General features: G+C 43.6%; 2 protein-coding genes across 4 annotated transcripts in view; one reads left to right on the forward strand and one right to left on the reverse strand.

Moving 5' to 3' along the window:
• MORC2 (MORC family CW-type zinc finger 2) overlaps positions 1-12,826 on the forward strand; it is a 204,927-nt gene extending 192,101 nt beyond the window's left edge. For 2 of the 3 annotated variants that reach the window (XM_082266818.1, XM_082266819.1), the window contains exons 24-26: positions 4,019-4,112; positions 11,206-11,394; positions 12,280-12,825. In XM_082266818.1, the coding sequence (XP_082122944.1) occupies positions 4,019-4,112; positions 11,206-11,394; positions 12,280-12,348 (352 nt within the window). In that variant the 3' untranslated portion in view covers positions 12,349-12,825. Of the gene's footprint in view, positions 1-4,018; positions 4,113-11,205; positions 11,395-12,279 lie in introns of all 3 variants that reach the window. The other variant, XM_082266820.1, reaches the window with a different exon arrangement.
• A 33,271-nt stretch (positions 12,827-46,097) lies between these two features.
• LOC309568273 (rab5 GDP/GTP exchange factor-like) lies at positions 46,098-98,029 on the reverse strand. Its single transcript, XM_082273942.1, has 9 exons — positions 97,907-98,029; positions 83,610-83,833; positions 80,763-80,893; positions 78,812-78,957; positions 68,444-68,513; positions 60,698-60,830; positions 57,684-57,775; positions 52,215-52,471; positions 46,098-46,628 (listed from the first exon to the last, which is right to left on the reverse strand). The coding sequence occupies exons 2-9, from the start codon at positions 83,828-83,830 to the stop codon at positions 46,320-46,322; spliced, it is 1,359 nt and encodes a 452-aa protein (XP_082130068.1). The 5' UTR covers positions 83,831-83,833; positions 97,907-98,029; the 3' UTR covers positions 46,098-46,319.
• Between the last annotated feature and the right edge of the window lie 46,150 nt (positions 98,030-144,179).

The following is a 144,179-nucleotide window of genomic DNA, read 5'->3' on the forward strand; positions in this document are numbered from 1 at the left end:
CGCAATAGACCCCAGCAGCAACAACAGATTTCACTAGATCCCTCCCAGCATCAACTGACTCCCAGCAACAGGGGAACCCCCACCAACAACAATAGACCTCTGAGCAACAGTAGACGCCCCTCCCCCTCCCGCAAAATTAGATCTCCTCCAGCAACAATAGATCCCTCCAGCAGCTAGCATTAATAGACCTTGAACCCCTTGCCATTACATACAGTCAGTGCTGGAGGTGCCGGAACTGCGTTCCTCCGCGTTCCCGCTGAAAAAAAGCCCTGCAGCTACTCCACTTTACCCCACATTAAGCGTATGAATCCAATGGTTTTGGTTTCCAGTACACATGCTACTTTGCTTTCCCTGTTGATTTCTGCTACCATACTTGTGTGTTGCCTTGTAGTTAGGCGCCTTAACCTCTACATTATGCATTCATATGTGTTATGAATCTCTCAGTTCTTTGGCATTTGTACTTTGATTGTAATTTATCACGGTTCTTGCTGATGTGCTATACCTCTGTTTATACGCATTTTATATACTGTGTTCTATCTTATGTTCAATAAAGTCAAATTTGAAAAAAAAAAAAAAAATAGGAAAAGGGAAAAATCACTTGTACAGAAGTATTCACAGCCTTTGCCATGACACTTAAAATGGAGCTCAGGTGCATCCTGTTTCCACTGATCATCCTTGAGATGTTTTTACAACTTGATTGGAGTCGACCGGTGGTAAATTCAGTTGATTAGACATGATTTGGAAAGGCACACACCTGTCTTTTTTAAGGTCCCACAGTTAACAGTGCATCTTAGAGCACAAACCAAGCCACGAAGTCCAAGGAATTGTCTGTAGACCTCTTAGACATGATTGTATTGAGGCACAGATCTAGGGAAGGGTACAGAAAAATGTCTGCAGCATTGAAGGTCCCAATGAGCACAGTGGCCTCCATTGTCTGTAAATGGAAGAAGTTTGGAATCACCAGGACTTTTCCTAGAGCGGGCTGCCTAGCCAAACTGAGCCATCAGGGGAGAAAGGCCTTAGTCACGGGGGTGACCAAGAACCCGATGGTCACTCTGACAGAGCTCCAGCATTTCTCTGCGGAGAGAGAAGAACCTTCCAGAAGAACAACCATCTCTGCAGCACTCCCCCAATCAGGCCTCTATGGTAGAGCAGCCAGACTAAAGCCACTCCTCAGTAAAAGGCACATGACAGCCCGTCTGAAGTTTGCCAAAAGGCACCTGAAGGACTCTGACCATGAGAAACAAAATTCTCTGGTCTGGTGAAATAAATATTGAACTCTTTTGCCTGAATAGCAAGCGTTATGTCTGGAGGAAACCAGGCACCGCTCATCACCTGGCCAATACCATCCCTACAGTGAAGCATGGTGGTGGCAGTATCATGCTGTGGGGATGTTTTTCAGCAGCAGGAACTGGGAGACTAGTCAGGAGCGAGGGAAAAATGAATGCAGCAATGTACAGAGACATCCTTAATGAAAACCTGCTCCAGAGCTCTCTGGAACTCGGACTTGGGCGAAGGTTCATCTTCCAACAGGAGAACGACCCTGTGCTCCAACAGGAGGGAAAACTCTGAATGTCCTTGAGTGGCCCAGTCAGAGCCCAGACTTGAGCCAGATTGAACATCTCTGGAAAGATCTGAAAAGGGCTGGGCACCAATGCTTCCCATCGATCCAGTTTCTCCCATTCTTCTTTGAGAGTTCCTGCAAAGAAGAATGGGAGAAGCTGCCCAAAAATAGGTGTGCCAAGCTTGTAGCATCATACTCAAAAAGACTTGTCTGTAAATGGCGCCAAAGGTGCTTCAACAAAGTATTAAGAAAAGGCTGTGAATTCTGATGTACTTGTAAATTTTTCAAAAAAAAAAAAAAATTGCAAAGATTTCAAACAAACTTCTTTCACATTGCCATTATGGGGTATTGTTTGAAGAATTGGGAGGAAAAAAATGAATTTAATCCATTTTGAAATAAGGCTGTAACATAAAATGTGGAAAAAGTGAAGCGCTGTGAATAATTTCCGGATGCAGTGTACATCTTTTGTTAGCATTTCTCAAGAACCTGTTTGTGTTGCTACAATGGCCTTAGCTTTGAGTTGTTTTGCATAGTGTCTTATGAGGTAAACACCAGTGTTAATTTTGGCAGCAAATTTCGATTTAGTTTTAGTCCTAGTCTTTTGACTAAAATGCCATTTTAGTTTGTCGTATTTTAGTCTTTTGACTAAAATGCTATTTTAGTTTTAGCCGTATTATAGTCGACTAAATTCTCCTGTACATTTTAGTCGACTAAAATCTCATACATTTTAGTCAACTACAAATCAAATGGGTTTAGTTAATTTGTAATGCATCATTTAAACATTTCTCTAGAATCTCAAAACTAATGATATATTCCTGGAGTAAAAATGCAATATGTTATTTATGGTATTAAGGTTTGAACATGCACTACAGACACACATTTAGCCATTGATACAACGTCTTTGTAAATAAAACCAAGTTTCATAAACCAACAAAAATATTGCTTTTTGACAAACAGAAGTGCAACTTTAAAATACAAAAAACTGTAAACTCTATTGGCTGTAATGTCATTGCACATATTACCTGAATATATTACCAACATTAAATATTAAGAAAAGCCTTTTTCTTATTTTTTTTTCTCTTTCAGCACCTTAGTATATAGCCCCTTACTTATGCTTATGCAGTAGTGCAATACAGGTTTAAACTTAAATGTGCTATTATTACAGGCACTGGATGAAATTGTGTTGCCGATTTTAGAAATGGCCAGCAGAGTAGTGTTAATTTTAAAGACAATTTTCTATTTAGATTTAGTCACAGTCTTTTGACTAAAAAGTAATTTTAGTTTTAGTCGTATTTTAGTTAGCTAAATTGTTTTAGTCATATTTTAGTAGAATAAAATAGTGTTAATTTAGTCAACGAAATTAACACTGATAGACACTATACACTTTTATTATGCTATCACTTCTAAAAACACATGACACAAAAGATATTGCGATAATATACTCCATTACAGGGAGGGTGTAAATATGTTTCAAAGACCTTATCATCTGTTCCTATATTTTTTAGCTTTATAATGGTTTATTTTTTTACTTTTTTATCATCTTGTCTTACGGACAAGAGTTCTAGCTGCTTCTTCCACATTGGATTCATTGTGTTATTTTGTTGTAAGGTTATTTTTTCTAGTTACCTTTTATAATATGTGGATTCAAGAGACCTTACAGGCGATGACAATATCACCTAATACTGAAATCTGCTTTGAGAAAGAAAGCAGAAAATGAAACTGTTTAATAGATACAAATTCTGAGTTTTAGAAGTACAGTAGCAGAATCTTTGTACAGGGTATGACTGTAACGTCTTGGTCTTTTTTTTGTATCTGTCCAGCATGACCAGTTCTTTTTTTTTCCTCAAATAGATGTGAATAAGCTCTTGCCTTGTAATACCGGCCATAAACGGTAGCAAAGAAAATTGCTTGATTCCCCATTAAACGCAGGCGGTGTTGATGGGGAATCCCTTCCACAGAGCCATTATGTTGTCCTGGTGGGGGAGGGGAAGCCGCCCCTGATGGGAGAACAGTGATTATAGCACACTGGCAATAACAGCCACTGGCAATAATCAAATGTAAAATCCCCACAGGCTGAGTATACCGAAGTTGGCCAATCTATCAACTTTGGTACATTGAGCCTATCCATACTTGGTTTAAATCTTGGTCGAGATTCAAATCGTCTATGGCCAACTAAGTCTGTATAATTCACTGACCTCCTTCAAAAGTATAGTAAAGGGAACTTTTCCAATAAAAGACAATTGTTGGCATAGAAAAAACGCAAATGTAACAATGTTTTAGTTTAGTTTTCTTTGTTTTAAAACACAACTGCTGGTTTACTCAAGGTCCGGGTGTGTCTGGGGTTATTGGCAAAGATTTGCATTATAAGGGTCATAAAATAGAATGTAACTTATGATATAGCTGATACAACTAAAATATGCTACATTTTGGTTAACATGTTCTTCTCTAATTCAGGAACTGCTTAAGATATTTCTTGCCACCCAATTTTCATATAACCAAGAATGAACTGAGCACAATGAGTGCCGAAGATCTTATAGCCTTTCCTTTGGTGAGTGAAAACAAGAACATCAGCAGTTCATTCCACTATCCTTTTATTTGCCTTAACCAGCTAATCTGTAATAAGTAGTCTGAAAAAGTATATATGGCTTATTCTGTTTTTGTAGAATTTTAATTTAATATGTTTTTAGCTTTGTACTTTTTCAACCTATGCTGTCTGAATTGAGTTTGCACAGTTTTCTTTCTGTATTATTCGTTGAGGGACACAATTTGATGATACCAAGCAATATGGAACAATGGTGCTGCCTAAAGAAGAAATGGACACTAGGCACAAGAAACAGAAGGTTAGCCCCCTAGTGCCTAGAACACCACCCACCTGTTCTCACTTTTCGAAGGATCTTTTTCCCCTCTGCTAGAATTTTGGTTTTCTACTATTAACAGCTGCTGATAGATTCATGTCACATAGTTTGAAATCTTGGAAGTGTCTATCCAACAAGCACTGGTTGATTTATTTTAATAAAAGATAAGTTCATTTAAAAAAAAAAAGGAGCCTGCAGAGCATTGCACCCGCAATCAGGAGATTTAGAGGAGCCCAGTCTGTGCGAGCACAGAGAATTCTCCTTTCCTGTAGTTTCTTCCTTCTTAGAGAGCGTCCATTTTGCTTTTCCTCCACTAGATGTCCTTGGTCTACCGCCTGCAGTGAAGGTGACAGGGCGATGAGTAGAAGTGAGTTTGGACATCTTCCGAACTCTATCTAATCAAAATTCCACTCGGTTTTTACTCCAGTGAGCATGAGTTTGGTTACATATGAGTTCGGAGAACACCCTAGAAATGGGCTTACATGGCTTCCTTCTCCTCCTCTGCTAGTGAACACAGCTGTTAACATTCTGCAGAGATCACAGGAAATGTACGTATCCTTAACTCTGTTGGCTTCCTGGAACTCTGCTGAACCCATCCTCCAAGGGCACAAGGGGCATGACTGCTGGGGGCAGCATTTTCCAGTCACTTTATAACCACCTCACTGCTTTAAACAAAAGGCAGTTTTTACAATTTGTTTAACCACTTGCCGGCTGACCACCACAGTTTTACTGCGGCAGGCTGGCTCGGCTGCACAAACAGACGTAGAACTACGTCGGTCGCGCGCGTGGTGCTTGAGGGCGAGTGCGCGCTTCTGCCCCTACTAGGCAGCGGGGATGCCACCCAGGATCGCTCTTGTAAACACAGCTGACCATTCTTCTCTCTGAAATGCTCGCAAAGCACCTGTGATCCTTCTATATAGGATCACAGGTCTCTATGGTCATTTCACAAGCCCCCCACAGTTAGTAAACACTCCCCTAGGCTCACATTTAACCCTTGGATCACTCACTAGGATAACCCCCTCCCTGCCAGTGTCAATACAGTAACAGTACATAATTTTAGCACTGATTACTGTAGTAATGTCACTGGTCCCCCCAAAAGTGTCAAAAAGGTTAGTTAAGGGTCCGATCTGTCCGTTCCTCTTAAAATCGCTGATCGCCGCCATTACTAGTAAATAAATAAAAATGACCTAAATCTTTCCCCTGGTTTGTAGACACGATAACTTTTGTACAAACCAATCAAAATACGCTTACTGCTTTTTTTTTTTTTAACCAAAAATATGTAGCAGAATACAAGGATGAAAACATTTGATTTTTTAATTTTTTTTGGGGGGGGGGATGTTTTATATAGCAGAATAAGAAAAATATATATATTTTCAGAATTGTCGCATAAAAATCGCAGAGGTGATCAAATACCTCCAAAATAAAGCTCTATTTGTGGGGGGGGGGGAGGGCATCAATTTTATTTTGGTACAGCATCGCACAACTGCGCAATTTTCCGTTAAAGTAACACAGTGCCGAATCGCAAAAAAATGGCCTGGTCATTAACCACTTTACCACCGGAGGATTTTGCTGTCTTACGTCCAGGCCACTTTTTGCAATTCGGCACTGTGCGACTTTAACTGACAATTGCGCAGTCGTGCGACGCCGTACCCAAGCTAAATTTACGTCCTTTTTTTCCCACAAACAGAGCTTTCTTTTGGTGGTATTTGATCACCTGTGCGATTTTTACTTTTTGCGCTATAAACAAAAAAAAGAGCGTAAATTTTGAAAAAATAACAATATTTTTCACATATTTTTTTTTTATATGAAATTCCCCCCAAAAAAATGTAAAAATCAAATTTTTTTTTAACTTTTTGGCCGATTTGTTTTCTGCTACCTATGTTTGGTAAAAAAAATCACAATAAGCATATTTTGATTGGCTTGCGCAAAAGTTATTGCGTTTACTAAGGGAAAGATTTCTGTCATTTTTGGTGTTTTTTTTTTTTTTCAAACGAGTAATGGCGGCGATCTGCAATTTTTTTTTTTTTTTTTTTTTTTTTTTTTTTTGCGGGACTGCGACATTGCTGCGGACAGATCGGACCCTTGACTGACATTTTTGACACTTTTGGGGGTACCAGTGACATTACTACAGTAATCAGTGTTATAAATATGCACTGTTACTGTAAAAATGACACTGGAAGGGAAGGGGTTAATCTTATTGGAGAGGGAGGGGTTAATGTATGCCTGGTGCTTACTAACGTGTGTGGGGGGAGGTGACTGAGTGACACAGGGACAGATCGCAGGTTCAGCTATGCTGAACCCTGCAATCTGTCACGGTCTGTCACTTAGGAGATCCGCCCGCTTTGTTTACACAAGCGGGCGGATCTCCAGACTCGATTCCCCGACGATCGGGGAAGAGCAGCGGAGATAGCCTCTGCTCCTCCCCTGGCCCGACTCCCGCTGTGAATGAATACAGCGGGAGCGAGCCTCCGGCGGCGCGCGTGCGCCGCCCACAAGGGGAGGAGTCCAGCGACGTAGGTATACGTCGCCAGGACGGGAACTAACCACTTTGCCGCAGTAGAGCTCCAGTGAGCGGTCGGCAAGTGGTTAACCACTTCCCGACCACCCGCCGCCTACTTACTGCGGCTGGGTGGCTCTCCTGCGCAAACCGACGTAGATCTACGTCAGGGGCGCGCTCCCGCCCCCACTCAGCAGCGGGGAAGCAGATGCATGTGTCAGGCGGCTCCGATTGCCGCCTTACACCCGTGATCGTTCCCCGTTGAGAGAGGACGGTCTGCGTTTGTGAACACAGCTGACCGTCCTCCCTGAAATTATCACAGAGATCACGTGATCCTTCTATATAGGATCACATGTCTCTATGGTCATCTCAGAAGCCACGCCCCCCCCACAGTTAGAATCACTCCCCTAGGGTCACATTTAACCCCTTGATCACCTATACTGTTAACCCCTTCCCTGCCAGTGTCATTATTACAGTAACAGTGCATATTTTTTAAAACTGCCACTCCTTTTTTGTGATTCTGAGTTTGTTTCCTCCACCAAGGTGTTGAGCAGCACCTGGCCTTGGGTACCATCAAGGGCCAGGTTCGGCCATTGGCAGTTTGCTTCTTTGTCCTTTGGCTTTCTGTGGTTTGCACCTTTGTTCAGGGGGTTTGCCACTTGGCTCCCTCAACACTGTCTCCATTGCCCTAGTGGGATCTCAACTTGGTGCTGTTGGTTTTCAGTAGCCGCCGTTGGAAAATATTTGTGAGATTTCTCTGCTTACATTGTCCCAGAAGGTAGCCTTCTTGGTGGCTTTTTTTCCTGCACCGAGGGTGTCGGAGCTGGCAGCTGTCTTGTTCACCTTTCTTGGTGGTTCACGGAGATAGAGTGGTGCTTCCTCTCTGCCAGTTTCCTTCTTAAGATCGTCTCTGGTTTCCATTTTAAATAAAAGCATTGTGTTGCTTTCCTTGTGTTCTAAGGCAAAGCATCCTAAAGATTGCTTTACATTCTTTTGATGTGGTTCGGGCAATCCGGGGGTACCTAGCGGTGACTGAGTCGCTCTAAAAAATTGGATTCCCTGGTTGTCCTTATGGATGGTTGCCGTAAGGGGCTGGCTGCGCCTGCTGTGACCATTTCCAATGGATCAGGCAGACGGGGGGTACAGGCCTATTGTATTAAAGGTCAGGATCCTCCATTTTCCTTTTAAGGCGCGTTCTACGAGGGCGCTTAGTGCCTCTTGGGCCTTCCGTCATCTGGCGTTAGTGGTGCAGGTTTTCAGGCGACCACCTGGTCATTCGTGCACACTTTCACAAAATTATATAGGGTAAATATGTTGGCATCTGTTTATGCCGCCTTTGGCTGCAAGGTTTTGCAGGCCGCTGTTGGAGAGGATTTGTCCTCTTTGAGGGTGTAACTTTTTGCTAGGTCAGCTAAAGTTGTTTCATTGTTGAGCTCCTGTTTTACCTGGTTGGCAACCTTTAGCCTTTGGGACGTATGTTTATTGGTGTGTTTTTTCCACCCCTCATATTGACACTGCTTTGGGACGTCCCAGGGGTCAAAGAAGATATGGAGCTGTTTATTGATAATGTATGTGTGCTGCGCAAAACTATAGATCGCTGTGATATGCTTAAAAACTATCTCACCTGAGCAATAAGCGTGATCAATTAGATATATTGTATGTTGTAGTTCTATTGTGACTTATGTAATGAAAAATTTCTTATATAGGTGTCGGTTTTATCTCCCTAAGAGAAGATCAATAACTACAGTGAAACTGATCAATAATATAACATAAACCCAAAAGTTGGCTCTGGAATGTGGCCAAATATAACAATAGTACATAAATTATAACAAAGTGTGAACACAATTATATATTGTCCAATTCCACATGCAATATGTCCGTGCTAAACAAACTGTAAGGGGAAAATAACTGTTTAATTATTAGTGTCCATATTAAAGAGTGCTCCTAATGTGATGGGGGGGGTTCTCACAGCCGCACTCAAGCTCCAACGTATGGCCCCTCCCCTACGCGTGTCGACACAGGGCTCTGCGTGTCCTCATTAAGGGGATGTCCGTCCATGAACAAGAGAGAAACTGGATTTTTGTCCTACCGTAAAATCCTTTTCTCTGATGTCCATTGACGGACACAGCACTCGCCACTCTGAGTTGGGGGTTATGGTCTTCTGACACTGCTTGTTACAAAACTGAAGAGCTAGAGCAGAAAGTGGGAGTATATGCCCTGGGACTGCCCTATGGGAGTAGTGAAAATCTTTTCCGCCTAGTGTAATACTCCTAATGAGAGCAGCATAACCCAAGGGTCAAAGAAGATATGGAGATGTGTCCATCAATGAACATCAGAGAAAAGGATTTTACAGTAAGACAAAAATCCATTTATTTCCGGCATTGTTTTATGGCAGTTGTTCTAGAAGATGCTTGCCTGCATATTTCTCTACACCAGAACTCTCTCAGTATTATCACCAGCTGGCAGTTCTTTGGTAAGGGATAGTTCTATACTTTCACCTGTCCCTCTGTGCGAACTGCTTTTGGATGTCCCCAAGTTGCTTAACATCATCAAGCTGTGTCCTTTAATTGGGAATAGAGAAACTCCTGTTTTTCTGTAGGAGGACAGGTATACTTGTTAGTTTAATATATGTGCTGTCTCCATTTTATTTTTTTCCCCTTTTGTCATCATTTATCTCTTACATTTTAAAAACTATAGATTACACTAGAAATGTATTCATATCCATTTATGCATTCCAACGGTTGGAATCCACTGCACCCAGATGTCTGGACTGACAGCTGGCTCAGCCTCTCAGCGATCCGCTAAGAGCCCGAGCCAGCTGCTCCCCTCCACAGCTCAGTGTTCCAGTGAGCATGGGATGTGGGGGGAGGGGTGTGTATAGTGGTGTGAGGTAGATGGCGCTGCCTAACGTTATAAATAATAATGGTGCACAATCGGGTATAGCAAAGCACTTAAGAAAAAATATAAATATCACACTATATCATAACCAGGGATAAAATATTCAATAAATAAACACGTGAAAGTGCCAAACTAATGCAAATAGTGATATATTGCAAGAATAACGGAATATGGGGGTGCAGTGTACCAATATAAATATATGAGACAGGTACAATAAATAACTGAATAAATAGTAACAGAGGGCACGTAAGTGCAATGTACAATGAGGTAGTGGGATAATAAATAAATATCAATTAACAAATCAATAAATGATTAAATAGTGCAAAAGAGATCTCCACTGGAAATATAAATTTATATCCAAAGTGCAAAGTGATCTCCACTAGTAATAATAGGTGCAATATCAATTTGGCTGAAAATAAAGTGACTAATGCTGTGGGGACCAAGTGCAAATAACTATAGCTAAAACTAGAGGAATAGTAAGTGACTATCGTGATAAATTCAATTATGGCTGAAAGTCCATCAGGTGATAATTGGTGTTGGTTCCAAAAGTCAGATAGGTCTTGGGGTGATCCGCTCCAGATGTGCAGGTGAGGAAACAAAATGTTCCCCTCTCAGTAAAGCCCACACTCACCAGAACACTGTACACTACAGGGGTGGAAGGCGTTGTACCCTCCTGGGGTGTAATCCTATTTAGGCAGAGCGCACTACGGTCAGTGTTTCAAGTCATCTAGTTGGAACATCACTCCAGGACAGGAACACAATCAGATGATAATACTCAATGTGGCTCCAAGGGGCGTCAGTACAGGATCGGTAGGGGGATCCAGACCATAGATGAAAGGAGAGCCTCACATAGTGAAGTATTATTTTAACAAACACTTTATTAGGTAAATGAAAAGGTACTCACAATATAACAATGGTAAACGAGCGTATAGAAAAACGGGACTGCAGCAATCCTAGGTGTGTAGCGAGGCTTCCGGAACGCAGTGCGCTTCAAACACCGGAAGTGTGTCCCAAACCACGATGTACTTGTATGAAAAAGTATTGTGTTCCCATTGTTTTGCTTCCTTTGTGGTCTTCATGCCAGTCCCTCTGCTTTTCTAATAAAAACTGACCACACTAAGCAAAAGAGCATACCATGGTCAGTTCTCTGTGCTAGGAACTCAGCCTGCTCTCCTCTAATGATCAGACTTTTTTTGGCAACTTTACCTTTGGTAGAAGCCAGTTAGTTTAGAATTGTGTTAAGACACCCATAAGAAATGCATTGAAGCATAAGGAGAAGATGCAAACCATGCAAATAGTGATTTAGTGTGTTAAACTCCAGACCTCAGCTTTGCATGAGAAGAATGCGAAACACTGTTGTTCTCATGAAATCCACTTTTCTCTTTTTGTAGAAGGAATACTTTAAGCAGTATGAAGTGGGTCTACAGAATTTGTGCAACTCATATCAAAATAGAGCTGATCTCCGTGCTAAAGCCAGCGAAGAGGTCCAGCGTAACACAGAAAATAAGTTAAAAGAATCTGAAGAGAAACTACAGAGATTAAGAACAAACATTGTGTCACTGCTACAGAAAGTTCAAGAGGTAAGATGCATCCTTTCCATAAATAACCACTATTGTTAGATCTGCCTAGTGTTCCATAATGTTGGTTTAAAATAGAAGCATTATCTAATAGATCTATTTCTGCAAGGGGGGTCCATTCCTGGACTTTTGTCTTGAAATGCAGTCTGGTTTCAAAATGGAAACTAAAAGTAATTTAATTTCAGGCATAATGAGAAAAGGCCCAGACCTCTCGAAGTCTAATATGTACACAATTGTTTAAGGACTAATATGCCAGCACTGTTTCAAAACATACATATAAGGGCTTATGCACACCGGACCTTTTCACAGCTGCTGTTAGGGGTGTCTGACGTGCTCTCCATATTAACCTATGTGTCCATGCACACACAAACTTTCAGAGGCGTTTTGGAGGCATAAGCCTTTAGGGGCAGTAGGAAAAAACGACAGCCTGTGCATCCAGGAGCAGAGGCTGTAGAGCTGTAAAAATGAAAAATGCCAAAAAAAACCCTGCTAAAGGCTGTAACAAGTTTTTAGCCGCTTTTGGCATTTTTAGCCATTTTTACATTATAGGGAGTGTTTTTATTGTAAAAACGCTAACGCCAAAAAACACGCATAAACACTAGTCAAAAACGTGGCTAAAAGCCCATTTTTACAGCTACAGCTACATTTCCCTGGCAGCAGTGCTGGCATTTAATTGTCCTGTGTGTATTATTATTATTATAGTATTTATATAGCGTCGACAGTTTACGCAGCGCTTTACAACTTGAGGGTAGACTACACTTTAATACAGTAGGAATCAGAGGACCCTGCTACATGAGGCCTAATCGTTTTTACTTTAGTGCTGTAATAGTGATCTGGGCTTATACAACCTTTTAACCCTTTGTTCCTTTTTTTTTTTTTTTTTTATAGGATATTGATATAAATACAGACGATGAGCTGGATGCTTACATAGAAGACCTAATAGCAAGAGGGGACTGATAAAATAGTGGCTAAGCTACCTTTATTGAGGAACAGAAGAATAAGCTGCTTCCCCCCCCCTCTCCAGTGGGAGTGCCAAAGGGGTCCAGCCCAAGTTCCTGGGCAGACGTGTATTATGACGTCACCGTTTTCTTATGTTTTCATGGTTTTTACATACCAGGCATGTGCTTTTCTTAAAGTTTTAAACATTGTAGTTCATTTCTTTGTTTATAAATATTTATTTTTTACTGAAAAACAAAGCACTATGAGTGGTTTATAAAACCTTCTTACAAAAAAAATGACTCTGCCTGTTGATTTAGAGTAAATCAGTAACTTTACAAGTCTTTATAAATAAATTCTTCACAGCAAATTTTCCAAAATACTTGTACTTTTTTCATTACAAATAAAATCCTTGTGTGCTAGTCAGCTGACTGCATAGGCAAGGTCTCTCAAAATCTTTCTAACAGAAGCATTTTTAGATACTGGCGTCATCTGAATATACCGCAGTTGTCCTTAACCACTTCTGGACCGAAGGTTTTACCCCCTTAATGACCAGGCCATTTTTTACGATACGGCACTGCATTTCTTTGCCTGACAATTGCGCGGTCGTGCGATACTCTACCCAAATAAAATTGATGTCCCTTTTTTTTCCCCACAAATAGAGCTTTCTTTTGGTGGTATTTGATCACCTCTGCATTTATTTTTTGCGCTATAAACAAAAAAAGAGCGACAATTCTGGGGAAAAAAAAACTATTTTTTACTTTCTGCTATAAAACACAGCCCATAAAAAAAATAAAATTTTTTCATTGTTTTTTCACCAATTTAAGCCAATATGTATTCTGCTACATATTTTTGGTAAAAAAAATCCCACTAAGTGTATATTGATTGGTTTGCGCAAAAGTTATTGCATCTACAAACTAGGGGATAGATTTAGGTCATTTTTATTTTTTTATTTATTTTTTACTAGTAATGGCGATCAGCGATTCTTAGCAGGAATGCAACATTGCGGAACACAGATCAGACACCTAACTGATATTTTTGAGGGGACAAGTGACGTTACCACAGTAATCAGTGCTAAAAATACGCACTGTTACTGTACTAATAACACTGGCAGGGAAGGGGTTTACACCAGTGGCATTTAAAGAGTTAAGTGTGTCGCTAGGGGGTGCTTTCTAACTGTGTGGTGGATGGACTCACTAGATGAACATAGAGATCTATGTTCCTGAATAGCAGGAACAGAGAGGATACCTGTGTTCATCTGTGACAGAACGGCGGTCCTGTCTATATGGGGAGCGATTACAGGTGGCCAGCGAACATCACATCTGCCAGACCCGCTGATTGGCGCCCCCCCCCCCCCCTCCACCTGCTATTACATGAAACGACTTACAGGTATGTCCTTATGTGTAACAGAGCCAAACTGCCACAGTATAAGTGCGCTGTCTGGTCAGAAAGTGGTTAACATACTGTTCTGGCAGATCAGGGGTTACAAGGGGTATGGGGCAATTTGTTTGAGACTGTTTTTACATTGGCGAGTCATGAGGTCAGAGCCAGTACGATAACTTATAATTCTGGCTGGTCACAGAGTGAAGAGGCAGCAGGTGCCTAGCCTGTGTGAACAAAAAAGTAAATCAACACAGCCAGTGACATACATGATACTGTACAGGAACCAGAATTGACACGATTGTGCTTTACAGAGTCCCACAAGTAGATGCTGGCCCTGGATAATGCCCACAGAGAAAAGCCTCTGGTTTTCTGGTGTGGATAAAGAGAGAGAAACACTTTGTCAGGAGGAGCAGTGTGATGGTCTTATGTTATTTATACATTTGATGCTGTATTTGCTGTCATTTTAGTAGCACAGGGTTTGCTAATTATTATGCAGGATTTATATTGTTCCAACAGATTGTACAGCTATTCATAAAGTAAAGGGAGACAGTACAGTTACAATACCATTCATTATTACTATTTGCTGCAGTAGGTAAAATACTCTTTCTCTGTCGCTCATTGACAGACGTAGTCCTCCTTGATTAATATCAACTCGGGTTATACTGCCCTCTACAGGAGTAGGACTAGACAGGAAAGAAAGTGTTCTGGCCACACCTTAGGGGCAGTCCCAAAGGGTATATCCTCTCTCTCTCTCTCTGCTACAGCAAGTCAGTTTTTTTCTGTCTAGTTAGGAGTAAGGACCTAAGTTCCTTGCTGGGATCTTTGGTCCTGGCAAGATTTTTTATAAATACTTTTTTAGGCAGCTTTTCTTCTCCAGTGTTCCTGTGAGATCTTCAAGCAAGTACGCTGAAACTGGGCGACGGGCTGGATGTTGAGATCCAGTGGTCACCCCAGTTCAGCCTACGAGCGCGTGCAGGCCATAGCTCCGTGCTGGGTCGGCCGCGACATAGTCCCACTGGACGGGGACTGACCCTGCGAGTTAAACGTCTCGCCTGGACGCCAATGACCAACAGAGTCACGGCGTCCGTATTGGTCGACAGCCCCCCCACCCCGGTGGAGAGGGGTTCTGTCAGGAGTTGGCGCCCGCCTGGTTCCGGTATGGTGAGTAGAATGTTCCCCCTCTCCCCCTGTCGGGTTTGTTGGTGGACGCGGGCCCCTCTCTGGGACGGTCCGACACTGTTTCTGGGTCTCCCCTCTATCCTATAACAGGTCACAGATCCCCCAATTTGAGTGTGATTTTTGTGAATAGAAACCAGGAGGCTTGGTTTGGGAGCTGACTATCTAAAGTCACTATATGACTGTAAGGGTGACTGAAGTCAGTGGCAGATTACTATTGAGGTATAGAGGTATCCTACCTGTCTAGTGTGTACACAGGCCGATGCCTATGCCTGAGTTACTGCAGCCACAGATCGCCATCCCTCCAGAAAGTCGGTCACTTCCACAGGCCACACAGCCTCCCGCAGGCCGAGGCACTTCCGCAGGCCGCACAGGCCGAATGCACACATCCCGCAGGCCGCTGCTGGCTTGCAAGCCGCCGCTATCCTACACAGGCCGCCGCCATTTTCCTGCAGATCGCACGAGGCCGCCATATTGGCGTAGCCTCGTGTCTCCAGCATGGGGGCGGCCATGTTTGAGGTGACCAAACACCTCATGGAGTAATTGGGAGGCACCGGAAGGCTTGTAAAGGGGCGGAGCCGCCTCCTTGGCCCAGGGAAAGCAAGCCAAAGACTTCCTGTCTGTAACAGACAGTGCTGGAAGCAGGTTGATAAGAAACTTCTGTGCATCAGGTGAGCCTTGGGGTCTCTCTCTCTTTCTGAGGGGTCCAAGCAGGTAGACTGAGGGGTGCTACTGCGCTGGGGGACTAAGTTAAAAAAAAAAAAATTTTTTTTTTTTCTTGCAATTAATTTTTTTTTGTGTTTGCTGGCAAGTGTCTTGTTACATGAACCCTGCCACACATGTATCCCCACCTGATCCCCTCAGGGTGGCCGCAGGACCCTCCAGTACCCCACTTGTGATGATGCATTATCAGCAGTTTTGGAGTCTTTGGTATCCCGGGTGGAGGTAGCCTGTCAGGGATGGGGGTCAAGAAGAGCGACCCCCGCCTACCCCTATGTCATCTGATACCTCAGATACGGATTCTGAGCTGGTCATTGCAGTCCCTTTTCTGGGGTTGTTGTCTCAGGTACGGTCTCCTCAGACAGTAAGGAGGACGCTTCGGCCTCCGCCATAGCACAAGAAGCGTTGGTGGAAGCACTAGTTGTGTCTGTCCGGGAAACCTTAAATCTTGAGGTTACACCGGCAGAGGTAGCTGAGACTCATATTCCTTTTTTGGGCAAGCCTACCAAAATGGTGAAGGGTTTCCCTTGCCCAAATAGGGTCGTCCGTAAATGAGCCCTGCTAATTCCAAACGCATTGCTAGGCGCTATCATTTTGAGGAATCCCTCATTTCAAAGAGGGACGGAACCACCAATAGTGGACTCACCGATTTCCAGACTAAATAAAGCCACTGTTATCCCATTGGATTGACAGAATGGGCCCCACCCATCTCTAGGGTGGGGGGACGTCTTCACCGGTTTCCGGATCCAGGGCTTTCCAGAATCCCGGATAAAGGGGTTCGCAAGGTCATATGGTCGGGATACAAGATCGAGTTTCGATCACTTCCATCGGTGCGATTCTTCCCTTCCAATATTCGACATCCCCGGGTCGCTTAAAAAGCTTTGCGGGGGACAGCTTGATACAACAAGCAGTGGTAGTTCCCATTCCTTGGAGGAGTTCTAGTCGAACTTGTTCACAATGCCCAGGAAAAAGGGCTAGGTGCGTCCAATTCTGGTCTTGGAAGAGATGGAGTCCATCCATACAGTGGTGGCCTCCCTGCATCAGGGGGATTTCCTGGCGTCCAGAGACATTTAGGATGCCTATCCTCATATCCCCATCTTCGCAGGACATCAGCATTTTCGTTGCTTTTCCCAAAGATCATCCCTGGTTCCCACCTGGAGACTGAACTATCTGGGCCTAATTTTGGATACATCCTTGGCAAGAGTGTTTCTCCATGCGGAGAAACTCCAGAAGATTCAGTCAATGATTCGGATGTTGCTGTCTGTCAGCTGGCTGGGATTGATGGTCGCCTCCTTAGAGGCAGTACCGTTTGCCCAGTCTCATACCCGAATTCTCCAAAGAGGAGATTCTTCTCATATGGAATCGGAATCCCGATTCCCTGGACAATCGGATCCGATTGAGTGAGCGGACCAGGGAGGCTCTGGTCTGGTGGCTTCGGTCTCCGATGCTCAGCCAGGGGAAGTCATTTCTTCTGATAAATTCCAGGTTACCGATAAATGTGTTGGAACTGAGAGCGATCAGACTTTGTCTGATTTACTGGACCGAGCAGCTCCAGGGCAGCCCGGTTCGGATCCAATCGGACTATGCCACGGTCATGACTTATGTCGATCACCAAGGGGCACCAAGAGTGCCCTGGTGGCCATAGAAGTGGCCAACATTCTTATTGGGGGGTGGACAGGCAGATTATTTCAGCCGTCAGATTCTGGATCAAGAGGAATAGTCTCTTCATCCAAAGGTATTTCACCAGCTGTCCCTTCATTGGGGCACCCCGGATATGGATCTGTTGGTAGGTGGCTCAACAGGGCTCGCACCCGCGATCCTCTAGCGGACGCAGCCTCTCAAATTTTTGCTGAGATTTCTCCGCAGGATAGAGGTGGAGGGAACTCCAGTTATCCTGGAAATTCCGAGCTGGCCTCGTCAAGCCGGGTACGCCGACTTGGACAGGCTAGTCGCGGACGCTCCTTGGAGACTTCCTCTCAGGGAGGATCTGCGGTCTCAAGGACCGATCTTCCATCGTGCTTTACAGTCGCTGGTTTTAATGGCCTGGCTATTGAGACCCAGGTACTGAAGGACAGAGGGTCGTCCGCTTCAGTTATTCCTACTCTAATTAAAGCAAGGAAAGCGACTTCCAGCAAAGTCTATTATCGCACATGGAAGACTTATATCGCGTGGTGTGAATCTTTGGAATTTTCCCCACGTACCTATTCGGTGACCCGAATCTTGGCTTTTCTGCAAAAGGGGGTTGAGCAGAAACTATCCTTGAGCACTATCAAGGGTCAGGTTTCAGCATTAGCAATCTTCTTTCAGAAGCCTTGGGCTACTCATTCCTTGGTGTCCAGGGGGTGCGGCACTTGGCTCCGCCAGTGCGCGCGCCCTTACCGCCCTGGGATCTTAATTTGGTGTTTGTCGGTTCTTCAGAAAACCTCCCTTTGAAAATAGCAGGGAGATTCCCTTGCTTACATTATCCCAGAAGGTGGCCTTCTTGGTGGCTATCACTTCTGCACGCAGGGTGTCAGAACTGGCTGCATTATCATGCCATTCCCCATATCTAGTGGCTCATAGGGATAAGGTAGTTCTTCATCCGAAGCCATCCTTTCTTCCTAAGGTGGTTTCAGATTTTCATCTGAATGAAGATATTGTGCTACCTTCCTTGTGTCCTAAGCCCAATCATCCTCAGGAATATGCGTTGCATTCTTTGGATGTGGTTCGGGCAATCAGGGTTTACCTGAAGACTACGGAATCGTTCCGTAAGACGGATTCACTTTTTGTGATCACGGATGGCCCCAGTAAGGGGTTGCCTGCATCTGCCGCGACTATCTCCAAATGGATTAGACAGACGGTGGTACAGGCTTATTCTATTAAGGGTCGGAATCCTCCATTCCCTGTTAAGGCGCACTCCACTCGAGCGCTCAGTACTTCCTGGGCCAACCGCCATCAGGCGTCAGTGGTCCAGGTGTGCAAGGCGACTACCTGGTCGTCGGTTCATACCTTTACAAAATTTTATAAAGTTGATGTGATGGCATCGACGGATGCCTCATTTGGCTGCAAGGTTTTGCAGGCCGCAATTTGAGGAGACCGGTGGTCTACCTTGAGGGGTTTTTTTTCCGTTGGAATTTCAGTTGAGTCTCATCGTGTGATTGATGAGCCTTTAAAACTTCCAGTTGGCACCGGTTGGGCCTTCTAGATTGGATTTTGATTTCCATTTTCCCACCCCTCATTTATGGCACTGCTTTGGGACGTCCTGAGTTGATATTAATCAAGGACTACGTCTGTCAATGAGCGACAGAGAAAAATGGATTTTTGTAAAATCTTACCGTAAAATCCTTTTCTCTTAAGCTCATTGACAGACGTAGTACCCGCCCCTCTGTTTTTGAGTTGGGTTAAATTCTCTAAACACTGCTTTGTGACATAACTGATTTGCTGTAGCAGGAAGTGAGAGGATATACCCTCTGGGACTGCCCCTAGGGTGTGGCCAGAACGTTTTCTTTCCTGTCTAGTCCTACTCCTGTAGAGGGCAGTATAACCCGAGTTGATATTAATCAAGGAGGACTACGTCTGTCAATGAGCTTAAGAGAAAAGGATTTTACGGTAAGATTTTACAAAAATCCATTTTTAATAAAGTAATTGGCAACTTTTACTACACTATGGGGAGACCTTTTTATAGCTTTCCGTTTCATGGGCAAGACAAATCTCTCATCATGAATATGAGAGTCTTACAGGCACCTTACCCTGATTATTGCCAAAGCACTGGGACATGAACTTCGTGAGTCCCTAGTGGGCAGGAAGAGTTGGAGGACCAGCAATTGGAGATACATGTCTATATGCTTGCTTACAAGCAAGTTGAGGTGAGAGTACAGTGGTGACATGGAGGTAGTTGTCGAAGCACAGTGGGATATTGTTTATTGGAGGAAGGAGGACTGATGCTGAAATATATGTTCATGAGAGACTGGATAATAAATATTACAGACTTTACAATTTTTGATGCATGAGGATATATGCATAATTAGTGTGCACTGTTGACATTCAAGAATATTTATTTTATTCATGTAAATTGATATGTCACATGAGTTATTGTGTTGGGAATAAGGACACACACAGAACTATAACAGCAGTGCAGCACCACTTGACTTCCTCTAAATCTGCTAGTACATCTAACACTCCCTCCTTGACTATTACGCTGTCTGAAGGTGCCCCTTCATCCAAAATGTCATACATGCAAATGCACACAGTGCAATGTGGGAAAAAAAACATGGACTTTAAAGGCAGATAAAAAAAATAGAATACATTTTTTTTTTTTTTTAAATAACGCCACTTTTATTAAAAAGAAAACTGGGCACAAGGGCCCTAATTCTAGATAAAACACATATAACAGTTATAGAATATCACCAGCTGTACATTATACAGCAGTATTCATATAAACAGTACCTAATTAGTATCAAGTACATCCCAGGTACTGCCAGAGAATACTAAGGTCAGTCCGAAGGAGTTACTATGATGCATCCCAACACGTTTCGGAATTATATTCCTTCTTCAGGGGAGACCCTGGGTACTTTTTTCTTTCTAGAATACAAATATACATTATCACAATATATTTGAACACTTTAGCTTCATAAAGTATACTGTCAAGGTATAATGTAGGCTGTTTTTAATATGTACAATGAATGAATGTACAAAATATAAACATACAATCAAATGGATCAATCGATGGATCCCAAATGGACATGGCTGGAGTGCAAATCCCCCAATGGACAAGCAAGTGGACACCCAAGGTGGGCCACCATGTAGCCACATAGACCACCTACAGAAGACAAACGGCACCAGCAATAAAGATAATACTGTCTATAAATAAATATAATAATCTCTCGACTGTTCTCTGGCAGTACCTGGGATGTACATGATACTAATTGGGTAAAGTTTATATAAATACTGCTATATAATTTACATCTGGTTATATTCTTTAACTATTATGTGTTTTATCTGGAATTGGGGTCCTTGTTCCCAGTTCTCGTTTTATATTTTTATACTAATAAAAGTGGCATTATTGCTTTTTTTTTTTTTTTTTTTTTTTTTACCTTTTAAAGTCAATGGTGTGGTGTTCCATATTTCACTTTGTGCATTTGCATGTATATTTGGATGCTGGCAGCTCAACACACTCTATCCCAGAACATAGCAAGAAAATTAGCCAAAATGGGATCACTCTAATTCAGGTGGTGTGTGGTTACTGGCCAGATCACTGGGGGGGGGGGGGGGGGTAGGACAAAAAACAAAACAAAGGCAGCCACCCACATTTAATGATTGGTAAGCTTCTATATATATTTTTTTTTGGGGGGGGGGGGGGTTGAATACGGTTTTAAAGCCACAAAGTGCTCTGAACTGAGTGCTTCTAGTTTCTCACACATGCCACATGTCTGTGAACATGAAACTTTATTCAGGATGCAATCAAGGCTAGTAGTGAACTTAAGTAGTAATCACAGAAAATTTTACAAAAAAAAAATCTTTGGATGTATTAAACTAAAGTTGTGATAAACCACTTGCCCCCATGGTCTAAAGCAGTGGTCTTCAACTCCGGTCCTCGGGGCCCACTAACAGGCCAGATTTTAAGTATTACCTTGGGGAGATGCAGACTAGAGTACTGCAATCACTGAGCAGCAAATGATATCACCTGTGATGTATTTCAGTTATCTTGCAAACCTGGCCTGTTAGTGGGCCCTGAGGACCACTGGTCTAAAGCACAACATTTGATGTGATTCTCTGCCATGGACATGCTAAGCTCACAGGGGAACCTTCCAATGTTATATAGTTGGGTACTAGTCAAGTCTGTCTAGATACAAGCTCAGTGGTGCACCTACAAGGTATATGAGCACATGCATTATGTCATTGACATGCTTAATATATGTGGCCTTCTGCCAGATTGACTATACTACAGATGAAACATTGCCAGAGACGTGCTAAACACATTGGATTCCCTGCCAAGAACAAGGTAAACCTACTGGGCATACAGCCAGGAGAATGATGGGAGCATAGGATTCTCTGACACATACATGCTAATCACACCGGGCACCCATAAGCAATATATAGAGTACACATCACTCTTGCCCTTTGATATATAAAGAACAGACATAACAGTACACTCAAACATATGCTATTGTGAACACTGCCAAGGATATACTGAGCACAAGAGACAATTTGCCAGAGACCATGTGTAACAGCCGGGGACTTGAGGGACATGATAAACATGCTGGACACATGGGATTCTCTGCCAGGAAAATGCTACTCACAGTTGGCACCCTTTCAGCAGCATTATGATGTGATACATTGCATTGCTGATTGCAAAATAAAACAAGCAATGTTCCAGAAAACTATGGAGCATAATAAGCACTCTGTCAGGAACAAGTTGAGTACGTTGGTCCCCCTGCCAGATAATTAACAAGCAAACAGGACAGCGGCTTCGCACGTGGTGAACAAATGTGGCACACTCACAGAAGTATGCTGGCACATAGGACATCCTGCAAAGGATTTAATGAGCAGATGGAACATCCTGCCAGGGTTACAAAAAGCACTGAGGAAAGTGCTGAACCAGGGTCCTCTGCCAGGGAGCTACTAACCACATGGCATACTCTGCCAAGGATGTGAAGAGTACAGAGAAATGGGGATACTTGGCACTATGCCAGAGACATGCTTCCCCCACCACCAACATAAATCAATAGGACACGCCATACATACAGAGTACAGGAAGCATTGGTAATGTTATGCTTTATACACTGCATGCTCTGCCAGTAAAATGATGAGAACAATAGATGCTATGGCAGGAATACATTGGATATCTTCAAGAGACTTTCAGAGTTTTCTGAACTTTCTACCAGTGAAATTCAGAGCATACTAAGCTCTCCTGCAGGGGCATGCTGACTATATCTGCAAAGAATAGAATGAGCACTGGCACGAAGTGGCGGCTGGTGCTCAAAATTTTTTGGGGGGCGCAAACAGAAAAATGTAATAGGCATTGCTTTGCGGCAAAAAAACGCTGTAAAAAATTGCGTGACTTTGAGGTTGCAAAAGTGTGAAAGGGGCCTTCAGTAATTAAGGTATAGTGTGCCCCCTTTCAATGCAGAGAGACCAGCGTGCCCCCTTTCAATGCAGAGAGACCAGCGTGCCCCCTTTCAATGCACAGTGACCGGCGTGCCCCCTTTCAATGCACAGTGACCAGCGTGCCCCCTTTCAATGCACAGTGACCAGCGTACATGCTCCCTTTCAATGTAGTGACCAGCGTATATGCCCCCTTTTAATGCAGTGACCAGCGTACATGCCCCTTTCAATGCAATGACTAGTGTACATGCCCCCTTTCAATGTAGCGACCAGCATACATGCCACTTTAAATGCACAGACCAGCGTGCATGTGCGTGCCCCCTTCAACGCAGTGTGCCCCCCGACCAGTGCACTTACCTGGAGCCCTGGAGCAGTCCCGGCGTCGGCTTCTCTTCAGTCCCCCGGCAGCGCGTCTCCACGAGTCTTCCCGCTCCCTCCTCCTCGGCCAATGGCATGGGGTTTTCCTTGCGGCCAATCAGGAAGCGCGTATCGAATGCGCTCCCTGATTGGCCAGGAGGAGGATCCGTGTGACAATAACGAATTTTCATTCGCTATTGTCTCACAATGGGTGGGCTCGGGACGTACTGCTCTGCGCCCCGGGTCCACCCTTTGCATCGCCCTATTAGAGCCTCTGACTCTAATCAGGTGATGCCAAAAAAAAAAAGCCCCATTGAACTCCATGCGTCTGGCGCCCCTGCATGTAGATTAGGGGCCGGATGCATGGATAGGGGGGGCGGCGCCCCGGCGCCCCCAACGAACCGGCCGGCCGCCACTGCTGGCACGCACATGCTAAACGCATGGGAATAGCTACAAGAGTTTCTGTTGTCTGCAATAGACATGTTCACCACATTGGGAACTACACTAGGGAAATACTGACCACGTCAAAAACAATGCCAGGGACATGTATTAAGACATACAGTTGCATCTCATAAATTTAGAATATCATCAAAAAGTTAATTTATTTCAGTAATTCAATTAAAAAAACTGAAACTCATATTTTCTATAGATGCGTTACACAGAAAGTGATATATTTCAAGTATTTCTTTCTTTTAATTTTGATGATTAAGGGTCACAGCTAGTTAAAACCCAAAATTCAGTATCTCAGAAAATTAGAATATTACATAAGACAGACCAATAAAAAATTGATTTTTATTACAGAAATGTTGACTTAATGAAAAGTATGTCCATGTACAGTATAGTATGCACTCAATACTTGGTCGGGGCTCCTTTTGCATAAATTACTGCTTCAATGTGATGTGGCATGGGGGCGAACAGTCTGTGGCACTGCTGAGGTGTTATGGAAGCCCAAGATGCTTTAAAATTGGTTTTGAGCTCTTCTGCATTGCAAAGTCCAGCTGGAAAATGAAATCAGCATCTTCATAAAGCTGGCCAGCAGAGGGAAGCATGAAGTACTCCAGAAATTCCTGGTAGAGGGCTGCGCTGACTTTGGACTTGATAAAACACAGTGGACAAACACCAGCTCATATTTTATGTAGACCAACACCAGATGGCATGGCTCCCCAAATCATCAGGGACTGTGGAAAAATGTGCATTTCATTTGGAAATCAGGGTCCCAGAGTCTGGAGGAAGAGTGGAGAGGCACAGAATCCAAGTTGCATGAAGTCCAGGGTGAAGTTTCCACAGTCCGTGATGATTTGGGGAGCCATGTCATCTACTGGTGTTGGTCCACTGTGTTTTATCAAGTCCAGTCAGAGAAGGACTTTAGCAGAAAATTCTAGAACACTTCATGCTTCCCTCTGCTGACCAGCTTTATTGAGATGCTGATTTCATTTTCCAGCAGGACTTGACACCTGCCCACACTGCCCAAAGTACCAATACCTGGTTTAATGATCATGGTATCACTCTGCTTGATTAGCCAGAAAACTCGCCTGACCGATACCCCATAGAGCAGGGATATGCAAACTGTGGCCCTCCAGATGTTGCAAAACTACAAGTCCCATGAGGCATAGAAAGACTGTTAGCCACAAGCATGACACCCAGAGGAAGAGGCACGATGGGACTTGTAGTTTTGCAATAGCTGGAGGGCCACAGTTTGCATATCCCTGCCATAGAGAATCTGTGGGGTATTGTCAAGAGGAAGATAAGAGAAACCAGACCCAACAATGCAGATGAGTTGAAGGCTGGGTTTCCATACCACCTCAGCAGTGTCACAGGCTGATCGCCTCCATGCCACGCTGTATTGATGCAGTAATTCATTCATGCATACTATACTGTACATGGACATACTTTTCAGTAAGCCAACGTTTCTGTATTAAAAATCCCTTCTCTCTTTCGTTCATTGACAGACACAGCTCCATAGCTTTTGTGACCGACGGACTGGATATCCTAGATTCTTATGGTCTTCCCAGTCTGGCCAGCGAGCGCAACCCGACCTTAGCTCCGCGCTGGGTTAGCCGCAGTATAGCCCCACTGGACGAGGGCTGGCCAGCGAGTGAAACGTCTCGCGAGGACGCATAGCCCTGGTCACGATCCTAGTCATGATCTGAGTCCCAGCGTTCCTCTGACCCACAGCACCCCCATGCCAAGATGGTGGGTGGTCTGTCTGGAGTGGTGCACATGGTGCAGTAAATAGTGTCCCCCCGCCCCTCTGGAGGCCCCTCGAGGAGGACGTGGGCCCCTCCCTGGGTTGGTCGGGCCCCCCCTCCCGAGTGCCCTTCCTTCCCCTTTTACGCTCCCCCTAGATATCAGGGTCCCTCTGCGGACCACCCCCCATTCACCCATATCTAGCTCCTCCGGGGCGGCCATGACTGATTTTCATGGTGGGAATGTGGACGGGTGCTGGGAGCGAGGGCGAGCCGCCGGCAGCACAAACTCATTTTTGGGGGAGATGGTCCTGGTATGGGCCTCCCTTGCTGTTCAACTTTACCTGGTAGTCCTTGGAGGGTCCTGGGAGCCGCATGCAGCCGCCATTCTGTTGTGGATGGCTGCTATATCTATCGGCGGCCATGTTTGTGTAGTCCGGCGGTCATTTTCCTGTAGTTTCCCATTACAGTCTAGCTGCACTCATGTTTCTGGAGATTATGGGGAGGCTATTCTGTGGTGGGCCTCTAGTGGCAGTTCTATGAACTTCCTCTCTGATCACCGCACGGCCTGCAACCTGACACCATCCACATCTGTGAAGTGGGTGGTGAGTCGCTGCAGTGGTTATTTTGCCTCTATCTTGCTGCTATAGCGATTTGGGACTTGTAATACCGCTGATGCAGCGGTGGGTTGGTATTTTTTTTTTCACAGCAATTTTACTGGCGGTTCCAGGTTAGCCCCATAGAGCCCCTGGAGCATGTGTCACCACCTGCCCCCCTCTCTGAGGCACTGGGGTCCCAGGCCCCCTTGTCTGCTATAACGGCGGTCCTGCAGACACTGTCTAAAGTAGATTTGACCCTCCAAAATAGGATGAGTAAAAGGTATCCTCTGCCTTCACCTGCACCCTGTGCCTCCTCAGGTTCTGAGGTGGATTTGGCCACCAGGACACGAGTCACCATACTGGGTCTGCGTCCACGCACCCTGAGTGTTCTGATAGTAAGGCTGATTCCTCTTCCACTACAATCGTGCATGAAAAGGGATGGGGGATGCATTGATTGTATAGGTGCGGGAAACTTTAAAATTGGAGGACGGAACTACTACTGCATCAGCTACGACGGTGCAGTTTGGTACCCGCAGAACCTCCAAGGCAGCAAAGGTTTCCCCTTTCCTGCCTATTTCGAAAACATTGTCGCAAGTCAGTGGTCTTCCCCCAAACACGATGTCAAGTTCCCTAAGCACTTTACTAGAAGGTATCCATTTGAAGAGTCCCTGCTAAAGAAACTGACAGTACCACCCGTGGTGGACTCTCAGGTTACCAGGTTGAATAAAGCAACCCTTCTTCCGGTGGAGGACTCTCCGTCCTTTAAGGACCCCTTTGACAAGAGAGCTGAATATCTGGTACGATACCTTTTCACCATGGCCCGTTCCATTCTGCGGTCAGTGTTTGCGATAGCCTTGGTTTCACAGACATTAACGGAATGGACTAAGCTCCAGCGCCAGGAGTTGGAAGATGGACAACTTCCTCCTGACCTGGCAAAGCTGGTGGACCAGTTGGTTCAGGGGTTGCAGTATATCTGTGATGCCTCTCTGGATGCGGCCCCCTTAGCCTGTAGGGTGTCTGAGACAGCGGTTACTCTGCAGCGCATGATATGGCTGAAATACTGGTTTGCGGACCAGGCTTCCAAGAAGGTATTGACTGATCTCCCTTTTGTAGGAGACCGCTTGTTCAGTGCTTCCATGGAGGAGATCGATAGGGTGTTACAGGAGGTAAGAGTACTCTGCTTCCGCAGTCTGCCAGGAGTAAAGAGACTCGTCGCAAGCGTGGTCCTTTCTTCTCGGCCCATAAGTCGGATCTATTAATTACTAATGACCCAGATCTAATCTCAGATGTAGGAGTCTGCGACAACCTGGGTTCTAGCGATCACAGGACGATCACATTTAGTGTAAATCACAACATAGCAAGGCATGAGGGGAACATAAGAACCCTAAACTTCAGAAGGGCACACTTTCCCAAATTGTGCTCAATGATAGAGGAAATAAACTGGGACCAAACCCTAGGAACACTGACCACAGAGGAAAATGGGAATGCTTTAGGAACATATTAAACAAAAGCATCTCACATTGCATTCCAATGGGAAATACATTTAAAAGAGCCAAACCCAAACCTGTCTGGCTTAGCCGTAATGTAAATAAACTTATTAGGGGGAAAAAAATGGCCTTCAAGGAATATAAATCGGAGGGGACGTTATCGGCTTTCCAGCTATACAAGGAATTAAATAAGAAATGTAAATACGAAATCAAAATGGCTAAAATCAACTTTGAGAGACAAATAGCAGAGGATAGTAAAAAGAACCCTAAGAAATTCTTTAACCACTTTGCCACTGAGTACCGTAGTACTACTGCGGCAAAGTGGCTCGTTATCGTCTGACGACGTAGACCTAGGTCGTCAGCCACTCCCCCTTGTGGGCGGCGCTCGCGCGCCGCCGGAGGCTCGCTCCCGCTGTATTCAGTCACAGCGGGAGTCGGGCCAGGGGAGGAGCAGCGGCGATCGCCGCTGCTCTGCCCCGATCGTCGAGGATCTAGTGTGGAGATCCGCCCGCCTGTGTAAACACAAGCGGGCGGATCTCCCAAGTGACAGGGAGTGACAGATCGGAGTGTTCAGCATAGCTGAACACTCCGATCTGTCCCTGGCTCACACAGTCACCTCCCCCCCCCACAAGTCAGTAAGCACCAGGCATACATTAACCCCTCCCTCTCCAATAAAATTAACCCCTTCCCTCCCAGTGTCATTTTTACAGTAACAGTGCATATATATAGCACTGATTACTGCAGTAATGTCACTGGTACCCCCAAATGTGTCAAAAATGTCAGTCAAGGGTCCGATCTGTCCGCCGCAATGTCGCAGTCCCGCAAAAAAAAAAATCGCAGATCGCCGCCATTACGCGTTAAAAAAAAAACACCAAAAATGACAGAAATCTTTCCCTTTGTTAGTAAACGCAATAACTTTTGCGCAAACCAATCAAAATACGCTTATTGTGAATTTTTTTACCAAACATATGTAGCAGAAAACAAATTGGCCAAAAATTTAAAAAAATTTTGATTTTTACATTTTTTGGGGGGAATTTCATATAAAAAAAATGTGAAAAATATTGTTGTTTTTTCAAAATTTACGCTCTTTTTTTAGTTATAGCGCAAAAAGTAAAAATCGCACAGGTGATCAAATACCACCAAAAGAAAGCTCTGTTTGTGGGAAAAAAGGACGTAAATTACGTTTGGGTATGGCGTTGCACGACCGCGCAATTGTCAGTTAAAGTCGCACAGCGCCGAATCGCAAAAAGTGGCTCAGACGTAAGACAGCAAAATACTCTAGTGGTAAAGTGGTTAAATATATCAATAGCAAAAAAACCGAGGTCAGAACATGTTGCACACATAATTAACGATGATGGGAGGATGGTTACAGAGGACACTGAAAAAGCAACTGTGCTTAATGCTATTTTTTTCCTCAGTCTTTACAAAAGAAAAGGAGGGGTACACTGACCACGACTGTATGGTTAGCAGTACTTCACAGGACTTGCCGCTATGGCTAACAGAGGGTGAAATAAGGGAAAGGCTGGATAAAATTAACACAAGTAAATCACCAGGCCCGGATGGCGTATATCCGAGAGTACTTAAATAACTCAGAAAGGTTATATCTAGACCACTGTTCCTGATCTTTGCTGACAGTATTTTGACAGGAAATGTACCAGGTGACTGGAGAAAAGCTAACGTGATACCGATATTCAAAAAAGGGCAGAGACATATCCCGGGAAATTATAGGCCGGTCAGCCTGACGTCAATCGCATGTAAACTTCTGGAGCGGATGTTAAGGGACTATATCTAAGAGTTTGCTAAAGAAAAAGACATCATCAGCAGTAATCAGCACGGGTTTACAAAGGGGCGTTCGTGTCAAACCATTCGCATGGTGGTGGCATCCCTTCTTCAAGGGGATTTCCTGGCCTCTATCAATATCAAAGATGCTTACCTTCATATCCTAATATATGTCAGGCAACAGTGTTTCCTTCGTTTTGCCGTGGGCAAGGAGCACTATCAATTGGTGGCATTACCCTTTGGTCTGATCTCGGCTCCTCAGGTTTTTCCAAAAGTGTTGGCCCTGGGGTTGGCTTTACTGAGGCAGAAGGGGATTGTGGTGCTGGGGTACCTGGATGATCTCCTTCTGCGAGCAGAGTCTCTGAATGCCCTCAAAGACAATCTGGACATTTTGGTGCAAACTTTGCAAGAGTTCCGATGGAAACTGAATTTCCAAAAGTCTGTTCTGGTTCTGTCAACAAAACTGGACTATCTGGGACTGACCCTGGACACGACCTTAGCCCAGGTGTTTCTTCCGCAGGTGAAACTCAAGAAGTTGCAGGATGTGGCACGGCTCCTGTTGTCCAACTGGCAATCATCCCTCAGGACTTGCATGCCACCTTGAGTCAGTTCCATTTGCTCAGTTTCATACCAGGTCTCTACATAAGGAGATCCTTGTCAAATGGAACAAGAAACCATAGGCTCTAGATAATCTGATCCTGTTGAGCCGCAGTACGAGGGGATCCCTGATCTGGTGGCTCCGCTCTCTGGTGCTTCGACAGGGAAAATCCTTTCCCTCCCCCTGTACTGGACGGTAGTCACAACTCTCCAGATGGGGAGGTGTCTTGGGTAGGGATCCCGCTCAGGGGGTTTAGACTCGGGAGGAGTCTAGTCTGCCGATCAATATCCTGGCAATTCATGGCTGTGGTATATGTCAATCATCAAGCGTGCACCAAAAGTGCTTTAGCGCCCCGGGAAGTAGCCAGCTTTCTAAGATTGGCAGAACGTTTTGTCCCCCCCCCCCATCTCTGCCATGCATATTTCATGGGTGGAAAATTGGCAGGCGGATTACCTCAGTCAGCAGAAGTTGGAGCAGGGAGAATGGTCTCTCCACCAGGAGGTGTTTCATTAACTGTGCCTCAGGTGGGGGATTCCCGATGTGGACCTGTTGGCCAATCGTCTCAGCCGGAGGTGCAGAAGTTCGAAGCAAGGTCTCGGGATCCTCTGGCTGACGTCACAAAAGCACTTGTAGCTCCTTTGAGCCAGTATCGTCTAATGTACACATTTCCTCCACTGACTCTTCTGTCAAGACTTCTGCGAAGGATAGAGGCAGCAGGGATTCTGGTCATGCTAGTGGCAATGGACTGGCCTCCTAGGTCCTTGTACTCAGACCTAGTACGGCTGGTTGCCGATGTCCCTTCGAGACTCTCTCCCAGAGAAGATCTTTTAACTCAAGGACCGATCCTCCATCCTGATTTACAGTTGCTGGCTTTGTCGGCCTGGCTATTGAAAGCCAGGTGTTGAAGGATAGAGGGGTGTCTGAATCGGTGATTCCTACATTGTTAAAAGCTAGAAAATCTACTTCTAGGAAGATTTATGATCAAGTCTGGAGGGCATTACGTGGGTTTCCCCCTGTTCCTTCTCTGTGTCTCATGTCTTGGGGTCTCTCCAAAAGAGTGTAGATCAGCGTTTGGCCTTGGGTACCATCAAAGGCCAGATATCGGCCCTGGATATTTTTTTTTAACGCCCATTGGCCACAAATTCCTTGGTTTAAACCATTGTTCAGGGGATCCGCCGCCTGGCTTCCCCTGTGAGGTTTCCATTGCCTCCGTGGGACCTCAATTTGGTGCTGTCTGTTCTTCAGAAACCGCCCTTTGTAAATATTTGTGAGATTCCTCTGCTTACTTTGACACAGAAGGTAGCTTTCTTGGTGGCTATTGCTTCTGTGCGCAGGGTGTCAGAGCTGGCTGCGCTGTCCTGTCATTCACTTTACCTGGTGGTTCACAGAGATAAGGTGGTGCTTCGTACCCGTCAGTCGTTCCTTCCTAAAGTTGTCTCTGGTTTCCATTTAAATGAAGACATTGTGTGGTCTTCTCTGTTGTCCTAAGCCTAGGCATCCTAAAGACATTGCCTTACATTCCTTAGATGTGGTTCGGGCAATCAGGGTGTACCTGGCGGTGACTGACTCATTCTGGAAATCAGATTCTCGGTTTGTCCTTACGGATGGACCCCGTAAGAGGATGGCCGTGTCTGCTGCAAACATTTCAAGATGGATCAGACAGACGGTGGTGCAGGCCTATTCCATTAAGGGTCAGGATCCTCCTTTCCCTGTTAAGGTGGATTCTACAAGGGCGCTTAGTGCCTCCCGGGCCTTCCGTCATCAGGCGTCAGTGATGCTGGTATGCAAGGCGGCCACATTGTTGTCTGTGCACACTTTAACAAAGTTTTATAAGGTGGATGTGTTGGCATCTGCAGATGCTTCTTTTTGCCGCAAGGTTTTGCAGGCCGCTGTTGGAGAGGTTTAGTCCTTTTTGAGGGTGTATTTGTTATTTTTGTCAGGTGAGCTCCAATTGTTCCTGGTTGAGCTTTTGTTTTGCCTGGTTGGCTATGTTTAGCCTTTGGGAAGTGTGTTTTTTCTTGCGGTGTTATTCCCACCCCTCATATTTACACTGTTTTGGGACGTCCCATTGGTCAAGAAGATATGGAGCTGTGTCCGTCAATGAACGAATGAGAAACTGGATTTTTTGTCTTACCGTAAAATCCTTTTCTCTGATGTTCTTTGACAGACACAGCACCCGCCCCTCGATTGAGTTGGGTTTTATGTTCTTCTGACACTGCTGGTTACAAAACTGAAGTCCTATAGCAGAAAGTGGGAGTATACCCCCTGGGACTGCCCTATAGGCGTGGTCAATTTTTTTTTTCCACCTAGTGTCCTACTCCTATGGAGAGCAGCATAAACCCAGAAGATATGGAGCTGTGTCCGTCAATGAACATCAAAGAAAAGGATTTTACAGTAAGACAAAAATCCAGTTTTTTTTTTTTTTTCGGTCTTATGCAATATTCTAATTTTCTGAGATATTGAATGTTGGGTTTTCACTAGCTGTAAGCTATAATTATCAAATTTAAAAGTAAGAAATACTTAAAATGTACCACTCTGTGTGTAATGAATATATATGTATATATATATATTATATATATTATATATATATATATACACACACACACACACACACACACAGTATCTCACAAACGCGAGTACACCCCTCACATTTTTGAAAATATTTTATTATATCTTTTCATGTGACAACACTAAAGAAATGACACTTTGCAAAAATGTAAACTAGTTAGTGTACAGCTTGTATAAAAGTGTAAATTTGCTGTCCCCTCAAAATAACAACACACAGCCATTATTGTCTAAACCGCTGGGAACAAAAGTGAATACACCCCTAAGTTATAATGTCCAAATTGGGCCTAAAGTGTCAATATTTTGTGTGTCCACCATTATTTTCCAGCACTGCCTTAACCCTCTTGGGCATGGAGTTCACCAGAGCTTCACAGGTTGCCACTGGAGTCCTCTTCCACTCCACTTCCATGACAACATCACGGAGCTGGTGGATGTTAGAGACCTTGCACTCCTCCACCTTTTCGTTTGAGGATGCCCCACAGATGCTCAGTAGGGTTTAGGTCTTGAGACATGCTTGGCCAGTCCATAACCTTTACCCTCAGCTTCTTTCCAAAACACAGTATCAACAGTATCGTGAAACGCGTCAACCTGTATACCTGTCCTGTGATGCACCAGTCATGTTTGTTACTCGTGGTGAAGAATAAACACTTCTATGCTTTCATCTAAGCCTGAGTGCGGTCATCATCTTGTGTTTTGGATTGCTACTTTGACTGCAGATCCGACTCGCACCTGGTCATCATCTCACCTGAGCGGCTTTGTCTGTGTTAAGAATTCCCTAAGCTTCTTTACCAAGGTAGTGGTCATCTTGGAGGTGTGTTTGGGGTGGTTATCATGTTGGAATACTGCCCTGCGGCCCAGTCTCCGAAGGGAGGGGATCATGCTCTGCTTCATTATGTCACAGTACATGTTGGCATTCATGGTTCCCTCAATGAACTGTAGCTTCCCAGTGGCGGCAGCAATCATGCAGCCCCAGACCATGACACTCCCACCATCATGCTTGACTGTAGGCAAGACACACTTGTCTTTTTTCTTTTTTTTTTTTAAATTATTTCTTTATTTCTTTAAGTTCAGTTACATATACACTGTATTCAATACATTCCAACTTTCACAGTTACAAATTATACAATATTCAGTTCAACTCAAAAGAGCCATAGCCTTCCTTAAACATTCTATAACCGAACATTTCAACTTTCACGATTACAAATTTCAAAATATTCGGTTCAACTCAAAAGTGACCATAGTCTTCCTTAGGCATTCTAGAACCGAACCCAAATCTCCCATTTCAATCCTTTTCCCTCTCTCCCCTCCTCCCCACCTCCAAAAAAAAAAAAAAAAAAAAGAAAAAAATTTTTAAATTTCCCTTCCCCTCTCTCCTCATCTCCCGAACTTTTTCCTTATACTTGTTTATCCATTATATCTAATTCTTGCTCTGTATTTTAAAGTTGTCCTTCTCCTGAGTTTACGTAATCTATCCATTGTTTCCATTTCTTCTCATATTTATCAGTTTGTTGGCGGGCGGAAAAGACCAAGCTTTCCAAGTTATTTATTTCCTCCACCTTCCTGAACCACGTAATTATGTTAGGTGGCTCAGTCTCTTTCCACCTGAGAGGAATACATGTCCTGGCTGCATTTATTAAATGTGGTATAATAGATTTATTATAATTTTGTATCGGTATGCTAGGGACGTGGAGCAGAAACAAAGCCGGTTCTTTGGGGATATAGCTTTTCGTAATTTTCTGTATTATCTTCAAAATCTGTTCCCAATACATTTCTAATTTAGGACATGCCCAGAATATATGAAGCATTGTGCCTCTCTCTGTCCCACATCTCCAGCATCGGTCTGTGTTTGCTATAGAAATTTTATTCATTTTAACCGGAGTATAATACCACCTGGAAAAAATTTTATAATTCATTTCTTGAATTCTAGCACACATTGAGGTAGCAAATACTGACTTAATTATTTGATTTTCTTGTTCTGGTGAGAAAGTAATACCCATTTCCCTTTCCCACTCCCTCAAGAAAGGGAATTTATGCTGTACCACTGATGTCATTAACAAGGAGTACATTTTGGATATAGTATGTTCCAGTATTCCATTTTGGGTGCATATTTTTTCATAGGGTGTTACCTCTTTATCTCCCTGAGGGGGGGCTTTCAATGTTCCCAGAAAGTGGCGTAACTGAAAAGCCCTCCATGAGTCTAGGCCAAAGTGGCCTGACCCATCTGTTAACTCATCTGTGGTCACCCAACCTGTCTCTGAGCGGAAATCAAGAATCTGAAAGATTCCCCTTTCTGCTAAAGCCTTAAACTTCCTGTCTTGACATCCTGGCTCAAAGAGGGGGTTCCCCAGGACCGGGTATAGTAAGGAATTCTCCCGTATAAGATTGTCTTGTTTTAATATTTTTGCGCATATTTTAATCGTGTTTCCTATAATAGGGTGATTCTTAATAGCTGTTGGCAGGTGCTTATGACACAAGGGGGCTCTTTTCAGTGATACCTCACATTGTGCCTGCTCTATGTTCGGCCATAACTTATATTCTCTATGGCGACACCAATCAATCATTCTGCCTAATTGAACGGCATGATAATATCTCTTCATATTCGGAATCGCCAGCCCCCCATCTGTTTTGAATTTAAATAAGTATTTCTTCCCTACCCTGGGGCGTTTTGATTTCCAAATAAAATCCATTATCATGGTTTCAATCTGGGACAAGTATCGAGGTGGAATGTGGATGGGAAGTGCCTGGAAAATATACAAAAATTTTGGTAAAACACTCATTTTAATTATATTGCACCTTCCCATCCATGAATACATTCCTCCTTTCCACTTTTGTAATAATGCATTTATGGATTTTGATAGGGGAATGAAATTCATCTTAAACAATTGTGATATTTTTGAAGTAATTAACGTCCCTAGATATTTTAAAGCCGTCTTTGTCCAATTCAACTTAAAATTTGCCCTTAATTGTTGTTGAAGTGTCCCTGCTAATTCTATTCCCATTGTTTCGGATTTAATAAAGTTTATCTTCATATTAGATTGAGTTCCGTACTTCCCTAGTTCGGTTAGTAAATTAGGAAGTGATATAACTGGCTTCGTAATCGAAAATAGAACGTCATCAGCGTACGCTGATAATTTATATTGGTCCTTCCCCACTTTGATACCCGAAATGTCTGGGTTCATTCGGATTCTACACAGGAACGGTTCTAATGATAATACAAACAGGAGCGGAGACAGGGGACATCCCTGTCTTGTTCCGTTTGTAATTAAAAACTCTGTAGAAAGAATTCCATTTACTTTTACTTTTGCTGAGGGGGTTGAGTAACTCTGTTTTATCCATCTTAACATTTTTTCCCCTATTCCTATGTAGCGAAGGACTACGAACATATACTCCCACCGTACCCTATCGAACGCTTTCTCTGCGTCGGTATTAAGTAGTACGGTTGGTATTTTATTTTGGTGGATTATATGTAATAGACTCAGCAACTTGGTCGTATTGTCCCTCGCCTCACGGCTTGGGACAAATCCCACCTGATCCAGATGGATCAATTTCGTCAAATATTTCTGTAATCTAACTGCTAGGATCTTTGTAAAAATTTTAAAATCCGTGTTCAACAGGGAAATTGGTCTGTAACTTTTACACGAGGTGGGGTCTTTCCCCTCCTTGGGGATTACCGAAATATGTGCATGTATAGTTTCTTTGGGGATTGTTTTCCCTGCCTCCCACGCGTTAAACATGTCTTTCATGAATTCTTTCAGGTATGGAATTAGTTTCTTATAATAATGAATCGTAAACCCGTCAGGTCCCGGCGCCTTCCCAACTTTCGTATATTTTATAGTCTCCATTATCTCTGTTAATGTAATTGGTGATTCAAGTATCTTACTCTCCTCTTCAGACAGCTGGGGCATTTGTGAGATTTGTACGTACTCCTCCATTTGAGATTGTGGGGTTATGGGGGTTTTTAAATTATATAATGTTTCATAGTATTTTTTGAATTCCTGAGTTATCTGTTTAGGGTATGTGAGTTTCTGTCCTGCGTCCGTTACTAAATGTGGAATATAAGTTGTCAAGTTTTGGTCTCTAAGTGATTTTGCTAATAACTTCCCACATTTATCCCCTGATTCATATGTGATCCTTTTAGTTTTTTGAATTGCTGCTTTAACTCTAAAGGCTAGAAGTTCGTTGATGTCCCTTCTTATCTTCAGAAGTTCTACGTTTCGCTTCTACTTTATTTAGCAGTTGGAGTAACTGTTCTAGTTGTTTAGTTCGTTGTTTTTTGATCCTAGCCCCATGCTTAATGAAAATATCTCTTATAACTGCTTTATGCGCTTCCCATATTATCCCTGGGTCTGAATCTGCAATAGTATTGGTTAAAAAAAAAAATTCCATTTCTGATTCAACTTCTGTCATTGTCGCCTGGTCTTGTAAAAGGTTTTCATTCAATCTCCACGTTGTTTCTCTCCTTTCTCTTTTGTCTGGTAAGTCGTAGGTTATTGTGATTGGGGCATGGTCTGACCAAGTTGCTGAGCCTATCACTATGTCTTTTATTGCATGTAATTGATTATGTGGGATTAAAAAGTAATCTATGCGGGAATATTGTTGATGTAAAGAGGAATAGAATGAGTAATCTCTTTCTCTTGGGTGCTTTATGCGCCATGCGTCTATTAATTGTCCCTCCTGTAGTATCTTAGCGAACTGCTTTCTTACTCTAGGCGGAATTGATGATATGCCCCTTGATGTGTCTTCTGAAGGGATCAAGGGTATATTCATATCCCCCCCCCTATTATTAAATGGCCCTCTCTGAAGTCATTAAGTGTATCCATGCTCCTCCTCAAGAAGCAATCCTGTTTTACATTTGGGACATACATGTTAGCTAGTGTAACTATGGTCTCTCTTATAGTCCCTTTCACAAACAGATAACGTCCATTTGGATCGCTCATAATTTGGGTACATTTCCAAGGTATGTTCCTTGATAGAAGGATGGATACGCCCTTTGACTTTGCCTCCCAGTTGGTAGAGTGGTATACTATGGGGAAGGAATTATTACCCAGCTTTGGACATTTATCCTCTCTGAAGTGTGTCTCCTGCACCATTGCAATATCTACCCTAGATCTATTCAGATCGTCCAGCAAGATTCTCCTTTTCTCCGGAGTGTTCAGGCCTTTTGCATTAATGGATAAAATTCTTATGTTTTCCATTGCTCAAAAGGAGAGGAGTGGAAGAGAGAGAGAGGAAAAAAAAAAAAAAAAAATTTAAATTTAAGGAGGGCAGGGGGGGAGAAGGGGAGATACCCTCTTGGCCTCTCAACTTTAGAGAGGTCACTAGATAGCTTTACGCTGGGTAGCTCATCCAAACTATGTTGGTTCTATGAGCTATTTCCTAAATGGGGTTATGGTTGGATTGGATTAGAGAATACCACTCTCCCTTCCCTCTCCCAAACACCGACACTGATCATTTCCATAGTCTTCGGCATGTCTAAATTCATTTCTTTTCTCTATCTACTTCTCCCGGCCTGTTTTTCTCCCAACCTCCCTCTGTATCACAACAAAAGGAGGAGGGGGGAAATTGGAAATAAGCATTACGTTGCGCCTATGCCCCCGGGGACAAAAAAAAAAAAAAAAAAGGAGGAAAACAAAGCCCTTGATAGTAAAAAGAGAGAGAAATGGGAGCTACTAAATTTAATATGTAAATGAAAGGGGTCTGTGTATTACCCCCAGTCTGCTCCGTTCCCCTCTTCCCTAATATAATGTCCCCTTCATTCCATATACTGTTTCCGATACCTACCACGCCCTCTATTGGTTTATCAACATACTGGTCTCGAGGAAAAAAAAAAAAAAAAAAAAAAAAAAAAACAAAAACCAGGGGAAGGGGGTCCCATTTCTGTCCCCTCTTTAAAATCATTCAGTCAATCAAATCTTGATTTAAGCAATTTAATGGCCGTTCGCCTACGATCCAAGGAAAAAAAAAGGGAAAAAGGAGACAGAGCCCTAGATAGTAAAAAGAGAGAGAAAAAGGAGCCAAATAAATTTGATATGTAAATGATAGAGGTCTGTATATTACCCCCAATCTGCTCCGATCCCCTCTTCCCTAATACAATGTCCCCTAACTCCAGGCACTGTTTCCAGTGCCTGTCACGCCCTCTATTGGTTTATTAACATGCTGGTCACAAAAACAAACAAAAAGAAAAAACAAAAAACAGAAAGGGGGTAGGGGAAGGGAAGGAGAGGGGGCGAACTCCTCTGTCCCCTCTCCCTCCCCTCCTCCCCACCCCACCTCCACTCTCACAATGCTACAGCTGTCACCCCCTCTCCCCCCCTACAGGTTCTTCAAACCTACCGGTAGTTAATTGATTCCTTCACCACCCTTCACACTTTCTGAAAAATATCTGTAATATACTGCTATCCCAGGGGCATAAAAAAAAAAAAAAAAGGAGGTGACCCTCCTTCTCTCTCCGTGATCTTCACCCTTCTTAGGGACCCAGAAAAAATGGTCCTTTAGGCATATGTGTTCCATATGTATTCCAAAAGAAAACCCGTGGTGCTATTCGTGAATCAATTTTACCACAATTTGCAATATTATAAATGTGAAGGCAGCTCCCTGCTGTCTTACCCCACCTACTTCAATTAGAAGATAATCTAATAATTGTGTGCCAAAAAAAAAAAAAATTTAATATGTAGCTTCACACAACCCAAACCAAAGAAACACCCCCAAAAGAGGGGGAAAAAAAAAAAAAAGGAAAAAAAAATTATACAACAAACTAAAACACAGGCCCTTCATATCCCATAAGGGCCCCCTACACTCTCCACACTCGTGATTCGTGACTCTTGTGCTCTCTTAAAGTAAGTACAAAAGAAAAAACAAACAACACACCAAAAAAAAAAAAAAAAACCCTCTTTTTCAAATGTCTCCTTATAAAAAAATATGTATCAAATTCACTGAGAATAAATTTTATACGAGGGTGTGAAGGGGCGAATGTCTCTTGGTCCCTATCGTAGGAAGGGGATTATATTGAAAAAAAAAAAAAAAAATTATATATATATATAAAAAAAAAAAAAAAAAAACAAAAAAAGGTCCCTGTGGTGATAGTCCTACATCATTTTTCATTTCCGCCTTTTCCTTCAGTTTGATCCTCCAGTCTCTCGAGCCTCTTGGATCCGTGCTTTTCTATTTCTGTTTCCATTCATCCCCCCTTTGAGGGGGTTCCAGTTTAAATACCCCATTTTCCTAGGGTCGATTGCGCACCAGTCCTCCACCCGGACAGGTTCAGTACCAAGAAATTCAAATAAACTGGGTAGATCTGTCGGGGTGCGCAGAACAAACATGTCTCTTTCTTTGAAAAAGGTTACCGCCAGCGGGTAGCCCCATCTATATCTAAAACCCAGCTGCTTGGCTCTATCCAGAACTGGCCGTAGTAGTGATCTGCGATATAAAGTATTTTTAGACAAGTCCGGGAGTATTTTTATTTTAGACCCTGCGATTTCGATTATGCCTATATCCCAGGCTTTGCGAAGGATCTCCTCTTTTTGTGTATAGTGATGGATCTTGCATACAATATCACGAGGTCTGCTAGGGTCTATATGTCTGTACCCTGCTACTCCGTGGACCCTGTCTATTTCCAAGGGTGGGAGGTAGGGGCAAGTACTTTTAAAAAAATGTCTCTCACCTTCTCCTGCAGGTTTTCCCCTTCCACTTCTGGTACACCTCTCAGCTTTAAATTCCCTCTGCGGCTCCGATCTTCTGAGTCCTCCATACGAAGCTGCATATTAATAGTGAGCTCTAGAAGTGTCTCTGTGGTTCTCTTTACATCAGCCACTTGATCTTTTACACGTATAGTTTCCGCTTCATTTGAGGTAACTTTGTTGGTCAATTGGGTCATATCCTTGCGGAGCTCCTGTATGTCTCGCTGGTGTGTTTCCTCAATCCTCAAAATCAGAGCTTCAATCTCTGTTTTTGTCGGCAGAGCTTTCAGTAAGTCATTAATTTCTGGGTTACTACTCTCCTGCTGGTTACCGAGGACTGCTTCGGCTTCTCTCCCCATCACCACAGGGTTTGCTGGGCTCTCTTCCGGCAGCTTTTCTCCTTTCTCTGCTCGCAGCTGCACGCTCTGTTTGGACTGTACACCCCCACGCGCCGCGGCCATCTTTGTTTCAGGTGCTCCGGGTGGATGATTTTGAAAGTATCGCTGAATACCGCCGTCCGACTTCCTCTGTGGCTGGCGCCTGTCCGCCACTGGTCGTTCGCTGGTCGAGCGAGTCACTGGGCGGTTCTTGGCCGTGTTAATCGTTAGCATGCCGCTATAGCTGTGCCGTGTCGGATAGGCCCGGGAGAGGGGTTAGCGGGAGCTCCTTCTCACACGTCCTCTCCAGGCCACTCCCCCAAGACACACTTGTCTTTCTACTCCTCACCTGGTTGCCGCCACACACGCTTGACACCATCTGAACCAAATACCTTTATCTTGGTCACATCAAACCACAGGACATGGTTCCAGTAATCCATGTCCTTTGTCTGCTTGTCTTCAGCAAACTGTTTGCGGGCTTTCTTGTGCATAATCTTTAGAAGAGGCTTCTTTCAGACCAATTTAATGCAGTGTGCACTCAACTTCTTTGGTCGACCAATGGGCAGGCCTGTTCTGAGTGGAACCTGTCCTGTTAAACGGCAGTATGGTCTTGGCCACCATGCTGCAGCTCAATTCAGGGTCTTAGAAAATCTTCTTATGGCCTAGGCCATGTAGAGAAACAATTCTTTTTTCAGATCCTCAGAGAGTTCTTTGCCATGAGGTGCAACGCTGAACTTCCAGTGACCAGTATGAGAGTGATAACACCATATTTAACACACCTGCTCCCCATTCATTCCTGAGACCTTGTAACACTAACGACTCACATGACACAGGGGAGGAAAAATGGCTAATTGCGCCCAATTTTGACATGTTCACTTAGGGGTGTACTCACTTATGCTGCCAGCAGTTTAGACATTAATGGCTGTGTGTTGAATTATTTTGAGGGGACAGCAAATTTACACTGTTATACAAGCTGTACACTCACTACTTTACATTGTAGCAAAGTGTCATTTCTTCAGTGTTGTCATATGAAAAGGTATAATGAAATATTTACAAAAATGTGAGGGGTGTACTCACTTTTGTGAGATATTGTGTAATATATATATATATATATATATATATATATATATACATACATACATACATACATACACACACAAAAAATAATAGTGGTTGCTAATGCGAAATCCCCTGCAAACACTCACCCAGCGCTTTAATTAAGAGGCTCTAGAAACTCTCCCTAACAAACTTTACCATAAAATTATTTGTATAGAAAGTAGCAGCTACTATAAAATTTGATAAACATATAATATTGATGTTATTTTACCCAATATGCATCTATGAACATGGGAATAATAACATGAGCAGCGCTGATGTGTTATCTTTAAATACCGTCCTTATTTTTCCAAAACAAAGAAAACCAACAATGATTGAAAAGGTTAGCAGTCCAAAGTTTACACAATAGGTGCTCTTCAGAGGTGTTTAACCACCTTGGCGGTAATCCCGAGCGTGACTCGGGGTTGATTTTTCTCTCATTGCTGAGATCGCCAGCCGAGAGTCCCGCCGCTCCTCCGTCCTCCGTCGGTGTGATCACTTGCTGCATGGGAGCGGAACTAGGGAGGGAAATTAAAAAAAAAAAAAAAAAACGTTGCACAAAACACATAACACATTTTATATTATATATATATATATATATATACATACACACACACACACACACACCGGTATATATATATATATATATATATATATATATATATATATATGCACACACACACATATATATATATAAAATGATATTATTGATTCAATTATAATTCATGAGTTATATATTATATATATATATATATATATATATATATATATATATATATACACATATACACACATATATCTATATATAATATATAATGCATGAATTATAATCTAATCAATAATATAATTTTATTATATATTAAATAATAAAATTATATTATTGATTCGATTATAATTCACGTGTTTGTGTTTCAAATTTATCACATCTGGGATGTCTACTAGAGTCTTGTTTTGGTCAGGTTTAAGTCAGTAATTACTAAGAATTGTAGGCCTATAATACATAACGCCAAATTTCCATGAAAACAATTGTACCGCTTTTGGTATGTAATTCCTGACATAATCATACCGCCAGGGAGGTTAAGTTCTTATAAACTTAGATCACGTGCTCCTTCATCATACCGTTTGTGCTCCCCCTTTAAGGTAATGGACACTCACCAGACCATAAATTGTATGTGCCTTTAAGTTATCTGCTCCACTCCAATCCACTTTCACTCCTCCAGGTACCTTTCACTAGGTTGAAACCCCTTCTCTCCAAACAACACTTTTCCAGGTGTTCCTCCACAACTTATTATCACCACCAGGGGCCCACATAGGGAGTTTAAATAGGACTGGGAAGAGGGACCAATAGCGTGATACTGTTTCAACATTTATTAGTTAAAAAAAAATCACAATGAAAACCCCTCTCCCCTCTTCAACTGCGCTTACATTTAAAACACTTTCAAATGGCTAAACAACCGTTGCATTCCAAATATTTGCTCTCCTTAGCATATATAAGCCGTATCAGACTGGTGCGACCGTATCGCTCTCACCACTCCTTTGTGCCCGTACAGGGCCGATATTGCTGCAGTGAGTTCCGGATAGCGAGTCCAGCATCACCGTCATCAAGGTAACCACGTGCTCACGCCCTGACGTGTTTCGTCATCACAACTTCTACCGAGGGCATGGGTGCGTGGTACGGGTACCTCTATTTATCACCCAACTGCCAACTGAGTTAACTCTTCGGCCCCTTTCACACAGGCGCACCGCCCGACGGAGTCCGTTCTGCTTAGTGGGGGATCGATCCGCCGATCCCCGCTGAGCATGCAGATGACAGCTCAGTCTCCGCTCTGTGTGCAGAGACGGAGCTGTCAGTTCCACGCTGTCCTCTATGGGGAGATCGGATGAGAAAGGACCACCTGTCCATCCTCATCCGATCCACCAGACGGATAGAAAATATGGTTTCCATCCGTCCACATTTCACGGACAGGATCGGAATCGGATAGCAGTGGGTGTTAGTGGAGATGTCTCCGCTGACACCGGCTGCCCCATAGGGATCCATGGAGCATCTGATCCGGTCCGCCTGAAAAACTGACAGGTGGATCGGATCGCCCGTGTGAAAGGGGCCTTACTCCGCCAACCAGGAGGACAAATACCGATGTATGCTGTCATAGTCTTAGACTAATACTATCTCCAAAAACTTAATTGGATATTTGGATGGGGGATGAACATAACTAATCACAGAAAAAGACACAATCATATTGGCCAATATAATAATCCACTATTAATTGGTTTTCTTTGTTTTGGAAAAATAAGGATGGTATTTAAAGAGGTTGTAAACCCACTTTTTTTTTTTTTTTTTTTTGCAACCTGAAAGACAAACACATAATGAGCTAGTATGCATCGCATACTAGCTCATTATGAAATACTTACCTTAGAACGAGCCCCCGCTGTGCCGCCCGCTTACCTGTATGACGGGCGATATGTCCAGTTGCCCGTCTTCCGGGATCGCGGCATCCGGCCATCTGATTGGCCGGACCCGCAGTGACGTCACTCCCGTGCACGGGCGCGGGAGCCGACGGTCACGGCACCAGCGGCCGTTCCTTCAGAGCGCATGCGCCAGTGACGTCACTGGCTGCATGTAAGGTAAATATCTCCTAAACGGTGCATGTTTAGGAGATATTTACAGTACCTATAGGTCAGCCTAAATATAGGCTGACCTATAGGTACAAGTTGCAGAGGAGGGTTTACTTCCTCTTTAAAGATAACACATCAGCGCTGCTAATGTTATTATTCCCATGTTCCTAGATGCATATAAATATATAAAAATTTGAATATCATTAAAAAGATTATATATATATATATATATATATATATATATATATATATATATATATATATATATATATATATATATATGAGTTTCACTCTTTGAATTTAATTACTGATTACCTTTTTAAGGATATTCAAATTTTTTGAGGTGCACCTGTATAATTTTTGAATTCTTTAACTTGTGTCGTGTTACCAGTGTTTAGAGTGTGTCTCAAAAGCCTAATTTCAGATTTACTTTTGCCTCAATTCGTTTTTTTGGTTCAAGCTGGCCCAAAATAAACCATTTCCTATAGATGCGCCCACTGGCAGAGCTGTATGTGGCTTATACAGGCCTGGTCAATAAATGGCAATGCTCTGTGCCGGCAGTGGTATGTGGGACTTCCCGTCTTCTGCAAAATCATGACGGGTTGAGAGCTTCTCGGGCATTCACAAGAAGCCTTGTATTTTAGCAATGAATTCAAAGCTTCTGCTAATTGGATGAGGTACAGATCATGACATCATCTGTCAGCCTCTCCACCTCAGCCAATCAATTTATTGATAAAAATATACGGCCTCCTGTGAATGGCTGAACAATGCTCAGCTCAAGTCAAAGTCCCTGTACCCCTGTCAAACACAGCACTGTATACTGAATGTAGCTGATCCTACATACAGTTAATACAAGGCTCACAGCAGATGCATCCCCTAGGAAATAGTTTGGGCCAGCTTGGCCCAAACAAACTTTTTAACCTCCCTGGCGGTATGATTCTTTCGGATTTTAGGTGCTGAAAGCGGTACCATTATTTTGCATGTAATTCTTAAGAATGAGCAGCCCAAACCAACTATTTACACATGATTTTTTTTTACTGTGCGTTCTTCTTTATAACATCTCAAGTATGATAAAGTTTGAAACACAAAATCATAAATTATAATATAATAAAAAACTATAAATAAGTTAAAGTATGTATACATATATACTGGGGGGCAAACTAATGTAATTTTTTTGTATTTTGAATTGTATCAGTGTGTTAGGTGTGTTTTACATTTGAATTTGCCGCCGGTTCCACCCCCCTGCGAACGTCACAGGGTTACCGCTTTTAGATCTGAAATTTAACCCCGAGCCACGCTCGGGAATACCGCTAGGAAGGTTAAAGTGCAAATGAACTTGAAGTTAGGCTTTAACAAATTCTTTTATTTAATCACTGCTAAATTAGACTGAGTTTGAGATGATTTTACACAGAGCTAGAGCCAGCTGTGATGACGTGCAAAATTTGAGCAATAGCATTATGCACATTTATATAACAATGTTTGTTACCTCTAGCTGCCATCCAATATATGGCAAGGAAATTCAGGAATAAAGAAATAAAGCAAAGACTGAACAAATACCGAGCAGAATTGACACGCCCCCAGTTGGCTTTGTTGACCCCCCCACAAACACTTTCACCAGGAGAGTACCTGTTCAGGTTACCCACTGTGTTACCTTATTGGGGTACTTACCAGTCTTAGGAATGGTATGACCTTATCTAGCTCAGTTCTCTTTTACAGAGGAAAACCTATCCACAAGTTGGGCAGCGAAAAACTTTAGGCTCACAATTTATGGTGTATGTGTTTTTTATATTTTTCCATGTTAATATATATTGTTTTCCTATGATAAAGGTTTTGGATAAAAATGTTTTAATTATGCCCACAAAGTCCATTCCTTCTTTATTACTGAGTTTTCTTGCCAAATATTAGGACGTGGCATAGTATATTTGTTTGTTGTCCACAGTACCACCCTATGACGACCCCCTTATTCTTAGCCATACAATATATGTCATCACTACTGCCTGAAGTGAGGTCCCACACTTTAGGCCAGTTAAAGATAAACTGAAGTACTGATTCAATATGTTATCCTACAGAAGATTATTGATCAGATATTTTAATAACTTACATATGGTTTAGAATAAACATTTCCGCTCTGATTTTTAGAACAGGTACATTATAAAATGTTATTAGTGTTATTAAACAAGTCTAAATTCATGAAATATCAGATGCAGAAAAAAACCGTCGAACATTTCCTTCATTAGGTAGCTCCCAGTCAATAGCAGCATAAATAGTTCACATTTCTTCAAGTACCAAGCACTGCTTCTAGTTTGTCTGATGCTTAATATCCAGAGGGAACTTGTGCAGGATTTCCTGGACTTCACCTTGTAGAGACACGGGCCAAGCTTTTATTTCTCTTAGCAGGCACTCTGCCTTTTGGATGAGAACCTCCTGGCGGTACTGCAGGTCCACCAAACGCTGCTTGTTTTCCTCCATCTTCTGCACTGAGCCCTGTATATTGCTTCCAGCAAAGTCACATCTTTTCGACTTCTGCTGCATTATATGATTGAACTCTTCCTCCGTGAGCCCAAGAGATGAAAAATTCATAGTCTCAATGTAAGAGGATGCAGAACACTAGATAGGAGAAGAGCATGATTATTATTTATACAGTAATGACAATTCACCTGTACAACTCGTATACATTTCTGAATGTGTCGCCGGGTTTAAAGCGGTATTAAACCCAAAACCAAACATGTAATGTAGTGCAGCTTTCCAGTCATTAGATGTGGTGACTGCATTCATTTTCTTTTGTTTTTCTGTTTCCACCTGGTGATCTGGCCAGTAACACACCTCCTGTATTAGTGAGACACTACTAAGTAATTTTCAAAAAAAAAAAAAAAACATTTTTACACTTCTGTGAGAAGTATCAGAATAGGCCAGAGGCTGAAGTGGTTAACCACTTCTGGACCGCCCACTGCATATATACTGCAACAGGGCCACCCGGCTGCACAAAATCATGTATAGGTACATGATTTCATGCAGGGTTTCTCGGGGGCGCATGTGTGCCACCAGATTGACAGAGCGGGAGCCAATCAGCGTGGCTGCGATGGTCACCGGCCATCCATGGCCATGCAGGTGAATGACAAAACGGCTGTCTGCCTATGTAAACAAGGCAGTCTGCTGTTCTGTCAGCTAAGCTGAAACACAGATCTCTCTTTTCCTCTAGCACATCCATCCCCCACACAGTTAGAAAGCACTCCCTAGGAGCACACTTAACCCCTTGATCACCTCTAGTGCTAACCTCTTCCCTGCCAGTGTAATTTATACAGTAACAGTGCATTTTTTTTTAGCACTAATCACTATATTGGTGTCACTGGGCTCCAAAAAGTGTCACTTAGTATCAGATTTGTCCTCCACAATGTCGCAGTCCCGCTAGATCCTTGTCATTACTAATAAAAACAATAAAAAATAAATAAAAATGCCATAAGTCTATCCCATAGTTTGCAGATGCTATAACTTGCGCAAACCAATCAAAATACACTTATTAGGATTGTTTTTCAGAATACATATTGGCCTAAATTAATGAAAAATGTTGATTTTTTTTATTGGGAATGTTTTATAGCAGAAAGTAAAAAAATGTTGGGGTTTTTTTTTCAAATTTTGTTGGTCTTTTCTTGTTTATAACGCAAAAAATAAAAAATTGCAAAGGTGATCACATACCACCAAAAGAAAGCACTGTTTGTGGAGAAAAAATAAAAAAAAAGACAGAAATTTTATTTTGGTACAGCGTTGCACAACTGCGCAAAAAATGGCCTGGTCATTAAGGGGGTAAAAACCTTCCAGAGCTGAAGTGGTTAAATACAGCGTAAACTTTATTTAGGTAGACAGATTAGGCCTGGGCATTTAGGAATTGATAACCTGTGGTCATGAAAATTTTGAGCACTCCAGCAATGATATAGTACGTCTTAACCCCTATCAACATTGCTGAATAGATTAAATTTTTTTTTTTTTTTTTTAAAAGGCATTAAAAAAAAAAAATGAATATTATCATTATAAATATTAGAAATATCATAATGCGCTAACTTTCACAATAGTAGCTCTTTTATTAGAAATAGCTACATCTGTTTATAAATGTCACAAACCACTTAAACTGAGAAAATCCATGACAGTGGGCATGTTACTATTCCATTTAAAGCCATTATGTTATTCTCTGTGGCCTTTACAAATGACACAAGATTATCCCTTGGGAACACGGAAAGGAGGTTCCATCTGTTCACAGGAAATCATATTTTAAATAATCTATTAAAAATGTAGCAAATATGTTCCTGATATCTTGGAACAGAGGGTCAGGGGAGAGGCCCCCTGAGGTCCAACAATGCTGCCATGTCAACTGCTGGAACCCATGCTGATCACACTCAGACTTTCAGCCCTTGAATAACTAAAGCTGAATACAATCACAAAGTCCTGTCGTATTCTTTTTTTTTTTTTTGTCTTATTCTTTAAGGATTTGCTACAGTATGTGATACTTTTATTCACACTTGTAAGTGAGCATGAGGTAAGTTGGAAGAGAAGCAACTGCCAGACTACAGATGACCTCTTGCCTATGACGCTCATGGTATACAGCAACCATTTTCAACCAGGGTTCTGTGGAACCCTAGTGTTCCTCCAGGGGTTGCTACGGGTTTCCAGGGCCAATGCCACTTGGCACAGCCAGCTACATAATGCCAATGATCTTTTTAGCTGTAAAATTCCCATTGACTATCAATGTTGGGGCATTTTGCCAATCACCCCTTTTAAGGGTTCTTTTGGGGTAAAAAGGTTGAGAAAGGCTTGTCTACAGTCATTTTTTTAGGGTATGTATAGTTTAGTGGACTGGACAGGACCTCTTGGTGCTAAGGACAGGGTGAGGGTTTTTAAACTAGTTTAATAAAAACCTAGAATTCTACTTTAAGGTTTTAGGCGAATATCCCCTTTGGGCTTGAGAACAGAGGAAAGGTTGGTGTAAAAACCCCTGAAATCATTCCACAGCATGTACTGGGGCAATGACCCTTTGATCCAAGAGACCAGAGAATGGAGATCGGTCAGGCAATGTGTAATGACTGGAGGGGAGAAAGCAAGGAGGAGGCAGAGAATGAAATACAAGCTTGTATACTTTGGACACCACCTCTTGCACCCAAACATCGGGAATGCAAGACTTTAAAGCATACGCAAAAGCTGGTAAGCCCACCACTTTTGCAAACTAGGAGACTTTGGTTGGAGGAAGGACAGCCAAGCTTGCAGGGTCTTAACATAGTAGTCAAGAGTTTAATAAAGTGAAAGGCATACTTCTGAGAAGGGGAAAAGGACTGATTTGTTTACTGAGAATGGAGTGAGTACTCTTACTCAAGTAGCTTCCTTGATACCAGTATCCAGCATAGACCCAAAGAGACATTCGGGTTTATTTACTAAAGGTAAATCCACTGTGCACTACAAGTGCCCTTGGAAGTGCAGTCGCTGTAGATCTGAGGGGGACATGCAAGGAGAATAAAAAACAGCATTTTTGCTTGCACATGATAGGATGATAGAAACCAGCAGAGCGTCCCCTCATTTCAGATCTTCCCCTCAGATGTACAGCAACTGCACTTCCAAGTGCACAGTGGATTTGCCTTTAGTAAATCAACCTCATTTGTCCCTTGAAGGCCAAAACGAACAAGCAAGACAATAGAAAGCTTCTTTTGTCTTATCAGTAAGGGTCTTAAATTAAGCGACACCTTCAACCAGAATCGTACTAAAATAAGTGTTTCAGAGGCACAAAAAACCTTTGGCCTGAAACAACTCTAAAGAGGGTGTGAAGGGTAGATTCTGGAATCCTTAGGGGCCAGTGGGCAGGGGAGGACTGGACCAGGGGGCAGGGGGGCAATTGCCCCCCGGGCCGCTCTGATGCCCTGTAAAAAGGCTGCACTGCTTCTGCCACATACATACCTAAAGGATTCCTGGTGAAAAGAACTAAAAAGTCATCACTGCGGACCTACTGAGTGCAGGATGAAGACAAGGACAGAGCACAGACCTCTCCCCCAGCATGGATGGTGTAAACGGTGTCTAATCAGAGGCCAGTTCCATGCCCCACTGAAGAATCTCCTCCTCCAGGCAGCCCCAGTCGAGCTGTCCCAGCCCCCCTTAACTGCTTTCCCGCTGGCCAGGCTGGGAACCTGGAATCGGCTGGGAGTAGAGACTACCTGGAGCAGAGCTTCAGCCTGGAATGGGGGTTAGGAGGAGACGATGAAGAGGGAGAGTGGGAGGGGGGGCCGAGCTGCTGCACCATGGCTTACTGGTTTGTACTTGCCCCCTGGGCTGAAAGTTGCCAGTCAGCCCCTGCCCGTAGGATCCAAAGCTTGACATTACTGGTAGAAGCAACAAGCTTATTTTCCAGTTTAAAAGGTGTGGGGCACGGTATCAATAAGGGTTATACTCACACTTCTGTTAATTTAGGACTAATAGCAGATAAGGGACTCTTCAGGGGAAGCACATCAGTCTTGAGTGATTAGGTATTTGTAGAACACTGAGAAGCAGGCAGGGCCATAGGCAGATCCAGTCTGGAGTCTGCAAGGGAAGGTGCGGTAGTGAGTTTGTGGTCTCTCAGGTCAGGATTAGCTTTAAGCTGGACAACCTGTGACAAAGTCATGGATTATTGTAGTTATAACCTACCCTTAAAAGGTAAGCAGGCCCAGCAACACTCAGCAGAGCCAGAACACACTCCGTAGAAGTAACTGACTTCAGCTCTATTGGGCAACAAAACTCCACACTACGCATCTTGGTACTATCAAGGGGTGCACTGCAGGCAGACCCTGGCCTGTTAGTGGACATCCAGAAAAGCCTGACTGCCCCCCCCCCCCCCTTGTGAGGAACTGACATGCTGCAGCTGCAAATACAGTAAACAACATATACGCTCAAAGTAGAAGGCTAGGTCTTGAGCGCTCACAGAACCTGGACAACTGTTAGCTGGCAAAGAGCAGTGAATGCATGAGGGTCAAGTGGCCAGAGGTGACCAAGAATTGCTGCAGGCAGACAGTAAGAACAGACCTGGAATCAAAGTTCCACATGGCTCTAGTAGCAGGAGCAGCAGCAAGGGGAATCTTCTAAATGCTGTCTGGCACTAAGTACAAGTGACACTCTCCCCAGTGGAATGACATCATCACTTAGTCCCACAGCATTAATCTATTTCCAGGCAAGCATTCCATTGCTCGCAGCATTGCTGATAATAGGAGACATTATTTCATGGGGTTGCCTACATTTTTTTTTTGTTTGCAAGGGTCCAATGCGCATGTAGGCAGCAGTATAATCTGAAAGTCTAAAACATCCTGTTTCCCTCAATGATCAAAAAAGAAAGTACAATTTGTACATTACGATTATGTACCTTTATGTCTGTCACCTTAAAAAAAGGAAACTGTGTCCCCAAAACTTTGGTCAAATGATCTCTCTTACTGGAATGGTCGAGTAAGTTTGAAGCTTGACTTACTGTGTGATACGATAGCCATTTTCTGCATTTATATATATATATATATATATATATATATATATATATATATATATATATATATATATATATATATATATATATATATATATATATACACACACACACACACACACACACACACACACACACACACACACACACATATATATATAGTACTTTGTATATTAATAAATAGGTGTGAACTCCTAACCTGAATACTTGTTCCAAGTAACCAGGTCAAGTTTTGAAGCTTTAAATTAACATAAAGACACAGGCAACTAGCATTTTCAAAAGAAGAGTTTCCGTTACAGCCTACATATTTCTCAGTACAGTAAAATACAAACAGCATTGCTAAGTATAAAAAGTTTACACACTTAGTATAGACCAAATGTTGAAACATATTCAATGCCATTGATTCCTTTACTTTGCCCACCATAACTGCTCTATACATTGCTTGAATGACTAAGGACCAATGTCAACGCCGCGGTGTTCACACCAGGGCTGCTTCTCTCCACATAAAAGTCAACGGGAATGCAAAAGCGGCTTGAAGCCAGTTAGGAAGAGGTCTACTGCAGGTAAAAAGGTAGTCAACTTCAGATCAAATGTACCTATTAATGAATTTTGAATGATCTCAGAAGCGTGTCAAACTGATGTCAAACACATGCTGTATTTTCAACCCAAAGCCTTGTCAACAATGGCCCAGACCCTGCTTGTCAGATACTCACAAAGTTGGTAAACCAGTAGGCACACTTTCCCGTCATTAGCCTCTTTGGATTGCAGAATCTTGTGATATACTTCAAATTAGAAAAAAGACGAGGTGGGTTTGCCTTAATTGTGATGTAGATAAGACCAGATAGAAGGTCATCTGTGGTAGCTGGCTCCTTTATAGAGATTTCTATGGCTCTCAAAAGGTGGTCACAGGCCTTTGTCACACAGGCGAGCTTGTCCTGAGGAGCTCTCTTAAAATCCATTTCTAACAGAGCTATAGGTAAAGGAGAAAGGTCACCTTTAATAACTTATTTTATGTACAAAAATAACACAAACTATTTTATACAGAAAAGGAAAATGTGAAAATATATAGCTTGCTCATGTAGAGTTGACTGGATAATGGATCAATCGACATTAACATACCAATAAACAAAAGGACATGTAGATAACAGAGTATCCATACCACTCACTTAACATTTGGTCACTGGCTAAGTAAATGCATGTCAATAAATAAATAAATAAATACAAAATTAACATACATATGTGGAACAAGGGGGCAAAATACACTGTAGAATTGCATTTTATGTGTGACGCTGACTCCATGCTATGACAAGTACAAAAACAAGAATTACCGGTATATTAACATACAATCTAGAGCAACACTCACTCATATTGCATCTCAATAACTAACTACTGCCATGCTATAATATACAAAAAAAGACCTAAATGTAGACATAAGTCTATGGCCTTTATATAATGACATAACAAAAAAAGCCACAGCACTGACATTTTTGCATTTTTCTGCATTCATATAGAATACTGCCACTTGAATACTGCAAGTGTCCACCACAGTTAGCCCACGTTCCAGCCCTCTCACAGCTAGATCCACTGTAATGGATTACACAAGCATTAGTGGGAGAGGGCAGAGGTAGGAATATTATGCTACGGTTCTGGGTCAGATGAGCTTGAGCAGAGGTAGCAGTGCATTGAGATGCTGAAGTCAATCTTGAGTCAATATGGATGAAGGCTCATATGACACCAACATCTGTAACACAGAATTACTGTGGGACATGTGCCCCAACATGATATGTTTAGGTCACATGATCCAAATCCGGTATGGCAGGATTCACTTCCTTATTCCCTGCCTAGCTGATTAAAGTAGATATACACTATATTGTCAAAAGTATTGGACGCCTGCCTTTACATTCACATAAACTTTAATGGCATCCCAGTCTTAGTAAGGTTCAATATTGAGTTGGCCCAACCTTTGTAGCTATAACAGCTTCAACTCTTCTGGGAAGGCCAATCACAAGGTTTAGGAGTGTGTCCATGGGAATGTTTGACCATTCTTCCAGAAGCACATTTGTGAGGTCAGGCACTGATGTGTACGAGAAGGCCTGGCTCACAGTCTTCGCTCTAAATCATCCCAAAGGTGTTCTATCTGGTTGAGGTCAGGACTCTATGCAAGCCAGTCAAGTCCCCCCCCCCCCCCCCTAAACTCGCTTATCCATGTCTTTATAGACCTTGCCTTGTGCACTGGTGTGCAGTCATGTTGGAACATCCCCAAACTGTTCCTGCAAAGTTGGGAGCGTGAAATTGTCTAAAATGTCTTATTATACTGACGCCTTAAGAGTTCCCTTCACTGGAACTAAGGGGCCAAGCCCAAGCCCTGAAAAACAACCTCACACCATAGTCCCCCCTCCACCAAATGATTTGGACCAGTGCACAAAGCAAGGTCCATAAAGACATGGATGAGCGAGTCTGGGGTGGAGGAATTTGACTGATCTGTACAGAGTCCCGACCTCAACCCGATAAAACACCTTTGGGATGAATTAGAGCGGACACTGCGAGCCAGGCCTTCTCGTCCAACATCAGTGCCTGACCTCACAAATGCGCTTCTGGAAGAATGGTCAAATATTCTCATAGACACACTCCTAAACCTTGTGGACAGCCTTCCCAGAAGAGTTGAAGCAGTTATACCTGCAAAGGGAGATACAGAGACTGGTTTAGGCGCTCAGAGGTCAAAGGTCAAAGAGTTCATATAGATATAAGCTGAAACAATGGCAGATAAAAGTGTTGATGTACACAGGTGGGGCAAAAACAGTTCACACAGGGGGGGGGGGATTAAGAGTCCATGTGCAAATTTCTGACAGTTCTTAGAGGCAATCCAAGGGTGATCCGCAGCTCGGGGTCAGCTCATTCAAACAGAGTGAAGTCAACTCTAAACAGATAAAGGAGGAGGGAAGAGCGCCACTTGAGTGCAAGATTATGATTCATTATGATATAAATACATAGTAACTTACATTAAAGTAAGGATAAAAGCGTCTGTCAGGTCCAAAACGGTTCCACGATGGTGAGAGGGGTCCACACAATCCAGGGTGGATTCCTTCAGAAGAAGGAGTGCGCATGCCCTGCCCGGGCCCTCGTGCAGACTCCAAAAGGCATCTTCAAGCTCCCTCAGCCATCTTGCCAGTTTCCTGCCACTGACGTCAGACGCCTTCCGGTTCCCTCCACGGCCGCATCTTTCTGATCTCCCCGATCGCCCGGATGTACACAGCCAGCTGGTCTGGCGCTCTGTACCTGAGGCAACCTGGATTGTGTGGACCCCTCTCACCATCGTGGAACAGTTTTGGACCTGACAGACGCTTTTATTCTTACTTTAATGTAAGTTACTACGTATTTATATCATAATATATCATAATCTTGCACTCAAGTGGCGCTCTTCCCTCCTCCTTTATAGCTGCAAAGGGTGGGCCAACTCAATATTGAACCCTACGGACTAAGACTGGGATGCCATTAAAGTTCATATGTGTGTAAAGGCAGGTGTCCCAATACTTTTGAAAATATAGTGTACTGTATCTTTAGAGTTTAGGTTCAGATCTGGAGAGCCATGTAGAAGAGTAAAAAAAGGAAAAAATAAGGGATTTCAAAACATCCTGAAAAAAATGAATAAATATCATGAATATTTAGTCTCCGTTCACAAAGGGAACCGCAAGTGAAGCGCACAGGAACCACATTCCTGTTTAACCACTTCAGGACCAAGCCCATTTCTGACACGTTGTTTACAAGTTAAAATCAGTATTTTTTGCTAGAAAATGACTTAGAACCACCAAACATACATACATACATATATATATATATATATATATATATATATATATATATATATATATATATATATATATACCGTATATACTCGAGTATAAGCCGAGTTTTTCAGCACATTTTTTTGTGCTGAAAACCTCCCCCTCGGCTTATACTCGAGTCAAGAAAAAAAAAAAGTTCCCGGCCGCTCCGACGTGCTTGAGTTTTAAAAATGGCGCCGTCCGGCGCATTCATGTCATTGCGCACGCGCCGCCGCCGCTCGTGTAATTTCGGCTATTCCCGGCGCCGCTCGGGAGAGGCCGGGAATAGCCGAAAGTATATGAGCGGCGGCGGCGCGTGCGCAATGACGTGTCGGTGCCGGGCGGCGCCATTTTTAAAATGAAGGCGCCTCTGGAACAGGTAAGGGAAACTGCTGCACTACCTGCCATTCTGCAGGGCTGCGGGTATACTACAAGGGATGCAGTGCTGCGGGCATGGTCCACCTGTACCATGCCCACAGCACTGCATCTCCTGTAGTATGCCCACAACCCCGGATCCTCTTGTACCATGCCAGTCACCCTGCATTCTCCTGCACCATGCCAGTACCCTGCATTCTCCTGCACCATGCCAGTCATCCTGCATTCTCCTGCACCATGCCAGTACCCTGCATTCTCCTGCACCATGCCAGTACCCTGCATTCTCCTGTACCCTGCCAGCCACCCTGCATTCTCCTGCACCATGCCAGCCACCCTGCATTATCTTGTACCATGCCAGTCACCCTGCATTCTCCTGTACCATGCCAGTACCCTGCATTCTCCTGTACCATGCCCGCCGCCCTGCATTCTCCTGCACCATGCCCGCCGCCCTGCATTCTCACCCTAGGCTTATACTCGAGTCAATCATTTTTCCCATCTTTTTGTGGTAAAAGTAGGGGCCTCGGCTTATACTCGGGTCGGCTTATACTCGAGTATATACGGTGTATATACGGTATATATATATATATATATATATATATATATATATATATATATATATACACACACACACACTGTGTATATATATATATATATATATATATATATATATATATATATATATAAGCAAAGACTCTGGAATAAAATGGAGGGTGTTGAAATATTTTTTGTCACGCGGTATTTGCACAGCGGTCCTTCAAAAGCAATTCTTGGGGGAAAAAATACACTTCACCGAATATAAAAAAAACAAAACAGTAAAGTTAGCCCAATTTTTTAGTATATTGTGAAAAATTATGTCATGCCAAGAAAATAGATACCTAACATGTTACGGTTTAAAGTTGCGCGTGGAATGGCGACAAACTATGGTACTTAAAAATCTCCATAGACGATGCTTTAAAATTTTTTACCGGTTACCAGTTTAGAATTACAGAGGAGGTCTTTTGCTAGAATTATTGCTCTCGTTCTAAAAAATAGCGGCGATACCTCACATGTGTGATTTGATCATGGTTTACATTTGCGGGCGCGAATTACGTATGCATTTTCTTTGGTGTGTGAGCTCACAGGGATGGGGGCGCTTTAAATTTTTTTTTTCCTATTTATTTTATTTGTTATTTTTAACAATGTCTCTTAATGGCTGAGCCGCATCGGGTTGTTTTTACCAGAAAGCCAACCGCCGGCTCTAAATAACGGTAGTGGGTTGATGCCTGCAGCTGCAGGAATCACCCCGGTACAACCACTTCTTCAAGCCAACGTACAGGTACATCAGTTTGCAGGAAGTGGTTAATTCACATGCAATTCAGTGCGGTGCGATTTGAGCCCATTTATTCAAATTGCACCAAAGTAATGCATGCACCAATTTTGGAATCACACCGCAAACCAGATCGCATGTTACTTTTGTAGACAAATGTGCTGTGTCTGCAACCTGCATTTGGGGTATCATTAACCCCTTGGTGCCGGCCGTGCGCATATATGCGGCCCTGTTAAAACAACTTAATGTGCTGAGAGCGCTCTCCCTGCATGCTCCCAGTATAGTAGCCCCGGTAGGGATGAGTAAGCTCAATCAGGAGCTTTCCGATCATGTGACTGCTGTGACAGCCACTAACGACGGTCACATGACCAGAATGCCCACCTCGTCCCCCGGATTTTAGAACTCCTAAAAGCCCAGGACGGCAGTCAGTGGGAAGAGGTTAAGATTGCACCGACACCTGCTGTGAATCACAAGGGCAATGCAATTTCAATGCAGTGTGGGAAACACTAACAAAATGCGGGGTTTCCTGCACCACATTAGTGCGAACCTAAGCTTTCTGGACGATGTGAGCTGATTTACTGACACTCTCTAATGATATAAAAATGTGATTTACATGAGATTGACCTTATTTTATTTTAAATGCGCAAGAGCTTTTCTTAGTAACAATACTTTCCACTAACCTGTAACTGCACTGGCAATCTGATCATTGACTTCTTCATCTTGTTCACGCAAAGAAAACTGAAGAATCTTAGGAGTTATCCAGCTCAGTGACCTAAACAAGGAAACCTATCTATAAGGATTACTTGCGGAATACACGGCACACAGATACAATTGTGTTCAAAATAATAACAGTACAACATCACTAACCAGATCAAACACTGTTTTTGGTATAAATTATATTTCTACATGGCAAATAATTTACTAGTAGGTGTAGTAGAGTAATAAAAAACCAACAGACCCAACAGTGATGACATGCTTTCTTCTGGTTCTGTGTAATTGAATCATTCATTGAAATGGGCGTGTTCAAAATAATAGCAGTGTGGAGTTCAATTAGTGAGGTCATTCATTCTGTGAAAAAATAGGTGTCAAACAGGTGGCCCTTATTTAAGGACGAAGGCAGCAAATGTTGTACATGCTGGATATAGTGCATTTCTCTCTAAAAATCGGAGTAAAACGAGTCGTTCCAGACGTTGTTCAGAAGAACAGCATACTTTGAATAAAAAGTTGACTGGAAAGGGGAAAACATATAAAGAAGTGCAGAAACTAACTGGCAGCCCAGCTAAAATGATCTCAATTTCTTTAAAATGGCAACCAAAACCAGAAAGGTGTGGAAGAAAATGGAAAACTACCATTCAAATAGATCGAAGAATAGCCAAAATGACAAAGACTCAGCCAATGATCAGCTCCAGGGTGATGAAAGAAGGTGTAAAGTTACCTGTGAGTACTGTAACAATTAGAAGACGCCTATGTGAAGCCAGGCTATCTGCAAGAAGGCCCCACAAATGATATGTGCTGGAGAGGTTACAATTTGCCAAAGAACACATTGACTGGCCTAAAGAGAAATGGCGCACCATTTTGTGGACTGACGAAAGCAAGATTGCTCCTTTTTGGGTCTAGGGACCGCAGACAGTTAGTCAGACAACCCCCAAACACTGAATTCAAGACACAGTACCCTGTGAAGACAGTGAAGCATGGTGGCGCAAGCATCATATGGGAATGTTTCTTATACTATGGTGTTGGACCTATTTATCGCATACCAGGGATCATGGATCAGTTTGAATACATCAAAATACTTGAAGAGGTCATGTTGCCTTATGCTGAAGAGGAAATGCCCTTGAAATCTGTGTTTCAACAAGACAACGACCCCAAACACACCAGTAAGCAAGCAGCATCTTGGTTCCAGACCAACAAGATTAACGTTATGGAGTGGCCAGCCCAATCCCTGGACATAATTCAATATAAAAAAAAAAAAAAAAAACTTGTGGGGTGACATCAAAAATGCTGTTTCTGAGGTAATACCAAGAAATGCAGAGGAATTGTAGAATATAGTAAATCGTCCTGGGCTTGAATACCTGTTCACAGGTGCCAGAAGTTGGTAGACTCCATGCAACACACATGTGAAGCAGTTCTCAGAAAGAGTGGTTATACAACTAAATATTAGTTCAGTGATTCACAGGAAAGCTAAATCTTCAAGTATTTTTCATTTTAACCTCTTCCGGACCGCCCGCCGCAGGTATACTTCAGCAGGTAACCCCTCCTGCGTGAACTGACATAGCTGTACGTTGGTCACGTGCCTGCAGCTAGGGGGTGAGCGGTCGCCGCCACGCTCCCGCTCCCACTTGGCTCTGATTGCCGCCAGGCACCCGTGATCGTTCCCCGCTGAGAGAGAAGAATGGTCATTTGTTGTAAACACAGCTGACTGTTCTTCTCCCTGGAATGATCACAGAGTGCCTGTGATCATTCTATATAGGATCACAGGTCTCTATTATCATTTCAAAAGCCCAACCCCCATACAGCTAGAATCACTCCCCTGGGCTTACATTTAACCCCTTGATCACTCACTGTGTTAACCCCTTCCCTGCCAGTGTCATTATTACAGTAACAGTGCATATTTTTAGCACTGATTACTGTAGTAATGTCACTGGTACCTCCAAAAGTGTCAAAAATGTCAGTTAGGGGCCCGATCTGTCTGGGGCAATGTCACAGTCCCACTAAAAATCGCAGTAGTAAAAAAAAAAAAAAAAAAACAATAAAAATGACATAAATCTTTCCCGTAGTTAGTAGACGCGATAACTTTTGCGCAAACCAAAGTACGCTTATTGAGATTTTTTTTTTTACCAAAAATATGTAGCAGAAAACAAATTGGCCCAAAATGATAATGTTGTAAAATGTTGTTTTTTTGGGAATGTTATATAGCAGAATGTGAAAAATATGTTTTTTTTTTTTTTTTTTCAGAATTATTGCTCTTTTTTTTGTTTATACACAAAAAAAAAAAAAAATCGCACAGGTGATCAAATACCAAAAGAAAGCTCTATTTGTGGGAAAAAAAGGACATTGATTTTATTCAGGTACAGCGTCGCACGCAATTGTCCATTAAAGTAACGCAGTGCCAAATCGGAAAAAATGGCCTGGTCATTAAGGGGCAAATCCTTCCGGTCCAGAAGTGGTTGTACAATACAAGTTTGAGTTTATAAAGAAAAATGCATTTTTTTGGAAAAAGCCCAATATTCCCTTTTCTTCACTTTCGGTAAAGTAATAAATTGAAAACATTTTTGTTCATGTTTTGATTTGGAATAGACTGTGCAGTGTTCCCAATGCATTTGCATGTATGGAAATAAAAGCTATTATAAGGATTTGTGAGTTTTACTCACTGCTAAACACACTGCTATTATTTTTAACACAGCTGTACATAAAGAATATGCTAAAAATTACTGTTTTGTTGACTTCCCAAAACTAGACTATATGCAATTACTAATGGTCCCTAGATACATGCAGTAAACCAGCAAGTTTCAAGTTACTGCAGCTCACGCACTCTTTTCACAAAGCTCTCTACTTACAGATCACCCATTTCACCATCTGGTTTACTTCTCATTGCCTCCAGCAAAAACAAAATAAAATCAATGCCCATTAGGATCAGTCATTCTCTTACAAGTCAAATACAGAAGGCTTTTAATTCACAGCGATAGTCACTTACCTAATATGGTTCTGCAGTGAAAGATCTTTTTGCTCCTCATGTGGATCATGCATACAGAAAACAGACTTGTATATACGAGTCATGACCAGTTTCTCAATGTTATCCAATAGCCGGTCTTTTTCCTCCGATGCATCTGAAAACAGACAAAATGAAGGTTCATTGTCCATTCTACTAAGTGAAGAAGCATTCTACACCCAATCACTGAAATCTCAGGTAATACCAGGCAATTTCAAATGTCATTTTTAATATTTTAAGCATGCAACTTTCATTAAAACATCTGCTGAACCTGATATGAATGTCCTTATGCAGGCACGTCCTGGTATAGGATAGGCATTGCTCTGTCCCTGTCTCCCAGTTCCACTCCTGTGTTGCCACACATTCTTCATAATTAAACTACAAGCCGACACACACTACACAGAAACATTCCATTGGCGTCAGAAAAACGACCCCGAGAAAAAGTGCATTCATATAGAAAGAAATTGGCTGTAAAGAGCCTTCAGGAGATCAGCATCAGTGCTATTATGGAATGAAAAAAAAAAAGGTGAAAAATGTATTTTAACTACTTGACCTACAGAAGATTTACCCCCTTTATGACCAGGCCATTTTTTTGTGATACAGCGCTGCATGACTTTAACTGACAATTGCGCGGTCGTGCGACGATGTACCCAAATAAAACACATGTGCTTTTTTTCCACATATAGAGCTTTCATTTGGTGGTACTTGATCACCTCTGGGGGTTTTATTTTTTGCGCTATAAACAAAAAAAGACAATGTAAAAAAAAAAATTTTAAAATATAATTTACTTTTTGCTGTAAAACATAACCAATAAAAAAAAAATTTTTTTTCAATTTAGGCCAATATGTATTCTGCTACATATTTTTGGTAAAAAAAAAATCCCAATGAGCATATATTAATTTGTTTGCGCAAAAGTTATAACGTCTACAAACTATGGGATATTTTAATAAAAAAATGTTTCTTTTTTCTTTTTTTAATGAGTAATGGCAGCGATCGACTTATAGCAGGATGGCGATATTGTGGTGGACAGTCTGGACACTAACTGACACTTTTTGGGGACCAGTGACACTTAATACAGTGATCAATGCTAAAAAATATGCACTGTCACTGTGCTGGGAAGGGGTTAAACATCAGAGGAGATCAAAGAGTTAAATGTGTGCTTAGCTAATTATTTACTAAACTATGGGAGGTGCTTGTACTATGAGAAGGCATAGATCTGTGTTCCTGGTTTGCAGGAACACAGAATCAATGCCTTCCCCCGCTAACAGAACTTGTTTACATAGGCAGACTGTCGTTTTTCCTCTGTAACGAATGATCAAGTCTGCTGTACCCGCAGATCAGCTTCCCCTGTGAACAATCACGGCAGGAGCAGGCCGCCGGCAAAGTGCCTGGGCATCCCCAACCCGGCAGTGTTGGATCACGTACTAGGTACATGATCCAGCGCAGGAGAGCTGTCTTGCCGCTGTACATGTACATTATACGGTCGGCTAAATGGTTCAAAAAAAAAAAAAAAAGACAGTTGTTTATGGTGCACAGTGCTTGAGAACTCCACACTGGCAAAAAAAAAAAGGAAGGCAGCCAGGTAACCCCTTCTATTGCCAGTAAGGCTTTGCTTTTCAACAAAGTAGTACCAACAGCATGATCATAAATACAGAGAGGTGGGACCTGTCTCCCATGAATGGACTAGATGCGTATACTATACTATTCTTTTCTTATCCATTGAGGAACAGAGGAAGTCCTATACTGTCGGTTTGTCCAAAAGCAGTCAAACCGAGGGGTGGAATACAGCAAACAAAAGGCTAATAGACAAACAAAACAAACAGAACTGAGGATTACCTGCAGCTGAAAACAACACCTAAAGGATCTTATGCCCGAAGCTGGCATCAGATTATGCATGAACATCCACCTAGTTAGACCATGCAAGCAGAAGACCAGGTGGCAGCATTGCCAAGTCTTAAAAAGAGCAATCTGATGCCAGATCTAGTAGAGTATTCCTTAACAGAAAAAGGTGGCACCCAATCCTTGAGACCATATGCTTGATGAATCTTCTGCCTGAGCCACCAACAATTAGTGGAAGAGAAGCTAGTTCACCCTTCCAAAGACAATAAGCAATGACAGAGAGAGTCAGTCTTTTGGATGGAAGCAGTGGTTGCGAGAAACTCTTACAGCTCAAACTTCATCCAGGAAATGGAGGGAAAGACGAATGAAGAAATGCAGCTAAACAGAGGGATGGAAGAATAATGTCCTGGTTAGGTAGGAGGAAATTTTAGGCCTTAACACCACCTTATGGGTAAGAATGGAAAGGGCAATATCTCTAATAGGTTCAAAGGGTTGTTTTTAAAGTGCTGAGAGAACCATATATATATCTTACAGAGTCACAGGTGAGAAAACAGGTGGAACCACATGGAGGACACCCTGCACAAAAGGCCTTGATCAAAGAATGAGAAGCCTGCGGTCCCTGGATCAAGATCAAGAAGACCAGAGACCTGACTTTTAGTGGTGCTGAAGGCCAAATGCTGGTCCGGACCCATCTGTGAAAAGGCAAGGATACATCCCATGATGAATTTCCTGGTGCAAAAACCTCATGTATCACATCAAGCAAAGTATACTTTCCACGTATAATGACAAACCTTGCAAGAAGCAAAACATCCTAGCTTTTAGAAAAGCGGAAGGAACAGATTTAGAGATGCCCATGTCCCTTAGAACCTAGGCTTCCACAGCCATGCTGCCAGCTACAATGAAGCAGGATAGTAAATCAGTTAATGAGACAAAATATGTGGATGATTTGGAAGCAACCAAGGAACGTCAGCTAGGAGTCTTACCGGGTTGCAGTACCACATTTGCCTTGACCAAACTGGAGATATAAGAATGACTAAAATGCTTTCCATCTGGTTCCTGTAAAGCAGATGATGAAGAAATTGCTGCTTAGGAAAAGCATAGATCAGGGTGCACTGATCCCACAGAACCAACAGAGCACGCACAACTTCCACTAAAGGAAGTAACTGGAGACAAACCTATTCAGTCTGTTGTTAAACCTGAATGTCAGGAGGTCCACATCCAATGTCTCCCATCTGCTACACAGGTCCTGCAACAGCTCCATGTGTACAAACTACCCCTTCCAGATCCAGGCCCGACCAGCAAAGAAAGTTCACCTGTCAACTGTCAATGTAACGGCAGACAAGGCTGATGCATAAAGTTCTAAACAGAACAAGATCTGCTCTACCTCTCTTTCCATAGTGACATTTATGGTTCCTACCTTAAGTTCCTTCCCGAAGCATGCCACTGTTGTGGCATTGTCTATCTGAATCCAGATCAACTTACCCTCTAGCTGGGAGGCATTGCAGTGCAGAAATAGCCAAATCACTTGAAGATCCAGAATGTTAATGTGGAGACAAAACTCAGATTCTAACAGGCTGTCATCCGTTTTTGGGATCTTCCAGAAAACGGGAAGAAAGGACTTCCCCCGACTCCAGAACCAGATTCCTGGACCACCAGACAGGGGCAACCTGGTTCTCTGAGCCAGACAAATTAGCCTGTCTGATTACCCAGGATGACAAAATGTTGTGTTTTAGGGGTCTGAAGTGAAAGTGGGCAAATGGGACTGCCCTGAAGGAGGCTATTATCAGCCCCAGAACTCTTATGCAGAAGTGAAAAGTCAGGCAACTGAAGAGTATGAGTCAGAGCAGAGTGTATGAAGTCTCTCCCTTGAAACAAAAACTCTGGCTTGAGCTGTGTCTAGGAGTAAACCCGTATATTCAATGCAATGAGTCAATTCTAGTGCTGATTTCTGAAACTTCAGGATCCATTTAAACCGTTACAAGGTCTGGACAATCAGAGCTATTTGGTCCATCAGAACCTGTCCTTACTGTTCCTCCAACAGGACATTATCTAGATTTTACACAAAAGAAATGCCTTGACAGGGCATTAAAGCTAGTATTGGGATCAGCACCATGATGAATATCCAAGGTGCCAATGATAGGGCTAATGGTAGGGCCACAAACTGGAAGTGCAAAGGACCCACAGCAAAGGGTAGGAATTGCTGATACACTGGAAAAATGGGGACATGCAAATACACACCCTTGATATCCAAGGAGGTCAGAAATTCTCCCTGAGATCCAAGATGCCTCCCTTTGGATTAGGAATTGTGAACAGGTTGAAACAAAACCCCTGAAACTGTTCTGCCATGGGGAATAGGGCAATAACTCCTTGTTCCAGAAGATCCACCAGGGGGGGTGCATAAAGATTTGCTAATCTAATCTCTTTGGAAAATGGGGGCACATTTTCAAGTTAAAAAATACTTTTCTGAGGGTTTGGAAGACTTGGAATTCCGAGGCTTACGGGCAGACAGGTGGGCAGACTTGAGCGAAAAAGACTTCTCTTGACATCTAGAAGAGAGACAACTTCCCAGACTTTAAGCTTCTTTGGCTGTGGAAGATGGGCACTCATGCCACCCGTGGCATCCTTGATGTCGGTATCCAGGACAGTCCTGAATAGACTTTGCAGATTAGGTGCTTAGAAGATATAGGCTCCAAAGTCCCACACTAGTCAAAGTGTCCCCTCTCCGTGATTACAGACAGAAGAAGACGCATCACCAAAAGTAGTCGACACTGTAGCTCAAGACTGCAGGCATTTGATCTAAAGTCTCTTTGACAAAAAGATAAACTGCCAAAGTGATCATATCCCTATCCCTAGCCTTAGGACTAGTCAGCCAGGGTTTGACAGATCAAGGTCATCACTTAAACTGCTTGCCACGTATTAGACCAGCTGAAGAAACAATGTAGTAAGGAATCCTAATTGAAAAAAATGCTAATAAACATGGTTAGACTTTTCCATGTAGAGCTCAACATCCAAAAGACACTAAAAAAAAAAAAACGGTGGCATGCTACGAGTAGGGGGGTAATTCTGGACTGGCCTACAATTTTATTGTTTTTTAGGGTCCAAACCTCCTGTAGGTGGCAGTTTAACAGACAGTATGTGTCAGTCTTTAAGCTTATAGCCTCGATCACCGGACATATATCCCCTCCCCGTCCCAACCTGGTACTCCTAAACATTGATATCAATACATACCCACAATCCTCCAGGACTGTGGTCACTCATATTCTATTGGAGGCTGGTGTAGTAGTGCTGTTGTGCATTTCAATTTGATACTACATATCCTTTTGTCTTATGCTAAAATACTAATAAAAACTCACTGTTTCAAAAAAGAAAAAAAAAAAAACTTCCTGTGTCCCTCATGCATTCAGTGCCATGAGGCAAGGGCACGTTCACATCCATGCATTAAAATTTTAAATTTAGCAAACAATAGGGCACACAGAATATTTTGCATCTACAGAGCCTCTGCATTATTGAATGGCCGCATTCTGGTTTATTCACCCTATCTTTGAACACCATATTTGCATATACTGCATTTACATGGTGTGAAAGGGCCCTGATTTAGTGAAAATGCTATGTTAAACTGGAATTGCAATTTTTTAATTCAACAGTTTAAGTTTCAATCATAACTGATAGTAGGAGTGAAAGGCAAGCACACTGAATTGTCCACATGCAGTTTCAGATATCTTCCAGAACTGGGGTGCTTCGTTTTGCTGGAATTTCTTTTGGGCGTCATGCACCGCGCAACAATTGCACCACATTTTAACAGTGCATTTTGAAATCGCAGCTATCCCTGCCTGCGATTTAAAATGCCTATCCCTGCCTGCGACTAAGAGATGCAGAGGCTGAGAGCGCTGTATAAAAAATATGTAGCTACATACAGTGTACAGTGCTGGGTCCTGGAAGAGGGATGGGAACTTTCCTTCCTACACCCAGAAAAAAGCTGATCAGGCTGAGCTTCAGCATTTCACAGGGAGCTTTGTATTCTATGAATGCACACAAAGCTTCCTCAAATTGGACAGAAAGGAGGAGCAGATGACATTACGATCTCCGGCCTCAAAGAGGTCACATCTTCACCTCCCTCTCCCCCTTACCATTCAAAAATCATACACCCCGACTTTGTTTTGTGAATGATCAAGAGGAGAGGAAGGTGGAGATGCGGCCAAAGCACCATGAGACCTGCAGTGCCTATAGCTGAGTGGACAGGGAAGTACAGCTGAGCGGTTTTCCCATCAATATGTAAACAAGAAAATTTGTGGGGTGAAAAAGGAACTGTACAGAGCAGTAGTTGACTTTAGAGCAGGGGTCTCCAAACGTTCTAAACAAAGGGCCAGTTTACTGTCCCTAAGACTTTATGAGGGCCAGACTGTGGCCATTGGGAGTAAAAAAGGTCCCAATGTCAGTGTGAATAAACAATGCCCCATCGTTGGTGTCAGTGGGAGGAATAGTGCCCCATCGTTGGTGTCTGTAGGAAGAATAGTGCCCTATCATTGGGACCCATTGTAATTTTTATTGAGAGAAGTTGTGCCCCTTTGTAGACATTAGGAGGAACTGTGCCCCCTCATTGGTGTCATTGAGCCCCATTGTTGGTGTCACTGGGAGAAATTGTGCCCCATTGTTGGTGTCAGTGGGAGGAATAGTGCTCCATCTTTGGTGTCAGTAGGAGGAATTATATCCCGTCATTAGTATCATTGGGCCCCATTGTCAAGTGTCATTGGGAGGAACTGTGCCCCCTCATTGGTGTCATTGGACCCTATTTTTGGTGTCAATGAGATAAATTGTGCCCCGTTGTTGGTGTTAGTGGGAGGAATATTGCTCCATCTTTGTTGTCAGTGGGAGGAACAGTGCTCCATCTCTGGTGTCAGTGGGAGGAACAGTGCTCCATCTTTGGTGTCAGTGGGAGGAACAGTGCTCCATCTTTGGTGTCAGTGGGAGGAACAGTGCTCCATCTTTGGTGTTAGTGGGATGAACAGTGCTCCATCGTTGGGGTCAGTGGGAGAAATAGTGCTCCATTGTTGGGGTCAGTGGGAGGAATAGTGCTCCATTGTTGGGGTCAGTGGGAGGAATAGTGCTCCATCTTTGGTGTCAGTGGGAGGAACAGCGCTCCATTGTTGGGGTCAGTGGGAGGCATAATGCCCCATCATTGGTGTAAGTAGGGGGAATTATGCCTCATTGTTGGTATCAGTAGATGGAATAGTGCCCCAAAGGCTGGATAAAAGGAAGCAAATGGCTGCATTTGGCCCCCCAAAAACAGTTTGGAGACCACTGCATTAGAGGAAATGGAGTGTTCAATTAATTTAAAACCAGCAGGCTTACACTGCCCGAGTTGGGTTTTAAGGATATTTGCTAAGTGAATGCAGGAACCTCTAGTTTCCTTTCCTATTCTGCAAGCAGTTCAGATTTTAAAGCCAGAAAAGGTTTACTCCCATTAGACACACTGAATAGTTGTTGAATGAGCCTTCATAACCACCATAACTATACATTTTTTCCAGCGCCAGGGTTAACTTAGAGAAACAATAGCTGAAAAATGCAGCCTAAGTGCTAGATCCCACACTCACCCTACCTAAAAATGGCCAGTGGGGTTTTATACAGCCTGAATGGGCCACATACACTGGGTCCATATCTGATCATGCCAAAATCACCCATCTAATGTCTATCATGACCTTTTAAGCATTTTTAAAGTATCTGACCAATATATTTCCCCCGACATAGTCCTAAGTATCCGTAGTATTCTAAAATGTGTGGTGCATTTAATAATCTGCCCGATGCTTGAAGCAAGCTATCATTTTTATGACACAGGGGGTTTCAACCGGAAGTCAAATAGATGTGCAAATGTTGTCAAAGAATCCAATTACTCACCAGGAATGTGGTCCCCAATTTGTCTATATAAAGTCTGAACATCTTCTGCTTTTTTATCCACTGTAAGATTCTGCAAGACATTCATAATAAAAAAATATATCTTATAGTTCTGATAAACTTGACCCATTCTTCCAAACCTTTAGCTAAATAAATAAAAAATTATTTAATCAATAGCGAGAATGGCTATGTATATTCAACTGAACATGTCCTGCAATGTTTAAAGCTGAACTCCAGCCACAAAAGCTTTCAGTCCAATATATTCCTTAATACCCACAAAAGGACAACATCCACTTTGTGTGCACCAAGCGCCTTTGAAAACCCAGATATTACTTTGTAAAATTAGCAGTGACATCATCACTGTGCTGTACACAGCCTGCGCAGAAAGCAGAGCTGTGGGAGGGACCCACAACCCAGGTTGGCTGCAGGAAACTAGAGGAGGGCGGAGTCAAGACCAGTCACCATGCACATAGAGAGAGTGCAGCAGTGACTGGTCTGTATTACAGGAAGTTTCTGCACAAAGGCAGTAAGTTTTACACTGGATTACCGCACAGATCTGGAAGAAATACACAAAGCACACCAAGGTTAAAAGGAAGAATACACATGATGAATATATTTAGGCAATATTTGCAAATGAAGTGTTAACTTTGGCATCGAGTTTTGACATTTAGTTTTAGTTATAGTCTTTTGACTAAAATGCCATTTTAGTTTTAGTCCCATTTTAGTCATCTGCCATTGTTTTAGTTGTATTCTAGTCGACTAATAGGTCTGAGGAGGCCTGTATGTAAACTTATGTGCACAACTGTATGCATCAGTTATCTCAGAGGAGTAGCACATCCAACCTGCCCGAGTATCCTTAAATGTGCCCTGCTGGTTTCTAACCAAGTGCACCCAAGGTTTAGGTTCCATGATTTCATCCACCTCTCTCTTCCAATCAAATAGAGAAAGGCGTCTTGTTTCCAAAAGTGTGGAATAAGAGATTTTGCTGCATTAAGCAAATGGGGAATGACGCTTTCTTTATAAGATTTAACAGATGAGGAGATGTCATGGAATAGAAATTGCTACTTTCCATTTTGTTAATTGCTAAAACTAAAACAGTTAACGCTTCGATTTCTGAAAGCATTCATATTTTACAACATTATTTCACACCTGCCTAAAACTTCTGCTAAAGTGTATACTGTAAAAATGCTATATAAAATTGCTTTTCAAAATAAGGTTAAGACCACAGAAGTCCCTGGTTACCATGGATGAGACAAACATCTCTTTGCTTCAAAGTTTATTTAGAAAAAATGTGCCTCCAGACAGCAGCTATCTGGGCCATTATATATAGCACTTGATGGTGCCCCTACCCTCAAATAGATCATTAGAAATGGAAGGATTGGGAAGCAAGGATTTCAGGCACACTGATTATATAAAATCACTTTTTATTTGAAAAATCAACTAAAATTATAAAATAGTACAGGCTGTACCATTTTATAATTGTAATTGATTTTTCAAATAAAAAGTGATTTTATATAATCAGTGTGCCTGAAATCCTTGCTTCCCAATCCTTCCATTTCTAATGATCTCTTTGCTTCAGATGATATCCCTGCTCATTCTCAAAGCTATCTGAACCTTTTTTTATCAGCTTAGGAAACTTATTTTCATGACGCTTTCCCTTTTTTTGGGGAAGGGAATTCATTTTTAATTAGAGAAAAAAAATATCCTTTAGGTTAGAAAATGCAGTAGATGTCAGTCATTACCAAATGCCTCCAAATGCTCAAAAGTGGGCCCTACACTGCTTGGTTACTCTGACAGTTCTGGTATATGTTGGTTTATCAGTGTTCAGCAGAACACCTTTATATGCCATCTTTGCAGTTTATCTTAAGATAGCTACAGCCATTAAATGGGAAATATGCTGCGCATAAATGGATTAAAAAGGAATGTTCTTTCCAAACATATATAATACAATATAAAATTAATAAAAACTAAACGAGCTGCCAACACTTGACCCTGAATTAGAAAAAACAGATCATAAAACAATAGAACAATATAGGTGTAGCGCTTAAAACATAATGTAAAAATGAACAGCACAGTCCATTAACTTAAAAAAGTCCACACATGTAAAACAAAGATGTTGAATTTTCTTCCGGAAAGATGAAATGTGTGCTCCCAAAGACACTCCAAATACCAATATCCCAGTGCAAAAAGTACCACCACCAAGGGATAAGATTGGCCTCTTACCACAACAGGTTGATCCCCATGACAAGGATCAAAAACAGCGTCTATGAAATCTAGATCCACTGATAGGTCCTGCACCTGCTCCCACACCGATCGTATCCACTCCTCTGAAGAAACTCCAGGGAAGAGGACATGCTGTTGTTGCTAGTTTTCTTAGAATAACGTAATTTTTGTAAAATCTTACCTGTAAAATTCCTTTCTCTGAGTCCTCCGACAGTCGCCGCCTCTTCATATTCGTCACATATGGGGGTATTAGACTTTGCTCCGAAGGAGTAGCTAGGCAACAGAATATGTTAACATTAAAGCTTTTAACATATCCCACCCTCAAGGGGTGGTCCCCTCAGTCAATACCCTCCTACTTCCTGCAACCATATCTCAGTTTCAGTGGAATAGCAGTAGAGTATACAACCAAACCCCAAAAGAGGGGCGGGGGCGGCGACTGTCAGAGGACTCAGAGAAAGGAATTTTACAGGTAAGATTTTACAAAAATTCAGTTTTCTCTTATGTTCTCCGACAGTCGCCGCCTCTTCATATTCGTCACATATGGGGACGTCCCAAAGCAGTGCAAACATGAGGGGTGGGAAACGCATCCGCGCCGAAAGGCAACGCAGTCTCCGCATCAAAGAAAGGAACCTTACCAAAGGAAGGAAACCAGCTGGGCTACAGGAAAAATAATTGCTCAACAGGAGCAACAACCCAGGAAAAGACAAATAACCAGGGGATAAAAAACTCATCCCAACAGCCAGAGGTCCCCAACAAGGGACCCTAGGGAATTGCCGCACTAAGAACCTTGCGGCCAAAGGAAGCATCCGCCGATGCCTGAACATCTACTTTGTAGAATTTTGTGAAAGTGTGCACGGTCGACCAGGTCGCCGCCTTACACACCTGGGCTACAGAAGCCCCATGACGACAGGCCCAAGACGTACTCAGAGATCTAGCAGAGTGCGCCTTCACAGGCACAGGGGGAACCTTCCCCTGCAAAGCATAGGCCTGTTCAATGGTCTGCCTGATCCATTTGGCGATGGTAGAGGCCGACGCCGCCATGCCCTTCCGAGGACCCTCTGGAAGAACAAACAAGGAGTCCGTCTTTCGTAAAGACTCAGTCGATTTAAGGTAAACCCTTATCGCCCGAACAACATCCAAAGAATGTAGTCTCACCTCCTTTGGATGTTTAGGCTTCGCGCACAGCGAAGGCAAGACAATATCTTCATTAAGATGGAATTCCGAAACTCGCTTCGGAAGAAAAGAAGGATTAGGTCGCAAGACCACCTTATCCAAATGAACAACCAGATACGGAGACTTGCAGGACAAAGCCGCCAGCTCCGACACTCTGCGAGCCGAAGTGATCGCAACCAAAAAGGCGACCTTTTTGGACAACATGGACAACGAGATCTCCCTGATCTGTTCAAAAGGAGCACATTGTAACACAGATAGAACGAGATTCAAGTCCCAAGGGGGCAGAGGATCCCTCCTAGGAGGAACCAGATGCCGCACTCCCTGAACAAAAGTGCCAACCAAGGAGTTGGAAGCCACGGGACGTTGAAACAGAACGGCCAGCGCAGACACCTGACCCTTTATCGTAGCCAGCGCCAAACGCTGATCGACACCCGTTTGAAGGAAGGACAGCACTCGGGAAACCGAGTACGTGCGGGGTGAAAACCCCCTGGACTCACACCAGGCAAAATAGGCCTTCCAAGTACGGTAATAAACCTTCCCAGAGGAAGACTTCCTCGCGTTGATCAAGGTATGAACGACCTCTGGGGAGAGACCCTTCCCCTTCAGGACCTCGGTCTCAACAGCCAGGCCGTCAAAGCCAGCGACTGTAAAGCAGGATGGTATATCGGCCCTTGAGACAGGAGATCGTCTCGAAATGGCAGACGCCACGGGGCGTCGACCGCCAGATTCACAAGGTCTGCGTACCAGGACCGGCGAGGCCAGTCCGGTGCCACAAGAATCACCGTGCTGCGTTCCGAGTGTAATCTGCGAAGGAACCTGGACAGCAACTGAATCGGTGGAAACGCGTACATCAGCTTGTACCGATGCCACGGGGCCACTAACGCGTCTGCCCGAGGGTCGCGCGTCCTTGCCACGAACCTTGTTGTTGAGACGAGACGCGAACAGGTCCACATCTGGAAGACCCCACTTCGCGCACAACATCTGGAAGACAGCCGGGTGGAGAGACCATTCCCCCTGATCCAGGGTCTGGCGACTCAGATAGTCCGCCTGCCAGTTCTCCACCCCTGGAATGTGAACCGCCGTTATCGCCGGGACATGAGTCTCGGCCCAAGACAGAATGTCGGCCACTTCTCGAGCCGCTCGGGCACTCCTGGTGCCCCCTTGGTGGTTGATGTAGGCCACCGCCGTGGCATTGTCCGTCTGCACCCAAACCGGGCAGCCCTGCAGCCGGTCCGTCCAGCGATGAAGACAGAGATTTATCGCACGCAATTCCAGAATGTTGATCGGAAGGGAGGACTCCCCCTCCGACCAAGTCCCCTGGGCGGACAGAACGCCCAGAACACCACCCCAGCCCGACAGGCTGGCATCCGTGGAGATTACCGTCCACGAGATAGGACGAAACGACTTGCCCCCGGACACCATCGGGGACTGGAGCCACCACAGAAGGTCTCTTCTGGTGCGATGACTCCAGATCCAGAGATTGAGGTCGCCCGTCCCACATGGACAGGATCTCCGCTTGGAGACCCCGCGTGTGAAACTGGGCGAAGGGAATCGCCTCGAAGGCCGAGACCATCAATCCCAGACATCTCATGCACGTCCGCAGAGACGAGTGCGGAACGTCCCTGAGGGACCTGACTTCCTCCTTAAGAGTTCTGAGTTTGTCTTCCGGCAGGAAGACCTTCGCCTGCACCGAGTCCAGGATCATTCCCAGGTAGGGAAGACGAACTGACGGACTCAGTGTCGACTTTGGAAAATTTATCGTCCAACCAAACTCCTGCAGAGTTTGCATCGTGACAGACAGGTCCCTCTCCAGACCCTGGCTGGTCGCAGACCGAACCAGAATGTTGTCCAGATACCCCAGGACAGAAATGCCCTGGGCCCTCAATAATGCCAGAACCGGTGCAAGCACCTTGGTGAAGACCCGCGGAGCCGAGGCGAGACCAAAAGGCAACGCCACGAACTGGTAGTGATCCTCCGCAATGGCGAATCGAAGGTACCTCTGGTGACCCTCGAAAATGGGGATGTGAAGATACGCATCCTTCAATTCGATGGAGGCCATGAATTCCCCCGGAACCAGGGCAGCCACCACCGACCGCAGGGATTCCATGCGGAACTTGCGAACCCGCACAGAGCGGTTCAGAGCCTTCAAGTCCAGAATTGGACGAACCTTGCCCTCCTTCCTGGACACGGTGAACAGATTGGAATAAAACCCCCGAAATCTGTCCCGATGAGGCACCGGAACCACCACTCCCTGAGCCCTCAGGTCCCGCCCCGCCAGGTGCAGGTCCCGTAAACGCTCTGGAGACAGTTGAAGATTTGAGGGAAAAAATCTGCTCTTCGGCCGAGAGAGAAACTCGATCTTGTAACCAGATCGAACGATCTCCTGAACCCATCTGTCCCGCACGCGGGCCAACCAGGGTTGAAGAAAACCGAGCAAGCGTCCCCCCACCCCAAAACTGGGTGAGGGCGCCCCTTCAGGCCGCACTGTTATGGGCTGCGTATCCGGATTGACCGGACTTCTGTTTCCCAGACCAGGGCTTCTTCTGAGAGCCTTGACCTTTGAACGGTTTGCCCTTGTAGTGCGACCGAAAGGCACGAAAGGACCCCTGAGGGGGCCGAAAATTAGCATGCTTCTTCCCAGAAGCCCCCTTAGCCTTGGGGAAATGGGGCAAGAGAGTGCTCTTACCTCCGGTGATCCCCTTAATCAACACATCCAAGGACTCCCCAAAAAGGCGAGACCCATCATAAGGCAGATTGGCTAAGGTCTTACGTGAAGATTGGTCCACCGACCAACATTTCAACCAAACCAGGCGGCGAGACAACACCGCCACGCTGTGCACACGTGCAGCCAACGGGACTAGGTCCAAGTCCGCATCACACAGATACATGACACCCTGGTGGATTTGATCCACCATATCCAGGGTCGCCGGCGAGGCCGAATCGGCCACTAGGACGCGCCTAAGCATCTGCGTCCAACTTGCGACAGCCTGGGCCGCCATGAGAGAGGCAAACAGAGCCTTAAGCATAGAACCCGTAACAGAATAAGTATGACGGGCAAGAGACTCCAATCTCCTATCCGTGGCATCACGGAACACAGGGGAATCCTCTGCAGGAATCGCAGTGGATTTGTTTAAAACCGCAATTGCGTGATCCACTGGGGGTGGCACACACCACCTTTCATCAGTGGAAGGCGAGAAAGGATAACGCAGCTTGAACCTACTTGGTACAGCAAAAGGTTTGCGTAGATTGCGCCATTGTTCCTTAACAGCGCGCTGAAAATCATCATTGCAGGGAAAAACCTGCGGCGTCCTGCGTTTTCTCTGCGTCCCATAAGCCGCCAAGGCAGCGGGGGGACACACTTCATCCTGCAAACGCAGCGTTTGTTTTATGGAAGCAATCAATTCATCCATGATTGCAAGCTCTTCAGGCGAGCCAGGGGGGGGAATTATCAACCCCTTCAACTTCAGCCTCCACCTCGGACCCCACTAGATCCAGGGAGGAGCGGGACCCCGATAAGGAGGCCCCCGCCATAACAGCCCCATCACCTTCACCCTCAGAATCAGAGGAAAGAGAAACTCTGGGTCTCTTAGTAGATTGAGCAGCCACCAGCATCTGCACCTGAGCAGCAAGGCCAGCCACAATAGTGGCTAAATCCCCCCCTGGGGGGGAAACAGCGGTCCCCTGGCTTTCCACCAAGGCGGTAGGAAATTTGCCCTCCTGAGAATCCATTGCCCCAATATCAAATTCCGGATAATAAAGGGTTAACTGCCCCTTTAACAAGCGCGGCGAGCGCAGCCCACCGCACCACACACAAGCACAATGAGACCCCCACAGGGACAATAAAACTGACACAGGCAATGGATAAGAAGGATATAACCTGAGGAGACCCTCGCCGCTGCTGCTGCCTCGATCGGTGTATCCTGGAGAAGAGGAAGTGATGCGGCCAGGGCGCTCTATTAAAGCCTATGGGAGGCTACAAGAAAATGGCCGCTATGCATGTAGAACATGCGGCTGGAGCGAGTGTAGGCAAAATGGCGCAGTTTGGCGCCAAAACCGCCGTTCCACAGCACAGTAATGCACACATGTTATCCATGTATAAAAAAACATGTTAGATCGCCGCAGCGATCGCTGTATAGTGCCCAAACATGCCACAAAACATGCCCCACAGCACACAGCTTCTCACACTGACAAGGCTGACACACACAGTGTCACACAGCTCCCCCCCCCTTGCAGCCCACAGCATGCAGCCGAGTGATAGGGAGACAAACAGTGAGAATAGAGGCAGGTTACACAGTCCCAGACTGACACCCCCCCAGACAGACAGGTCCCCACATAGATACACTTACCTCACAATGGCGTGGGGGACCCGCACAGGTGAACAAGCCGCTGCACATGAGGCAGGGAGAGTCGCATACAAGACGCACAGAATGGGGGTTAAGAAACCGCACAGCGTCCAGTGAGGTAGCCACCTCACCAATCATCCCTGCACCGAACAGGGATGGGTCGTTCACTGTGCCAGGAGCGTTACCTGGCTGAACGCTCGATGGCAGGCTGGGAAGCCACTGACCCATGACCTGCGACCAGGGGGATCAGCCCGAGACCCAGCCCGCATGATCCTCTTCATCCGAAGAACTAACTAATGCTGACAAAAAGAACAGCTAAGTAAAGGTAGAGAGAAAACTCAAACAAAAAATCAAAAAAGAAGAAAGAGTCTGGGGCACAAAGCCCCAGCACAGAGAGAGCCAGCTACTCCTGACAAGCTAGACATTGAAACTGAGATATGGTTGCAGGAAGTAGGAGGGTATTGACTGAGGGGACCACCCCTTGAGGGTGGGATATGTTAAAAGCTTTAATGTTAACATATTCTGTTGCCTAGCTACTCCTTCGGAGCAAAGTCTAATACCCCCATATGTGACGAATATGAAGAGGCGGCGACTGTCGGAGGACGTAAGAGAAAGTAATTCTTTTCTAGATTTTTCTTAAAGAAATCCGTTTATGAGTACAGACAGGCCTGGTGCTGTGCGATTCTCTGCCTCTCCTCTCTGTTGGCTACAGCCATATAGTTCTTCCTATCCTAGCTTTTTCAGTGCTGTTAGTGTTTTTTTTTTTTAATTTTGGATATAGGGGGTCTGTGTCCCATTGTGTAAATTTCCCTTTACAGTACTTACTGTCGTACACAACCGAAACTTAGAGGAGGGGAATTCCTCTCCTAGGCAGTTTTCACAGAACAGCTGTCTCTATTTGATGATTTCCCCTTATTTCTTGTTCTGGGGAAAACTCAAACTTTGGACTTTCCCCTCACTTTCTTTGTTACATTAGTCACCAGTTTAACCAATTCTGGACCGGAAGGTTTTACCCCCTTAATGACCAGACCATTGTTTGAGATACTGCGTTACTTTAACTGACAATTGCGGGGTCGTGCGACGCTGTACCCAAATAAAATTGATGTCCTTTTCTCCCACAAATAGAACTTTCTTATGGTGGTATTTGATCACCTCTGCGGTTTTTATTTTTTGCACTATAAACAAAATAAGAGCGACAATTCTGAAAAAAAACAATATTTTTTACTTTCGTTTATAGAACATTCCCAATAAAAAAAAAAATTTTAAACCCAATTTTTTTTCATAATTTTAGGCCAATTTGTATTCTGCTACATATTTTTGGTAAAAAAAATCCCAATAAGTGTATATTGATTGGTTTGCGCAAAAGTTATCGCGTCTACAAACTCGTTTTTTTACTAGTAATGGTGGCCATCAGCGATTTTTAGCGGGACTGCGACACTGCGGCGAACAGATCGGACCCCTAACTGACATTTTTTAAACTTTTGGGGGGACCAGTGACATTGCTACAGTAATCAGTGCTAAAAATATGCACTGTTACTGTACTAATGATACTGGAAGGGGTTAACACCAGGGGCGATTAAAGGGTTAAGGGTGTCCCTAGGGGGTGCTTTCTAACTGTGGGATGATGGGCTTGCTGCATGAACACAGAGACCTGTGTTCCTTAATAAGGCAGACCACCATTCTGTCTCCACAGGAAGCGATCGGGGGTGCCCAGCGGCAACCGCAGCCGCCAGACTCGCTGATTGTCTCCCCCTGTGGCCAATCGGCAGCGGCACATGTGCGCCCCCACTAGCAGTTCCATGAAGTGACATACAGGTACATTGTATAGCTGAACAGAGCCGACCTTTCGCGGTAAAACTACAGCAGCTGGTCAAATCTCTTCAATGGGGACTGGCATCAACCGGCCAAACAATGATCAGTGTGGGGCCATACCTGCTTGACAGAAGTTGATCGTTTTGAGTGAGCTCTGTCAAGAAACATGCTGGAAACTTTTCTCAATCAGTAGTCGCAGCTGCTGATCAGTGCATTTTGACAGCAGTGGGTGCAGCTGTCAGAAAACAATGTCCTGGCAAGGAAGATTCCTCCATCTACCTCATTTGTGTGGATGGAGAAATCTGTTACATTGGCTTAACGAAAAAAAAAAACGAAAGCCTAGTACACACCATAACCAGCGGGTTGAACGAAAAAAAAAACAAGACAGCTCCATATGGAGCCGCTGTACTAACAATCTGAGGTTAGTACAGCGATCTCCCCCACTGAGCTGTTGTGCTTTGACAGGGGGACAACCCCCCACCAGAACACTCCAGTGAGCGCTCTTAACCATTAGCAGAGAGCGCTGATCAGGAGGTGGTCAACCGCTGGTTTTCCAGCATGCACGGACGGCTTCTGTCGGACCAACTCCCATACACACAGGCCGAATGACATCTGGTTTTTACCTAACTGGCCAATGTCGCCCGACATTCACCTCGTGTGTACTAGGCTTTAGTGTATGGCCAGCCTAACCCTGCTCCACCTTATCCAAAACTAAAAAAAAAGGCTTTGCCTTATTGTTTTGCACTTTAAATTAAATGCATAACAAGTAAACAGCAATAACATGTAAAACAATTTTTTTTGTTAGATTTAAAAGACTTACATTTGCATTTTGTATCCTTTGAATGAAATTAGTGCAATGTGTCAGTAACTCTTGTGCATCAGGTCTATGAAGGGCTTTCAGAAAGTCTGAAAAAGTTCCTTGACCCAGAGAAAGAAGGTAGGAGAGGAAGAGAGGGCGTACAGAATCTGTGGGGTACAAAATACTACGTATTAATCATGGTACAACTTTTTAGTATAGAAATATATCATGGCATTTCACACAATACAACACTAAGGTTCACACATATGAGGTGCGGGAAATGCAATGATCCCTGTGTGTTTCCCGCACCGCATTGCAATCGCACTGTGTTTGCGATCTGCTGCGGGTGTAAATACAAAGTTAAATATACCCCAAAAAGATAGCAAACGCAGTGCCGCTTGCCAGCACCAGAGCGCATGGTCCAAATATCCATGCAATGCAATTGCGGTGAAGCTCCTAAAAAGGTGCCTGCACTTTTTGATGCTATACAGTGTGTGATTTGAGCCTATTCAAAATGAATGGGCTCAAATCGCGCCAGACTAAATCACATGGGAATTGCACAAGAATGCGGTGCCATTCCTGTGCAAACCACATGCAAGTTATAGCGTGAACTGGGGCTAAATGCAAAGTAGTTCAAACAGTAATCAACCCATGTGCTGATTTTTTTCTTAAGGTGAACCTGGATGCCACTTGAAAGTTTAGCCTACTTGCAAGCTTGCAGGGGAAGACTTTTCTATTAGGGCTGATGGGGAAAAGGCCATGAATGTGCATTACGCTGCAGTCAAGGAGCTCAGTGAAGTGGACTGGAGCCACCCAAGCTTGCGTAGCCAGGGTTGCCAGCTGATATGAGGTCATTTGTGAAAGTCATTTGTAGAATGGAAAGAATTAAAGTGGACCTGTACACTGTTAAAGCTGGTCATACACTGTGAAAATATTTTTGGTACTGAACAAAATTCACTCAGTAGGTGGCACTGCGTTATTTGACAAAAGTCTGCTGCAAAATTTTCAGTTGAGCAGTGGCTACATTTAATCTGATTAGTTAGGTTTGGATACTTTGGCAACCAGTGGACTGGCTGTCAAAATGCCGTACCCGCACTCCTGTATAACGTAGATAAAGGAATCTATTTTTTTTTTTCGTTCAGCCCACAGACTTGGTAAAAAAAAAACCTAACGGTGTATGGTCAGATTTAAAGTGGTTATAAAGCCTAAATATTTTTTAACTTAATGCATTCCTTGCACTAAAGGTAAAAAATGTTTAGTGATCAGTATTCCCCTTTTTACTTACCTGAGAGCTCATTCGATCCATCGCTGTTCATATCTGCAGCTCTTCTCTCCTCTCACTAGCTTTGCTGAAGACTTGAGAAATCATAATTAAACTGTTGTATTGAAAACTGTAATGAAAAATGTTGCTTTTTTTTTTTAATGATACAGAACATTTTGGAATAAGCTTTGAGTTTTCTCCTTAAGGACTTTTTTTGTAGCCTATATACACCCATACTATTAATCCAAGGTGCACAAGGTATATGTATATTGGAGGTAATCTACAACAATACGTATGTTTTAGCTGTGGGGAGAGAGGTGCCTTTATCCTATCCCACAAGGATTTTCATATGAGAGGTTGAATGCCTTACTTATCAAATATTTAACTCTACCCCTGACTGCCTGCTTACCCTGTCACTTCTTTCAGAATAGCTGTGTATAATATCAACATGGAAAAAAGATTTCCCCCCCCCCCCCCAAAAAAAAAAAAAAATCATCACTCTACTTTTATCCCGAGGGTACAACTGGTTATCAAGCAAGAAACTCCTATCCAGCCAATAACCTTTTACTTAGAGGATGGCTGCAGCTCCATCATTCTACCCTATCCAGGCTGCGAATAATAACCTATGATGTAATATTTAGGAGTTACATAATATCAGATTGGATGATTTCAGAACATTTACATGTAGAGAGGTGAAAACAGGAAACCTACCTTGTTCAGCATGTTCTTCATTTTCCGGAAAATGATTTTGCTTTCTTTTGATATTGTTGTGGTATGTGTCCTGTTGATAATCTGCACGTATATCTGGTTTACATAGTAGATGTGCACTGTGATGCCTAAAACTAAAGTAAAAACTCAATCAGTAATTATTCCTTTAAAACATGTGATTTTATGGACCAAGCACTGCAAAAAGCAAAGATGTGTAAGCTACAACATTCTATGATAACCAATCAGATATCATACTGAAGTCAAATCAATAACAATGTAATTATTGCTATGTGGTACTACTGTTTACACATTCAGCCTTACTTTTTAATGCAATGGGCATCATATGGGAATAGAAAAGGGAAAAGTAAAAGGTTGCTAATCATATAAACCTTGACTTTATAAGCACCTCATTGGTGTAAAAGTAGTGCAGTCTGCAGAAGCTCTATTGATGGGAATCCTAACAGAGGTCCCTGACAATTAAGAGTTTGGGTGCAGTAAAATGTGTCATTTTTAGTAGTAAAAAAAAAATTAAAACCTCCTTAAGCCAACCCCTTTGTTGGCATCATACTGCTATTTATGTAATTTGTAAAAAAAAATTGTCCATCACATGAGTAATCAAGTTTCACACAATCTTGCAATTTGGTCTCATGGTAGAAATGATTAAGGATATATCTCCTCTATATACATGTTCAGGATAAGATTATAGAGCTTAGTCTCAGATCAAGGGTGTCACAACAAACCTCTGAGAATAGCTGGGCATAAAGGTTCGGAGGTCTTTTCAGATGCTTCATACACAAACATGCATGTTCAGGATGCTTATGGAGCATTGACAGGGGAGTGGAGCAAAATGCATCTCTGCACAGGCACAGATGAGACTGCATTGACAGGCACAGGTGAGGCTGCATTGACGGGCACTGGTGAAGCTGCACTGAAGGGCACTGGTGAAGCTGCACTGAAGGGCACTGGTGAAGCTGCATTGAAGGGCACTGGTGAAGCTGCATTGAAGGGCACTGGTGAAGCTGCATTGAAGGGCACTGGTGAAGCTGCCTTGAAGGGCACTGGTGAGGCTGCATTCATGGGCACTGGTGAGGCTGCATTCATGGGCACTGGTGAGGCTGCATTCATGGGCACTGGTGAGGTGACACTGATAAGCTTCACTGATGATGCTGTACTGATGGGCACTGATAGGCTGCATTGATGGGCACTGATAAAAATATTATTTATTCTTGTAACTGCTGAATTAATGCAAAAACATTTAGCAGTGTCATTTTATGAGATAATTTATGAGGGCCCCATGTGCCCCTTGCTGTTAAGGCCAGTTATAGGTTGGGGCAGTTGCCGTCTGTTTATGCTGTTGGTTATTTGGTGAGGGGCTGCACTGGTCACCTTTGCTGCCCATGTGCTATTTGCTGGGTGTCCAGTGCACCCCTGTGCCTTTGAGGAGGAGTGGGCTCCCTTCAGGCAAACCTGCCCTAAATCTATCCATTACTATATATGTGCTCCTACTATGGATTCTCTCAAAATTGAGTTGTTTTTAAAGTGAACTGTTACGTTTTTTGCAGTCTGGCTGGTAAGTTGAGCTGGGAATTTCTTTGTTTTTTGTTTGACATGCATCACCCTTCCATGTGCTCCTTGCTGTTAAGGCCAGTTATAGGTTGGGCCAGTTGCCTTTTGTTTGTACTAGAACTGTTTATATAACTGAATGGATATCAGGGGAATATACATGAAAGGTGACCTCCAACACTGAGAAAACTCACATGGACAGAACTGATAAAACATGCAAATAACTGATCTGAAAAATGAATTACATTACTGGGTGCTAAGGAAGTTGTAGTGATATCTCAGTTCAAGGCATAGCAGCCCTAAAGAAACGTCAGTTATAGATGGGATTTGTTTGGCTTTTAGATCTCCTAGACTTAAGCCAAAATTCATAACTCTAGCCAGAGGAGTGAGACTCCATTCATGGACAAATATCTAGGGGTGGTCGATGCTTAAAATATCTACCATTCAAAAATAAGATTCAGCAAGCCAGTGAGATTTGGATAATCATAATCAGAATATTTAATTATTTTAACTGCTGACTTAACAACTAAAGATGTATATTTACTTCCATATTTACTCAAGGATGACTCAAGCTAAAAGTCAAAGCTGAGCGGCACATTCCTCTGCTGCACATACTGCCCATATCATACCCTTCACTCCTATGCACATAATGCCTATCGTCATACCCATCTGCACTACTCACTCTGCACAATGCCAAGTTTCATACCCTCCCCTGAACATACTGCCCACTCTCAAATCCGCCACACTCTTCCCCTTCACATACTGGCCACCATGATCCCCTTATCACTGTCCTGTCATACATAATACTAACAGCCAAACCCCATCATCATACCATTTTTCTCTACTCCCCTGCACAAACTGCCTGCCATCATACCCTCCACATTCTTCTCCTGCCCATACTACCCACTATCATAGCCTCCACACTCTTCTCCTGTACATACTGTCCACTATCATACCTTCTGCACTCCTCCTCTGCTCACATTGCCCACTGTTATACCCTTAATAATCCTCCGGTGCACATACTACTCTCTTAAAACAAAAGAATCAGTTTTGAATATCAAAAATATGCAATAATCTGAACATTTAATGGTATACAAATTATCCAGAAAGGCTTTTTGTTGTGCCCCGCTCTAATGTATTTGCACTTTGTTGCTGGGGATTGACGTCTGGTTATTACACTTTTTGCAGCACAAGCCTGTATATGTACACCACACAGCACTGGGTGTTTAATGCAATACAATACTTTTAAATGCACCGTTACTGTTTAAATTTGGAAATAGCACTTACCCATTTGTGAGTGGCTGAGTCTGCTGTCGCTTTTGGATCCAACATCTGGAACAATAGCCATGCCATGCTGGGTTACCATAGAACCCACAATTCTTTCTGCACATCTCTGGTTTGTAGGCAAGTCCTTGAAATTGGAAAGGCACATAGTCATTGTGGAGAAGGGCGAGATTTTGTCCATGGCGAAGTGGAACATGTTCCTGCCCTGGCGAAACAGAACTCATGATCTGTAAGAATTTGAAAAAAAGCCCAATTAAATTAACAGGATAGAATCATTATTCCTATACAGCAGAAACACCGAAAAATGCCACATTGTCCAAATGAAAAAATAAGTAATGGAGATATTGGTTACAGTATACCGGGTGTTGTTATGACGAAGAAAGTTTAGAATGCACTTTGTAATTCAAGGAAATCACCAATGACAGAAATAGGATAGTGGCCATTGCGAACCTCCTCCTGAAAATGCTTGGTAGATATTTGAATTCTGACTTTTTCACTTGCTGCATGCTTATTCTAGGTCAGTAAGTCAGACATACTGTATTTTTCTAATGCTGTTGCAACACTTTAAATATGCTCTTAGTCACTGACCTGGAATGAGTCTCCACATCAGGAGTTCTGACTTAATTCTAAACTAACTTACTGCATACTTGTTTTAGGCTGCCTATTCAAAAAGCGCTGAAGCCTCTGGATCAGCATTGTGGCCAGACAACTAGAAAACAAAGAAGGTGTTAAGCAATGGCTGCCTTTACATTTCTATCTGAACATTTTTTTTTTACAGGAAACCTTCATGAAAACACATGGGCGAGAAGATTTAGGTGCCATTCATACCAAGGGTGTTGGGCTGTGTTGCCCAATGTAGGCCCAATGCAATGATAAGCTGAAATCTGAAATCCATTGATTCTTATGTATAATGAATGAAATCAGTGTGCCCTAGGTTTGAAATTAAAAAAAATAAAGGGGGGGGGGGGGAGAGCATGTAGCGCGCAGTGGTGAAATGGTGTGGTTTAAATTGCACTATACATTGGGCATGGCCTAAAGGGGTGTAGATAAATAGAGTCTGAGATGACTTATATAGTGCAGAGTGGTAACTAGGTAATGTACAGTGCGGAGTGTACGACGGTGGGTAGTATGTGCAAGGGGAGGGTACAGAGTGTAAGGCGGTGGGTAGTATGTGCATGGAGAGGAGTATGGACTCGGAGTGTATGGCGTTGGACAGTACATGCAAGAGAGAAGTGCACAATGTATGGCGGTGGATAGTCCATGCAAGAGAGGAGTGCGGAGTGAATGGCGGTGGATAGTACGTGGAAGAGAGGAGTGGGAAGTGTATGGCAGTGGACAATACGTGCAAGAGAGGAGTGCACAGTGTATGGCTGTGGACAGTACGTGCAAGAGAGGAGTGCACAGTGTATGGCGGTGGACAGTACGTGCAAGAGAGGAGTGCACAGTGTATGGCGGTGGACAGTACGTGCAAGAGAGGAGTGCACAGTGTATGCCGGTGGATAGTACGTGCAAGAGAGGAGTGCACTGCATAGTGTATGGCAGTGGACAGTACGTGCAAGAGAGGAGTGCACAGTGTATGGCAGTGGACAGTACGTGCAAGAGAGGAGTGCACTGCATAGTGTATGGCGGTGGATAGTACGTGCAAGAGAAGAGTACAGAGTGTATGGCAGTAGGTAGTATGTGCAGGAGAGGAGTGCGGAGAGTATGGAGGTGGGTAGTATGTGCAGAAGAGGAGTGCAGAGTGGATGGCAGTAGGTAGTATGTACAGATGAGGAGTGTATGGAGGTGGATATTATATGCAGGTGAGGAGTGTATGGCAGTAGGTAGTATGTGCAGAAGAGGAGTGTGGAGTGTATGGAGGTGGGTAGTATGTGCAGGTGAGGAGTGCAGAATGTATGGCAGTAGGTAGTATGTGCAGGTGAGGAGTGCGGAGTGTATGGAGGTGGGTAGTATGTGCAGGTGAAGAGTGTATGGCAGTAGGTAGTATGTGCAGGAGAGGAGTGTGGAGTGTATGGAGGTGGGTAGTATGTGCAGAAGAGGAGTGCAGAGTGGATGGCAATAGGTAGTATGTACAGGTGAGGAGTGTATGGCAGTAGGTAGTATGTGCAGGTGAGGAGTGTATGGCAGTAGGTAGTATGTGCAGGTGAGGAGTGTATGGCAGTAGGTAGTATGTGCAGGTGAGGAGTGTGGAGTGTATGGAGGTGGGTAGTTTGTGCTGGTGAGGAGTGCAGAATGTATGGCAGTAGGTAGTAGGGCTGCGCATCTTCACTTCCCTCAGGATTCGAATACGATTATTAGGGTCACGATTCAATACGATTTGATTCCGCGATGCATCACGATTACTGCCCAATGCCCAGCCCATAGTGCACTGCAAACATATAGGAGGTCTCCTCAGGGATGTGATATATACATGGCGGTGTATGGGGGTCTCCTCAGGGATATCAGGGATGTGATATATACATGGCGGTGTATGGGAGTCTCCTCAGGGATGTGATATATACATGGCGGTGTATGGGGGTCTCCTCAGGGATGTGATATATACATGGCGGTGTATGGGGGTCTCCTCAGGGATGTGATATATACATGACGGTGTATGGGGTCTCCTCAGGGATATCCAGGATGTGATATATACATGGCGGTGTATGGGAGTCTCCTCAGGGATGTGATATATACATGGCGGTGTATGGGGGTCTCCTCAGGGATGTGATATATACATGGCGGTGTATGGGGGTCTCCTCAGGGATGTGATATATACATGACGGTGTATGGGGTCTCCTCAGGGATATCCAGGATGTGATATATACATGGCGGTGTATGGGGGTCTCCTCAGGGATGTGATATATACATGGCGGTGTATGGGGGTCTCCTCAGGGATATCCAGGATGTGATATATACATGGCGGTGTATGGGGGTCTCCTAAGGGATGTGATATATACATGGCGGTGTATGGGGGTCTCCTCAGGGATATCCAGGATGTGATATATACATGGCGGTGTACGGGGGTCTCCTAAGGGATGTGATATATACATGGCGGTGTATGGGGGTCTCCTCAGGGATATCCAGGATGTGATATATACATGGCGGTGTATGGGGGGTCTCCTCAGGGATGTGATATATACACCACCATGTATATATCACATCCCTGAGGAGACCCCCATACACCACCATGTATATATCACATCCCTGAGGAGACCCCCATACACCGCCATGTATATATCACATCCTGGATATCCCTGAGGAGACCCCCATACACCGCCATGTATATATCACATCCTGGATATCCCTGAGGAGACCCCCATACACCGCCATGTATATATCACATCCTGGATATCCCAGAGGAGACCCCCATACACCGCCATGTATATATCACATCCTGGATATCCCTGAGGAGACCCCCATACACCGCCATGTATATATCACATCCTGGATATCCCTGAGGAGACCTCCATACACCACTGGTTTCCAAAATTGCCCCAATATTTATTATTGGGGCAATCATTTTCCCTAAAACAATCATTGTAGTTTTTTTTTTTTTTAAGTGTGGCTTTAATATTCCCAATATCACTAAATGTTAGCAGGATGGAGTAAGATCCATAATGCTAACAATACACCATTGGTGCAATGCCGCTAGTGAGGTTATAACAAATAGTAGCTCCTCCGGGTACCTCCCAACATTGGTGTTTGACTTTTCCATGAATAAATATTCAATATAAAGCTGAATTTGTAGTTCTGTTTATTTGCAGTTACATTGGTCCAGCTTGGGCCAATGTAAGTATTTATATGCCATAGCTGTGGGATCCCTGTGGCAGGTGACAATTGCTGTAGCAGTCACTGCTACTACAGTGATTGTTGCCATCTCTCGGGTGTCATGCTAAGTGACTGCATCATGTATTTTTTTCTGGATGTTTGGTCGATATCCTGTTTCTATTATAATTTAAATACACCTATGATAAAAATTATAGACCCTTCATTTCTTTGTAAGTGGGCAAACTTACAAAATCAGCAGGGGATCAAATAATTATTTTCCCCACTGTACTGTAAGTATGCAAATTAAAAAAGGGAATACTTGGAATTCAGTTTTAAATATTAATGATAATATCAACCAATAACAAGCCAGTCATTATTTTTCTCTAGAAATCTGTACACAAACCTCTGACTGGATGCTAGAAACTAGGACTAAGGTGTTTGCAAAACAAAGAAAAGCAGTATAACAAGCTTGAATAAAAACTTCACAACAAAAGAATAGCCTACACCAGATTTCCAGAGCTAGGACAGATACGTGAGCTTTAGATACAATAACATGTAGAAATTCGTACACATTTCCCCAAGCTGACGGTTCCAGTTCAGCTGGTGGGCTCCTTGACGTCATAGGCCGTACCACAGCCTCCCACAAGGCCTAACAATAGTCTTTTATGGTATAACTTGTAAGACACAGCAGGAGGGCCACACTGTGAAACCAGGAAGGAAAAAGTCATCTGTGAACATAATAGAGAACCAACCCGTTCTAAATCGGTGGACCTTTCCAAATCTCACAGGAGTGTCCTATATGTGTGTGTATTTTCCCACATACTACAATCATAACAAGGAATGTGTATGTTTTGGAACTAATTCACATAGGCCCCTGAACCCAGGTACGCCCGACAGCCTGGACTCACTGTACATTCACTTACAGATAAATCTTAAAGGATAAGTTCACCTTTTGAAACATGTTACAGATGCAACAGCCCCCACACCCCTCCTGATCCCCCGCTTTGATAGCAAGCGGGGGATCTTCTCGTCATTCATTCACAGAGTTCTGTGAATGTGAAAACTACAAGAACCCACAGCCTTTGTGGCCGTCAGCTTGTAGTTCCCAAAGAACTACCAGGGCTTGTTTGATCGCTTTAGGTAGGTAATTGAGCTTCCTGTCAGTGTGTAAGGCTCGGTTTCCACTAGTGCAACTTGACAAATGTCAAGTCGCACAGCAAGTCAAAACCCATTGTTTTCAATGGGGCCCGTTTCCACTGCCGCGGCTTCAGTTGCGGCGACTTCAAAAGTAGATCGTGCACTACTTTTGAGCCGTCTTCAGTGCGACTTCCCTCTATATATGAGGGACAAGTCTCACTGAAGCCGCAGTTTACTTTCGCTACGAAGTCGTGCTAGAAGTAGCACGACTTCGTAGCCGCACTAGTGGAAACCTAGCCTAACTGCTTGCCTCTATAAGAGGTACGGCCAGACAGCTACATAAGGCAGACTGTAGGAGCATGGCATTACGTCCACAATCTGCTGTGGGTGCAATGCTTTACAGGTTCCTAACAAAAAATATAACAAATGCATATTTATTACGTGATGCAAAATGTGCATTTAGTTATTTATTTTTTTAAGAGATCTTATCCTTTAAATGGGTGAAGGTCATACTGGTAAAATGTTGGTGAATGGTGGCTTACAGTGGTAGATTTTGGGTGAATCTTTATAAACGTCAGAGAAGGGAACAGGTATAAGCCAGGGGTGAGCAATGCATTTTCCCAAGGGGTCACATGAGAAACTTGGACCCAAAAGGGGACATTCAGCTTTAAGGCCTCCTTCCTTGCTACTTTTTAACATTTGCCACTTTTTTCTGGTTTTGACAGGTATCCACTTCCGATCAGATAGCCTAGGCAATTGGAGCGGAAGTTTTCACCACCCCCTCCCCCACACACACACACACGGTCTTTAGGGACATGTCACAGGTCCCAGTAGACTGCGGGCCATTCACAATGAGCAGCACAGCTCACGCATGCATAGTAGGCAGCCAGATGTGAAGCCACACACTGTCACAGCAGGGTTACCACAGTTAGGATGTCAGCACCAGGGACTGAAGAAGGTACCCGGCGCCTCTTTGGGTAAGGACAGCGCTGGATCCTGGAACATTCACCTGGGACAGGTGAATGTCTGTTTATTAAAAGTCAGAAGCTACAGTTTATGTAGCTAATGACTTAAAATTTTCAGTAATATGACCGGAGCTCCTTTTTATAGTGGTTGTAAAGGCAAACGGTTTTTCCTTACTGCATCATATGCAATAAGGTAAAAAACCTTCTGGATGCAGTTTCCCCTGAAGCCCCCCTCCTAAATACTTACCAGAGCCTGATCTCAATCCAGCAATGTGTATGTGGGTAGAGGTGCTCTCTCCTCATTGGCTCAGACACAGCAGCCTTTGGCTCCCATTGCTGTTAATCACAGCCAGTTAGGAGTCAGGGCTGGGCCGAGCCGCACTGTGTGCATCTTATGGACACACAGAGCAGGGCTTGGGAGCGAGCACGCATGAGTGCCCTTATTGCAAGCGGCTTGCTATTGGGGGACTGTTGTGTAAATTTTATTAATATTTATGTAGACATTCCTTTAGGATGTGTTTTTAGTTAGATTGCCAATATGTTTCCCATTGCCAGTATACCAGTAATCGCAATGCACATCGAATATTGTTTTAACTGGCCTTGAGGAAAGACCTGTAATTGTGGAAACCTTCCATTAAATGGAGACTGCTCGGCACACTACTTGTAGCCTGATCATCCCTATCGGGGATATTCACCGACGGAGATATGTTTGCGATATGGAATTTTTATCGTTTTGATATCTGCCTTTTTGCTAGGATTAATGATTGGCAGCTTTCTGTCATGCTAGATCCATATGATTGAATTACTGTTGCTATTATCCTTTGCAGAATAAAGTCTCATTCACTGGAACAATAGCATGATCACTATCAAATATGGTTTTTATGAACTATATTATATAGGATTCACTCTAACAGGTTATGATGGGAGTGCATGCACACGTATTAGCGGGGCAACGTTCATGAGATACACGCTAGTTCCATTGTATAGTGTTTGGCGGGCATTTTTCCTACAAGTGGGTTTCATTGTAGTAATAGTGCATGGTCACTTGTGCACCCAATGGCGGGAAACTCAGGCACGCCGCTCCACTTGTGCATGAACATACACTCCCCTTTCTATTGATACTTTTAATGTATACACAACCGCGATTGGTTATGTTGACGCCACCACCCCTGTAAACCCCTTTTGTTCTCCGACTATAAAATAAACCAGGAGACAGAGAATCTTCAGTTGGCATTGATTTGACACAGCGTGCGCCTGTTTCTTTCTCTGTCGCCGAGCGGGCTAGGATAACTTTATACAAAAGATCTGTACATTGTACTTTTCAGTACAAGGGATTAATGGCGCTTGCATATTAATATCCACAAGTGTGCTTTTCAGCGCAGTGAAGTCTTCACCGCACCTAGAGAATTTCTATGCTCCAAACTCCATTAATTTCCACAACAGGGACACTGCGGGGGGGGGGGGGTCTAGATCACCAGTGGGGGACCCAAGACGAGGAGGATTAGGGCTGCTCCGTGCAAAACCACTGCACAGAGCAGGTAGGTATAACATGTTTGCTACTTTAACGAAAACTAAAAAATACAAGCCTTTACAATCACTTTAATTCTGCTCAATATTATTTTGGAAGGTCTGCAAATATATAAACATATAGAAAAAGAAAACCTGGCGCTGGGAATAATAAGTACAACAACTGATGATGTAGATCTCTTTCGGACGGACAATTTGGAGGTGTTAAGCCACAGTTCAGCTGCCTGTTTTTACCACCCACCAAATGTATATGGGCGTGCCATTGGTAACTTGGGGTGCAGAGTTTGACGATCAGCACTCATCCTAGGCAATGGTCTCCTAGGCAACAGTACCATTACAATATCATTCAGAACAATAGGGTTAGGAGGGCCCTGATCATGGGAGCTTACAATCAAAAAGGGAAGGGCAAGTGTTACTAAAAAAGTAATAACTGTGTGGGGATGAGTTGATGGAGAAAGTAAAAGTAGAGTTAGGTTAGCAGAATAGGCTATCCTAAAGATATTCCTTTTCAGGGATTCTCTATAGGTAGACAGAGTAGGACATAGCTGGACAGGTTGAGGCATGGAGTTCCAGAGGATGGGAGAGGCTCGAAAAAAGTCCTGAAGGCAAACATGGGAAGAGGTGATGGGGGAGCTAGACAACAGGAGGTTTTGAGAGGAGTGAAGTGCATGGTTTGGGTGATACCCTTTAGATTGTAAGGGCAGGGCCCTCCTATTCGTGTTGAGTTATATTGTAATTGTATTGTCTCCCTTTATATGATAAAATGTTCCTCAAACTGTTGGTGCTATATAAATCCTGTATAATAATAATAATATTGAGACAAGACTGGTGATGTAGTTGGGGGAGTTGTGGATGGTTTTGTAAGAAGTTGTTCGTATTGGAATCATTTAGTGACTGGAAGCCAGTGGAGGGATTGGCAGATACAAAGGAGTTGGTAAGACCCCATTAACATCTACACTTTTTAGATGACTCATCCACCTTACCAACTGTTCAGTGTCTGGGACCCCTCCCCCCTTTCTGCCAATCCCTCCACTGGCTTCCTATTATTAATAAAATTCAAAAATTCAAAACATTAACTTACAAAGCCATCCACAACCCTGGCCCAAGCTACATCACCAATCTTGTCTCCAGATTTCACCCAAACCCTCCTCTCTGCTCTCCCCAAGACCTCCTGCTCCATAGTACCCTTGTCTCCTCCTCCAATGATCGTCTCCAGGACTTCTCCAGAGCCGCTCCCATCCTCTGGAACTCCATACCCCAATCTGTCCAGTTACAACGCACTCCGTCCACTTTTAAGCCCCTTTCATATGGGGCAGACTCATGTCTGTTGACACCCGCTGCTCCATAGAGGGCAACGGATGGCTCGATCGGGTCCACCTAAAGAACTGACAGGCGGACCCGAACAGTCCGTCCATGTGAAAGGGGCCTAAGGCGATCCCTGAAAACTCATCTCTTCAGGGAAGCCTAACCTGCCTTCGGCTAATAGCCAAATCTTTTTTTCTCCCATCAGTTCTCCCCTCACAGTTATTACCCTTTGTTCCACCAGCCTCTCCCTATTAGATTGTAAGCTCCCAGGAGCAGGGCCCCCCTAACCCCGTATTGAACTGTATTATTGCTGTATTGTCTCTCTTTTTATCGTAAAGCGCTGTGCAAACTGTTGGCGCTATGTAAATCCTGTAAACGAATAATAATAATAATGTGATGCAAGCAATACACATTACATGTTCCAGACCTGTTTTACATGAATGTCACTCTAGGTCAGCCTTTTTCAACCAGGGTGCCTTCAGATTTTTTCAGGGGTGCCTTGGCAAAATGCCAAAAAGTTGTCCAAATTATGTATACAGGCCAGTGAATGGATTAGGCCTGCCTTTTAGTTACACAAAGCCAGAGAGAGAGATGAACTATTTTTGACTCTCCTGTGACCTCTTTTGCACAGTTTTTTGCACTTTTGTCATTTTATATACTCATTAATACTGCATTTATTATGATTCTATTATGTGGTATAACACATGTTTTACCTTTTATACCAATTTTAGCGCGGCATATTGTATATATATAGTGATTCTAACAATATTGTTGTATTGTAGTGCCTGCAGCTGATTTTGTAACTGTTTTTAGTTAGCGCAATAGTTTTTCTCTATTTTCCAATGTGAAAGGTGTATTTAACCACTTCCCACAAACACGCACCTGTACGTTGGCTTGCAGAAGTGGTTGTACTGGGATGATGCCTGGAGCTGCAGGCATCAACCCGGTACCATTTTTTAGAACAGTCGATCGGCTTTCAGAAGATAACAGCTGATGCGGCTTAGTAGCTGTTCAGCCGTTATCACGGAGAGCGGGAGGGGACGTCCCCCTCCCCCCTAAAGCCACCTTTAGGTCCCGAACGTAGCCGGATTTGGCTTAGATAGGGTCTCCGATCATGTAGCCCGGAAGCAACGTCCCAACGTCACTTCTGTTTTACTCAGCTGCCAACGGCGCCGATTTAAAAAAAAAAAAGTCTGTGTTTAAAAATGCAGGTTTTCGGCACTTTGATTACTTTAATTGGCTGGAACCCCCCCCCCCCCCCCCCCCAATGCTCTAACTCTGATAAAAGCTTAAAAATGCTAAAAAAACGCGGCTATTCTGCGTTTATCAAGGTTTTTGACCCATAAGCTTTTGTGGGAGTATAGTTTTGCTAAAAAAACAACTAAAAAACGCTGAAAAAGGTTACTGCAAAAAAAGCTGAAAAACGCTTTCTACAGCTACAGCTTTTTAATGACGTTTTGATAACGTCAAGTGTGCATGAGGTCTAAAGGTTGCCTTGACTTAAAAAAGGTTGAGAAACACTGCTCTAGGTAATAGGAATTTTACAGAAGCCACAATGAGTGGCGAGCAGGAGTGTTTCCAACATGGCCCACCCGTGGTGTGCCTAAAACGTCATTTGGGATAAGGGCCAAATGGTAAACTTAACTTGAGCCCTGGTTCACACTTATGTGAATTATATGCGGATCAGATGAGATCCGAAAAGCATTGATTAGCATGTCATGTAAAAAAGCATCATTTCCAATCAAGGCTGTTCACATATATGCGGTGTGAACTTGATCCAGTTTAAAAAAAGGGACCTGTGCGAGTTTAGTGCGGTGATGTGTGAATTTCCGCTCTATAGACTTCTATGGGACCGGATTTAATCCACAGTCCAGTGTTCAGATCACAGGAAATTTGTTTTGCCTAAGATTTTATAGAAAATAAAAATTGCAGATGCGACCACTTCCCCCAAACTTTAAATTTGCGCCCAATTCGCATCGCATCAGTGTGAACCGGGGCTGAGAGCCAGAAGAAAATGCACTTTATCTGCGACCAGGAACAGTCGTATATCATCAGTCCTAGACAGAGCCTTTTATCTGCCACACAAGCTTAAACACTAATAAGGCCCCATTCGCACGTGAGTATAGTGAGAAGGCACATTCCTGCTCTCGTCTTTCAAACATTATTGCATATTGCGCCTAGGACACAACCTATTCATTTAAATGAGCTGCCCTATGCAAGACAAACACCCCAAAGTAGCTCCAGAACCTCTTTGCTCGTGGAGCATGGGGCGTTTTTTCAGTGCGTGTTTTGGCACATGGCGAAACGTGTCTGCTATCTGTGCTTGGAGGGACATTAAAGCGGAGCTCCACCCAAAAGGGGAAGCCCTGCATGTTTGCTTCCTCCCCCCTCTACTGCCACATTTGGCACCTTTTTGGGAGGAGGTGGGAGAAGGTACCTGTTTTTGACAGGTACCCGTCCCCACTTCTGAGAGGCTCCCCAGATGTTTGGCCCTCTCCTCCTTCTCCCGCTGCTATGCCATTCACAAAGTGCAGCACGCATTGCACATGCGCAATAGGGAACTGGCTGTGAAGCCACAAGGCTTCACTGCAGGTTTCCCTTACAAGGAATGGCGGCAGCAGCAGCAACACCCAAGAGCTGATTACAAAATTGGCTGGGGTGCCGACATCGTGGGATCCCTGGACAGGTAAGTGCCCTAATTTTAAAAGTCAGCAGGGACAGTATTTGTAGTAACAAAAGATAATCCAAAACTGTATCTCTCCTGTGCTCAACTGGTATGTGGGAAGGCAATTGGTCTTATGTGGTTGTTGTTATCACCACCTAGGGTCTTGCTGCCCCCTCAGGACCAAGGGTATCCAAATATACAGCAAAACAACAAGAGAAGGGCGCACCGACCTCGTGCATTACCACTTAAAGAATTTATTAAAATCCAAAAAAGCATACATTGTACTCCCAAACATGATAATAGCACACATGTAAGGAAAATGGAAAAAAATAGCCTCCAGGACTGCCAGGATACTCCTATGGTGCTTTTGGCTCTGAAGAAGAGGGTTCTCCCTCAAAACGTGTCAACCAGGCATATGCGGATGTCATCACATCATCCAGCACCATAGGAGTATCCTGGCAGTCCTGGAGGCGGTTGGTTCCATTTTCCTTACATGTGTGCTATTATCACGCATTTGGGAGCACAATGTATGCTTTTTTGGATTTTAATAAATTCTTTTAAGTGGTAATGCATGAGGTTGGTGCACCTTCTCTTTTTGTTTTACAGTATTTGTAGCTGCTAACTTTTAATCTTTTGGTGGGGGCTCTGGAGCACCGTTTTAACAATTAATGATGCCGCAAATGTGACCCCTGATTGCAGAGTAGAGTGGGCTTGGGTTGCCACCTCATCCCTTTAAACCAGGACACATTAATTACACTGATTATGAGGCTGATATAATACACATAAGTCACTAAGTGAGTTTAATTACCACCTTAATCAGCCACAGAGCTGGTGTAATTAACGTGTGTCCTGGTTTAAAGGGACAAGGTGGCAACCCTAGCTCAGGCGTGTTCGGGATCCTGCCAGAAAGCTGACAGTGCACTCCGAAAATCACAGGCAGTGGGGCATTTCCCAATCCACAGCTGCACAGATCGGGAACTAAGGAGGATATGGGTGCTTATGTGAAACAATGGCTTGGTCCAGGTAGGTGGTTGTTGTCAGCACACACGAGGAGAAGCAGCTCTTGAGGAATGTGAGAAAAGCACAAAAGGCGCCTCCAAGTGCTGCATAAACAGTTTATTATGGCACATAAGGGTTAAAAACACTTACAGAAGTATCCATAGTGGTGAGACATATAACATAGCAAGTCCTCTGTGCTCAGCACTGTCCTATGTGGATGTGAGGAGGAGAGCTGGTCTGCGGCTGTCATGTATCCAGGGGGGTGCTGGCACGTAAAGGAGCAAGGAGGCAGCAGTGTGGACGGGCTTCTGGACCCGGCCTCACCGCGTCAGTGTCCCCCTAGATACATGACAGCCGCAGACCGGCTCTCCTCCTCACATCCACATAGGACAGTGCTGAGCACAGAGGATTTTCTATGTTATATGCCTTACCTCTATGGATACTTCTGTAAGTGTTTTTAACTCTTATGTGCCAAAATAAACTGTCTATGCTGCACTTAGAGGCGCCTTGTGCTTTTTTAACATTCCTCCAGAGTTGCTTCTCCTCCTGAGTGCTGCCCCAGTATGTGCTGACAACCAGTGGTTCCCAACTCCGGTCCTCGGGACCCACCAACAGGCCAGGTTTGCAAGATAACTAAATTACATCACAGGTGATCTAATTTGCTGCTCAGTGATTGCAGTATTCTAGTCTGCATCCCCCAAGGTAATACTTAAAATCTGGCCTGTTAGTGGGTCCCGAGGACCGGAATTGAGAACCACTGCTGACAACAACCACCTACCTTGAGCAAGCCATTGTTTCACATAAGTGCCCATATCCTCCTTACTTATTTCCCAATATGTGCAGCTGCGGATCGGGAAATGTCTCACTGCCTGTGATTAGCGGAGCGCAGCTTCCTGGCGGGATCCCGAACATGCCTGAGCTAGGGTTGCCACCTCATCCCTTTAAACCAGGACACACAATAATTACACAGGCTCTGAGGCTGATTAAAGTGGTAATTAAACTTACTTAGTGCCTATTGTGCTTTATATTGGCCTCAGAACCTGTGTAATTAATGTGTCCTGGATTAAAGGGATGAAGTGGCAACCCTAGCCCATTCCTACAATGCAATCAGAGGAACCTTGTGCTTTTCTCACATTCGCAGAGATCGGGAAATGTCTCACTGCCTGTGATTTTCGGAGTGCACTGTCAGTTTCCTGGCGGGATCCCGAACACGCCTGAGCTAGGGTTGCCACCTCGTCCCTTTAAACCAGGACACACATTAAATACACAGGCTCTGAGGCTGATTAAGGTGGTAATTAAACTCTCTTAGTGCCTTATGTGTATTATATTAGCCTCAGAACCTGGGTAATGTATATGTGCCCTGGATTAAAGGGATGGAGTGGCAACCCTAGCCCATTCCTACTCTGCAATCAGAGGCGCTTTGTGCTTTTCTCACATTCGCAGAGATCGGTAAATGTCTCACTGCCTGTGATTAGTGAACTGTCAGCTTCCTGGCGGGATCAGGCAGGTGGGATCCCGAATACGCCGAGCCGAGCCTATCTCTATTGCATAGCATTTGCAGCACGGTAGCAAAACACACATTTTTCAGGGTTTTTGTCCCACGTTTAGGAAACAAGCAGGTGTTAATGCAGCCTAAAGTCAACCCTCCCACGCTGCCAAGGAATAATTGGGCGCAATCACTGCAGAGAACCAAAATCCCCAACTGTCACCTGCAATGAATGTGCCAATCACTGTAGGTGCAACCCTCCAAGTTCATATAGTTTATATAACAATGATTGGCTGACCAGCAGGGAGAGTTAGGAGGCAGCCACTGTTTTCTAATGCACACAACAGACAATGTATAGAATTAGATGATTGAACTATCCAATCATTAAGAAGGAACGTCTATGTCCTGACACCTGGAGCTTTTATGTAATCAGTCCTTAGCACCCACTCCCGATCCCCCCCATACTCACCCCGGAGTGCTGTCACCGTCCAATCACGTGCCCCCCCTCTCAGCTGATCACCACCGATCCTCCCTCCGAACCGGAAGCTAGAAGTGCAGAGATTGGAGAGGTGCCGGAAGTGAGGTGTGTGCCGCTCTGTGTGTGCTGGGCAGGGCTGCTGGTAGCTTTAGGAGCAGTCCGCCAGGAGCGATAAGAGGCACAGTACCATCAAATGATTGAGAATTCCCCAACTACACAGTACAGCTACGGCTGACTAATGCAAAACCCCACATCTGCTACAGGGACTGTTCAGGATCCTACTCACTTTCAGTGGCTACGTCATTATTCAAACTTAAAGTGAAACTAAAGGTAGTTTTTTTAGTTTTGTATAAAGTGGAGAGGAATTAGAACACCCGTCAGGCTTTTATTGTTTTCTGTGGGCTCCGTTCACTAAAGCAAATCGCATGCTGTATTTAAGTGATCCCAAATCCCGCATGCAATGCTGAAAATGTTAATTCACATAAGATACTGTGTCCTTAACCACTTAAGCCCCGGAGGATTTGGCTGCTAAATGACCAGGGGGTATTTTGCGATTCGGCACTGCGTGACTTTAACGGACAATTGCGCGGTCGTGCGACGCTGTACCTAAACGAATTTGACGTCCTTTTTTTTCCCACAAACAGCTTTCTTTTGGTGGTATTTGATCACCTGTGCGATTTTTACTTTTTGCGCTATAAACAAAAAAAGAGCGTACATTTTGCAAAAATAACAATATTTTTCACATTTTTTTATATGAAATTCCCCCCAAAAAAAAATGTAAAAATCTAAATTTTTTAACATTTTTGGCCAATTTGTTTTATCCTACCTATGTTTGGTAAAAAAAAATCGCAAAAAGCGTATTTTTATTGGTTTGCGCAAAAGTTATCGCGTTTACTAACAAAGGGAAAGATTTTTGTTGTTTTTTTTTAACGCGTAATGGCGGCGATCTGCGATTTTTTTTTTGCGGTACTGCGACATTGCGGCGGACAGATCGGACCCTTGACTGACATTTTTGACACTTTTGGGGTTACCAGTGACATTACTACAGTAATCAGTGCTATACATATGCACTGTTACTGTAAAAATACACTGGCAGTGAAGGGGTTAACTTTATTTGGGAGGGAGGGGCTGTGTGTGTCCCTAGGGGCGTGGTTTCTACTGTGATTGGCTGTGGCTTGAGGTGTAAGGACACTGATCAACGGATCTACATAGTAGATCCGTCTGATCAGTGTTTTTACACTGAGGAGAATGACAGGCAGCTTGTTTACACAAGCCACCTGACTTTCTCCCTCTCCCCCGACGATCGCCGAGTGACCGGCGGACATCGGGTCCGCCAGTCACACGCGCGGGGGGGTCCGTGACCGTGCGGGAGCGCGCCTCCGCGGGCGCCCGCTCGCTCCCCAGACCCTCCCAGGCTAGTGACGTTAATTAACGTCACTCTGCCTGGCCGGGGCTGACCGCCGCAGTAAATCTACTTGCGGCGGTTGGCAAGCGGTTAAAGGGGTTGTAAACCCACTTTGTTGACATTTACCTTAAGCCTATAATAATAGTTTGCTATAGGTACTGTAAATATCTCCTAAACTTGCACCCTTTAGGAGATATTTACTTTTAATGCAGCCGATGACATCATCAGCACATGCGCTCTGAAGGAACGGCTGCCCATGCCATTCTTTCAGAGCCCTGTGCTGTGATGTAATTGCGCTTCCAGCCAATCAGATGGGCGGAGGACGCGAACCAGGAAGCAGGGCGGCCGAACATGTTGGCCGTCCTGTCGCTGAGCAGGCGGCACTGCGGGGGGCTTCGTTTTAAGGTAAGTATTTCATAATGAGCTAGTATGTGATGCATACTAGCTCATTATGCCTTTGTCCTTACTGGTTTTTATTTTTCTAATTTTTGTGCCGAGGGTTTACTTCCTCTTTAATTGCCAGTTCACATTAGTGCGATGCAGGAACCCTGCGAATCCACTGCGGGTTCCCACATTGCACCTGACTCGCAGGCAAATCACACTGCCATATACGAACTGCTGGGAGTGTCAATAACAAAGTTAATGACGCTAGGGTTGCCATCTCATCCCTTTAACCAGTTTTAAACCGGAACCTTTTCCACCCTTAACCGGCCAGGCAGAGTGACGTATCGGTACGTCACTCGCCTGTCACTGACTTGCGAGCCAATTGCGGGCGGGCGCGCGCCCGCCGAGGCTCGTTCACAGACAAGTCAGTGCGTGTGACCGGCGGACTCACTGTCCGCCAGTCACACTGCGATCGCTCCTGTAAAGGGAGAAAGACAGAGGGGCTTATGTAAACAAGCCGCCTGTCAGTTCTCCCTGTGTAAAAGTGAAGATCTGACCGTCCTACTATGTAGAACCGTGGATCTTTGCTTTTACACCAATAGCAATGTCCCTGCACAGTTAGAAACACGCCCCTAGGACACACTTAACCCCTCCCTGTCCAATAAAGTTAACCCCTTCCCTGCCAGTGTCATTTTTGCAGTAACAGTGCATATGTATAGCACTGATTACTGCAGTAATGTCACTGGTACCCCCAAAAGTGTCAAAAATGTCAGTCAAGGGTCCGATCTGTCTGCCGCAATGTCGCAGTACCGAAAAAAAATCGCAGATCGCCGCCATTACACGTTAAAAAAAAAAACACCAAAAATGACAAAAATCTTTCCCTTTGTTAGTAAACGCGACAACTTTTGCGCAAACCAATCAAAATACGCTTTTTGCGATTTTTTTTTACCAAACATATGTAGCATAAAACAAATTGGCCGAAAATGTTAAAAAATTTTGATTTTTACATTTTTTTTTTGGGGAATTTCATATAAAAAAATGTGAAAAATATTGTTATTTTTGCAAAATTTACGCTCTTTTTTTGTTTATAGCGCATGATCAAAAAATCGCACAGGTGATCAAATACCACCAAAAGAAAGCTCTGTTTGTGGGAAAAAAAGGACGTCAAATTCGTTTAGGTACAGCGTCGCACGACCGCGCAATTGTCCGTTAAAGTCACGCAGTAAAAAATCGCAAAAAAAAACCCTGGTCTTTTAGCAGCCAAATCCTCCGGGGCTTAAGTGGTTAATGAACAGGCTGTTTTTTGCGAAATGGCACTGCGCTACTTTAACTGACAATTTCGCAGTCGTGCAACGCTGTACCCAAAAAAAATTGCTGTCCAATTTTTTCCACAAATAGAGTTTTCTTTTGGTGGTATTTGATCACCTGTGCAATTTTTCTTTTTTGCACTATAAACAGAAAAATTGCGACAATTCTGAAAAAAAAAAACAAAAACAATATTTTTTTACTTTCTGCTATAAAACATTGGATATGAAAACCAATTTTTTTCATCATTCCAGGCCAATTTGTATTCTTCTACATATTTTTGGTAAAAAAAAAAATCCCACTAAGTGTATATTGATTGGTTTGCACAAAAGTTATTGCGTCTACAAACTAGGGGAAAGATTTATGTCATATATGTTTATTTATTTTTATTTTTTTACTAGTAAGAGCCGGTTCCGACTTAGAAAAAGGGTCCTGTACTACTTTGGGGCGACCTGGAGCGACCGCATTGACTTCAATAATATGAAGTCCGTGCATGTCGCTCCGAGGTCGCGGTGCGCGCTGTGCACCGCGACTTCACAGGTCGACCCGGCAAGTCGGGTCGCCCCTATGTGAACCGGCTCTTATGGTTCAACGATCTTTAGTGGGACTGCAACATTGCGGCGGACAGATCAGACTACTAACTGACATTTTTGACACTTTTGGGGGGATCAGTGACATTACTACAGTAATCAGTGCTAAAAATATGCACTGTTACTGTTCTAATGACACTGGCAGGGAAAGGGTTAACAGCAGGGGCGATCAAAGGGTTAAATGGGTCCCTAGGGGGTGCTTTCTAACTGTGGGGGGGGGGCTTGCTGCATGAACACAGAGACCTGTGTTCCTAAATAAGAGGAACACAGGATTCCTGTGTTCATAACTGACAGAACAGCGGTCTGCCCTGTTTACAACAGCAGACCGCCGTTCTATATCCACAGGGAGAAATCGTGGGTGCCCGGCAGCAGTATGTGGTGCAATCACCATTTACATATGCGTGCGGGAATAACATATGTGTTCGCATTTGCGCGTAAGCGCGGTGGGACAGGGGCACTTTAAATTTTTTTTATTATTAAGATTTATTTTATATAAAATATTTTTCACTTTTTTTAAATGTTTTTTTGTAATAACTTTATTGCTATTAAGTCCCGGTTCACATTTGTGCGATGCTGGAATGCTGCGAATATACATTATATATACAATATATTCCCGCATCGCATCCACGCCTCTGGCAGTTCACACTGCCATATGCGATACGCAGGGGGTGTCAATTAAAAGTTAACGACACCCCCAGTTGAGATCGCATATCGCAGTGCGCTCTGCAAGTTCGCACAGAATCGGATCGCATTAGTGTGAACCACCATGCGATCTGATTCTGCTGCGGATTAAAAAAAAGGGTCATGTGCGTGTTTAGTGCGATTGCAGTGCGAATTCAGCCATACAAACTGTATGGCTGAAATTCGCACCGCACAGAGATCGCATGCGGACCGAATTACATGCGATCTCTGTGATCGCACAAAATGTGAACCGGCACTAAAAGGGATGAGCAAGATCCCTTGTGACAGCATGGGCCGTGACAATTCCTCCTTATGAAGAGATTTGGGGTCTATTAGACCCCAAATCTCTCCTCTGGCCCCCCATGCAGCCGATCAGACAGAGATCGGTCCAATTGGCTGCTTCTCTGGCCGCCAGGTAAACAAAGTGGTTGCCAGGTAAACAAAGGGGCTGAACCAGAAGTGAAATACTTTTCACTCCTGGTTTTCAGGGTTACAGAGAGAGGGAAACGACGTCAGTTCTTCTCTCTTTGTACCAGGCAGCAATCACCACCGGCCGCATCGCTCTCGGCCTCTGCGATGGGAATTATGGGATAATTAGCCACTCAGATCACTTCTGCCAAAATGAAAATCGCCAGCTGAACAAAATTATACAAGGATCATCCCAGTATTACCACTGAACACCAAAGCACGTATGGATACGTCCATTTGTGGGAAGTGGTTAAAGAGCGTGGGGGTCACCCCAAAATCCATTCCAGACCCTTATCCAAGGATACAGGCCAGGAAAGGGGGGTACGAGCGAGCACCCCCCCAAACCTTACCAGACTGCATGCTCCCAACTATGGGGGATGGGGTTTAGTAAAGGGGAGGACCCCCCCCAAAGCACCTTGTCTCCATGTTGATGTGAACAAGGGAATTTTTCCCACAACCCTGAGCAGTGGTTGTGGGGGTCTGCAGGCCTGGGCTTATCAGAATCTGGAAGCCCCGTTTAACAAGGCGGCCCCCAGATTCCAGCCCCCACCCCATGTGAATTCATTCACCAAAAAAAAAAAAAAAGGTGCAAAGTAAAAAAAAACAGCAGTTTTTGACAAGTTCTTTATTCAACCCCCACCCTTCCCCAAAAAAATAAATAAATGTCCTCCAAAGTAGATCCACCATCAATCACAATAAATGCCGGCCCGAATGATGACAAAAAATAAAAACCCGAATGGATGCTTGGCTTCAGCTGAATGACAGCTCTGCTGCCTCCCACCACTAAATAATCTAAGGGGCGGGCCACGTGATGTGCACCCCCCCTTATGATGTCATCCTCCAGGGCACCCTGTGATGTCATCAGATGGCTTGAAGCCTTGTCTGGTATGAATTGGGGGGGGGAGGACCCCCACACTGTTTTTTTTTTTTTTTTAATTTTAAATGCCAGCAATTCTTTTCTTTAAATTTTGCTGTCAGTGGAGAACCCCGCTGACAGCTGATAAGTCATGGTTGGGAAGGACTCAGTGGCCTCCCATTCTTTAACAACCATGATATTTACTGTTGTTAAGGATGCCGGCGATTGCCCACTTCCTTGACAACCATGATATTTACTATTGTTAATGACGCCAGCGGCCCTTAAAGTTTATGGGACACAGATAACCAAAAACAATTTGGCAGGGGTTATAGCCCTCACTTGCTTTATCCAAAATGAAAAAAAGATCCCCTTTAATTGTGCCCCTTTTACATGGCCATAGATGCTTACTTGCTATCCATAGTGGATCATTGTCAGCAGTAGGGATGAACTCAGATGTGTTTAGATAGTAGTCCATACTCACCTGACCTGTCCCACCTGGAAGCTGTCACTGTGGACAACCAATCATAACCAACGGAGGCATTCCCAACCAAGCATATACATACAGTAATCTCACAAAAGTGAGTACACCCCTCACATTTTCGTAAATATTTTATTATATCTTTTCATGTGACAACACTGAAGAAATAACACTTTGCTACAATGTAAAGTAGTGAGTGTACAGCTTGAATAACAGTGTAAATTTGCTGTCCCCTCAAAATAACTCAACACAGTCATTCATGTCTAAACCACTGCCAACAAAAGTGAGTACACCCCTAAGTAAAAATGTCCAAATTGGTCCCAATTTGCCATTTTCCCTCCCCGGTGACTCGTTTGTGTTACAAGGTCTCAGGTGTGAATGGGGAGCAGGTGTGTTAAATTTGGTGTTATCGCTCTCACTCTCTGTTACTGGTCACTGTAATTTCAACATGGCACCTCATGGCAAAGAACTCTCTGAGGATCTGGAAAAAAAGGAATTGTTGCTCTATATATAGCCTAGGCTATAAGAAGATTGCCAAGACCCTGAAACTGAGCTGCAGCACGGGGGTCAAGACCATACAGCGGTTTAACAGGACAGGTTCCACTCAGAACAAGCCTCGCCATGGTCTACCAAAGAACTTAAGTGCACGTGATTAGCATCATATCTAGAGGTTGTCTTTGGGAAATAGAAGTTTGAGCGCTGCCAGCATTGCTGCAGAGGTTGAAGGGGTGGGGGTCAGCCTGTCAGTGCTCAGACCATATGCCGCACACTGCATCAAATTGGTCTGCATGGCTGTCATCCCAGAAGGAAGCCTCTTCTAAAGATGTTGCACAAGAAAGCCCACAAACAGTTTGCTGAAGACAAGCAGACTAAGGGCATGGATTACTGGAACCCTGTCCTGTGGTCTGATGAGACCAAGATAAACTTATTTGGTTCAGATGGTGCCAAGCGTGTGGCGGCAACCAGATGAGGAGTACAAAGACAAGTGTGTCTTGCCTACAGTTAAGCATGGTGGTGGGAGTATCAAGGTCTGGGGCAGCATGAGTGCTGTCGGCACTGGGGAGCTACAGTTCATTGAGGGAACCATGAATGCCAACATGTACTCTGACATACTGAAGCAGAGCATGATCCCCTCCCTTTGGAGACTGGGCTGCAGGGCAGTACAGTAATCCCCCGCTACATCGCGGTTCAGTTTTTGCGGTCCCGGTAATTCGCGTTTTTTTTTGTAATGTTATTTTACTATATAAATCATTAAAAATGAAAGATTTTTGAGTTTTTCATAACTCTTGCTCTGTCTCTAAGTATCTTTTATGTGTTTAAATGAGTTTCTATTGTTTTAAAAGTGTGTTTAAAGACCTTAAAATGCTTCTACACGTACAGTGACAGTAAAAAAATCATGCCTACAATGCATTTTAATAGGGTTTTTCTATTTCGCGGAATTTCACTTTTCGCGGCTGGGTCCGGAACGTAACCCCCGCAATGGAGGGGGGTTTACTGTATTCCAAAACGATAACGGCCCCAAACACACCTCCAAGACAACCACTGCCTTGCTAAAGAATATGAGGGTAAAGGTGATGGACTGGCCAAGTATGTCTCCAGACCTAAACCCTATTGAGCATCTGTGGGGCATCCTCAAACAGAAGGTGGAGGAGCTCAAGGTCTCTAACATCCACCAGCTCTGTGATGTCATCATGGAGGAGTGGAAGAGGACTCCAATGGCAACCTGTGAAGCTCTGGTGAACTCCATGTCCAGGAGGGTTAAAGCAGTGCTGGAAAATAATGTTGGCCACACAAAATATTGACACTTTTGGCCCAATTTGGACATTTTTACTTAGGGGTATATTCACTTTTGTTGCCGGGGTTTAGACATTAATGGCTGTGTGTTGAATTATTTTGTGGGGACAGCAAATTTACACTGTTATACAAGCTGTACACTCACTACTTTAAATTGTAGCAAAGTGTAATTTCTTCAGTGTTGTCACGTGAAAATGTATAATTGAAATATTTACAAAAATGTGAGGGGTGTACTCACTTTTGTGAGATACTGTATCTCTTGTATAAGTGCAGCTGTGGGGCAAAGCATGAGTCCACTGCTTACGATTGGTGGCGTACAGTGTTAGCTTTATGGCAGAATAGCTCAGGCGGGTATGGACTACTATCTGAACACCCCTGAGCTCATCACTGGTCAGCAATAACTGACCTGAGGGTAGCAGGCAATTAGGAGGCAATTTCCAGCCTCCACATGCCATTCACTTCTATAGGGGCAGGCAGGATCACCCTAATTTTATTTTCTGCAAAACACAACATTGCAGCTGCAACAAAGTAAAGGGGTCCGTCCAGTGGCCTTTGACAGGCAGCTGCACCAACATTCCCATGTTAAAGGGGTATTAGGGTTATCATACACAGTTTAATTTTCTCTTATTCATTCAGTGACTGCCGGAATACAGTTCTGTCTGAAAAGATGCAGTCACAGTTCAGCCAATAATTTTCCACCCACCTCTGTTGCTGTTGATTTTTAAATTGGGGGGAGTTTGCAGGTCATCCGCAGCTCAAATTTTAGCCGATTAAATAGGAATCAGATCAAAGTCAAACCAGCTTTGGCCAGCCCTGCTTGTCACCATAACAAGTGTCCACATCGAAAGATATTTCCTCTTTTGTTTCCAGGGACCCCGCGCTTTCACTCCCAGTAACCATTGCAAAAGGTGAATCACCCCAGTGGGAACACAGCAATAAACAATTGACATGGGTTTTAGTCCCTTACCACAGCAAATGTTTTCAATTTTGATCCTTTAAAACAGTGGTCTCCAAACTGCGGCACAGGGGCCAGATGCGGCCCTTTGTTTTCTTTTGTGGGGCCCTTGGGGCACTATTTAATCCACTGATACCAATGGGGCATTATCCCCCCCCCCCTCCCACTGAGACCAGTGAAGGGGCACAATTCCCCCCAATTACACCAATGATGTGGCATAATACCTCCCAATGACATCAACAATTGGGTCCAACGACACAAATGATGGGGCACAATTCCTCCCAAAGAAACCAGCTATAGGGCCTAAAGACACCAATGATGGGGCACATTTCCTCCCACTGACACCAAAGATTGGTGACGTTGGGCTCTTTTTCTTCTCCCATTAGGATGACAGCCAAGCAAGTAACTTCTTTATTGTACAAATCAAAACAAAGCAATATAAGAGCAGAGAACCCACTAAAGTGTTTCACGCACAAAGGCGCTTGGTCATAGACTAAGGTCAATGGGAGCATACTGCAACCGCGAGTCAAGCGCTTGGTTCATGGTGCAATTTTTTAATACAAAATCCCCCTTGGGATGAAAAAAAAAAAACAAGCATTCAGGGGGGTGTAACAGACTAAGCGCCATTGTGTGTGAAATTTGTTCGCAGGTTCTCTATATTTCTTTGATGTTGTCTTCATTTGTACAATAAAGAAGAATTTGGCTTTTTACGTATAGCAGTGTGCTGTCATCCATTTGCTTCTCATAGTACTCATGAATGACAAGCTGGACCAGCATCTGCATTAGACTGGGGCAGTCTGCCTGTGAACCAACCTAGAAGGATGCATGGTGCTGTGTAACATTTATAGGATGTCTTAATAGAAATCTCCTGGCACTTTGAATTTTGGTGCCCTAATTCAGGTCAGTTATATAAATTAGGGGGGGAAAAAATCCCCATACTATAAAATATCACAAAGATGGAAAATATTTCACACCGTAGAAAGATAAGTGGAAATGCTACCATCTATACATGCAATCACTATACACATGAAAAACAACCAATCAGATAAAAGTGATGCGCTCCACACTACAAACATGACCGCAAAATACAATAATGCAAAAAAAAATGCTAATAAAAAGTCCTAAATAAAGTCCCAAATGTCACACAAGTGAAATATGAAGTGATAAAGTAGATGTCCCATACACAGTCTAATTTGAATCTTTAAGCAATCTAGATCTGACAAATAGCTCCACGCTACAAACATAAAAGTAAATATGAAATATGCTGTTTCATATTTACTTTTATGTGTCCTGGACTTCTAGCACTTCATATTTCACATGTGAGACACTTGGGACTTTATATAGGACTTATTTTTGTTTGCATTATTGCATTTCGCTGACCTAAATCTATTTTCTTGTTTGTAGTGTGGAGTGCTTCACTTTTATCTGATTGATGGTATAAATTAGGAATTTTCTGGTAATATTGAAATTGCCTCAGCTTCTGAGGAAAAACTGCATAATGCACCTCTAGTATTTCACATTCTTTTCTTTAGCAAGTTATTTAAAACATCCCAAACTCAATGTCTGTAAGTAATAATTAAGTAATATCTTTCCCTTGAGAGATACTACGTTTTTAAAGCATCCCTTTCCATGACCAAGGTTAATATAAAACTGCTGCACAATATGAATTTTTCAGCCAGGGTCTTGGTCAATAGCAGGGTTTCTGATCCCCTACCTCTTTCTAGAGCCACATGGGGCAGGGTTGTCCCCTGTCCACTTTACTACATGTTCCAGAACCACTGGCAATAGCGTTTAGGACTTACCCAGAGATTAGGGGCTTACGTGATCAGTTGGTTGAAACAATTAGTCTCTACCCAGATGACATGCTTTTGTATCTGGAAGATGCGGGTCCTTCTCTCCAGTGAACGCTGGGTGTAATAGAGCAATTCGGGCAATACTCAGGCCTGAAAATCAACTGGGATAGATCCATCCCTCAACTTTTTTAGTCCCTACAGCGGCGCAAGCTGATCTCCCTCTTGTTTGGGCTAGCTCTATAAAATAACTTGGGATCTTCATTACTCGTTCTCCAGAGGATTATGTTAAAATGAATGTAGAGCCCCTTTATTGTCAGGGTGCCAGGAAACCAGACCACACAAAGATGCAAGTAAAAAAAAGCAGCTTATTAGAGCAACAACAATAAACGCACAGCAAGAGTGAAATCAGGAACAGCCGGGGTCAAGTCCAGAGCATGTAGTCATCCAAGCCGGGATCGAGTCTAGAAGCGGGTAGTCATCCAAGCCGGGGTCGAGTCCAGAGGCGGGTAGTCAGCCGATGCCGGGTCATCTGCCGATGTGGGGTCGTCTGCCGATTCTGAATCGAGAGTCAGGAAAGTGGTTAGCCAAGCCAGGTCATGCACGGAGGAACACAGGGAAAAAAAGGGCTAGCAGTGATGCACCTTGGAGCACAAACGCAAGGGCAAAGGACTGCCAGCCAACCAGTGATATATGTATTCAGGTGTGCAACATCATCACTGAGCGACACCCAGACAGCCGGCAAGTGATGATGCAAACAGAGTTTATAAAAGACAGCAGTCTACACATGTCCAAGATGGATGCCAACAGGAAGGCAAGGTAAGACTTTGACATATATGCGGTGTTGAAATCTAAAACTCAGGCATGGGCTAGGCTCCCCTTGGGGTTATGGGCAGCATTAATCTAATTAAAATGCTGCTGTTGCCCAAGCACCTTTACATTATTTAGCATGCTCCAGTGTATCCACCGTTCCACATATTTAAGTCCCTGGAATCCATACTTAATACCTTTGTATGGGGCAACTCTCGCCTTAAAGTAGTCGTAAAGTCAGAAGGTTTTTTTTTATCTTAATCCATTCTATGCATTAAGATAAAAAGCCTTCTGCATGTAACAGCCCCCCCAACACCCCTAATACTTACCTGTGCCCCCTCTCAGTCTAGGCATGTCCATGAGTCCCTAGGCCATCCTGGGACTCTCTCTCCTTATTGGCTGAGATACAGCCAGGGCGCCATTGGCTCCTGCAGCTGTCAATCAAAGTCAGTGAGCCAATCAGGAGAGAGAGGGGCCAGGAGCAGCAACAAGAGGAGCTCTGTGCAAAACTAACTGCAGAGAGGAGGTAGGTATAATAAGTTTATTTATTTTTTTTTTTTTAAAACAAGACTTTACAATCACTTTAAATTGTCCTGGCATTCGCTAAAAAAACCCTACCCACTTAGGCTGGGTTAACACTGCTAAGAATTGGATGCGGGTTTCCCCGCATCCAATTTGCTTGTCAGGAGACTGTGAGCAGCTCTCAATGGAGCCGGTTTACACAGCTCCAGGATGGCTGTGGAGCGGATTGCAGAAGGGGTCCTGTGGGTCTTCTGGTCCATTTTAGGTCCGAATTCAGCCAAAAATTTGCACTGAATTCAGACCTGTAACCAGTGGCGGCCGCCCCCCCCCCTATCCATGCGTCCAGCCCCCTAATCTACATGCGGGGCGCCGGATGCATGGAGTTCAATGGGGCTTTTTTTTTTTTTAATCACCTGATTAGAGCCAGAGGCTCTAATAGGCTTCAGCAAAGGGTGGACCCGGGGCGCAGAGCAGTGCACCCCAAGCCCACCCATTGTGTGACAATAGCGAATGAAAATTCACTATTGTCACACAGATCCTCCTCTTGGCCAATCAGGAAGCGGGTCCTCCCGCTTCCTGATTGGCCCCAAAGGCAAACCCCATGCCATTGGCCGAGGAGGAGACGAGAGGACTGAGGAGAAGCCGCCGCTGCCTGAGGTAAGTGCACTGGTCTCGTGGGGGGGGGGGGGGTTGCATGCTGGTCACTCTGCATTGAAAAGGGGCATGCTGGTATCTCTGCATTGAAAGGGGGCACACTGGCATCTCTGCATTGAAAAGGGGCACACTGGTATCTCTGCATTGAAAGGGGGCACGCTGGCATCTCTGCATTGAAAGGGGGCACGCTGGCATTTCTGAATTGAAAGGGGACACACTGATCTCTCTGCATTTAAAGGGGCACGCTGGTATCTCTGCATTGAAAGGGGGCACACTGGCATCTCTGCATTGGAAGGGGGCACACTGGTATCTCTGCATTGAAAGGGGGCACGCTGGCATCTCTGCATTGAAAGGGGGCACGATGATCTCTGCATTGAAAGGGGGCACACTGGCATCTCTGCATTGAAAGAGGGCATGATGATCTCTGCATTGAAGGGGGCACGCTGGCATCTCTGCATTGAAGGGGGCATGCTGGTCTCTCTGCATTGAAAGGGGGCATGCTGATCTCTGTGCATTGAAAGGGGGCACGCTGATCTCTGTGCATTGAAAGGGGGCACGCTAGTCACTGTGCATTGAAAGGGGGCACGCTGATCTCTGTGCATTGAATGGGGGCACGCTGGACTCTGTGCATTGAAAGGGGGCACGCTGGTCTCTGTGCATTGAAAGGGGGCACGCTGGTCACTCTGCATTGAAGGGGGCACGCTATACCTTAATTACTGAAGGCCCCTTTCACACTTTTGTGACCTCAAAGTCATGCAATTTTTTACAGCGTTTTTTGCCGCAAAGCAATGCCTAATAAATTTTTCTGTTTGCGCCCCCCCAAAAATTTTGAGCACCAGACGCCACTGCCTGTAACAGTGAACAGGGACGCACCAGACCCCCTGCTGCAAGCCATCCAGCACACAGTGTAACCCCAGTCTTAAGGGGCATTGCGCTTCTGGATTTTAAGCTTTATTATTTGGCAGCACAGCTTTCCCATTTATTTCACCTTAATAAGGGGGGTAGGGATCCTTATCTTGCTCTGATGTGTTCACCTTTGTCCCAAAGGGTTATGCTCCTTTTTTAGGGAACTATGAGACCCCTCACCCTTGGGGAGTCATAAAGGATTGTTATAGACATATGCCGGTTTTCGGTAATTCGATATATCGCGGTATTGCATAGCCACGGTATTGTTATTGTGGCATTTTTAAAATACCGAGTTTATCTGTCAAGTCTGCCTGACTTGTGAATTGATACATTTCAGTGAGCTGGATGACTCATTCACTCACACAGCTAACCCCTTTCAGCATTAAGTCTCCTAACTATAAACAAAAATGATTACATTGTATCTTTTCCTTCCCTCTGCCAGGGAGAAAGGAAGTTTAACCTCTTAAAGACTGGATCTTTTTCTGACACTTGTTGCTTGCAAGTTAAAATCAGTTTTTTTTTTTGCTAGAAAAGTACTTAGAACCCCCAAACATTTTATATATTTTTTTAGCAGAGACCCTACAGAATAAAATGGCGATTGTTGTAATATTTTATGTCCCACTGTATTTGCGCAGCAGTCTTTCAAACGCAATGATTAGACTTTAATGAATAAAAAAAAAAAAAACGTAACAGTAAAGTTATCCCAATTTTTTTTTTTTTTTTGTTACACAGAGAATCGTGAGAGAATCGTGATCTTTATTCCAAGCTAAAAAATCGTGATTCTCATTTTGGCCAGAATCGTGCAGGTCTAATATACACACACACACGCATAGCAGCCCACATTACATTATTATATAGCCATCAAGCAGTGTCTGGCCTACCTGGTGATGACTGGTCCTGGCGCTCTGATCCGATGGCCTGGTCTTTAAAGGGGCAAATCCTTGCGATCCAGAAGTGGTTAAACCTGCAGGAAGACCGGTGTTTTTATCTATTAATGACTTTACTATTGCTTTAGGCCTGGTTCACATGTATGTGGGTTGGTGGTTCACATGTATGCGGGTTGGCGGTTCACATGTATGCGGGTTGGCGGCCCACATTTGCACAGGCATAGCAGCTCATTGATTTGAACGGGCTGCTATGCCCTCATTTTCCGCAGAAAAAAGGTGCATGCAGCATTTTTTTAAAATTCAGTGGCCTTGAAATCCATCCTGCTTTTGTACCATGCGACTAACCTGCAGTTCCTGCTCTGGCAAGCTTTCTGCATTTTTTGTATACGTGGGCACGGCATTTAAAAACAGTTTGCGTGTGCAGCAACGGCAGGTAAGTCGCATGGTGCAAAAGAAGGATGGATTTCATGGCCACTGCATTTTTTTTAAATTCTGCATGCACCTTTTTTCAGCTGAAAACGCAGGCATAGCAGATCAAGCCCATTCACATCAATGGACTGCTATGCCTGTGCAAATGTGGGCCCCCAACCCGCATACATGTGAACCAGGCCTAAAGCAATAGTAAAGTCATTAATAGATAAAAACACCGGTCCTCCTGCAGGTTTAACCAATGAATGACTTTACTATTGCTTTAGGCCTGGTTCACATGTATGCGGGTTGGGGGCCCACATTTGCGCAGGCATAGCAGCCCATTGATGTGAATGGGCTTGAGCTGCTATGCCTGCGTTTTCAGCTGAAAAAAGGTGCATGCAGAATTTAAAAAAATGCAGTGGCCATGAAATCCATCCTTTTGCACCATGCGACTTACCTGCCGTTGCTGCACACGCAAACTGTTTTTAAATGCCGTGCCCACGTATACAAAAAATGCAGAAAGCTTGCCAGAGCAGGAACTGCAGGTTAGTCGCATGGTGCAAAAGCAGGATGGATTTCAAGGCCACTGAATTTTAAAAAAATGCTGCATGCACCTTTTTTCTGCGGAAAATGAGGGCATAGCAGCCCGTTCAAATCAATGGGCTGCTATGCCTGTGCAAATGTGGGCCGCCAACCCGCATACATGTGAACCACCAACCCACATACATGTGAATCACCAACCCGCATACATGTGAACCGCCAACCCGCATACATGTGAACCGCCAACCCGCATACATGTGAACCGCCAACCCGCATACATGTGAACCAGGCCTAAAGCAATAGTAAAGTCATTTATAAACAACACCTCCTTCAGGTTTAACCACTTCTTGACCACAAGGATTTGCCCTCTTAATGACCAGGCCATCGGATCGGAGCCGAGCGCCAGGACCAGTTATCACCAGTTAGGCCAGACACTGCTTGATGACCTATTTTAGGCCTGGTTCACAGAGTCTGTACTGACTGACTATATAATAATGTGCATAAGTGAACCAAAGCCCCTAAATTCAGCAATGAAATTGAAGTGAGGTGGAAATTTAATAATTTAAATTTAATAATAGAATACCGTGATAATACCGTATACCGTGGTAAAACCTTAATCAATTAATCGCAGCATGAAAATCTGATACCGTCACAAGCCTAGATTGTTATTTCACTATTGCAAGATTTGGGAATTGGCACAGCATAGGCTCAATGCCCCATCCGTACATGCTAATGCACCGCTATGGGAACACCCCTGTCTTACTGAACCTTTGGCTATACCTGATTATGAGTTATGGGTATGAAAAGGAGTTGTATATGTTTCTCATGTTTTTTGTTCATTTCAGCAACTTAAAGTGTTACTAAACCCAGGAGCCTGCATTCACTATATCTGGTTTCCCACAGTACACAGAACATAGAAATGCAATTATTTTAGTAAATATAAACTTCTAAACACCTTTTCTCATCAGCAGTATATGGCAGATTTATATCCCTGTCTGGTTAAAGCGTGCAGGAGGAGTTTTCATTCTCCTTTGACTGTCTTTTGAGGCTGCAGGACCTCTGACCCTCTGTCTGGACAGTGCTGATTGGCCTTGTGCTGATCACATGCACCCTCCCAAGAAGAAAAAAAAAACTCTCTAGCAATACACACCAAACTGAGCATGTGCAGAGTGACTCCTATGGCTCTGTACTTTTAGGAGACTGATTGGGGACAGTGGAAAAAAGGGAGGATCAGAGAAGACAGGATCAAACAGCCTTTTTACACAATGCAGAGAATTAACCTGTTAGGTTCCACAGTGAGTATAACAAGCATGCTTTACAGCATCTACAGACTGATTCTACTGTTGCGGGTTTAGTAACACTTAAAGGACGAATTTGGGCTCCCTAACTCAATGCTTTTCCTTTATCTTCAGCTCCCCCATGCTTTGCGTGCTCAGTTCGGTGCTTCCACCCCCAAGCAGGAACAGTTGTACCTTCTGAATGTAATACTAGGCTTGGAGTCTAAAAAACTCACCTCTAAGTTCTAGAACTGTCTTCTCCTGCTGACTGCTGCTACCTTTGTGTATCAGTTAAAAGTGAATTAATTTTATACCACCTTACCCTACAAGAAAGTTTTGTATGCTCAAAGAGGGTGTTCATAAAATATGGGATAAATGCCTAGAAATTGCTTCCACTTAATGAACATGACAGTGCTGATGCGTAAACCTACTACTGCATGTCCAAAATACCATAGAATGACCTCATACATTAGGGATTTTTTTCTATTAAATGTGGTGCCCATTGATCAGCTCTAGGTATATCCAATTATTGTCCTGGGGGCGGCACATGTTATGTAAATGAGATGTATACAGGTTTTTTTTTTCTCAGAGAATACACAATACCCCCAGCAGCAACAACGGATCTTTCAGCACCCACAATAAAACCCCTTCCTCAACAGTAGATCTCTTCCCGCAACAATAGACTCCCAGCAACAATAGACCCCCTACCAGCAACAACAGATCCTCTCCAGCAACAATAGATCCCCCAGCTGCCAGCATCAATAGACCCTGAAGCACACCTCAGCACCCATTACATACAGTACATCCAGTGCTGGAGGTGCTGGAACTGCATTCCCCAGTGTTTCCGCTGAACAAAAGCCCTGGATGTATATGATATACTTATCTATAGACCACTCTTCTTTCTATACATTTGTTAAACAGTTAATATGATTTTCCCGTGCTATTATGGGAATTGTTATTCCTTTACTATGTAACCGCATATACCCTGTTGTATGTCACTGTCATACTTATGCTCTGCTCTAATAGAGTTTCTTCCTTTAAACAAACAAAAAAATGTATTCAGCTCATAGAAATGTTGGATGTAAGCAATCGTGAACAATTCCAATTTTTTACATCTTTGTTGTTTTTTTTTTTTAATTAATAAATCCTTTCCTGGTGTCAAACCTTTAAAAGAGAACTGCAATCGTCAGAGAAACTGACAGAAGACCCGCTTCATTATGTAAACAAAGCAGGCGAGTCTTCTGTCAAACAGGCAGAGAGAGATCACTAGTTTCAGCTAAGCTAAGCTGAAACCCCAATCTCTCTGTGCCTGTCACAGAACCATCCCCCCACAGAGTCAGCAAGCATATTTAGGCACACATTAACCCCTTTGATCACCCCCGGTATTAACCCCTTCCCTGCCAGTGTCATTTATACAGTAACAGTGCATATTATTTAGCTTTGATTACTGTATTAATGTCACTGGTCCCCAAAAAGTGTCAAAAATATCAGTTAGGGGTCCGATCTGTCTGCCGCAATGTCGCAGTCCCGCTAAAAATTGCAGATCGCCGCCATTACTAATAAAAAAGTCCAAGTCCAAAAATCTATCCCGTAGTTTGTAAACGCTATAACTTTTGCGCAAACCAAATAAAATAGGCTTTTTGTTTTTTTTTTTACCAAAAATATGTAGCAGAATACAAATTGGGCTAAACTGATAAAAAAAATTTTTTTTTTACATTTTTTTTATTGGGAATGTTTTATAGCAGGAAGTAAAAAATATTGTGTTTTTTTTTCAAAATTGTCGCTCTTTTTTTGTTTATAGCGCAAAATCTAAAAACCGCAGAGGTGATCAAATACCACCAAAAGAAAGCTCTATTTGTGGGGAAAAAAGGACATCAATTGTATTTGGGTACAGAGTCGCACGACCGCGCTTTTTGTTGTTAAAGTAACGCAGTGCCGCATCTCAAAAAACGGCCTGGTCATTAAGGCGGTAAAACCTTCCGAAGCTGAAGTTGTTAAAGCAACCTGTCGCGTAAAAAAAAAAAAAAAAAACTTTTTGAGGTTTTTTTTATTAAATGTTCCTCTGTTTAACCCCTTATTAACCCTTACCTTACTCTAATCAACCCTAATTAACTCTTTACTCTGCTCCATTTAATCGTTATTTTCCTGCTGATTTATTTTTTTGTTCACTTCTATTTTTTAAACTAGTAATAATTAAAACTTTTTTTGCTTGCTAATCTTTTTACCCCTTTAATATATAGTTACATGTTTCGCTTCGAAAGAAGCGTGAAATGTAATAAAAAAAAAATGTATTTCATTTTTAAATAATTTTTCAATGCTTTGTACCATTGCTGACAGCTGAAGTGTAAACAAAACAGTTGCGGTAGGTATCGGTAATTGATATCAGCGAGTACTAAAAAGAAAAAAAACTGTATCGGTACTTGTACTCCTTGTAAAAAAAAATGGTATCGGTGCATCTCTAGTTTCTTGTACATGCCAGAGTTTGCTATAGGTGAAAGGGAAGTGTATAGAAAAGTGTTCCTTCACAGATTAGAGATACCAAATGATTGTGATTTCACTGTAGAGACTTTAGGTGACAATGCTGTCTTCTTCTTTGTGTCCCTGATAAGCACCCACTATTCTCCCAGCTGAGCTTTTCCCTTTCCTGTTAGAGAATCCCTGCAGCTGTCTCAGAATAACATTCATTTCCTTCCTGGATATCGACCTCCAGCAGTCATAATACCATGTAGGGAAGAGGGGAGCACAAGGTTAACCAGAGTGGGTTGCAAATAAGATCTAATTTGTTTGAATAATATTTCATTCCAAGGTCTTCTTCTGCATCCCTGCAATCGCCCTCCTTGTTTTCTGTTCTCAAAGCACTATGGGCGCCATCAGACTGACAAACTATAAAAAGTATGGCTGTCAATTAGACTGATCAGCTTTATTACATGTAGTACTGGTGATGGCTTAATATTAAGGCTCCGCTCACACTTGTATGACTCCAAAATTGCACCGACTTTGGAGTGCAACTTTGATGCAACTTTGGCGCAACTTTAGATGGGTTCAACTTGGATACAACTTTGGCATTTGACCAGTGATAGGCCTCTTTCACACGGAGCGGACCGTATTGCGATGCGCTCCGGCACTTTTTTTTTTTTTTTTACGGACACGGATGACACTTGTGATATGCGGACACAATGTATGTCTATGGGATTGCGGATGTCAGCGGATGACACAGCTGACATCCGATTTTGCGTCCTTTACGTTTTTTAAATGGAAGAAAAATAGGGTTCTTTTCCGTTCCAAAAAACAGAACAGAACTGAAAGGACGCAAATCGGATGTCAGCGGATGACACAGCTGACATCCGGTTTTGCGTCCTTTACGTTTTTTAAATGGAAGAAAAATAGGGTTCTGTTCCGTTCCAAAAAACAGAACAGAACTGAAAGGACGCAAATCGGATGTCAGCGGATGGTCATCCACTGACATCCGCAATCCCATTGACATACATTATGTCCGTATATCACCAGTGCTGTATTTTGGTCTAGGTCAACAAGGCCCAGGCCTAGGGCGGCACTTTGCAGGGGGGGCAGCAAAAAAGCCACCCCCCCTCCACCTGAGACTCCATTGGCCACTTCTCTCACCCCCCCCCTCTCTCTCTCCCTCATTCACCCCCTTTCTCACTCTCACCCCCCCCCCTCCTCTCTCTCACCCCCCTCTCTCTCTCTGTCCCACCCCCCCCCCCCCTTGTGATATCTCAGGGGTTCATGCTTGGACTTGACTTCAATTTTGGAGGGAGTCCCATCCGGTAAAAAGGAAGAAGTGGGGCAAATTTACTTTGGAGGGGGGGCGCCCAATTTTAGTCTTGCCTAGGGCAGCACAAAACCAAAATACACCACTGTATATCACCCGCAAATGGATGGGGTGATATACGGACATACGGAACACCCGTGTGAAAGAGGCCATAGTGAACAATGGTTGCACACAAGTTTCATCGTATAACATTCGGGTACGACTTTCATGCAACTTTTGAGGGTGAACATTGAAGTCTATGGCCCTCAAGTTGCATGAAAACCGGACCAAAGTAGTGCATGAACTACTTTAAAGTTGCTGCAACTTTAAACTTAAGCAGGTGACTGGAACTTCGTTTTAAGTCACGCATATATGAATGGTTATCATTGGAAAGCATGGGGAACCACTTGTCATGCAACTTTGATATCCAAAGTTACATGCCAAGTCACACACATGTGAATGGAGCCTTACAGCTGTAGTAATGAGTGAGAAAACACTGCTCCTGATGAAAATTAAATACGGATTTGAACACCTGTGCTGTTTTTAGTTTTTGCTCTATAAACAAAAAAAAGAGCGACAATTCTGAAAAAAATATATATTTTTTTTCTTTCTGTTATAAAACATTCCCAATACAAAAAATAAAAAATAAAATGTTATCACATCAAGGTCACCAAAAAAACCCCCAAAAAAACATTTTTTCATCATTTTAGGCCAATATGTATTCTGCCACATATTTTTGGTACAAAAAAAATCCCCAAAATAAGTGTATATTGATTGGTTTGCGCAAAAGATATCACATTTACAAACTAGGGGAAAGATTTATGTCATTATAGACACTATAGACTGGGATATGCTTTGTTTATATTTCATGTCTGAGGTTTACAATCACTTTAACCACTTTACCACCGGAGGATTTTGTTGTATTACGTCTGGGCCACTTTTTGCGATTCGGCACTGTGCGACTTTAACTGACAATTGCGCGGTCGTGCGACGCCGTGCCCAATTGAAATTGATGTCCTTTTTTTCCCACAAACAGAGCTTTCTTTTGGTGGAATTTGATCACCTGTGCGATTTTTACTTTTTGCGCTATAAACAAAAAAAGAGCGTAAATTTTGAAAAAATAACAATATTTTTCACATTTTTTTATATGAAATCCCCCCCCCCCCAAAAAATGTAAAAATCTAAATTTTTTTAAATTTTTGGCCAATTTGTTTTCTGCTACATATGTTTGGTAAAAAAAATCGCAATAAGCGTATTTTGATTGGTTTGCGCAAAAGTTATTGCGTTTACTAACTAAGGGAAAGATTTTTGTCATTTTTGGTGTTTTTTTTTTTAACGCGTAATGGCGGCGATCTGCGATTTTTTTTGCGGGACTGCGACATTGCGGCAGACAGATCGGACCCTTGACTGACATTTTTGACACTTTTGGGAGTACCAGTGACATTACTGCAATAATCAGTGCTATAAATATGCACTGTTACTGTAAAAATGACACTGGCAGGGAAGGGGTTAATTTTATTGGAGAGGGAGGGGTTAATGTATGCCTGGTGCTTACTAACGTGTGTGGGAGGAGGTGACTGTGTGACACAAGGACAGATCGAGGGTTCAACTATGCTGAACCCTGCAATCTGACCCTGCCTGTCACTTAGGAGATCCGCCTGCTTGTGTTTACACAAGCAGGCTGATCTCCACACTCGATTCCCCGATGATCGGGGAAGAGCAGCGGCGAACGCCGCTGCTCCTCCCCTGGCCCGACTCCCGCTGTGACTGAATACAGCGGGAGCGAGCCTCCGGTGGCGCGCGCGCGCCGTCTAGAAGGGGGAGGGTCTGCCGACGTAGGTCTACGTCGTCAGACCTACAAGAGCCACTTTGCCGCAGTACAGCTCTAGTGAGCAGTCAGCAAGTGGTTAATGTCTTTGTATGCTGTGTTTTTTATGCTATGTCTTACCAATAGCCTCTATCAGATATGTCTGGTTTGTAGTGTCATTGGAGTTCACTTATAATATGCAAATTCAAGGTGAAATGCAGACAGATACAAAAGACTTGAATTATTGTAGCTCTGTAATCGCTGAAACATCATTAGATTTATTCTTTGAACTCTGATGGCAGAGGACCATACAGTGTATGAAGGAGCCCCATTTCTGTGTCCAGGAGTAAGGTTTTTATGTGCAGCCATTGGCACCAGCCTATACAAATCAATGACAAGCTGACAGACGCCATGGCTGTGTACACAACTGAACATTTACAGTACATCCATGAAGGATGGATAAGTGGCCATGTTTACATTTTGAAATGCACATACACATGCACATACAGATAAAACCACACTAAGGCCCCTTTCACACTGTAGAGTCCGTAGGCGGACTCCGTTTTTCTCATCGGGGGATCGAACCGCCGATGCGCCTCTGAGCAGGAGGATGGCAGCTGTGTCTCCGTGCTGTGTGCAGAGACAGAGCTGTCAGGTCCCCGCTATTCTCTATGGGGGAATCAGACTGTCTGTTCTCATCCGATCCGATCCACTGGACGGATGGAAAATAGGGTTTCCATCCGTCCGGATTTGTCTCCGCTGACATCCGATGCCCCATAGAGATGCATGGGGCATCCGTTCAGATCCACCTGAAAAACTGACAGGCAGATCTGAATGGTCCGCAAGTGTGAAAGGGGCCTAAGTGTTTACAGCTATCATTATATAGGATTGTAAAAACATTGAATTAGTTAGAAGTCTTGATTAACTGTACCCTGGGGGTTATTGTACTCATATTTATATCTTTGTGCAAATATGCACCAAATCTGAGCACTAGTCAGCATACGCAAAATTCCATATACTGGTGCTTGGTATGGTGAGTCCAGTGAGAAATACCCATACATGCACTTACCTTCTACCCACAACACCATAGTGTAAGGGTTTTGTTGGCATGCCTCTTAGCCTGACACAAGTGCTTTTCATTCTATGGTAAGTAATTGCTGTGCTTGTTCATTGCAACTTAGGAAATCACAGAATGTAATGAAGATCAGTCTATGACAGACTTTATTCATCAGTCTATGACAGACGTTCCTCTGGAGGTTGTTAGAGGTTCCTTGAGCAATGAGCAAAGCTAAAATAATTGAGGAAGAACTTAGTCCAACCAACTCCTAGAACATCTAACCAAAAAGAAACAGAGATACTCAGATATCTTAAAAAATTTTTTATGGATAAGGCAAAAAAGTGACAGAATACTTGCCAGTAGACATGTGCAGAACAAAAAAGGATTAGTTATTTACATAAATTAGTTTAGTTAAATTCGTTAAAAGTCATTGAATTCGTTTTTTTTTTAATTAATTTTGTTTCTTCGAATGCTACTAATATTTTCTGAATTCGGTAGTATTTAACTCAGTTCGATCGAATTAGAAAAAGCTGAATGGAATTTAAATTTTAATCGAATTCCATTCGAATTCGAATCTATTCTATTCTAAATTCGAATTTTGAAAGATGGTTATATTTTTTTCTGTTTCATTTTATTCTATTGTTTTTTCTATTCTATCCTTTTCTATTCTATTCTTTTATCTTCAACTCAATTCTTTTCTGTTATATTTTATTCTATTCTAATTCAAATTTATTCTATTCAAAATTCAAATTTCAGTAGATGGTTTCATTCTTCTTTTTCCATTTTCTATTCTTTTCTATTCTATTTTATTTTTTATTATATGCTATTTGAATTAGAATTTTATTCTATTCGAAATTCAGAGTTTGGAAGATGGTTATATTCTTTCTATATTCTATTCTATTGTTTTTTTCTATTCTTTTCTATTCTTTTATTTTCTATTCTATTGTATTCTAATATATTCTTTTCTATTCTATTCAGATTCAATTTTTTTTCATTTCAATTTTGGGAAATGGTTATATTCTTTCTATTTTATTATATTCTATTGCTTTTTTTATTCAATTATTTTCTGTTCTATTGTATTCTCTCCTATTTAATTCCAATTTGATATTCGAATTTCAAAAGATGGTTATATTCTTTTTTTTTTTATTCTATTCTACTCTACTCTATTCTATTCCTTTGCTTTCTATCCAATTTTTTTTTGTTTTACTCTATTTTTTTTTATTCTATTCTGTTCTATTATTTTTTATTCTATTCCTTTATTTTCTATTCTATTTTTTATTTTAAAACGTTTTTTAACTTTGATTCAAATTCGAATTTCATCCGAGATTCAGAATGAAAAATTTGTCGGAATATTGATTCGGAACGAAACAAACTGCACATGTCTACTTGCCAGAACACTGAAATAACAGAGAGAAGTTTGCCATGGTCATAAATTGATAGCCAACCCTGGTGACATGATATACCGTAGCTCTAAAGCAGGGTTCTCCAAACGTCCTAAACAAAGAGCCAGTTTACTGTCCTTCAGGATTTAGCGGGGCCCGACTACGGCCATCTGGAGTACAAAAAGTCCCAGTTTCAGTGGGAGTAAGCAAACCTCCATCATTGGTGTCAGTGGGAGGAATTGTGCCCCTTTTTTTACTGTACATTTGTTTCATACTTGAAGCTAATGGCAATGCTTTACCTTTATAGATGCAACTATGTACTATGTTCATTGACCCCTGAGGAAACATACATTTTACTTTGAAACGCGTTGGATCTTCCGCTGTCCCGATGGCCGCCTGACACCCGCCATAGCTCCCCACAGAGAGAGAAGGACGGTCGGCTGTTGTAAACACAGCCGACCGTCCTTCTCCCTGAAATGATCACAGAGCACATGTGACACTTCTATATAGGATCACGTCTATGTGGTCATCTCAGAAGCCACGCCCCCACACAGTTAGATTTACTCCCCTAGGGTCACATTTAACCCCTTGATCCCCTATACTGTTAACCCCTTCCCTGCCAGTGTCATTATTACAGTAACAGTGCATATTTTTAGCACTAATTACTGTAGCAATGTCACTGGTCCCCCCAAAAATGTCAGTTAGGGGTTCGATCTGTCCGCCACAATATCGCAGTCCCACTAAAAAAAGCAGATCGCCTCCATTACTAGTAAAAAAAAAAAAAAACAATAAAAATTACATAAATTTTTCCCGTAGTTAGTAGACGCGTTAACTTTTGTGCAAACCAACCAAAATATGCTTATTGCAATTTTTTACCAAAAATATGTAGCAGAAAACAAATTGGCCTAAAATGTTAAAAAATGTTGATTTTAAATTTTTTTTTTCGGAATGTTATGTAGCAGAATGTGAAAAATATTGTTTTTTTTTTCAAAATTGTCGCTCTTTTTTAAAAAAATAAAAATTGCAGAGGTGAAGAACGTAAATTTCGTTTGGGTACAGTGTCGCACGACCGCGCAATTGTCCGTTAAATAACGCAGTGCCGAATCGCAAATTAGGGCCTGGTCATTAAGCAGGAAAATTTTCTGGTCTTAAAGTGGTTAAAGAGGAAGTAAACCCTCATAAAAAAAAATGAGAGAAAAAAAAAACCTGTAAAGACAAAGGCATAATGGGCTAGTGTGCATCGCATACTAGCTCATTATGAAATACTTACCTTAAAACGAAGCCCTCGCAGTGCCACCCGCTCGGCGACAGGACGGCCGACATGTCCAGCCATCCTGCTTCCTTGTTCACGTCCTCCGGCCATCTGATTGGCCGGAGGCGGAATTACATCACTCCCGCACTCCCGCACTCCCGTAAGCCTTTTTATAGTCTTACCTATAGGCAAAATACTTTAAAGTGGGTTTACAACCACTTTAAGGGGGCAAATTCTTCCGGTCTTGAAGTGGTTAAAATACCACTTAGAGGGAACTTCCTTGGTTTTGTTGTTCATACTTTAGGGATGTGGGCACTCTCTTAGTTTGTCCACCATATGGCCCAATATATTTAAAGTGGAAGTAAACCCAAGGGTATAATAGTTTCGAAAAACCAGTTACATTCCCGACATGCTGAAAATGCTAACTGTCACATTGGATGTGCTCTCAACCAAACTGTCAAACCATCCAATGGTTCGTGTCATAACTGGCCACATGTGGAGCATCATGGCAGTTGAAAATTAAACGGAGGCCAAGATGGCAACTCCCTTGGCTGAAAACGATAGGAGGGTTTACTTCCACTTTAAGTAACCTGGTGGTGTTGTAGACACAGTATGGATACTCACCCAGCCACCGGATCCAGCATTGACTTGCCGACAACCTTCTGTAACCAGACACAGCTCGGTCTCACTTGTGATGTCATTGAGATGCTCCTCCAGATTCAGCCAGCGGGGCCTCGAGATGACACGCCCATAAGCCCGTCCCCCTCCTACTAGCTGAATGGAAGACTCAAGGCCTCCTTGGATATGTGATGTGCATTTTCCAGGTTGCTCAGCAAGCGCTATGCACGTCATTTGTCTAGGCGAATGATGTGCAACTAGGGGCTGGGCCGCACTTTTACGAAGAGAAAAAAGGTAACGAAAGATAAAATAAAACACTGCCCTATTTATGTAGAGTTGGGGAGGAGAGGGTTGAACTTCATGAGAAGGATGAAGGTCCACTTTAACACAGTCAGCAAATACAGAATTGTCATACAAACCAGTTCAACCACCTCATTTCTCTGTACTGCAGTTCTGTGTGATGAGGAAAACACAAGCTGCATGAATTTTACATGCATTTTAGGGCTTACAGAAATGAAAGATGATGCACTAAATTGTACAGTAGTAGCGTCTAAAAGAGTCCATTTTAATGTAGTATAAAGGCAAAGTTTTCAAGCAAACACATGCAAAACACCAGCAGGAAAAACACAGAAAAATCAGCACTGACATGCTAATGTCTATTTAAAAAAACAAAAACACATTAGGCATAAAAAATAAAATTAAATTGCTTTCCTTTTTACAATGCACATGCATCACAAAGTGTAAATCCAGCTAATGCCATTTAAATAGCAGAGAGGTTCGCTTTTATTTGTGAAACTGTAAGCTGTCAAACTTGTTTTGAACAGTAGAGGGCGCTCTATATTTGTTAAATCTGTGTTTCTCAACTGTTTTTTTTAGACAAGTCACCCTTTAAAATTCTGCACACGCTCGAGGCATCCCATTCTAAAATGTAAAAAAGGAAACAAATAGCTTTACATAACGTAGCAGCATGAAAACACGTAGGACACCTATCATTTGAGGTGATTTATTCTTCCAAAGCAAAGTCGCCTTTGCACACTGGTACTGACTAGTATTCTAATGTTTCTCTTATCCTTTAATTTCTCTCCCTTAATCAGCTAATGTGACCCCACTGCTGATGGAGGGCCAGGGGAGGGCAAACAAGGATGCTGTGCAGATGCCCCAATGTCTTCCTTTTTAACTGATGATGGCATTGGTTGTTAGGATGCCAGCAGCTAGAATATTGTAATTGTGTACAATGAAAACCTGTGCCTTTTTGTAACTTAATGGCAGGCTTCATTCATCTGCTGGCTTGTGCACAATTTTTAGGCATTTGGCCAAGGTATCCTGGTTGAAAAAGGTTGTGTTAGCCCAGTGATGGTGAACCTTGGCACCCCAGATGTTTTAGAACTACATTTCCCATGATGCTCATGCGCTCTGCAATGTAGTTGAGCATCATGGGAAATGTAGTTCTAAAACATCTGGGGTGCCAAGGTTCATCATCACTGTAAGTTAGCCCCTTTCTCACAGTGCAGACTCCACCAGGAGTCCACCTGTTCAGCTTAAAATCTGTCCGCTGTGCAGGCAGATGACTGGTCCATGTCTGCAGACACAGCCTGTTCTCCTCTATGGGCAGTTGGATGCAAACGGATCGCCTGGCCGCTTACGCCCAACTGCCATTTGATCCAATCTGCTAGACAGATGGAGAACGGATCCCCATCCATCTGTTTTTAGTGGATCAGATTGGATTGGATGACGGCGGGTTTAAGCAAACACATGACCATTTACATCTGACACTCCATAGAGGATGTTTGAAAGGGGCCCTAAATTATACATATGTTTAGTTCATTTCATAAGAAGGGTTTTCAATGTTTCTTAAAAATATTGCTGTATTATTTATCTTCTTTTCAGCTGTAAAAAAAAATTGAATTAGAAATATGTTAATACCATCTACAGTTATTGTGCAATTAGCTTTTTCCTTTAGAAAGTGCATGTGTAATGATCTTAACGAATAAAGTAAAGCTGTGTTTACTTCTACTACTGCTATCTACTAAGAAACTTACTGTATTATGTGCAAGCAAAACATTTTTGTATTATTTCCTTTGCACGTGATTGGGAAATGAAACACAGGTTCAATTAAAGTCCATCTCAAGTTAAAACACCCTTTAACCAATTTTTAATTTACTGTCATGTGATTCTCCACTGCACCTCTTCCGGATTAGCAAATAGTGATCCAGTACTGGAGTTCGGGCCTGCTGCCAACTGGTCTTGTTGCCATTTCATTGTGATTTAATCATGTTGTAGTATGGCCGAAGATCAGCTTTAGTAAATCAGCTCTTATAATTATATATGTAGCGCTGAGTGATGAGTGATGCTTGTCCTCTAGAACTTCCCTGACCTTGCAAACACCTTGATTCTTCTGGCACTCTAGGTTCAGACATCAATTTAGCAAACACTTGTAGCACTGTCCCCGTAGGGCTTGCTGTATGATGACTTGTTGGGCCTCCTCTGATTACCAGCACACAGTCACTAAGGGTACAGTCCACACACTCATCCTTACTCCCAATGGCTAATTGCTCAATAAACAGTCCAGGGGTGTTGGTTTTTACTATTTATTGTTGAACTTGGATGGGAGAAGGGAATAGTGGGATACCCCAACTGGAACTATGTACATTGCATAAGGACAACTCTCACTTGACCTCACCAGGTTGCTTGTGGAAGCAGTCACACTACGTAAACCATACTGCAACGTGTCTGGAAAGGGTTAAATCTTCTTGCTCTTTCTCCAGCAATAGACTTGGTTATCTACATTCTCTTTACTGACACCCATCCACTGACTCTTCTAGCTGCAGGGGTCCCCCCCCCCCTCAGGTCAGCCCCTTGGCACAGATCTGTACTCACTGTACTGCAGAATCAGATCCTTCAGTGTCTACCTTCCAGTCAGCTTTACATGACCTCTGGGTTCAGTTCCCCTCTAGCTCTTTACGCCCTCCTTTAGGACCGGACCACCTGAGGCCCCATGGCAGCTCTACAGAGGAGGAGGCAGTCGCCCCCTCCCTCCGGGACTCCGCTCTCCAACTGAAAGACCCCGAGCACATGTGCTCCAGATATTTATACAGTATCCCAGCATGCAACGAGGCATTTTCCTCTGCCAAATCACCAGGGATGTACTAAACGCCTGTGCACTCATTTGTCAGGTTTTCTCCCACTGTCCAAAATGCCTCCCTATTGGACCAGTGTGAAACAATCTGCAGACAGACGGAGTAGAACCTGAGCACATTGAGCAGACCTCACTAGCAGATCTCGCTCTCTGGTAGGCAGAGAACAATATAGATTTAAGGCCCGTACACACGATAAGAAAATGTGAAGGGAAATTTCGTCCGACGACCGATCTGACGATTTTCGGATTGTTAGTATGGTGCTTTTGACAGCCATTTCCGACTTTTCAGCTGACAAAATCCTGACGTGCAGGCTATAAAATTTTTGTTGTCCGTAATACAACGTCCGATTTTCATCTCATTAGTACAGATTTTGACGGAAAAAAATCTTAAGAGCAAGACTAGGCATGCTCGGAGACGAAAGAACACATACAAAGCAATCCAACACATGACATCACTTCTGAAGTAGAATTCTGTCGTACGGGAAAATTCGTATGAAAAAAACCTCTTCACTTTCCACATCAGACTAGCATGCCACAAAAAACGGACGACAGATCTTTTGATAATCTGATCGTGTGTACGGGGCTTTACCTGCAATCCCTCTGGTAAGCAGAAAGGATTCAAAACTATACTCTCTCTCTAGCACCTACCTAGGAGGGTGCTACACACTCTTCAGTAAACTTGTCACAAACAATACCCAGTACAAAATAAAGGCAATGAACATGGATTCCAATAAACACTGTTGTATTGAGTACTTCAAAGTAGTTCAGGTCAATTATAGAAAAGCCAGCCTGCAGCAATACACAGTTAGATGAGGTTAGAAAGTAATCAGAGTTAATACAGGTGATAATGAATAGGCAGATTAAAACTGATAGTATTGAACCCCTGGTTGAAGCAGTATGGATTAAGGCCGGTGTAGCATCGGATAATGCCTCCCGTCAAAGAATGCATCTGACGGACTGCGCATGCGCGGTAAATGACGTCACTCCAGCTGTCTGCTCCGCTCAGCTGATGTTGACGTCATTATTGCGCATGTGCAGTCCGTCAGATGCATTTTTCGACGGGAGACTGCGGAAAGAATCGTCGGATTCTGCCTGACGATCTGCGCATGCGCGCAGCGTCATAGCAGGATCTAAATTCTCATGGACGGGCTATAGCTTTGTCTCTTTGGCGCAAAATTATTCAGCTGAGCTGGCGGTGACGACACTGACATGCGCAGTTTGTCGGATGCACTATCCGACGGTATATAGAGAGCGGAGGGGAGAGAATCTATTGTCACATTCTGCCTCGCTCTCTGTTCTATCTACGGGGATGGATTGGCTTACAGAGTATTCATTCTTATGTGAGAAATGGCGGGAATATTGTCTGATTAGAGAACACAAACACAGCTCTTATCGGGGCACTCCCCTTTAATGTGCCCCCATAAGAGCTGTGCTTGTGTTCTCAAATCAGACAATATTCCCACCATTTCTCATATAAGAATGAATACTCTGTAATCCAATCCGTCACCATAGATAGAACAGAGAGCGAGGCAGAATCTGACAATATATTCTCTCCCCTACACACTCTATCTACCGTCGGATAGTGCATCTGTCATACTGCGCATGTCAGTGTCGTCACCGCCAGCACAGCTGATCAGAGCAGTCAGCTGGAGTGACGTCAGTAAGTTGGATGCATTCTTCGACGGGAGGCATTGTCTGACACGACACCGGCCATACACGGTTCGAATCTCGGGCAATTTCAGCAGTACCCCTCCCCAGCCGGTAGAAGACAATGGCCAAGCAGGAGGAATTCCTGCATCATCACTGTCTGTGTTGATGGGGGGGAATTTAAATTAATTTGGCCGCGCTTAAGTATGAGGCTGCCTTAAGCCGTGCTTTCTAAGGGTGCATCACGTGCTGTGGAAGTGAGGCCTGCCACCCTTGCAGTCAGGCTCTGCACAGCCACCGCTGCAGTATTAAAAGAAAGGTAGTAGTTCTCTACAGGTAGAGGAGAGGCACTACTGGGTGATAGATATCTGGTTAAGGAAAAGTCAGTTCGTGTTTAAGGCTTTATTTTCTGCTGGCAATTGTTTGGAGTCCTTTGACACTTGAAGTAAAGGCACTGCTGATTGAGACAGATCTTCATACAGTGAGGGCAAGGTAGCAAGATCTCCTTAACTGAGATAGGGGTAAAGATGTCTGCTAGCAGTGTGCATGTATGAAAAAGAGCAGACTAAAGGCTGGGAAAACTACCTTCTCACTAACCCCGATTAAAGACAGGACTCCAGGGCAAGAATGTGGGATGAGTGGGCATTGGATTAACAGAAGAATAGAGTGGCGAGTGCACAGTGGACTATGGAACCATTGGTGAGAAGCCGCAAAAGGCGATCAGTGCTGATGTCTCTATGCCTCCATCCACCAAGGACAGCTCTGTAGCTGGGTTTATAGCACTGGGATGCGCAGTGTCATTGAACCTCTGTTGTTGGTGCAGATCAATCTGTGGACTGCCGCTTGTGTGATGCTGGATCGCTGTATCTCAATGCAACTGTGAGCAGAACAGCGACTCCTGATGCCTTTCAGATGCTCCTGAGCCAAGAGAACAAGCCCACAAGTTGCAGTCCAAATTATAGACTATCCCAGAATCACTATTCCCTCATAAGTCCCAAAATCCTCTGCTTCAAGACAGGAAATGTGATCTCCCTCTAGGGGCAGGAGATGATGTAATGACCTTGTCTATGAGCATAGGGGGGAAATAAATAGTCTATGGTTCTTTTTTTTCCGAATGACTTCTCTCTTCTTACAGTGTTTCCCCCGAAAATAAGACTGGGTCTTATATTCATTTCGGCACCAAAAGACACAGTAGGGCTTATTTTCAGGGTAGGCCTTATTGTGTAATGTGCTGTCTTCTCTCCCCCCTCCCTCCCTGCCTGTCAGGAATCCCCTGTGTGAACTGAGTAAAAGTGTTTGTAAAATCCTAGAATCCACTCTATTACTGTTTTATATAGTGTCCAGTGTGTTTCTATATTATAATTGTGTGAAATACCTTTGGTACAGCTGATCTCCCGCTGCTCTCCTTCTCTTCTCCTCCGCTGACAGCTGGGGGTCACGGAAGCACAGAGAGGCGCTGTAACGAAAGGCATTTCATACAAATATAATATAATACACTGGACATTATATAAAACAGTAATAGAGTGGATTCTAGGATTTTACAAACACTAAACTGGGGCTTATTTTCGGGGTAGGGCTTATATTGCAGCCCTCCCTAAAAATAACAGTAGGTCTTATTTTCAGGGTAGGTCCTATTTTCGAGGAAACACGGTAGTAGCCCACACCTGGCTACATACTGTATATTTCTAGAACTCTGAGAGTAAGATCTTTCCACCGTGACTGAATAGAGAAGCCTAGCCAATGTGTTTGTGCTGAGCAAGACAGCAGTTACAGTATACAGTAGTATCCATTTACTCACCATGCTCATATGCACATGCAGGCAGTCAGGCAGGAGCTTAAGGCCTCCTTCCCCCCACCGGTTGTTTAGCTGCACATAATAGATTTCCGTGGATTCTTGCAGCCAGAATGACGGGTACATGTGAACAGCAGAGGGCGCTCAGCCTGTACAAAGTATTGACACGCTGACAGCAACCATCGCTGTTTACATGTAGCCGCACACCAAGCAGGTACCTGTGGTTACAGACAGGTGTCCAACCCTGGACACATCTCTTCAGAGAAAAAGAGGTAAATGGCCTACGCCTGAATCTGAGCATGAATAAGTGGGCACTCTGCCATGCTTACATTTATATCTAAAAACATCTGATGTTTTGAAGGAGTCCCCAAACCGACTGCTGTGAGCCAGAAACACACGTCACCACTGTGAGGGAGAAAAACAATCCTGCTTACCAGATCACATTGATGCTCAAGTTATAGAGAGGTCAGTAAATGTGGAAAGCCAAAATACAACCATTTAGTTGCTGGGCCAGGTATACACTATGTTCTCCACTGTGATCCCAAGGCCAAAAAAACGACTCCACACTCGAACTTCAATAGGCTTCCAATCTGGAAGCAGTAGTCAGGGTCAATAGCTTAACTTAAGAAATACAGAGACGCTAACATAGTGTAGTAATTCTTGGAATAAAATCAATTTATTTGAATAAGATGCATTCACATTTCGTAGAAAGCATAAAAGCGCGTCAGCATGTAAACATAGATTGCCACGCCATATAGCGTGCTTGCATCAAGTCAACAAATCCTGTCTTACGCGTTTTGTCTCAAACAGATGTCATCAGAGGCTTCCTCTACTGACCTATCTATAACTTGAGGGTCAATATGATCTGGTAAGCAGGATTGCTTTTCTCCCTCACAGTGGTGACGTGTGTTTCTGGCTCACAGCAGTTGGTGTGGGGATTCCTTCTAAACATCAGATGTATTTATATTTATGGACTTTTTTCTCTTTTAACTGGACTTTGTTTTTTCAATTGGCGCTGCACCCTCTTACCATATTTCTGTTGTGGGTGTGCACTCTAACCGATTAGTGCTGCCTTATTGTTACTTTATTAGCTAAGCGAAAATCATTTTTATTTTTATTTTTTTATATCTGCCTGAAGATCTGCTTCAAATTTTTTTTTTTTTTAAAGGGTAACTCCACTTTTGTGGGGAAAAAAAATCGCATATAAAGAAAAAACAATATAGCGTATACAATTGCGACACAAATCATATTGTAATTGAACGTTATTAAAAATTACCTTTTCTTTTAAATCTGCAGCTGTTGTATTTTCTGAAAATGCAATGCAATATGGCTACCTGGAGTTATTCTGTATGCAGAATGTGTACAGACCACACCCCAGAAACATCATTTCCTGCTTGTGTGATTGGCTCACCAATTTTCCCAGAAGTCTGCACTAAGATACAAATCAAATTTAATGTGGAACTTCAATCTCTTATTCAACATTGAGTATTTTTAATAGTGTATAATATATTAATGTAATAATATTTGTGCTGCTAGCATTAGTAAACAGATAGGAAAGTATATCATATTTCATTTTTTTTTTTTAATTACTTCAGTTACTTCCTGGTTTCCAGGCCTAGGCAAATGATATCATATATCCAAGGAGTCTTCAGCAGGGGAGGAGGGGTTTTCTCAGCTAACCACACCCTCCTACCTGCTGATTAGGTAAGGGCAGATCAATTCCAGGAAGTAAATGCTACATGAGTCATCTGCCCTAGGGGGTGTTTTTCAATGTGATTTCACTGCAAAAGAAAACATTGAGACATGGATGAGTTTGCTTTGAAAAATAAAAATTAATTAAATTGTGTTCTTGGTTTGTGGTGCTCAGATGCAGTGTAGTTCTCCTTTAAGAAACTGGCACAAACTGCTCTGAACTTCCTTCCATTGGTTTATCATATCTGTCAGGAATTGGAGTTATGATATCTCTGCAGGGAAGATTCCAACTTCCCCACTCGTTGCTGGCTTTGTGAATTTTTAAAGTGGAACTATAGGCAAAATGTTTTTTGTCATTTAGGATAGAGCATGGGTGGATAGTAACCCTTGTCAGATTTATTTTCCCCATTTGTATCCCATTGCGGAGATTTCCCTGAACTTCCTGTCCCATAGTCAAACAGGAAGTGAGAGGAAATCGCTGCAATTTAAGGAAATTCCTTGTGGGACCCCCCAGGTCACCAGAACTAGTGTCCCTATTGAAGCATTTTCCCTCAATTAATGGATAGCGACTCTTCCTCCTACGTTTGAGGAGTGGCGCATCCAAGCGAATACTACCTTACTCAAAGAAAGGCATATCCTGAAATATTGAGGTACCCCTTTTAAATGTAATAAACTATGGGACCCCTGGGTACAGGTACCAGGGTTAGCTCCGATAGCTCTTGACTCTATGCAAATTCTGCAAGGCCTATAATGGTGTTTCAGGCATGCTTATGTAGGCGATTTCAAGATAACTCTTGGTATGCCCAGATTGTGAAAGACATAGGTAGAGCTGTCACACCTAAACTATACTGATTGTAGTAGGCTTGGTTTTAGTTTGGAAATGTTTAGCGGCATTGTTTTAGGGCAACAGTTACTGATTCTCGCTGTGTATCTTGCTATAAGCAGTAAGAACAATCCGTCCTACATATGTTGTGTAAATTATTCATACCCGATGGACATTGACATGTATGTTAACATGTTTTACTGACTTTTCATACTGATCCACTCACTGAAGTATGCAAATAGTTCTGTGAACAGATATAATATTCTTGGATCTTGTGCCCTTTGTGCCAATTGTTTTGTTTGGTTGTTTGCATGTATGTAAAAAAACCCTTTAATAAAAAATATATAAAAAAAAAAAAATGCAACCAAAATCTTGGAAATCACCCGTCCTGCCATTCGAGCAGCTCAAGCACAAACTCTCTTGGATAATGATTAATAAACGTATGTCAGCAATCTTAAACGATAAAATGACGATGTTTGAGACAATATGGGAACCATGGGTCAGGTACCTAACTGGTGATCCTCGATCCATAACCGGTTGAGCGAGTTCTGGGACTGTGGGATTCAGAGTGCGAGGTCTTGTTCAATTACCCCCTCTTTACCCTTTCTTTCTTTTCTATTCTCAAATTCTGATGTCATATTTCTTGGGTCTTCCCAATTGTCCTGAATAAATTTTAATAAAGAAGTATTCTCTTAAATATTGACTACAGTTTACTAAGAGGCGAGGGGGGTGTCTCTCTCCTCCTGGAGGGGGTCCCCTTTAGCAGATGTGAAAATTGTGGTCGGATGTACATTTGGACCATAGAGGTGGTGACTACCCTGGAGCCACAATACCAGTTGGTATCGTCAGGGCCACCTAGGGGCGCAGCCAGGAGTCGGCACTCTCTCTCCTTTATTAATGATCCTTTGTGAGCTGAGGGGAGGGGCGGCAGTTGGGGAGGAAGAAGGGACAGAGGAAGATGCCAGGTGTCTGGGGCAGTGGCGGAACTACCAAGCCTTGGCTTTTGGGGGGCCCCAGAAGGCAGGAAGGGAGCCCACCAGAGTGCTGCCTGCATGATGATCCTCTTCAGCTGGAGCTGAGCGGCCTAAACCCTGGGCAGGAAGTGATTCTCTGCACTGAGCTGGTGGGCAGTCGTCATTTCCCTGGGTCGGTATTAAGCAGGGAGCGGAGGAGAGCTGAACCTGAGCTGGGGCTTGGCACTGGAGAGCTACACCTTTACTGGAGCAGAAGCAACGAGGCACCGGAATGGTCTGAGGAGGTTGGTGATGAAGGATGTGCGGAGCTCTCTGACTGCTGCTTCTTCCTCCACCAGGTGCCTGTTGGAGCTGTGGTGAGCACTGTGGTCCAAAAGAGGAGTGTCCTGGGAAAATGAATCACAGTGAAGAAGAGGAGAGTGCAGTCCACTCTCTTCATACCGCCCAGTGAGTGTCCCCAGAACAGGGGATCCGGGTCCCTGGGTGTGACATGGAGGATCCCTGCTGTGAAAGGGAATTGGGGTCACCAGGTGTGCCATGGGGAATCAGAGTACCCAGGTGTGACATGGGGGATAGGGGTCATCGGGTGTAACAGGGGTTTGGGGACACCAGGTGTGCCATGAGGAATTTGGGTCCCTAGGTGTGCCATGGGGGATTGAGGTCCCAGGTGTGACATGGAGGAACATCAGGGTCCCCAGGTGTGACATGGAGGAACATCAGGGTCCCCAGGTGTGACATGGAAAAACTTCAGGGTCTCTCCAGGTATGACATGGCGGAACATCAGGGGCCCCTGGGGTGACATATAGGAACATTGGGGTCACTGGGTATGACAGCATGACATGGAGGAACACGGGGGTTCCTAGGTGCCACATGGAGGAACATCGGGGTCAGTGGGTATGACAGCAAGACATGGAGGAATATTGGGGTCCCAGAATGTGACTTGGAAAAACATCAGGGTCCCCAGGTGTGACATAGAGGGACATCAGGGTCCCCAGGTGTGACATGGAGGAATATGGGGGTTACTGGGTACGACAGCATAACATGGAGGAAGCATCAGATCAGGGTCACTGGGTAGGACATAGAGAAGTTTTTAACCCCTTCCCTTTTTATTTTTTTTTGGGGGGGGGGGGCGCAAGTAGCTGGTCTTGCCTAGGGCGTAAAATAGTCTAGCACCGGCCCTGGGAATCGTTTTTTTATCTTATTATGCAATGAGATTGTGATGTGCCTTATCTATGCGATAATAAGACTCTACACAGTTTTGGGGATAGCCCACAAAGCTAGAATGATCATTATAGCTTGAGAAGAATTTGATTTTCTTAACAGAAGAAAATGGGGGAAAAGGCTGCTAAAGGAAAAAAGGGAGAGAAGAAGACTTCTTTACATAAGTTGGTAGGCTTTCAGTCCTTTAATGTATGTTGGACACTTGTGGAAGATACGTTTTCTTTGTTGTATCATTGTATTCTTTGTTATTGTGAAAAAAATTAATAAGAACATTGAAACTGAAAAAAAAATGCAACCAAAACCCACCTCTGCCTGAAATGTCAGTTTAAAATGTTGGGAGCTGTACAATTTTATGTAGCGTATATTAAGTGATGATAGCAAGTATGAACCACATCAGTTAAGCCTGCTTTGCAGACCAAAAAATATATCCTAAGCACTATTGCACGATATACTGTATGCTGCAGAAAGATGTTTTAGGTACCAGAGATTTCACCTCTAGAGAGGATGGTTTTGTACATTGGAATTCCTTATTATTGTAAGGACTAAAAAATACATTATACATTGTATACCTTTTTAATCTCAATAGCTCAAGTTCCAATTTACGCACAAAAAACTGAATTGGATTCTTGCCATATTGATATTGGATGTCTGGGGTTTTGTTAGAGAGTCTAAAGGCAAACAGCTTTTTCTTTGCTCTTTTTCTTTAGAAACCCCATAATGATATGTAACACCAGTGTCATGAGTGCATTTTTTAAAACTTGTAATAAAATAACACTGACCTCAAATCCTCAGAGTTTTCCAACCCTTATGGCACTAGACAAATGGTCACTGTATGCATTATAGAACGTTAAGCCAGGGCCAGATTAACGTAGGGGCTATTGGAGCTGCAGCTCCAGGCCCCTACCTTTTATATAGGCCCCGGGTTGGCCATATTCACTGTTACCGCTCTTCTGTCACTTGTAAACACAAAAGTCTGGCTTCTATGCTCGCTTCCCCAGGCAGCTCCCTCAGAACCTCCCCACACAGCACGAAGGCCGGACAAGGAGGGACAGTTGCCGATGCATGGATGTGTTTATGGGCTTCAGAGACCGCATCCCATGTTGAATTAGGCATGCATGGCTGCACCCTTCCTCCTCTGGGTGCATGCCAAGGCACGGCCCTTAAGGCCCTTCAAAATCCTCAGCACCAAGCCCATGATGCTCTTAATCCGGCCCTGCGTTAAGCTGGCTATATACTAGCAGAAGTAGTTTGAAATTTTTTGTTTTAAGATAATTCGTTCTATCACCAATGATGATGAGAAAATTCAAAGGCTTAGGATAGAATATTTTTCTGGAACAAATTAATTTCTAAGAGTGCTTTTTTGATTTTCGTTTAGGAAATCAGGTTTGATCCAAAACTGAATGTTAAAGGCAAACTAAATTTTTAAGTACTTTAAAACAATATTTATCAAATCATCGAATGTACTGAGAGTTTTCGTTTTAATGTTCATATAATTGTTTGTTCGAAAATCTACTACTGTATGGCCATCTTGAAAGAAAAGAAGAATGTGTAAACCTGTCTACCAAGCAACTGCACTCATTAATATATAATAGATCATTTAGCTCTCTATATTTAAGGACACACCAGTGAGTGCAAGCTAACTTTGGTGTATGGGCACTGCAGAACCACTTTGGGGGAGATTTACTAAAACTGGTTCACACAAAATCTGGTGCAGCTGTGCATAGTAACCACTCAGCTTCCGGGTTTTAGCCCCTGTTCACATCGGCCGATTTGACATGCGATTTGACATGTCATGCCGGAGCCTTTTGCCGGCAATGGTATAGTTTGAATAAATGCAACGCTGACTTCGCGTCGCCACACCGATTCCCTGAAGTAGTTCCTGCACTACTTTTGACGACTTTTAATAGACATCTGTGCATGAACCCACACAGATGTCTCTCAAATCGCCCCGAAGTCGGACTGAAATGCCAGTCAACTGAACTCGCAGGATTTCAAACCCGCATTCAGTGTGAACCTAGACTAATTGTCAAAGCTTAATTGAGTAAGCTGAAGTTAGAAGCTGATTGTTTACTATGCACAGCTGCATCAGATTCCGTGTGTGCCAGTTTTAGTAAAGCAGCCCATAGATTAAAGCCTCGTACACATGCAACGAATTTCCGCCGACCGGTCATCCATCTTTTGTCCAGAGTGGTGTTTTGCTGGTTGGAATGTGCTCTAGACTGCACACGAATTTTCCCGCATGACAGAATTCTACTTCAGAAGTGATGTCATGTGTTGGTTTGCTTTCTTTGTGTTCTTTCATCTCTGAGCATGCCCAGTCTTGCTCATAAGATTTTTCCCTGTCGAAATCTGTACTGACTGCACGAAAATCGGCCGTGTTTTGACGGAGGACAAAAATTATATAGCCTGCAGAATTTTTTCAGCCGAAAAGTCGGAGTCGGTTGTCGGAAGCATCATACTAACAAGCCGAAAATCGGCAGATCGGTCGTCGGACGAAAACTCCCAGCCAAATTTCGACTCGTGTGTACGGGGCTTAAAGGTCCTTTCACACGAACGATCCAATCACATCCGCCTGTCAGTTTTTTAGTGAACGGATCCTCCTTGCATCCCTATGGGGCAGCATATGTCAGCGGAGACATCTCCACTGACACCCGCTGCTATCGGATTCTGATTCTGTCCGTGAAATCCGGACGGATGGAAACCCTATTTTCCATCCGTCCAGCGGATCGGATGGAATCGGATGAGAACGGACAGGCGGTCCGTTCTCATCCAATCTCCCCATAGAGGACAGCGGGGATCTGACACCTCCCTCTCCTTACACAGAGCGGAGACGGAGCTGTCACCTGCCTGCTCAGCGGGGATCGGCAGATCGATCCCCGCTGAACAGAGAACGGAACCACGCCGGACGGTGCATCATGTTAAAGGACCCTTAGTAATAGTTTTTCCTTCCACCAGAGGTGGAAGGAAAAAAACTGCTCAATTCCATCATCAACACAGACAGCGTTAATGGGGGAATCCATCCCACAGCGCTATAGTGTTCTGCCGGCAGGGAGCATGGGGAGGCTTCCCTGCTGGTAGAACACAATGATCACCCCTAGCTGCTTTAGCAGCCTGCAGTGATCCCATAAAAAAAAAAAGAAAATCCGACAGGTTGGTTGTATTGAAGTAAATCGATGGATTGGCTTCAGTACAACCAGCCTGAAAATAGATAGATCGAATCTCTGCCAGTCCCTGCTAAACTGACTGGGAATTGATCCATCTATGGCTGGCTTTAATCTCCCCCAATGTGTCAAGGAATAGAACCACTGTGTACATCTGGATTATCATTAGTTTAGGGACTTTATAGACACACCAAAACATGTTTACGTAACTAAACCTTACAACTTGGCTTATCTTTAAAAAGAAAAATTGAGACGTAGGCACCAATTATGTGTCCACTTGTAGCAGCAGACTAAAATAACCTCAAGCTGTAATGATATGTGTGATCTTGTTATATGCACTAAATACAATTCATTCTTTAGCCATATCACACATGTAAAATGGGCCCTTTATTTCTTAAATTTAATGAGTTGTAATTTCAGATGACAGAGGAGGAGGTAACATCGCCTAGTGAGATACAGACAAATGCAGGAGATGTTAATCTCAGTACAATGGGCTCTGTATACTACTGGCATTTCTATTCATTCTGCTCATAACATAGGACTTGCGTATTGCTAGACCTGTAATGGTCTGTCAGGGTAGTGTATGGCAGGTCTAATGTCTCTTTAGTTGTTTCCTAAGCTGCCTATTTTTCATTCAAACCAGATATCTTCCTTTCACTTACATGAGCCCATTGTTCTCTGTATTCAAATGTAAATGTTTGACTTTCTTTGGCCTTCTTCTGCTAGAGGATTTTCTTTCTTTACCAATATTACATCCTTTTCCTTTTTTTTAATCTAAAAACTGAGAAGATAGCACTTATTTGCAATGGCTGCTGGGTCTTAAAACAAAGAGAGAAGGAATCTTATGCTGATGTCCACTAAATAAAAAACATGTTTTCTTACCACGTAGACCTTTCACTGACTTTTGGTATTCTTATTATCATGATAGCAATTTACAAATATCTCAATGGGGATCTCAGCTTAGAAAAAAAGCTGTTCAATCGAAGGGATTGCACGAGGACTCGAGGGCATACAATGCGATTAGAGGAGAAGCGTTTTAACCTCAGGCAACGTGGGGGGTTCTTTACTGTGAGGGCTACAAGATTGTGGAATTCTCTACCACAAGAGGTGGTTTCTGCGGGAAGTATGGTGGCTTTAAAAAGACTCTTAGACTTACATCTCAAGGATCAGAACATTATGGGCTATGTGAGATGATTACAGCCACACACACCTACACAGGTTGAACTGGATGGACTATTGTCTTTATTCAACCTCATCTACTATGTAACTATGTAACTATGTATTAATGTTCACCACTCAGAAGATCCATCTATGGACGTTCTCTGAAATAGGACAGTTGGAACAGTGCTGATCAGTGTAGTTTGACATTGGAGGAGTCTCCACTTTCAGAATACAATAGCACCCCAGGGAGGATTCCTTCATTCACCTGGCTTGTGTGGATGGGGGACCCATTTCTTTTTTTTTGATGAGCAAAAATAAATAAATATGTATGGCCGGCCTAAGTTTCCATATTTCCTTATTTTTCACATTCTGCTATATAACATAGTACATCTATTTACAGATATCAACTTATTAAAGAGTGTAGCACTTGAACAGAAAAGAGGGATATGGAGATTTGGTTCCAAAATAGCGGCTGTCCCTCTTGAGGTTTTCCTAGTATGAAATAATAATAGACAATCTGCTCTGTATGGAACTAGTGCTGAAGTGCTTTTCTTCCAAAACTACATTTGTTCATCTCAATATCTAAATCTAGGTTAGTAGTCTCAGTAGAATTTGTGCTTGCATGCACACTGTTCCGTTGTTTTCTTTTTCTCATATTTTAACTAGTAGTAAAAAATACCCGCCATTCCTACCAGCAATACAGACTCTACCAAATTTAATTCCAAGAATTGACATGTAGGCTGCTATTAACTACACTTTGCATTGGTGCTTGTATTAGAGAGATGAGATGAAGGTTTGAAGCCAATGTAGGCAGAGTTGTCACCGAATCTTGCTGTGGACTTCACACGCAGGACTTACAATGCTGCTCTCCATTTAATTGCAGCAGTGTCAGCGCTGTTAGTTACTTATGTTAACACAGTACCCCTTGCTCATTTCTTTCATGCCAGTGTTAATGGGGTGTACATTTTTGTGGCTCAAGGTGGCACAGGAAATACCTGTAAAAACAGATGATGTCCTTCAGCCTGGACCAATGGTTTGAAGGTTCTTTGTACACTGGTGGGCAATGTTGGAGAAAAGCAGACATGGCTTTTTTCACTTGTGAGTCTAGGGCTCCCCCCACTCTGGAAAATAGGCATTTGCCTAGTTTGTGCAAAATATATTTTCCTTATCTATTTTGGTAAATGACTCTTCATGTCCAGTATTAATTTAACAGTGCTTTTTTTCATTCAATATCCCCAGCATAGGTAGGAATAGGCTGTTGTAGTGATTGACCGATATTGGTTTTTCGTTGCTGATACTGATATTTTGGCCAATGCATATCGGTATCGGCCGATATGCGCCGATATTTTTGTACATTAAAAAAAAAAAAAAAATGTTTTTATATTTTTTTCTTGACAGGTACTTTTTTGGAGGGATCTGGGGGTCTAAAAGATCCCAAACCCCTCCTCTGCACTTAAAAGCATTCAAAACGCCAAGTTTGGCTGTTTTGAATGCTATCCCTTTTTTTAATTTGACATTACTTCCGGATTTTTGCATGGATACCCAATCAGATGCGGCTTTGATCGGATCTTTGGCGGCCGTGCAGGCTGGTTGCCCGGGTCTCCCGGTGGAACGGGAGACCCGGGTGAGCCGCGGAAGGCGGCGGGAGGGGACGTCCCCTCCCGCTCCTTGTAATGACAGCCGAGCAGCTTCTCAGCCGAATTAGTTGTCATTACAAGACAGCCGACCGCTATGGACACCGGTACCGGGGTGATGCCTCTAGCTGCAGGCATCACTCTGGTACATGCACTTTCCCGAAATATCGGCAATATTGGTAACCTCCGGGGCCGATTCTGATATATGGGGGAAAGTGCATATCAGCCCTCGATATATCAGCTTTGCCGATAATTGGTCGATCCCTAGCCTATTGCATTAGGGTGTGCACCCCAAACCTCAAACACACATACAGTACATGCATGTGTGTGTGTACATTTACTGTATATGGCCCCGTGACATTGGTCTCCCTGCCGGCACAGTGAAAGAGAAGTGCGTAAGCACTTGTCAGAGAAACGGCCATGCTGCAACTGGCAACTCCGCCAGTACTTCCAATGGCCGCAATGGACTCAGGCCATAGACTCATTGTAAGTGAAATGGCTGTGCTGCAACTGGAAACTTTGCCAGTACTTCCCATGGCTGCAATGGACTCAGGCCATAGACTAATTCACTGGCCTATAAAAGGACTCTGCTCAGCCCATCTGATTGCTGGATTGTCTTCAGCTCTTCCTGTTTCCTGTGTATTGTTACTTCCTGGATTCCAGTTTGACCCGGCTTGTTCCTGACCTGTCTGCTCTCTCTCCTGGCTTTGACCCTCGGCTTCATCTGACCATCCGATCCTGCTCCAGTGTTTGACCCTCGGCTTGTGTGACCATCCCTGCTCTTTTGCCCTCTGCCTGACTTCTAGTGTACCGATCCCGGCTTGCTCAATGGACTTGCTTCTGCTCAAATCCCCTTGTCTTGGCGCCTGTTTGGACTGATACCTGTGTATGACCCTCGGCCTGGCTTTTACCTGCACATTGCTTGATTCCCTGGAGTTCCTGAGAGTTGTTCCGGATACCCTTGTGAACCTCTACCTGCACTCCACAAGCATCCAGTGCTCCTTGGGACGCGTCACCTCCTGTCCCACTTCCAGGGGTGATTCGCACCGAGCTGCAAGGGAAGCCCTCTCAGCATTTCGGCCTCTACCAAGAAGGGATCTGACAGTACAATCCAGCCATGTCAGAGGCTGACAGAGGTGCTTCCCAGCTCGAGACTCTTTGTCAGCAAGTCTCCTCTTTAACACAGGCAGTCCAGAGACTGCAGGACGGTTATTTTCAATTAGAGGGTCGAGTGTTGAACCTAGCTGGCGCACCCTCTCCTTCTGACCCCAATCAACCTCCTGCCAGCTCCGGGGGCACCTCCACTCAGCAAGGACCAGCCAGCCCTGCTCAGGCAGCCATGGTTTTCCCACCTGAACCCAGGGTACCTACACCTGAACGCTTCCGTGGGGAAAGGAGAAGGTTCAGATCCTTTAAGAACGCATGTCTCTTGTATTTAGCCCTTCAGCCCAGAACCTTCTCTTCAGAGACTGTCAAAGTAGGATTTATAATTTCTCTGTTGTCAGAAGAACCCCAGACCTGGGCCCATAACCTCCTTGAGCAAAAGAGCCCCTCATTGAACTCTGTAGACTCCTTCTTCCAGGCCATGGCCCAGTTATATGAGGACCCCCAACGGACTGTTACAGCTGAATCAGCCCTACATGCCTTACAACAAAATAAACGTCCTGTAGAGGACTATACCATTGACTTCCGCAGATGGGCTGCGGATACAGACTGGAATGAGGCAGCACTCAAGTACCAGTACCGTCACGGATTGTCTGAAGCCCTTAAGGACGAGTTAGCTCGGGTAGAAACCCCTACGTCTTTGGAAGGTCTAATCTCACTGGCAATCCAACTGGACAGGCGCCTGCGGGAGAGACGCTCAGAGCGCCTTCAAGGGGCCCAACCTACCTGGGTACTCCCGAAAGTCCCCCTTGCTGCTTCACCCCATCCTGGGCCTTCTGTCTCCGGGGGATCAGAAGGAGAACCCATGCAGATTGGTCTAATCCGTTCTGCCTTGACCCCCGAGGAAAGACAACGTCGCCATCAAGCGAACCTCTGCCTTTATTGTGGGGAATCTGGCCACTTCCTACGCAATTGTTCTGTGAGACCCAGTAAGTCCTATTCACGACCTCTGCTGAACTGTCAAGTCGCCGGGTCATCCCCTACTCATCTTATTCTCCCTGTCTCCCTACAGGTAGCAGAAAAGAAGATTCGGCTTCTGGCGATCGTGGATTCCGGGGCATGTAGTTGCTTTCTGGACCGTTCTTTAGCTCAAAGACTGGGTGTCCCCCAGTGGCGGAGCCAGAGGGTTAGCTGGGGTGTCAATTGACACCCCAGAAAAAGTCCCTGCCACCCCTGTTGCCACCCCGATCCAGGCTGGCAGCGGAGGAATCGCAGGCAGTGGTGGGATGGGATCAGCCGGTTCGCAGAACCGGCTGATCCC

This window comes from Pelophylax lessonae (genome assembly GCF_965119305.1).
Source record: "Pelophylax lessonae genome assembly, chromosome: 1".
NCBI lineage: Eukaryota > Metazoa > Chordata > Amphibia > Anura > Ranidae > Pelophylax > Pelophylax lessonae.

Excerpts from the sequence above, each read along its gene's own strand:
- LOC309568273 (XM_082273942.1), bottom strand. The coding sequence starts at position 83,830 with ATGAGTTCTGTTTCGCCAGGGCAGGAACATGTTCCACTTCGCCATGGA. Across the intron at positions 80,894-83,609 it reads ACTCAGCCACTCACAAATGG|TTTTAGGCATCACAGTGCAC; the intron begins GTAAGTGCTATT and ends TTTTTACTTTAG. Across the intron at positions 57,776-60,697 it reads TCACTGCAGAACCATATTAG|GTCACTGAGCTGGATAACTC; the intron begins GTAAGTGACTAT and ends TTCCTTGTTTAG.